The sequence below is a fragment of the Microcaecilia unicolor genome, chromosome 1, assembly GCF_901765095.1.
Source record: "Microcaecilia unicolor chromosome 1, aMicUni1.1, whole genome shotgun sequence".
In the NCBI taxonomy this organism is placed as follows: Eukaryota; Metazoa; Chordata; class Amphibia; order Gymnophiona; family Siphonopidae; genus Microcaecilia; species Microcaecilia unicolor.
In genome coordinates this window covers 335,844,900-335,989,078 of record NC_044031.1, presented here as the reverse complement: position 1 = coordinate 335,989,078, position 144,179 = coordinate 335,844,900, and positions in this window count along the sequence as shown.

Below are 144,179 nucleotides of genomic sequence, written 5' to 3'. Positions count from 1 at the left end.
ACTCTCCATTGCCCCAGGTACAAAATAAGTTCCTGTAAACCACTTTGAATATAATTAGAATTTACACACACAACCCCCTAAGTGTATTCTGTAATGTACTGCACCCAAATTTCAATGTGCACAGGCAAAAAGGGGCATGGTTATAGGCCGGCATTTCAAAATTTACATACATTGTTACTGAATATGGCCCTCTGCACCTAAATCTATATGCCAGGATTTATACCACATTTTATTGGTATAAATAGAGGCGCATAGTTTTAGGTGCTAGGATATCAACTAAGCATATTCTATATACCATGCCTAAATCTAGGCACTGCTTATAGAATATGCTTAGGCGGAAATGTTTTCCACGTGGATTTTATAGGCACTATATATAGAATCTGGCCATAGTTTTTAGAAATGCCCATCATCTGCCCATTCCATGCCCATTCAGTGACAAAAAAGCTTATCTAATACACTCAAAGAGGCATATTTTCAAAGCACTTTGGGAGGCTAAGTTCCATAGGTTTCTATGGAACTTTGGGAGGCTAAGTGCTTTGAAAATGAGCCCATCAGTGAACTATACAGTGATCATCTGTAACGAAGTCGTGTGTTCAAATCTTATCATTCCCCGTCATCTCCCCTCCCTGCCTGCCCTCCCCTTCCCTTTCCCCTCCCACTCAAATAGCTCGCTCGACTCAGTCTTTTTGTTTATATTGCTAATTACAACTAATCAGAGGCGTTCTGTGAGGTTGACCATTGTTCGTACAGATTCCAGATTTTCTGATGTTGTAATACGTGTCCTGTGCGTAGAGCACACCTTAGAATTTATATGCATTACTTTACAGAATACACTTACACATTTTTGCACATAAATTTCTAATTAATGCCAATGAGTGTCAATAATTGCTTGTTAATTGGCAATTATCAGCATTGATTGGCTTGTTAGCTAATTAAGTTATACGTGTAATTCCAGAATAAAACATGTAAGTTGTGCTATATAGAATCTGGGGGATGATATTCTCTGCCATTAAGAATATACATTCACTTATCAAGCTAGTTGGTGACAAGGAAAAGAAATGCTAGGTAACACTCAAGCAAACAAATTTAAGCACAAAGTTGGTGCCAAAATCCTGAACCCTCTGCCTAAGGGCAGGGAAAACTTCGTGCCTTGTCTGTGTCTCTGTTGAAAGCTCAGGAAAACCACAAACATTTGAACCCCAAAACTATGAGTCCCAGTGTCTAAAGCAAAACTTCAAAACTGAGTTACAGGCAGGTTCCAAAGCAAATGAAACCACCAAAGTAGCTCTCTGAGTGATTGCTTCTAAAGAGGACTCCAGGAAGGATGTAAGATTCATAGTATCCCCTTCAGAACCCCGTGGGGACCCTCCGATAAGATCTCCCTGGGCCCAGAATATACTGAGCATATGTAATAGGAGGCAATGAATCACTAGCCATTCCTAGAACCTCAGCCAAATAGTTCTTAACCGTTGCAATCAAAGAAGACCTAGAAAAATAAGTAGTCTCAAGCTATGTCTTCAAATCTGATTTTCTAAGTACTCCAAGTGACAATGTAGAAAATTCTTATCTTTAACTGAGGCTGAACCCAAATTTTCCAAGGTCTGAGTTTTAGCCTCTATCCAGCTTATTTTCGAAGGAGAAGGGCGCCCATCTTCCGATACAAATCGGGAGATGGGCGTCCTTCTCCTAAGGGCGGACAAATTGGCATAATCAAAAGCCGATTTTGGGCATCCTCAACTGCTTTCCGTCGCAGGGACGGCCAAAGTTAAAGGGAGCATGTCGGCAGTGTACCGAAGGCGGGACAGGGGCATGGTTAAGAGATGGGTGTCCTCGGCCAATAATGGAAAAAAGAAGGGCGTCCATGTCGAGCATTTGACCAACTTTACTTGGTCCCTTTTTGTTCACAACCAAGCCTTGAAAAGGTGCCTGAACTGACCAGATGACCACCGGAGGAAATCAGGGATCACCTCCCCTTACTCCCCCAGTGGTCACCAACCCCCTCCCACCCTAAAAAAACAAATTAAAAAACATTTTTTGCCAGCCTCTATGCCAGCCTCAAATGTCATACCCAACTCCATCACAGCACTATGCAGGTCCCTGGAGCAGTTTTTAGTGGGTACTGCAGTGCACTTCAGCCAGGCGGACCCAGGCCCATCCCCCCCACCTGTTACACTTGTGGTGGTAAATGGGAGCCCTCCAAAACCCACCAGAAATCCACTGTACCCACATCTAGGTGCCTCCCCCCCCCCCCCCGTTACCCTTTAAGGGCTATGGTAGCATTCTACAGTTGTGGGGAGTGGGTTTTGGGGGGCTCGGCACCCAAGGTAAGGGAGCTATGCACCTGGGAGCAATTTGTGAAGTCCACTGCAGTGCCCCCTAGGGTGCCCGGTTGGTGTCCTGGCATGTGAGTGGGAGTAGTGCACTACAAATGCTGGCTCCTCCCACAACCAAATGGCTTGGATTTGGTCGTTTTTGAGATAGCCGTCTTTGGTTTCCATTATCGGCGAAAACCTTTTATGGGGCTGTCCTTAGAGATAGCCGCCCTTAGAGATGGGCGCTCCCGTTCGATTATGCCCCTCTAAGTTATCCAATCTAGAGGACTGTAGGGCAGAAGCCTGTGCCTGGAGCAAAACTGCTTCAGAAATAACTTTAATATCCTTAGTGTTTTCTAGTATAAGTGGGTGCAAGGATGAGTGCATGTTAAATGCAATGTCCCAAAGTGACTCTAAAGTCACAATGGCAGATTTAACAAAGACCTGAGGGGCTGGAATAGAAGTAGGTAGGTTATGGGCCTGAGAAAGCCTACTCTCATTTGCTGAAGGCAGCACTTTCCCTCCTGTTGCCTATCAAAAAGGGGCCAAGAAATACGCTGAGTCTACTCAACACCAGAGGTCTGGAGCAGCAAACAGGTGCATCTAGCCTCAAGCTGCCATCTTAGGTCTTACATGCCCCTCCATAACATCTTTGCTAGACTTCAGGACTTCAATGACCTGACTCATGATTATTCAACACTGATGTCATCGGGGACTTTCAGTACCAATTTTGACATCCAAAACCATATGAAGTCATGGTTAATAGGAACAGAATGGTGAATCAATTGGTTCTTATATAATCAATTCAAAGAAAATCTCAACATATTTTAGAATAGGTACACTATAATAAATGATGTAAGTTTTTCAACACCAGATATATGGAATTCCCATTTGGTTCCAGAATCCTGAATTAGCTGGGGCACATGTGGTTCTACTACTTCCTGCTTCTGATGCATCTCATGCCCAACCCTTCATACCTCAGTAGAATTCTGCTGTTATTTTTGACACTTATTGATCAGTACCTTTGGACAAGGTTGTTACATCTCTTTTTCCCAAGGCTTAGGGCATCCCATACAAATAGGTGTTGCAAATGTAGACACCATAAAAATCCCCCCACACACACACACACACACACACTTTCACCATCTAACAATGTACTTCCTGCCCACTTACAAAATATAGAAACACTGAAACAGAACATAAAGGCAGATAAGAACTATATAGCGTACTAGTCTCCCTATCTATACAAACTAATAAACTCTGCAATCCTTTCATAGCCCTAGAGATCCTCTGTGCTTGTCTCATGCTTTCTAAAAGTCAGATAATACTCATCTCCACCACCTTGGCTGGAAGACCATTTTCCATGCATCCATGCATCCATCAAATATTTCCTTAGATTAGATATGAGTCTATCACTTCTCACATTCAACCAGTGCCCCTTACATTCTTGAGCTTCTTTTCAATTGAAAGAAGCCCAGCTCCTGCGTATTTATGCCATGGATGTATTAAATTGTCTCTATCATACCTGCCTCCTCCTGCATTTCTTTCAAATTATATATATTGAAATGCTTATCTGCCCTGATATGCTTTAAGAAAAAGTACATTGTCGCCCTATGAACTGACTCCATCCTGTTTATGTATGATGGAGGTACAGGCTCCAGAACTATACACAGTACTCCAAATGAGGTCTCATCAGAGACTTTTACAAGGGCACTATCACTTCTTTTATTGCTGACTACTCCTATCCCCATACACTCAAACATTATTCTGTCTTTTGCTATCACCTGTACTACCTGTTTGGCCACCTGAAGAATCAGATATGATCACCTTCAGAACCTGCTGTCCTTTTGTGCGTAGACATACTTCACCCCCTATACTGTGCTCCCTTCGGTTTTGAGCCTAATCATATGACCCCACATTATTTCAGCATGAAATCATAGCTTCCAAATTCTAGACTATTCTGCAAGTTTCATTAGATCCCTTCTTATGTTATCAACACCTTCTAGGATATCTACCCTAGTTCAGATTTTAGTTTTATTCCCAAAGAGGCAAACTTTATCTGACAACTCTTCTGAAATATCACTCATACATATTTTAAATTAACTGGATCAAGGACTTATTCCTGTAAAACAGCACTGGTAATGCCCTTATTCTAAAAGTATTTTAAAAAAAGTCTGCCTTTTATCTGTGAGATTACGATTCACATAGAAAACAAAAAAAGAGCTAGAGAGGATCATGCAGTTGCCTATTGTAACATTGTCAGGTTAATACAAGTAAGGTCAATATTTAAATTCTGCTGTCAGTGTTAGGGTTGGTTTTTTTTTAAACACCAGCCACAGCATTTAACATATACTAGGACATTCAGAGGGGCATAATCGAACGGGGACGACCATCTCTAAGGGCGCCCATCTCTAACTAAGGACATCTTGGTGAAGGGGCGGGGAAACCCATATTATCGAAACAAGATGGGCGTTCATCTTTCGCTTCGATAATACAGTCGAGGACACCCAAATCCCAACATTTAGGTCGACCTTAGAGATGGTCATCCTTAGGTCATCCTTAGAGATGGTCATCCCTGGTTTTCGGCGATAATGGAAACTGAGGATGCCCATCTCAGAAATGACCAAATCCAAGCCCTTTGGTCATGGGAGGAGCCAGCATTCGTAGTGCACTGGTCCCCCTCACATGGCAGGACACCAGCTGAGCACCCTAGAGGGCACTGCAGTGGACTTCACAAATTGCTCCCAGGTGCATAGCTCCCTTACCTTGGGTGCTGAGCTTCCCTCCCCCCCAAATCCCACTCCCCACAACTGTACAACACTACTATAGCCCTAAGGGGTGAAGGGGGGCACCTACATGTGGGTACAGTGGGTTTTGGGTGGGTTTTGAAGGGCTCCCATTTACCACCACAAGTGTAACAGGTGGGGGGGATGGGCCTGGGTCCGCCTAGCTGAAGTGCACTGCACCCACTAAAACTGCTACAGGGACCTGCATAGTGCTGTGATGGAGCTAGGTATGACATTTGAGGCTGGCATAGAGGCTGGCAAAAAAAAAAATGTTTTTGTTTAGGGTGGGAGGGAGTTGGTGACCACTGGGGGAATAGGGGGAGGTCATCCCCGATTCCATCTGGTGGTCATCTGGTCAGTTCGGGCACCTTTTTGAGGCTTGGTCATGAAAAAAAAAATAGGCCAAGTAAAGTTGGACAAGTGCTCGTCAGGGACACCCTTCTTTTTTCCATTATCAGCCGAGGATGCCCATCTGCTAAGCACGCCCCAGTCCCGCCTTCGCTACGCCTCCGACACGCCCCTGGGAGCTTTGATTGTCCCCATGACAGAAAGCAGTTGAGGGCGCCCAAAATCGGCTTTTGATTATGCCGATTTGGGCGACCCTGAGAGAAGGACGCCCATCTCCCGATTTGTGTTGGAAGATAGGTGCCCTTCTCTTTCGATTTTGATATTAGTGTAGGCTACTTTTGACTGCTAAATTGTGTTAACAGCAAATCTTAGCACACTTTGAGGGCCCTTTTACTAAGCTGCGTAGGTGTCCATGCATGAACAACATGTGCCAAATTGGAGTTATCGCTGGTTACCATGTGGCCCTCGTGATAATTTCAATTTTGGCGCATGTCTGCTACGTGCATCCGAAAAATATTTTTAAATTTCTTGCGAGTGACAGCTATGCATGTCAAGTGGCATTTGATGCGCATAAGTCATTACCACCTGGTTACTGCATGAGACCTTACCACTAAGTCAATGGCTGGCGGTAAGGATCTAAGACCCAAAATGGACATGTGCCAATTTTCATTTTACTGCACATCCATTTTCGGCAAAAATTTTAAAAAGGCAATTTTTGTAGGTGCATTGAAAAATAATTCTGTGCACACCCAAAACATGAGTCTGCACTACCAAAGGCCATTTTTCTAGTGCACCTTAGTAAAAGGGCCCCATAGTTTGCCTTATTTTAACTAGAATACATACAAGTCAAGTACAGCACATTAGAGTTTGAGGATTTACTAGTTATCCCATCATCAAATATTATAACAACAATTGTTACTGAGCTTTGCTATTGTACAGAGCTGTATTGCTATATGTTTTTAGTGAATAACATTTTGGAAAAGATTCAGTTTTGTTGAAATAAGCCACCATACAGACTATGAAAGGAACACACTGAAACAGTAGTAGATGGCACAAAGGAATAAATCCACAGATAGTTTTATACTACAATAGAAGGCTGACTTGCAAGAAAATTAATAATCAGGTTTAAAAAATATGCTTTCATTATCTTTAAAAGCCAAGCATGTTCCTTGATACAATAGGATCCTTTTAAGCAAATTATATGTTATGGAAATGAAAGCAGAGTATTTTAGATAGAAAGGTTATGTCATTAACAGGTTTGTCCTTTAAAGGTGACAGTACCACTAAGAAACGGGAATAAACATAAACCAAGGTTAGTGTTGGCAGGAAAAATGGAAACTTAATTAATTGATTTGTGAAACTGAAAATTTAGGATGCAATCTAATCTGTCTCTAAAAGGATGCATGGGTTCAAACAAGTCACTGAAATTTTCTGTGCCATTATATTGTCAGAATGTTTTGCTGTTGTCTAGATAAGTGCCATAAATACCTTGTCCATGTACTGAGAACAAATGCACTTATCTGATATTAATGAATACAATATATAAAACATATTTAAAACACACACACACATCCTTGAGTGTGTTACCATTGGGCAAGATATAGACTTCAGGATGTTTTCTGATTAAAAAAAAAAGATTTTGTACAAAATATATATCTAGGCATTTGTGTTTCATTTTGTGATGTTCATATGCTGTTATTTTTTCCCTTTTGTATCATGTTAGGATGTTTATAAGCATGAAGAAGCCAAATACACTTCATGAATTATGTCCCTTATAACTTTAATAATGATCTACCTGAAGAGTCTCACAGTTGGATATATGACCACTGGAAGCATTTCAAATTATGATAATTTTCCTTTTCTCTTTTTAATGCTACTCACTTAAGTTGCACATTTTAAATGTTTCATGATTCATGTTGTGTTAATGCTGGCATGACATAGACAGGTTTTTGCATGCAGAGCTCCTAATTTGCTTCTCTCTGTTTCATTCATATTATAGGAAATGAAAGTGCCATTTATTAAAAAATGTATTATATTTTATATTTGCCTTTAAAATATATGCATTTGTTTGTCCACATAATGGACTAAATTCTGTATATGGTGCCAAAAAATCAGCACTGATTAAGAGCTATTCTATAAACGTTGCTCAGAGCTGGGTGCCATTTATAGAACAGTGTTTTGTGCCGGGATCCATGCCTAATTGTGGGTATAAGGATTTATACCTAAATTAGGTGTGGATCTCCCTTATTCTGTAACACTGAGTTCAATTTCCAGGAAGGCCCTTGATCTGCCCATGACCCTTCCATTGCCACACCCCCTTTTTTGATCCATGAGTAAAATGTGCAGATCTTGGATTCTAAAGATGAATGCATAAATTTAAAGTAATGTCAATTAGCACCAATAATTGAATATTAGCACCTAATTGGCTCCATTTGGAAATTAAATTGCACACACAGGGGTCCTTTCACTAAGGTGCACTGAAAAATGGCCTGCGGTAGTATAGATGCATGTTTGGGTGCGCACAGAATTATTTTTCAGTGCACCTACAAAAAAATGCCTTTTTAAAATTTTTGCCAAAAATGGACATGTGGCAAAATGAAAATTGCTACGTGTCCATTTTGGGTCTGAGACCATACCACAAGCCATTGTCCTAGTGATAAGGTGTCAAGCGGTAACCGGGTGGTAATGACCTATGTGCGTAGCTGACATGCGCCAGAAATTTAAAAATATTTTTCGGACACACATGCGGGTGCGCACCAAAATTGAAATTATGTGGCTTAGTAAAAGGTCCCCACAATTTTGAGCACCATTTATAGAATTAGGGCAAATATATATATAACAAAATACTTGCAGTATATTCATGATTTTCATATTATACCACAGTGATATTTTTCTTTTTTTATTTGCTCAAGGAAGAAAGGAAAGGCCCAGTGCTTAGGGTAATGATCAGAGAAGTAGGGAAACTAGGCTTCAAATGCTATTTTCTCCTCTGTCACTCTTTATGACATAGGACATAGGACAAATCACTTTTAGCGAAAATTAATAGTGTGTGCTAACACTATTAATGCTCATTATTTTACCATAGGTCCTATTTTATACAATGGGGCCTAGTTAATATTAAGTGTAGAATACTTTGATGTAATAGTAATGGTTTATCTGCTGTTAATTCAGGAACCCACATTGAGTAGGTTCTTATTATAGCTGAACTCAAATAATGCTGAAACTTGCCTTGAGCATGATTTGGAAAGCTAAAGATTCAAATTGCAAGTGTTTTTTTGTTCAATCTGTGGTAAAGGAGGTCACAGAAAACTTTCCCTCTCAAGATATTATGATCTAACACTGAGGTGCATCCCAGCCCTGCTACTTCAGGACTCAAAACTGCATAGGACATAGTAACATAGTGTATACCTTACCTTGATTTGTACCTGTCTTTTTCAGGGCACAGTCCGTATAAGTCTGCCCAGCACTATTCCCCGCCTCCCAACCACCAGTCCCACAGGACATTAAAGTACACTGCAAAACAAGAGGGCAAATAGAAGATAGAGACAAAGCAACAACAAACAGCAAAAACTGGGGAAGGTGAAATCTAATTCAGTGCAAAAGAGCTGATTATTGAATACAGAGGGCAGCTCTTTGGTCCCTAGTTAATTTGTAATTTGTATCCATGGAACTATAATTAATTTGCAATAAGAAATTTTGCAAAGCTGGTTTAGAGCATGTGTATAAAAACCCTGCAGACTTTGTATCTATTTTGTTACTGGTACAGAATACTAACAGTAAGCTAACAAGGTACAGAATATTAACTGCAACAAGGATTTCAACATGAAATGTCTTCTGCTTAATTATCTGCATAAGCATTGCTACAGAATAGGACAGAGTGATAAGTGGACCCCCCCCCCAAAAAAAAAAAAAAAAATGGTTTGCCATCTCTTTGACACTAGTTTTAGCCATCAGATCAGGCCTGTCCAATTTGATGACTCACTCAGGGCTGGCTTAGAAAGCAAACTAATGAGGCACTGTCTCAAGGTGGCAATATTTATAGGATCCAAAAGCCCAGCTCACTGGCTCTGCCCTTGGCTTTTTGTTCCCACTGCTCTGCGTCTCTTCATCTGGCCCTGCCAGCACTGGTAGAATGCACTTCCTGCATTCTAAATATAGGAACTGGCACTTCCTGTTTTCTACGAGAAACAGGAAGTGCAAGTTCAATATTTTAAGAGCAGAAGGAATTAGATCCTGGAAAAGGATTTAGGAGAAAAACCACTAAAAGAAGTGGTAGAGACCAGGACCAACTCAATTGGATACAAAAAATGACCAAACAAAAATCAGGCAACAAACAGACAAAAATATGTTATCTTTAAAATATGCTTTGTATTTTATATTAATTCAGTTTTACACAGATCATAGGGGTCCTTTTACTAAGGCATGCTAACAGATTAAGAGATGTGTGTGTTAATCATTAGTGCATGTTAAATGACGCCAATAGGCAGTGGTGTGCTGGAGCCGGCTCGCACTGGCTCACAAGAGCTGGTTGTTAAATTTTCTTCTGGCTTGCGAGCCGGTTGTTGAAAATTGCGAGCCAGCTCTGGCTCTCCTCCCTCCCTCCTCCCGTCCTCCCCTGCCGGTTCGCGCTTTAAAAATGGCCGACGAGACTTCCAGAGGCAGCCTCGCAAGACTTCTGCTGAAGTTTCAGCAGCCATTTTGAAGCACGAATCAGCAGCGGGGGACAATCAGCGCTGGAAGCGGGCAGGCAAGACTGCCTGCCCCAAAGAATTCAAAGAACAAGCGGGCGGTGAGGGACTAGATCGGGAGAAAGGGAGGAGAAGAATTTGCCAAACAACTCGGGAGGGGGTGGCAGGGGGGAAAAGGGAGTCGCTGCTGGGCATGGGTGGATAGAGGGCAGGGGAAAGGAGGGTCACTGCTGGACATGGGTGCATGCAGAGCAGGGGAGAGGAGGGTCACTGCTGGTCATGTGTGCATGCAGGGCAGGGGAGAGGAGGGTCACTGCTGGACATGGGTGCATGCAGGGCAGGGGAGAGGAGGGTCACTGCTGGACATCTGGGTGCATGCAGGGCAGGGCAGAGGAGGGTCACTGGGTATGGGTGCATGCAGGGCAGGAAGAGGAGGGTCACTGGTGGACATGGGTGCATGCAGGGCAGGGGAGAGGAGGGGAGAGAGAAGAAATGCTGGACATGGATGGGGGGGAGAGAAGAGTGAGGAAGGAGATGAGATGAGGGGAAAGGAAGAGAGGAGAAAAACTCACATGGATGAAGAAAATAGGCAGAAGCTGAGGACCAGAAATGAAGAAGAAAGGAGGAAAGGAAAGAAATAAATGGAAAGGAAGCCCTGAAAACGGAGTTAAGAGAACAGATAGCAGCAGAATCGGATACTGGGTCAGCATGATCAGAAAAACAGTCACCAGACAACAAAGGTAGAAAAAAAAATCCATATTATTTTCATTATAATGTTTGGAATATGTTCACTTTGAGAATCAGGTGCTCAACATTAAAAGTTTATATTTATTTATTTACTTATTTATGGCATTTTATTGCACATTAAACATGAATTAGATTGGAACCTGGGATCATTTTTTTTTTCCTGGAGCGAGCGTAATGCATTGCCGCCCGCTTGGCTATAGCCAGCGCTGCAAATTTTTTTGGGGGGGCGCACAGGTGGACGGGGGGCACAGAGGTGGATGGGGGCACAGAGGTGGATGGGGGGGCACAGTGGTGGCCGGGGGGGGGGGCGCCGAGGTGGACCGGGGAGAGAGCCTGTTAAACATTTAGCAGCACACCACTGCCCATAGGAATACAATGGGTGTGTTATCTTTTACTAAGCCACGGTAGTGTTTGTAGCTCGCAGTATAAATCAGCTGATGGTAAACACCGAGACACCCATAGGAATATAAGTGTTTTGAATTTTACTGCCAGCTAATTTTTAACATGAGCTAAAAATGCTACCGTAGCTTAGTAAAAGACCCCCTTAGTGTGCACTAATTGTTACAACATGCTAATTCCGTTAGTGTGTGTTAGTAAAAGGACCCCATAGAATCTGGTTTCTTAGGTTTCCCATTTCATTTATTGTCTGCATAAATGATTCAGATTATTAATTCTAGACTTAGAGTGGTTCAATGATTTAGAGATTATTTATCACTCTTTGTTGTTAGGCCTGCCGAAAAAGGGTTTAAAATCTATTCAACTGGCACAGAACTCTGTGTCTCGAGTTTTGTGTGGATTGAATAGATTTGAGCTTGTTTCTCCTGTATTGATGCAGTTACATTGGCTGCCTGTTGAATTAAGAATTCATTATAAAATTGTATTTCCGGTTTTTAATATTTTAATATTAGATTTCGAAGGTTGCCCTCCTTCGTCAGATCGGAAATAGATTATTTCCGAGAAAGCTAATTTGTGGTCTCTTACTTTTTACTAGATGATGGTATGTGTTTTGCATGAATAACTTAGTGAGGGAGTCTGTTAACATATAGGTTCTATATAGGAGTCTGTAGTATTGTGATTGGTTCTCTTTTCCCACATTGGTGGTATGAAAAATAACGGAGTCACTTCTGAAGGAAAATATAATTAAATTTCTAAAATACAATGGGTTGTAAGATCCAAAGCAACATGGTTTTACCAAAGGAAAGTATTGCCAAACAAATTTGATTTGTTTTCTTTGACTGGGTGAACAAAGAACTGGGTGAAGTACATATACTAGATGTAATCTTTTTGAATTTCAGCAAAACCTTTGATATGATTTCACACAGAAGACTTATAAACAAGCTGAGAGAGCTGAACTGACCCAAAGTGGTGAACTGAATTGGAAACTGGTTGACCGACAGACAGGGTGGTGGTAAATGGAATCCACTTGAATGAAAGGAAGGTGAGTAATGGAGTTCTTAAGGCATTGGTACCAGTGCTGATTCTGTTTAATATATTTGTGAGAAACATTGCTGAAGTGTTAGAAAGGACAAGTTTGCCTTTTTGCTGATGATATGAAGGTAGCCAATAGAGTGGATACCCTGGAGGGAGTAGAAACCATGAGAAGAGATCTCTAAAACTTTGAAGAATGGTCAAAGGTCTGGCAGTTAAAATTTAACACCAAGAAGTGCAGAGTGATGCACTTGGGGTACACAGTCCAAAGGATATGTATCAGATAGGAGGAGCGGATTGATAAGCACTGCTCTAGAGAGGGGCATTGTGGTGATAGTGTCCAAGGATCTCAAGGTGATGAAACAATGCAACAAGGTGGTGGCCATGGTCAGAAGGATGCTAGACTGAATAGAGAGGAGAATAGCCAGAAGAAGAAAGTAGATGTTGATGCCCCTGTACAGGTCATTGATAAGGTCCCACTTAGAGTATTGTGTTCAGTTTTGGAGGCCATATCTTGCTAAGGATGTAAAAAGACTTGAAGTGGTTCAGAGAAAAGTGACAGAAATGGTATGGGGTTTAAACATCACAAGACATGTGAGAAGAGACTGGAGGACCTGGACATGTATACCCTGGAGGAAAGGAGAGACAGGGGTTATATGATGCAGACATTCAAATATTTGAAAGGTATTTATTTACAAACAAACTTTTTCCAGAGATGGGAAGGTGGTAGACCTTAGAGGACATAAATTGAGGTTGCAAGAGGGCTGACTCAGGAATAATATCAGGAAGTACTTTTTCATGGAAAGAGTGGTAGATACCTGGAATGCCCTCCTATGGGAGGTGGTAGAGATGAAAACGGTAATGGAATTCAAAAATGCATGAGATAAGCAAAAAGGAATCCAGTATAGAAGGCATAGAACCAAACAAGCATTGGAATATAAAATTTATGCAGATAACATTCAGTTGGTGGTGCTCATAAAGATATGTTGAAGAATCTTAGGGGTCCTTTTACTAAATGGGCGTGTGGCAAAATGAAAATTGGCGTGCGTCCATTTTGGGCTTGAGACCTTACCACCCATTGACTTAGCGGTACACTCTCACACGTTAACTGGGTCGTAATCGTCAGCATGCATACAATACCAATTACCACCCAGTTAGTGCCGTGCACCAGAAAGTAAAATATATCTTCCAGCATGCGTACTGGACACATGTAAAAAATGAAATTACCGCCTGGGCCATGCAGTAGCCGGGCGGTAATTCCAAATTGGCACACATTGGGTGCATGTAGGTGCCTAATCGGCTTAGTAAAAGTGCCCCGTAGTCTGTAATTAAATGAGTTGAACCAATGGATGAAAGCCAGTAGGTTAAAGCAGAGCATAAGAAGACACAAGTGATGTTTCTAACTAGTTCTCCAACTCCTGATTTTCCTTTATCTTTGAGATTGATAAGGTAAAGATGTCTTTGATAGACAAAATACGCTGTCTTGGAGTGATTTTAGATCCAGCGTTGAATATGTGTGAACTTATTAAGAAAATGATTCAGATTATTTATTCAAGACTTAGAGTGGTTCAATGATTTAGAGATTATTTATCACTCTTTGTTGTTAGGCCTGCCGAAAAGGGGTTTAAAATCTATTCAACTGGCACAGAACTCTGTGTCTCGAGTTTTGTGTGGATTGAATAGATTTGAGCTTGTTTCTCCTGTATTGATGCAGTTACATTGGCTGCCTGTTGAATTAAGAATTCATTATAAAATTGTATTTCCGGTTTTTAATATTTTAATATTAGATTTCGAAGGTTGCCCTCCTTCGTCAGATCGGAAATAGATTATTTCCGAGAAAGCTAATCAAGAAATGTATTAAGTTATGTCCAATAAAAAAGGTATCAACTTTTATTTTCTATGGTTTATTTCTATTGATTACCTTTAAAAGTGGACTAACATGGCTACCATACCTCTCTACTCAATGTTTTAACTAATAGCATTTCTCCAACTATTGTGGCATCTTTGCACCTGCATCAACCAATACGGTCCTTACGATCATCTATTGTTTTTTTGCATGATGTGCCGTCTTTCCATGTGGATGATTTAAGAGCAAAAATATTTTATATAGCTGCACATAAAGTATGGAATGAACTGTCCTATCAAGTTCACTCTTTGTAATCCATATCTCAATTTAAGACAATGCTAAAGAAAGTCCTATTTCAGAAGGCTTTTGGTCCAGTAAATTGATTAATGCTTAGCAAGTAGATCAGACATATTTATTAAGATATATTATTATGTAGAGATGTTATAATGATTATTTATATATGTTTGTTGAGTGTATAATGCTATGCTAATTTTATTATATATGTAAATTTTGTTATCTACATAGGATTTTTGAGATATGCGGGCTATAAGAGCTTTTACAATAAAGAATAAACAATAATTGGGAAGCAAATCCAGTGCTGGGCAGTCTTCTACAGTCTGTGCCCTGATCTGCTGGACAGATTCAGCTTCAGCAACTGGAGAACAAGGCCAGTGCCACACAGATTTCTACGGTCTGTGCCCTGAAAATGGCAAAGAGAAATCAAGATCAAGTATGCATCACATCATACCTTATACTATGAGTTTATCTTGTTGGGCAGACTGGATGTATTGTACAGGCCTTTATCTGCTGTCATCTACTATGATACTATGTTACTGGTTTTCTAGAACATTTAGGGAGTCTTTTACTAGAGCATAGCTAATCTGCAGCAGGGCCCATGGGAATAAAATGGACCCTAATGCAGATAACTTGAGCTAAGCTTTAATAAAAGATCCCCTTACAGTGTTTCATTTCCATGGGTAGGTCTGATGAAGTTTGAATCCTTGGATTTAGAAGCTAACCATGCCACACCTTACCAGCACCAAGGGAGTATGTGAGGTTTTAGGATATTTTACATATTGACTGGCAGTGAAGAGAGTTTGTGTTGTTCTTTCTGATGTGACACAGAATTTGAGTAGAATCTTTCTGGAAAGCTGAATTTTAGTGGTTGGTTTGGGAATGTCCAATATGAATGAATAATTATACTCTCTTGGACAGATATTCAAGGCTATTATGTATTTGCCAACAAACTGATACTTTCCTATCTGTGTATTATAATAATATTGGCCTGCTTCATTATCTAAACAGCTATAATGTATATTATATGTATATTTCTTGGCCAGTTTAGGGGATGAGCAAAGATGAGCCCAAAAATTTATCCATAAAGCAGTAATATTCAGCTGCCTGAATAGCAGTTCATATAAAAAGCAAAACTCTTATATTATGCAAAACCAATATAAAGTCCTAACAAACCCTAATGAGGTGTATTTTAGAAAAGACATATAAATCAGAAATGAGATGTACAGATCTCAAATTCTGCTAGTGTTTTAGAACAGGATCTGCAGCCATAGAGCCTGTGCTAAAGTAAAAGGTGAAATCATTTTGCAATGATTAAATGTGGCAGGGACGTTCATTTTAGAATCATAAACCATAAAATTTGAACAGGTCAACCTGGTCACATAAATGTTTATGTGCTTGCAGTTATGAAACAGCAACATGAATGTTTATGTGCCAGAACATAAACATTTATGTCAGCAAAATTAGAAACAGGGGTAAATTTAGATTTTAAGAATATGAATGCAGGAGAGTTGATATTTGGAATGTGGCTTTTGTGGAGTCTTTGGATCATACTACTCTTAATAGGACTGTTAGGTTCATAATAATTTTTATTTTACTGCTTGGAAGGATGATGTTCTTAAAAATTTACAATATGAATATTTCGAATGTTATAAAATTCATAGTAACATATACAGGGGCATTTTCGATATGACATCTAAATCTGAATTTGGATGTTTTACACAAAACTTACAAATTCTGAACAAGGAAGAAGATAATTTTCGAAAAAGAAAAGCGTCTATCTTTTTTGTTGAAAATACTATGGACGTTTTGTGATTTGGACGTTTTTTGTTCCATTTTGGAAAAAGAAACATCCAAGTTCAAAACGTCCAAAATCAAGCCATTGGGACGCAGGAGGAGCCAGCATTTTTAGTAGACTGCTCCTACTGACATCCCAGGACAGCAATAGGGCACCCTAGGGGGCCCTGCAGTGGACTTCATAAAATGTTCCCAGGTACACATCTGACCATTGCTTCCTTACTTTGTCAGCTGAGCCCCGCAAAACCCACTACCCCCAACTATACACCACTACCATAGCCCTTATGGGTGAAGGGGGCACTTATATGTGGGTACAGTGGGTTTCTGATGAGTTTGGGAGGGCTCGCTGTTTCCTCCACAATTGTAACAGGTAGGGAGAGGTAGGAAGCTGGGTCCACCTGTCTGCAGTGCACTGTACCCAATACTAGAGTACTCCAGGGACCTGCATGCTATTCTGGTGGACCTGAGTATAACTCAGAGGGTGGCACACAGGCTGGCAAATAATGTTTTTCATAACATTTTTAGGGGGTGGGAGGGGGTTAGTGACCACTGGCGGAATAAGGGGAGGTCATTCCTGATTCTCTCCAGTGGTCATCTGGTCATTTAGGGCACCTTTGTGTGCCTTATTCGTAATAAAAACAGGTATAGCTTAAAACGTCTACATTTTAGTCGTGGACGTTTTTGTTTTGTTCCATTATGGCTGAAAAACATCTAAGTCTTATGAATGCAAAAGTCCCACCCTGAACACGCCCCTGAAACACCCCCTTCAGATTTGGACATACTTCTGACGGACTTCAGAGGAAAACGTCTAAAAAGAGGTTTTGAAAATACTGATTTGGACGTTTTTGTGAGAAAAACATCCAAATGCAGACTTATGTCACTTTTTGGATGCTTTTCTCTTTTGAAAATGAGCCTGATAGTAACATAGTAAATGACGGCAGATAAAGACCTATATGATCCATCCAGTCTGTCCAACAAGATAAACTCATTTTACATGATATGTGATACAGAGAAGGGCAGCAAAAATAATAAAGGGAGTGAGACGACTTCCCTAAGAGGAAAGGCTGAAGCAGTTAGGGCTCTTCAGCTTGGAGAAAAGATGGCTGAGGGGAGATATGATAGAGGTCTATCAAATAATGAGTGGTGTGGAACGGGTAGACGTGAATTGTTTGTTTACTCTTTCCAAAAATACTAGGAGTAGGGGCATGCAATGAAGTTACAAAGTAGTACATTTAATATAACTCAGAGAAAATGTTTCTTCACTCAATGTGTAATTAAATTCTGGAATTTATTGCCAGAGAATGTGGTAAAGGCGGTTAGCTTAGCGGGGTTTAAAAAAGTTCTGGCCGGCTTTCTAAAGGAAGAGCCCATAGACCATTATTAAATTTACTTGGGGAAAATTCACTGCTTATTTCTGGGATAAGCAGCATAAAATGTATTGAACTTTTTCGGGATCTTGCCAGGTATTTGGAACCTGGATTGGCCACTGTTGAAAACAGAATGCTGGGCTTGATGGACCTTTGGTCTGTCCCAGTGTGGCAATACTTATGTACTTATACATATACCCAAGATTGATTTCTCCTTGCCATTCTCAGGGCATAGATCATAGAAGTCTGCCTAGCACTCTTTTTGTACTAAACGTTCTGAAGCTAACATCGAAGCCCATCCCATATCTATTCAGTCACAATAAGGGCATAGATCATAGAAGTCCGCCCAGCAGTGGTTTTGCTTCCCAATTACCAGTGTTGCCACACAATCTCCACTAAGATTCCGTGGATTCATTCCTTCTAAACAGAATTCCTTTGTGTTTATCCTATGCATATTTGAATTCCATTACCATTTTCATCTCCACCACCTCCCGTGGGAGGGCATTCCATGTGTCCACCACCCTCTCTGTAAAAACCTACTTCCTGACATTACTCCTGAGTCTGCCCCCCCCACCCCCTCTTCAACCTCAATTCATGTCCTCTACTTCTACTGCCTTCCTGTCTCTGGAAAAGGTTTGTTTGTGGATTAATACCTTTCAAATGTTTGAACGTCTGTATCATGTCACCCCTGTTTCAACTATTCTCCAAAGTATACAAGTTCAGGTCAGCAAGTCTCTCCTCATACGGTTTGCAAAGCAAATCCCATACCATTTTTGTAGCTTTTCTTTGCATCACTTCCAGTCTTTTTACATCTTTAGCAAGATACGGCCTCCAAAACTGAACACAGTACTCCAAGTGGGGCCTTACCAATGAATTGTAGAGGGGCATGAACTTCCTTTCTTCTGCTGGTTATACCCCTGTCTATGCAGCATAACATCCTTCTAGCCATGGCTGTCACCTTGTCACATTGTTTCTTCACCTTTAGATCCTCGGACACCAACACCCCATGGTCTCTATCCTGAACCGAGCTTACTAATCTCTCCCCTCCTATCTAGTATCCCAATGAGACTATCAAAGTCCATAAATCATCCAAGGTTAACGAAGGTTAAAGGAATCCTGTTCAGAAGGAATGGATCCTCGGAAGCTTAGCCAAGATTGGGTGGCAGATCTGGTGGTGGGAGGCGGGTCTGGTGGTTGGGAGGCGGGGCTAGTGCTGGGCAGACTTCTACTGTCTGTGCCCTGAAAATGGCAGATACAAATCAAGGTAAGGTATACACAAAAAGTAGCACATAAGAGTTTATCTTGTTGGGTAGACTGGATGGACCATGCAGGTCTTTTTCTGCCATCATCTACTATGCCTGCCGAACTGAGAGAGGTTGCTCCTGCCAAACTTCCTGGATCAGAGAGTCGCTCCTGGGACACCTCTGGAAGATACGGCATTGAAATGCTCTCTAGGATTGAAAAAGAAGAAATGAGATCCTTCCCCTGTGCCTGCCCGATTGCAGACGCTACTTCCTTCACAACTGCAGTCAGGAGGAAGCTGAACAGGCATATCATCCTCCACTATCCTCGGCGACCCATCCTTGGATGGTAAAGTTTTTATCACAAAGGCATCCATCATTGCAGAAATTGTAGGGGAAGTAAACGGGTCTCCGACAAAGCAGAGCCCAATTTCTCCTTCTGTTTCACTTGTTTTAGCATGAGGAAAGGAGCTCAATGGCTTTAAGGAGTCTCATCTTGGACTCCTCCCCATTTGAAAATTTAAATTTAACACAGAATGATAATATTGGGCTACAAGCAACAACTTTAATTGTGAAGTCTGTCTTACTACCAAATAAAGATTGGATTTTTAAAATGTATTTCTGTCATTGACAAGAAATGTTTCTTAGTCACAAAGTTTGTGTATTTCCTGATATTTATACACAGACTCAACAGAGGCATCAAGCTTTTATTAAACTATGTTTAAGGGTGAGTAGATGGGGGGTCTTTTTAGGTTCAACTTTCCTTGTAAATGTGGGGTGAAATTAAATTCTGTGAAGTATGTGTTTTCTTGAACCTGTCCACTTAGCTTCTTTCGTGGATTCTAAACAGGGGGTTACTCTGCCCTCTTTATGAAATGTTATAATGACATGTGATCTCTGAATTTAAAGATGGGACCTATAAACAGATGGTTACTCCGCCCCCTTTAGAAATTGTTACGATTACATATGCTCCGCAAATCTAAAGATTTCTTCCTTCTCGTCTTGTATTATGGTATTGTAGATTTTTGGAATTGTGCCTTCCTTTCCCCCTTTGTTGTGGACTGTAGATAGGGCAATTTAATTTGTGTGTCATAATTTTGGATTTTCCTTAATATTAGTTATTATTGTTTCTGTTTTGTTTAATGCAAGATGTTTCTTGTATTGATTTATATATTTGAAGTAAAAATCTCACTGTAGAAAGATACATACTTTATGTGAATTACAATGCAATAATTAATAGTACAAAATTAAGCAGGAAGAGAAAGAGAGAACAGACTTGAAGCAGTGTGAACACATTTTCTAACTCACAGTATTCATAATTCAAACTTAAATTGTATTTTCTATCACTAAGAAATGTATCTGAGATAAATAAAATTCTCCAGGCTTATTTACCTTTCTATCCAGAGTACCTGAATATAATTTACCTTGAGCTACTACTGAAAAAGGTGTGAGCAAAATCTAAATAAATAAATAAGCTAAAGGTCAACAGCACAATTCTTACTCAATATATTTCTCATTCTCTCTGTTATGAAATCTGTTCAGGCTGTGTAATCAGTCTGGTTCTGTCCTTCTTATAGGGGTTATTATACAACTACCCCTTATTCTTCTGCAATTTTCACCTCTGATTCATGTCCAATTATAACAAATGATCATAATGGACCCTGATGGAAAATGCACACTCAAGCTTTCATATCCTTTGGCACCAAAGATGTATTTGGCACCAAAGATGTATTAGGGGGTTCAGAACATTATTAGGCACCTTGGCATTCCACCATTGGTCCTTTCCAGTATCCCCATCACTCAGCTCCTTACTCTGTACAATTCATTTGACCAGCTCATCACAGCTCATTGACATATCTAGGTCACTCTGAGCCTTTTATCTTTAATCACCTGAGTTTGTTATCCACTTGCTTGGCATTTCTATTGAAATGCAAACATGCCCTGGTTTTTCTCAAATGTGAGCTTATTTCAGGTCCAGTTTAAGCATTATTCAAAAATACCATATTGCAAGCCCAGAACAGATGAATTCCACATATTTGCAAAGGTGGAAAGAAGAGAAAATGACAGCTAGCATGGATAAAAGGTGACGTAAAAGAGGCTATTACAGCCAAAAGCTTGTCCTTGTGGAAAAAAGGATCCAAATGAAGAAAATGAGAAGCACCATAAGCATTGGCAAGTCAGATGCAAAGTGTTAAAAATGAAGACTAAAAGAGGATATGAAAAAAAATGTCACATAAGCTGAAAACTCACTATAACAACTTTTCAGGTATATCAGAAACAGAAAGCCTGTGAGGGAATCCGTGGGTCCGTTGGATCATGAAGGAGCAAAATGGGGCACTCAGAGAGGACAAGGCCATAGTGGAGAAACTGAAATAATTCTGCTTCTGTCTTTACGAAAGAGGATGTAAGAGATCTGCCTGTACCTGACATGGTTGTCAAGGGTGATGATATGGAGGAACTGAAAGAAATCTTGGTGAACCTGGAAGATGTACTGAGCCAAACTGACAAATTAAAGAGTAGTAAATCACATGAACTGGATGGCATACATCCAAGGGTACTCAAAGAACTCAAGCATGAAACTAATGATTTGCTGTTAGTAATATGTAACCTGTCATTAAAATCATCAGTAGTACCTGAAGATTGGATGGTGGCCAATGTGACACCGATTTTGAAGAAGGGTTCCATGAGTGATCCAAGAAATCATAGACCGGTAAGCCTGACATTGGTGCTGGGCAAAATAGTGGAAACTGTTATAAAGAATAAAATTACAGAACACGTAGACAAACATGGTTTAATTGGACAGAGACATTATGGATTCAGCTAAGGGAAGTCTTGACTCACCAGTTTGCTTCTTTTCTTTGAAGGCGTGAATAAACATATGGATAAAGGTGAGCTGGTTGATGCAGTATAGCTAGATTTTCAGAAAGCTTTTGATAAAGTTCCTTATGAGAGACTCCTGAGAAAATTAATGAGCCATGGGACAGGAGGCAAGGTTCTGCTTTGGATTAGGAATTAGTTATTGGACAGAAAACAGAGAGTAGGGTTAAATGGTCATTTCTCTCAATGGAGGAGGGTGAACAGTAGAGTGCTGCAGGGATCTGTATTGGGACCGGTGCTCTTTAACATATTTATAAATGATATGGAAATCGGAACGACGAGTGAGGTGATTAAATTTGCAGATGACACAAAACTATGCAAGGCTGTTAAATCACGGGCGGTGTGTGAAATATTGCAGGAAGATCTTAGGAAATTGAAAAACTGGGCATCCAAATGACAGATGAAATTTAATGTGGACAAATTTCAAGGTGATACACATTGGAAAGAATAATCCGAATCATAGTTACCTGATGCTAGGTCCATCTTGGGGATCAGCACTCAAGAAAAAGATCTAGGTGTCATAGTAGTTAATAAGCTAAAATCTTCTGCTCAGTGTGCAGTGGTGGTCAAAAAAGCAAACAAAATGCTAGGAATTATTAAGAAAGGGATGATTAATAAGACTGAAAATACTATAATGCCTTTGTATCGCTCCATGTTGCGACCATGCCTTAAGTATTGCGTTCATTTCTGGTTGCTGTATTTCAAAAAAGATATAGTGGAATTAGAAAAGAAGAGTGACTAAAATGATAAACGGGATGAAACTCCTCTCGTATGAGGAAAGTTTAAAGAGGTTAGGACTCTTCAGCTTGGAAAAGAGACAGATGAGGGGAGATATGATTGAGGTTTACAAAATCCTGAGTAGTGTAGAATGAGTAGAAGTAAATTGATTTTTTACTTATTCCAAAAGTACAAAGACTAGGGGACCCTCGAGGAAGTTACATGGAAATACTTTTAAAGAAAATAGGAGGAAATATTTTTTTCACTCAATGAATAGTTAAACTCTGCACACTTTGCTGGAGGATGTAGTAACAGTGGTTAGCATATCTGGGTTTAAGAAAGGCTTGGACAAATTCTTGGAGGAAAAATCCATAGTCTGCTATTGAGACAGGAATGGGGAAGCAACTGCATGCCCCAGGATTGGTAGCATGGAATGTTGCTGCTAATTGGGTTTCTGCCAGGTAGTTATGATCTGACTTGGCCACTGTTTGGAAAACAGGATACTGGGGTTGATGGACCTTTGGTCTTTCCCAGTATGGAAAAGGGAAAGGGAATTGATATACCAACTTTCTGAGGTTTTTGCAACTACATTCAAAGTGGTTTACATATATTTAGGTACTTATTTTGTACCAGGGGCAATGGAGGGTTAAGTGACTTGCCCAGAGTCACAAGGAGCTGCAGTGAGAATTGAACTCAGTTCCCCAGGATCAAAGTCCACTGCACTAACCACTAGGCTACTCCTCCACTCCATATGGTGATACTTATGTACTTATGTATCTGGCGATATTCATTGGGGATAGCCAGTTATCTTCTACTGAATATTCCCGATTAGTGCCTAGGAGATAACCTGCTATATCCCCAAATATTCAATCCATATCCGACTATTGTAAGCAGCCACATCTGGCCGCTTAAATAGCTGGTATATCTTTAGCCTCTTTAAGTTAACTGGCTATCTGCTAATATCAGCTTAGCTGGTTAACCTTAAACTAGCTACAAATAAACTGGATATTCAAAGCCAGTCACTAAAAACTGCCCAAAGTATAGTGTGGTCCCTCTAGTCTGACAAGCAAAGTGTCTAGAATCATACCTACTGCTATGTAAAGAACATGCAGGTTACCTCCTCTATACCTTTGTGCCATTTGTTTTGTTTTGATTCTATCCTCTTGCTATATTGGGATCCACTGTGTTTATCCCACTTCTTCTTGAATTTTGTCACAGTTTTTCCCCCCAGCTCCAAAAGAAGGGCATTCCAGGTATCCACCAACCTTTCTGTGAAAAAGTATTTGCTTTTCAGTTTACCTCCTTGCAGCTTCATGTCATCTAGTTCTGTAGCTTCCATAACTCTGAAAAATATTTGTTTGCTAATTAATACTTTTGTCTGTATATTATCTCCCCATCTCCCCTTTTCTCTAGGGTATACATAACCAGGCCTTTATGCCTCTTCTCGTATGTTTTTATTTCCATATTCGGAATCACTTCAAGTCTTTTTATATCCTTAGCAAAATACAACCTCCTAAACTAAACTCAGTACTCCATGTGAGCCCTCATCAATGACTTGTACAAGGGCATTAACAACTTCTACCTTCTACTGTTCATGCATATCTCTATGCAGCCTATCATCTTTCTAGCTTTGATCACCCCCTTATCACATTGTTAGCCACCTTTAGATTCTCAGATACTATCACACTGAGATCCCTCTCTTGGTCTGTACATATTAACCTCTTTCCTCTTATCTATATAGCTCCTTTGCATATCTGTGTCAAAAATGCATCACTCTGTATTTCTTTGCATTCAAGCAACTGCTAGGCTTTAGACCACACTTCTAATTTTTGTAGATCACTTTTCATGTTGTCTTCTCCCTCTGAAGTGTCCACCCTGTAGCCATAGGAGCCAACTTTTCAAAATTATTGGGGGTGCTAAGCCCAATGAAAATAACCCCTCCGTGGACACATACAAGGAATTTTCTCAATATTGGGGGTGCTCAAGCACCCACAGCACCCACAGAGTCGTATCCAATGCCTGTAGCAAATGTTTGTGTCACCTACAAAAATGCAAACATTTCCTCCTAACCCTTCAGCAATATCACTCATACAAATACTGTATTCAACAGAATCAGTCCCTGAACCGATCGCTAAGGCTCACCACTATTCACTTTTTTTTCTTCTGAGTAAATTCTATTTACAACCACCCTCTTTTGTCTGTCAGCCAAGCAATTTCTGATCCAGTTCACCACTTTGGGACCTACCCAAGGGCCTTCAGATTATTTCCAAGCCTCCTATAATGAATGGTAACAAATGCTTTGCTGAGATCTAAGTAGACCTCTTCCAGCTCATGCACTTGATCTAGTTCTCTGGTCACCCATTCAAAGAAATCAGATTTGTTTGGCAAGATCTTCCATAGGTAAAAAGTACATTCCTTGGATCTTGCAGTCCACTTGATTCTTGAAAGTTCACTATCCTTTCCTTCAGCAACATTTCCATGACTTTTCTCACCACCAAGGTAAGGTTGACTAGCCTGTAGTTTTCCACTTCTTCTTGTTACTGCTTTTCTGAAGAAGGACCATATCAGCCCTTCCCCAATCCTATGGAACCTCTCTTAGATCCGATAATCTGTTAAATACACCCTTTAGAGGATGTCACAGAACCTCAGTGCTCTCTCAATATCCTAGGATGTAAATTAAATGTATAATTCTAAAACAATAAAGTTCAAATTTAAATCATAGATTTGCCAAGCTATTTCAAAAGAGAATGTGATAAAAAAATGAGGGATATGTAGGATTATCTAAAGGTCAAGTCTCTTCCAATTGTTAGAATCTGAAATTGTTAATTGAAAGACATTAGTGAATGTCAATACAGCAATATTTTAATGAATGCTGCGTAATCCCAGAGCAATCAATTTAGATCAGCATGAGTTTATTGTAAAGTGCCAAAGGTGAAAAAAATTGCTTCTTCTGCACTACAAAGTAGTGATTTCTCAAATGAATAATGTCTGTTCAGAATTTAAATGGCTACTAACTTAACTTGCATCATGTTTTAATAGGTGATCACATTTTTACACATAAACTACAGCATAGATTATGTTGTAGCTTAGTTTTTAAGGTCTCATCAGATACCACTGCAGCAAGTATGGTGAAAACATTTTTACATAAAAGAAGCACATTTTCATATGGCTGAGGATAATTTAAAACTATGAGGGAATCCACCATAAAAGTAACTTTAGCACAAATTTTCTACCAACTCTGAAAATGCAAAAATGAAAACAACTTTTAGAAACTGGTGAACTCATAAATGAAGTCCACATAACAGAGGCTTATTTCTGCATAGGCAGACCCATTTTACATAGGTTGTATAGGTGGGGAAATAAAAAGATGAGCTCAAACTGTGGAGTCTCTCAGGGATCTCCTTTATGATCTGTATTATTTAACACCTATATGAGCTCATTAGGCAGGGATTTATTGATGTTGGAGGGTACGATTTACTCCTAGGCTGATGACATGCTAGTGCTAATAAATACATTGGCATATTTAGGCCAGAGATTTCTTAGAGTTAAGGAGAGTATAGATCTTATGGAAAACTGGACTTTAAAGCATTCTTTTAAATTGAATAAGCAAAAAACTAAACATAACATTTTCTTTGCTCTGAACAATTTAATAGATATTTAAAAAATTATAGATCTGCATGTTTTCTAATATTAAGATATTTACAAATTTTTAATAACATTATTTTTCTGTACTTGAATACTCTCAGAGATTGCTGGTTCTCATCTATATAAACTGCCTTGTACTTAAATAGGGATTACGCAGATTACAAGAATTTAGATTAGATTAGACTAGATGAATATAAAAACTTCCAGTTCAGGACCATTATTTTGAAAAAGCAGGTCTACATGAGTCTGTAAGATGTAAAAATTGACACATCTCCACCCCCTAGAATAGAAATAAAGAACAAAAAATATCACTTGGGTAAAAGATACATGTGTGTCTGTAGCAAAATAGGAAGACATACACCTGTAATTCCACAGTGTAGCCTATCAGGAGAAAAGATGTGCATGTTGGGGAAAAACGTCCATACATATATATCCCAGGCACAGGGACATACACATGACTCTATCCAAAGGCATCGGTCCATGAGATCCACGTGTTTGTATCCCCATTTTGCAACAGATACATGTATAGAATACTCATGTACATGGCAGCTGCCTGTCAAATTCATGGGCCTTTCTACTACACCCTGTAGACTGGCACTGCGAGCTTCACAAAGCCACAATGATGCATTTCTGGTTCTGCACAAGTACCCTCTGCAGGACCTCTATAGACATGAGCAACATGGTTGCTAGAAGGGAGTGCATCTTCTCCCAGATGAGAGAGATTTCCTGGCAATATTTGTAGTGGCCACTGAAGCCCATTTCTACCAGCCAGGTGTCTTAAAGCCAGCACATGCAACAGCATGATGGGTCTGGGGAAGAATCTGGATGGCCCTGGCAAGACAAGACAAGCCTCAATGTCCTCATAGTCCTCATATTCCCATACCCACACCTGTGAGGTATCTGTTAGCTAAGGCAGGCCAAGAAAGGGGGGCTGGCACCAGGGTGAAAGGCAATGCCACACAGTATCAGATCTCCCCCCCCCCCCCCCAAAAAAAAGACAGTGTCTGGGTTGCTCGAGCTCTGAGAGCAAACAAAGATAGGGTCCAAAAGTACACAGAGTAAAGCAGCAAAAAAAGGCCTCCAGAACTGGAACAATGGTACAATATTTAATAAAATGGACCCAGCACGGGCCATATTTCGGCGCTCAACAGCGCTTGCCTCAGGGGTCAACTGCAATGAGTCTTTGCAGGCTCAAGTTGCGGCAGCGGCAGACCGCCAGTGAAAGCAGTAGGCTCGCCTCTCTCAACTGAAATTTGGTTGAGAGATGGTGAAGAAATATATCTTAACCAGGCTTTACCAGCAGGTTTTACAGCCTATCACTTGGCCCTTAGTTCCAGGAGAGGCGGAGGACTAGCTATCTGCATTCCCCTTCAATTTTCAGTCTCGAAAATTCCTTCTGAGTTCTAATACCGAGAAGTGTTAGCACTTAAGATTACTTCCCCTAGTCAACTGCCGTGCTCCTTTGCTACTTCCCTCCTTCTTTGACTATATCAGCCTGGGCGGCACTGCTTCACATGATATCTGATGCCTCCATCTGGTACAACAACCTATTAATGATGGGTGACATTGTTGTTCATATGGATATTCATTCCCATTCCCAGGTCTCTGAATTCTTATCATTCCTGAGCAATACTAACTTAGTTCAATTTGTATATTTTCTGACCCATATGGCAGATCATACCCTGGATTTAGTTGTACATTTCAACCCTTTCTGTTTCAGATCTTCACGTGGTTTCCTATCCATAGACAGATCACTTTATGGTAACGTTCTCTCTGCATGTGCCCTGTAGATATACACTTTCCTCTTAGTCCAAATGTCTTTCTTCTCAGTTTGCATAACATGACCCTATTACTTATTCCCTTCTATGTTCTTTCTTTTCAAAAAATTTTCTGAGCTTAGGTCTAGATGAAATGACTGAACACCATTGGCAGAGGCTTTGCTCTCCTGCTCTGTGGTCCACCTTCAAAACCTGCAACAAACATTATCCTTCCAATATTCAGTCGGCAGCAGTGAACATTTTTTAAAACACATACCATCGCCAGTTAGTTTGACCCTGAATATTCAGTGCCAAGCCATGTCCAGGCACTGGCACTGAATATGAGGGGTTAAATGAGGACAGGCTGGCTTCCAGAACTTATGCAGGCCCATCCAATATTTAGCTACGGACCGCATAAGAAAGTTATGCAGGGCCTGCATAAGAAAGTTATGCAGGCTGAAGCTAAAAATCATACCAGGACCTGCATTAAAATCCTTCCTCCTTCCTGCCCTGCCCCTTCCCACCTGAAGGGCAGCAGCAGTGGCACACCCCCAAAACAGCCTCTGGGCAGCATCCATCTCCCATTCCCACCCCACCCCACCTCCTGTTCAGGATAGAGCCCCCTCTGGGGCCTACCTGACCTCCCTGGTGGTCCAGCAGGGTGTCAGATACAGGAGTAAACCCCCCTCGTTCCTGCCCTTAGTGGCTGCATCTTCAAAATGACTGCCATAACCTCTAATTGCAGCCTTGCGGTACTTCAAGAACTGAGAGAGATTATGGCAGATATTTTGAAGAAGCTGCTGTGACAGGAGTAAGAGGGGTTCACGCCTTCCCCCAATGCCTTCCTGGACCACCAGGGAGGTAAGGTAGGCCCTGGGGGTCCTATTATGACTAGGAGGTAGGGGGTGGGATGGGAGGGGGATGCTTCCCAGGAGGGAGGCTGTTATTAGGGGGGCTGCCACCACTGCTGCTGCCACACATCAGGGGGAGGGAGCGAGATGGGAGAAAATAATTTTTTTATTCAGGCCTGATATTCAGCTAAGGCCCGCATAAGATAAGCGGGTGAATTTAGTACAGCTTTTGAGCTGTCCTAAATTCACTGGCTTAACTTATGTGGACCTTGGCTGAATATTGCCAGTACCTGCATAAGCCCCGGATCCTCCCCAGTGCCGCCTTTGACCAGCCCACTTTATTTTGGGACTCTCAGATGCTGCTGAATATCGGCAGGTAGGCAACAACTCTCCTTATCTTCTGTGGATTATTTGGCCACATTTTTCTCAGGTAAGGTTTCTGCCCTTTGAGACTCCCTTCCTCCCTCTCCTCTTTTCCCCTGGGTCACATCTACTTTTTCCAACATTCAAACTAAGATTCAGTGCCCAGTTTCCTCTTGGTCTACTTTTAGCATCCCCTCACTCACTTTGTTATCCAAAGTTCTCTCCAGATGGCTGAAGATTCCTAGACACGGTGTTTTTCCATTTTTCATTGATACACTGATATTTGACAAACAAATTTCTCAGGTAGTCAGATCTTGTTTCTTTTGGTTTAGATGTCTTCATTCCATTAATAAACTCCTAGATATTACTTCTTTGCATGCTTTCATTCATATGTTTGATATATCCCATTCTGATTATTGTAATACAGTACTGTGGTATTTCTTCTATCCAATTACATCATCTCCAAACCCTTCAAAATTCTGCTATCAGGTTTTAATGTAAAGTGAAAAAACAGGGTCATGTTACCTCTCTCTTCATTCAAATGCATTGGTTACCTATTAAGTATCATCTTTGATGCAGGAGGGCACTGCTTAGCACTTCATAGGATAGCAGCATAAGTGCTGAGATCCCAAAGACTCTTGCATAATCATCAATATTTTCAACCTTAAGAGTGCCGCCTTTGCTGTATCTTGCCTAGTGGTTAGGGTGGTGGACTTTGGTCCTGAGGAACTGAGTTCGATTCCCGGCACAGGCAGCTCCTTGTGACTCTGGGCAATGTCACTTAACCCTCCATTGCCCGCCGCATTGAGCCTGTCATGAGTGGGAAAGTGCGGGGTACAAATGTAATATATATATATAAAAAAAAAATTACCAATATGTCCTCTGGGAAAATGAGCAAAAGGCATTGCATAGAGCCTCACGCTACGAAAAATAGCAATAGCCAAAATCTGACGATCAGGCCTTATCCGTCATATTAGGGGCCCCTTTTACTAAGCCACATGTCTACGCGCGCCCAATGTGCGTAAAAATGAATTTACCGCCTGACTACCGCGTAGATCTTCTGGTAATTTCATTTTGGCATGCATCTGCTACATGCGTCTGAAAAATATTTTTTATTTTCTGGTGCACGTAGCGGACGTGCGCCTAGTGGTATCTGACACACATGGGTCATCTGACATGCATAGCTTATTACTGCCCAAATTCTTTACCGCTAGGTCTATGGCTGGCGGTAAGGTCTGAGACTCAAAATGGACGCGTGGCAATTTTTATTTTGCCGCACGTCCATTTTCGGGGGAAAAAAAGAGGCCTTTTTTTACAGGCGTGCTGAAAAATAATTCTGCATGTGCCCAAAACCCATGCCTACACTACCGCAGACCACATTTTACCATGGCTTAGTAAAAGGACCCCTAGACAAGCTGCGGGCCCTGAAAGACATGCTGTCTGATGTCAAAAAAGTTATTGGCAATATAAAGGAAGACCTCTCCGCTATAAAATTGGAACTGACACAGTTCAAAGCTAAGGTAGCTTTATTGGAGACAAGACAATCTACCACTGAAGAAAATGTGTAAATTCCACAAAAACAAACTAAGCAAATAGCACAGCTAGAACGTGACCTTGACAACAACAGCAACAGAGCTTGTCCTAACAACATAAGATGCTTGGATTACCAGAAACTATGCTAACCCGATTCAGTTCCTGAAGAAATTAATTCCATCCATCCTGGGGCTTGAATTACGTGGAGGGGCATAATCGAATGTCGCCGGCAAAATAGATCGCCGGTGATCTATTTTGGTGGCACCGCAACAGCTGGCCGGAACTGCATTATCGAAAAAGATGGCCGGCCATCTATTTTTTCGATAATACGGTTTAGCCCGGCCAAATGCCAGAGTTCGCCGGGTTTGAGTTGGCCAGTTTTGTTTTTCAGCGATAATGGAAAAAAATGCCGGCCATCTCAAACCCGATGAAATCCAAGACATTTGGTCGTGGGAGGAGCCAGCACTTGTAATGCACTGGTCCCCCTCACTTGCCAAGGAACCCTAGGGGCCACTTCTAAAAATGTTTAAAAAATACAAAAAAGCTCCCAGGTGCATAGCTCCCTTAGCTTGGGTGCTGAGTCACCCAAATCCCCCCAAACCCACTCCCCACACCTCTACTCCATTACCATAGCACTTATGGGTGAAGGGGGGCACTTACATGTGGGTACAGTGGGTGTTGGGGGGTTTGTAGGGCTCAACACTTAGCACCACAAGTGTAACAGGTAGGGGGGGGGGGACCTGGATCTGCCTGCCTGAAGTGCACTGCACCTATTAACAACTGTTTCAGGGACTTGCATACTGCTGTCAGGGAGCTGGGTATGACATTTAAGGCTGGCATACAGGCTGGCAAAAAAGTGCTTTATTGTTATTTTTTTCGTGTGGGAGGGGGTGGCGACCACTGGGGGAGTACGGGGAGGTCATCCCCCATTCCCTCCAGTGGTCATCTGGTCAGTTGGGGCACCTTTTTGAGGCTTGGTCGTGAAAATAAAAGGACCAAGTAAAGCCGGTGAAATACTGCTTAACGCTGCTTTTTTTCCATTATCCACGAAAGCCGGCCATCTGGTAGCCATGCCCATGCCCGCCCATGTCCCGCCTTCGCTTCGCCGGTGACATGCCCCTTTGAACTTTCGCCGGCGAAGCAACGGGAAAGCGGCGATGCTGTCAAAAAAGCCGCTTTCGATTATACCAATTTCGCCCCTTTTCCGAGATCGCCGGCCATCTCCCGATTTATGTCAGGAAATGGCCGGTGATCACTTTCGAAAATAAGGCGGATAGGGACTTTGAGTTAGACCGAGCACACTGAGTTCCTTCACATAGAAATCCACAAGATAAGTACCCGTGGCCTTTTGTTACAAAAGTACTACAGTATAATCAGGTTACTGAAATTCTGCAATGAGCCAGACTGTGTGCTCCTGTCAAACATGAGGGACATGTCTTACAATTTTTACCAGACCTGAGCAACAATACTGTTAAGATTCGCAAACAGTTTCTGTCCTTCCAACCAAGGCTTAGAAAAATAAATGCACATTTTGGTCTATTTTTTCCTATACGTATGCATGTGACTTATAATAGCTGCACTAATGACTTTTCAAGTCCAGATGCACTTGCAACCTACTTGGTAGAAATTGCCTTTAGTTGAATCGATGAAGTGTGAATCTAGCACCATGCCTCATATTTGAATGTGAATATTATCACATCTTTCCAACATTTAATCTGATGATTTATCTACCCCTTGCTCATGTTTCGTCTTTATTTCCAAAACTTTGAGGAGCGTAGCAGTTTGCTCTCAATTAATATTTTGCTTTATTACAGGTTTATTGATGCTGCTTACAGTTGAGCTATTAACAACATAGCACTATAATAATCTTTGCCAACATATTATTTTGCTCCTCCAATCATTGCCTTAGTGATCATGAGTATAAATGAATGCATAACATCACCGTTGCATGCTCATTTTATAGCTGCTGTACTGACTTGTTCTTTTCTTCTTTAAGGTTATGTATAACATGGGCTTATTTCTTCACTATATGCCTCTAATCTTTTCTTAACATTTATGAAGGTTGAATCTGTACATTGCATATCCTATTATGCTGCAAACAATTCATGAGTTAGCACTGGGTGCTGTCAACCCTTGTGCCCTGCAGCTCATGGTTTGTACTTTAAATGTTGCTGTTAAGCATATTGTTCAGTTAGTTAGGAATACCCTACCTCATGATGTAAAAAGGTTGTTCACCTCATACTTTGTTTTATTTCCAAGATCCCAATTGAATAGAGATCTATATCACTTAACGTTAAAGGTTTCAACAAACCAATAAATAGAAAAAGAAAACCCTCCTCACAGCCCACTCCAAATATAACCCTGATTTCCTTTTGTTCCAGGAGTGGCCTAGTGGTTAGGGTGGTGGACTTTGGTCCTGAGGAACTGAGTTTGATTCCCGGCACAGGCAGCTCCTTGTGTCTCTGGGCAAGTCACTTAACCCTCCATTGCCCCATGTAAACCACATTGAGCCTGCCATGAGTGGAGAAAGCGTGGGGTACAAATGAAACAAAAAAAAAATTAACAACAGGAGAATCTATGAAACTCCAAACCAACTGCACCTATATATTTGCCTGTAGATGGCAAACAAAAAAAAAAAAATATGGTGTGGACATTTTAATTAGAAAAAGAGCTGACCTGAAAGTATTATCCCAGTCTGGTAACTCATCTGGTTCCTGGATTAAGGTAAACGTCTCTATTAATAGTACCACATTATCCCTAATTAATATATATGCTCCTAATGCTGATAGCCCAGATTTCTTTCACACCATAGCTGATCCTATATAATAATTCTCACCTCCAATGTTCTGAGGCTGCCTGGAACCGTGGTTTCCAGCCAGAGGTGCTCAGGAAAGTGGAGTAGATAAGTGACGTCATTCATGAAGTGCCACTGATTGGCTGCGCCTCCAGCCTGATGCCCAGCAACAAAACACGACCCAGCCAGCACGAAACAGCAACCCAGGCAAACCGTGAACCAGCCAGCAGCAAACAGCGACCCAGGCAGGGGGAGGAGTATCCCTATTCCTCCCCCTGCCTAGGAATCACTGCAGACTGCCTGCCAACCTCCTGAACCACCCACCCACACTAACCGCCTTCAATTGGAGAGCACGAAGAGGGAGGGCGGTGACACGGCGAACGAGCGCCTGCGGCAAATGTCCAATCTGCAGCAGGCGGCTGAGGGCGGGGAGCAGGGTCTGGTGGTGAATCGCAAGACGGAGGAGGCAAAGAGCAGCAGCTTCTACTACAGTGCACCCATCATCCCCGTTCACTGAAACAAAGGTAGCAGACCTATGACATGCTGCAGCACGTTCAATACACAGTGAGCAAAGCAAGTCTACTGTAAGAAATGAAGCCCATTGGTTAATCTCTGTTTCCACTCCCCTACGCAGCCGTCATTCGTATACACTCAAAAACAAGCAAACACTTGCAGCTGCTTTACATTGTTGCTTTAAAAATGTAGTTCCATCTGAAACAAGTCAAAAGCTCTTTGAACTGGATAGACAGACCCTGCAGCTGGGAGACAGACTGGGGGGGGGGGGGGGGACATCGACCCTGCAACTGGGAGGGAGGAGGGACCCTGGCACATACTCTCATTCTCACACACACACTCGCACACAGTGTCACTCTCTGTCACACACACACACACTCGCACATTCACTCTCTCTCACACAGTCACTCTCACACACAGGCTCTCTGAAACATACACACTCCAAGGAAAACCTTGCTACTGCCCGTTTCCTTTAAAACAGAAACGGGCCTTTTTTACTAGTACTATAATAAATAAGGGAGACACACCTTACATATGAGGAGGGGATTTTAATCTGATACAAAATCCAGACTTAGATAGGAAATCTACCTATACATTAAAAAAAAAAACTAAAGTTTGCTATGTGCTACAGGATGTAATGTTGTAGCTGAAATTACAGGATAGGAAGCAGAGAGTAGGATTGCGTGGCCAGTATTCTCAGTGGAGGAGGGTAGTTAGTGGGGTCCCGCAGGGGTCTGTGCTGGGTCCGTTGCTTTTTAATGTATTTATAAATGACCTAGAGATGGGAATAACTAGTGAGGTAATTAAATTCGCCGATGACACAAAATTATTCAGGGTCGTCAAGTCGCAGGAGGAATGTGAACGATTACAGGAGGACCTTGCGAGACTGGGAGAATGGGCGTGCAAGTGGCAGATGAAGTTCAATGTTGACAAGTGCAAAGTGATGCATGTGGGTAAGAGGAACCCGAATTATAGCTACGTCTTGCAAGGTTCCGCGTTAGGAGTTACGGATCAAGAAAGGGATCTGGGTGTCGTCGTCGATGATACGCTGAAACCTTCTGCTCAGTGTGCTGCTGCGGCTAGGAAAGCAAATAGAATGTTGGGTGTTATTAGGAAGGGTATGGAGTCCAGGTGTGCGGATGTTATAATGCCGTTGTATCGCTCCATGGTGCGACCGCACCTGGAGTATTGTGTTCAGTACTGGTCTCCGTATCTCAAAAAAGATATAGTAGAATTGGAAAAGGTACAGCGAAGGGCGACGAAAATGATAGTGGGGATGGGACGACTTTCCTATGAAGAGAGGCTGAGAAGGCTAGGGCTTTTCAGCTTGGAGAAGAGACGGCTGAGGGGAGATATGATAGAAGTGTATAAAATAATGAGTGGAATGGATCGGGTGGATGTGAAGCGACTGTTCACGCTATCCAAAAATACTAGGACTAGAGGGCATGAGTTGAAGCTACAGTGTGGTAAATTTAAAACGAATCGGAGAAAATTTTTCTTCACCCAACGTGTAATTAGACTCTGGAATTCGTTGCCGGAGAACGTGGTACGGGCGGTTAGCTTGACGGAGTTTAAAAAGGGGTTAGATAGATTCCTAAAGGACAAGTCCATAGACCGCTATTAAATGGACTTGGAAAAATTCCGCATTTTTAGGTATAACTTGTCTGGAATGTTTTTACGTTTGGGGAGCGTGCCAGGTGCCCTTGACCTGGATTGGCCACTGTCGGTGACAGGATGCTGGGCTAGATGGACCTTTGGTCCTTCCCAGTATGGCACTACTTATGTACTTATGTACTTATATATGGCAAATTATGCTCAATAATGGTAGAGATTTTTCCTTTTACTCAGCTTCACACAACTCATAATCTCCTATAGATTACTTGATTAACCATTAACTCCTTCATTTGATTAACCATTCCAGTATTAAAGGGATCACCCTACCAGACCATGCTCACATAACAATTCAACTGTATCTATCTTCTCTACCTGCATGCAACTCTTGCTGGTGATTTAATGTTGCCCTGCTGCAAAATACCTCATTTCAAGACCTAATGAGTAAAGCCATACAAGAATATTTTACTTTTAATTCTTTGAATGATTCTAATTGGCTAACATGATGAAATGCCTTAAAGACATATTTGAGGGATCATAATTGCTTTGCTGCCTCTCAGAAGAAATCTTTAAATGCTGAAACTATTGAGCTAGAAAAAAACTATTAAGCAGTTAGAACAACTGCATCACAATAGCCTCTCCAACATGGATGTTTATTTGAAATTAAAAAGGCCTGCTTTTCTTTAAATAGTGCACTTGGTAAACAGGCCAGCAAAGAGATTTTTGTGAAATTTGATCAATACTACAATGAAAGCAACAACAGGCCACCTACTGGCAAACTGTTAAAAGCTAGGAGAGAAAAAAATGATGTTTTGACAATTTTGGATGATGACAAAAATATATTAACCTCTAAAACTGATAGTCAATAGATTTAAAGAGTTCTACTCCACATTATATGTCTGAAGTAACGTCCTTCGAGACAGATTTCTCTTATTGGGACAAACTAAAAGTCATTCTACCTTATCACTAGGTGTTAAAGAGCATTTCAAAACCCATCACTGAATCAGATATTAGAGAAGCTTTAAAAGACATGGCACAAAATAAAACCCCAGGTCCTGATGGACTGAAACTTGCATTTTATCAGGCATTTCAATTCCGTTAGTTCCTGAATTATGCTCTTTTTAAAATTACCTCATTCAGGAGTCCTTTTACTAAACTGTGGTAAAAATTGGCCTGTGGTAGTGTGGGTGCATGTTTTTGGCACACACTGGGCCATTTGTTTTACTGCATCTGGGAAAAAGGGCATTTTTCAATGGGGCAGTAAATGGTTGTGTGCTAAAATGATAAAATGATAAGTGCATGGCTATTTACTGCCTGAGACCTTACTTCTAGCCATTGACCTAGTGGTAAAGACTCACACGGTACTTGTAGCATGCACCTATGTGGGCACACTGCCAATTACTGTCAGGAACGCCCCTATGGTAGAAAATAGAAAACTATTTTCTATCGTGGGAACCAAAACATACCAACTTTGGAATTACCACCAGGTGCCCACACTACCCTGGTGGTAGTACTAATTTGGTGCGCACCACCCCCACATTAGCCCTACTGCTGCTTTCTAAAAGGGTCCCTTAAACTGGTAACATTAAAGACTCCTTCACAGAGGCATCAATCATTGTTCTATTGAAGCCTGACAAAGACCCTATGTTAGTCCAAAACTACTGACCTCTGTCAATCAATTTAGATGAAAAAACATTTGCTAAAATTCTAGCAGAATGTTTACTATTAGTCCTGCCAAAATTAATCACTATAGATCAGACAGGTTTCATGTATGGAAGCTATTCATTAGACAATACTCACTTATTTACCAATGTTTTAATGCAGGCTAAGTCATCTCCCAATCCATATGTAGCTTTAGGATTAGATTAACATACCATGTAAATGAGTTTATCTTGTTGGGAAGACTGGATGGACCGTACAGGTCTTTATCTGTCGTCATTTACAAAGTTACTATGCAGAGAAGGCATTTGATCGTGTTGAATGGTTTTTCCTCTTTCACACCCTGGAATGGTTTGTTTTTTCTCCTGATATCATTCGCATGATCAAAGTTTTATACTCAACATCCACAGCCAAATAACAAATTAATGGGATTTTATCTGCCCTTTTCCGGTCCACCAGAGGAACTAGGCAGGGTTGTCCCTTATCTCCACTCCCTTTAAATCTCACGCTGGAATCTCTCTTGATTGCAACCCGAGCATTCTCTATCATTCAAGGGGTAGATATGAAATCAGTCTCTGCCAAGATTTTTGTTTATGCAGATGATATGCTAATATACACCACCCCTTCCTCAATACCAGCTATTTTAGAAATTATTAACAAATATTCCATAGTTTCAAGGTATAAGCCGAATGCCACCAAAACCAAAATGATGCCTTTAAATAGCCATACTCTTAAATATACTGTTGATCATTACCAATTTGCATGGACCTCTAATGTTATGAAATACTTAGGTGTTTTATTTTGACCCAATTACTGAACATATGCTTCGTGTAAATGCAGAACGTTTACTTCAATTAACATCTGAACTTACTCTCAAGTGGTCCCCTCTTCGTTTATCCTGGTGGGGTATAATGGATACTATAAAAATGATGATAGTTCCAAAAATAAGCTACATACTCAGTATGAACCCAATTTTGTTTAGCCCTTCCACTAACAAGGCTTTGGAAAAATGCTTATCAAATTTCTATGTGTCAACAAACCTCCCCGTATTGCTACTAAGCTCCTAAAATATTCAAATATGAATGGGGGTATTAACTTCCCTAGGGCCCCTTTTACAAAGCAGAGGTAAGCCCAACCAGTGGCGTAGCCAAGGGTGGGCCGGGGTGGGCCCAGGCCCACCAACTTTAGGTTCAGGCCCACCAAGTAGCAGCACACCTATAATGTGGCTGGCAGGGACCCCAAGCCCCACCAGCCAAAAACTCCCAACAACTGTTTGCTGCCGGTGAAAATCTGCTATTTAAAAGGTATACGGGGGAGAGGGGATGTTTGAAAGACCATATGGCATGCGGGCGAGAGAGGGAGAAACCAAATCACTTGTAGGACAAGGCAGAGTTCTGCCCACCCACCTTGGGTCCAGGCCCACCCAAACTTGGGTGTCTGGCTATGCCCCTGAGCTGCCCAATATGGGGGAATTTTGTCTAATATTCAGGTGAGTACCCCCTGGGAAGTAGTGATCAATGCACTTTATGGTTTGATTTAGAACCTAAAGGAGAGAGTAGACATGCAAAACTCTAAGTCCAGGATTTCAAATATGCTGACTTTATGTAACCAGAGGTTAAAATAATTTTAAAATTACCCAGGTTTCTAGGGTTTGGGAATACTTCTGGTGGTGGTGGTGGTGGTGGTGGTGGGGGGGTCCATTTGCCATTGAAGAGGGTGGTCCCGGAAGAGGACTTATGATTCCAGCATGACCTGCAGCTTTCTGGGCCACCCTGTGGAGAAGGAGAGCTGAATGGATCAGCTTGGAAAGGACCAGACTTTGCTGAGGCCTAAGTTGAGCTACAGTATGTTGTCCTGTGCATGTGCAGAATCACGGGTGTGTGGAGACATTGTCAGTGACATCATGTGTACATGCATGGAGGTCTACAGACAGCCATGGGCTCTGGGAGTTCCCTGGTTCTTAAATAAGATCTGAACCAACAATAAATTTTAAAACAAAATGAGGGGGGAAGTCCAGTGGGACCCAGGAGAGGTCTGTTTAATGAAAGACACCAGTTTTTGCATGATTCACATGGGAGCATGAATGCACATGAATGAGGGTGCTATGATTTTGGCCCCAAAGAGTGCTGGAAGCCAGGGAGCTTTAGAAAGAACATAAATAGCTTAAAATGGGGTGAAATTTCATGCATGCGTTTTGGGGATTTAGAGACCGGCAAGGATACCTGAACAGTACAATAAATAAATAAAACAAATTTTAAGGGCTGCAAAATGTTTTAATGGGTCAATGAAGATGCTGGAAGGCTATTTATATGCGTTATGTATGTACAGTTTTGCAAAAATGCTGTTTGAGCTTGAGTCAAAAATAAATTTATAACAATTTTACAAATGAATTTTTGCAATCTAATTCAAAAAGAAAGGTTTAAATATGTTTTAAAATGAATTATTGTATATTAGAATGTGAGTGCAGTTTATGGCAGATGTAAGTTAGATTCTGACTGGCCTGTTCCAAACAACAATGGGGGGGGGGGGGGGGGGGGGGAGTCCAACAGCAGTTCTTGAAGAGAAAAGAAGTGCTGCTGACAAGTGTGAGTGTTCGTGTGTAGGTCTTCTGTGAACAGGAAAGAGAATTGAAATAGAATTGAAAAGTCTGATAGAAAAATGAAGACAGAGGGACCAGTATTCAGCCTGCAGCGGGTACTGCAGTTAAAGCCCACTGCTGACGATGAACCTAGGAATTTAATGCTGCATCAGATCCTGGCCACAGGAATGTAACCAGTTAAGCTGATAATCAGTATAATCAGTTAAATTCCTAGTGGTTAAAGATAGGACTACTATTTATGGGGTCCTATTTAGTGCTGAATATTGGTGCTAACGGGCTACATCACACATTATAGCTGGTTAGCCACTATGAGCTAACCATGAATATTCAGTGGACATAACAGGTTATCTGCAGCTGAATATTTGTGGTTAACTGGTTAAACGCTATCTAAGCAGTCAGCGGCCATTGCTGACTGGTAAATAGTGCTGAATATCGGTGGAAGAGTGTCTTCTAATTGTATGAAAGGAAGTAAATAGATTTTCTGTAAGAATTTGAGGAATTTTTTGTGCAAAAGTAAGTTCTGTCAGGAATTGCTCATTAAGAGGTCCTTTTACCAAACTGAGGTAAAAAAGGCTCCGCACTAGTGATGGGGGCCATTTTTGCTGCATGCTGTGGCCCTTTTTACTGCAGTGGGAACACTTTTTACTGCAGGGGGAGCACTTACCACCATCCATTGAGGTGACGGTAATGGCTCCTGCGCTAATTCGGTGGTAACTGGGTAGCGTGCAGCACTGCCCGATTACCGCCGGGTTAACGCCATGCTAAAATTATAGCTCTATTTTCCCCAGCATGGGAAATGGACATGCTGAGGTTGGAACTAACTCCGGCAACTGAATTGGTCTGTCTGCCTCTTTGTAAAAGGAACCCTAAGATCAGTCAGATAATGACTTGAACTTGGTAGTAAAGGATACATAAAATATTTCCTGAGATTTTTAATTTTAAGGTTTATCAGATTTAGAGAAGGTACTTGTATAGTTTAAAAGAACCTTGAACCTAATTTGATGAGTTTATGGTTTTGTATGAATAGATCTCAGTTATTAAAATAACTTTGGACTTCTTTTACAAAGCCACGCTAGTGATTCCCATATGGCAAATGAGAGGAAGCCCATAGGAACTGAATGGGCTTCCTCTTATTTGCCATGTAGGAATTGTTAGGGCAGCTTTGTAAAAGAAGCCCTTAATAAAGAAAAATAATCTGAAAAACAACCAGAAATTTGGTGAAACTTATTGATAATGAAAATTGAAAAAAAACAACAAACACATCAAAAGTTTTAAGAAACTTATTGAACAGGAAAAAAAAACATAACTCTGTATTTCAGAGCTAGATAACAAATAATTATGATAAAAAGCAGCTGTTTGAAAAAATGAATAGTAAATTCTCATAACTATTAATAGTGAAACAAACTGAAGTTCAGTTTTAAAATAATATTTCTCCCAAGGGGTTAAGGGGTTGTGGAGGAGGGTTTTTTTTTTCTCTCTTTGGGTTGATGTTGCATACTGTTTTACCTATTTGGAATTGCTAGTTTTCTAATTGAGAGAGGATGCCAAATTGTCGTGCAAGTGCCTAAATATTGAATATTAGTTTGTTTTATACATTAGATTGATATCTCAATATGATAATATGGATATGATAGGTGTGCAATGTTGGAAGGGATGGCCGAGGGGTGGGGGGTTATTGGCGGGAGTTAATATTAGAAAATATAAGAGGCAGATGCAGTGGATTGTTTGTACATAATTTTTATTGTATTGGTTTTTCTTTTTGCCAATAAAAAGGATTTACACATAAACGAATATTTCTCCTCAGAATACTGAGTGAGTGTGTTTGTGTGTGAGTGAGAGCCTGTTTCAGCAAGAGCAGTGCTGCAGCTAAACAGCATCCTGAAAAACTAAAGACTCCTTTTTTGTCAGAATACAGAATTTAAATAAATAAGTTTAGAAAGGATTTATAGTCTAGGAAAATATTTCTGTAGAGTTTTATTTAGGCAAAAGCAGTGCTGAAGGAATCCTGTCAGGCAGGAACACTATAGTGAATACACACACAGGGAGACAGAATGTTCTGTAACTATTTTTATTTAAAGTTAGAGATAACATGGAGAAGAACAGGAAGAACACCAAGCCAGATGAAGAAATGAAATAAAAGAGCTTGAAAATAGATAAGAATGAGGAAAATAAATTTTGGGACTGAGATATAAAAACAAAAGAAAGACATATACACAGCACTTACCAGTAAATTTCAAATCAATTCTGGGTACCTGTAAAGAGAAAAAAACTCAAAACACAAAGAATCAAATTATTATTTTTAAAGTTGTAATGTAAAGAAAAATAAAATGAAGAATATTTATCTGATTTATGTCACACAGTGAAAGTTCAAATTATGATTTTAGAAGTTCATATCTCTGTTAAAGAAAAGTTAGGCATTAGTTATTGTCAAGAACACTGGATTCAGTCATATACTTTAGTGATTTTTAATATAAGATGTTAATTGATATTTAATACAAGTTTAGAAAAATGTAACTGATTTTTAACACTTTTAATCCTATTTAAACACTATTTAATTAATACATTTGCATATTTTATATTTTATCAAGAGCCTATCTTTAATAAACTCATAAACACTCAAATTAACCTCCCTATTTACTAAGCTGTGCTAATGGCTGCTGTGCATTCAAAGTGCGCATAAGTGTTTGTAAATTCAGAACTGATTCTCCAATACACCTTTGAGATTTACTTAGATTATATTCCCATGGATTGGAGAAAGCCCATCAATACATGCTTAGTTTTTGTTATGTTTTTTTCTGGCAACAGTAGAAAAGCTGAGTGGAAAGCTGCATCTGAGGTTTTATTCGGCTGTAGTTTAGACTGTAAATTGGTAACATAGGACCTGGTATTTCCAACCTCGGTGGGGTGGGATCACATTTAGTAAAATGAGTGAGTACCTAAGGAAAGAGCTAGTAGGGAGGGAGGGAGGGTATAAAAGAAGCTGAAAATCAGTGGTCCAAGCTGAAAGGAGCAATAAAAATGGCACCCGATCTTTATGTAAGGAAAATAAACAAAAGTAAGAGGAAAAGGAAACCTATATGGTTTACCAAAGAAGTGTCTGAAGGAATAAAAGCAAAACTGGTGGCATTTATGAAGTACAGAAGAACACATAAAACTCAAAAAAGTTGACAGAAATATGGCTGGCAAAAGTACAGGTGGAAGAAAAATGGCTAGAGACATAAAGAGAGATGATAAAACTTTTTCAGGTATACTGGGGAAAGGAGGAAGGCTAGATATGGAATTGTGTAACTGAAAGCTGCTAAGTACCTTAACATTGTCCAACTGTTCACAGCCTCACTCAGTATTCAAATAATATCACAAGACTACTAACAGAGTGTGTTTAACGAGTTGGCTATATAGTTCTAAGTGAGGTAGAGTCTCATATAACTAACGGCTATTTTCATTTCACTCTAAGGTGAATCACTTTTAGAAAAGGTAACGAGGTAGCGAGTGAAAGTTTAAAAGTTTAAATACTAGCACTTATGTTTTTTATTGACAGATGCGGTGGTACTCCCCCTTGATAAAGTGTTACGAAACGGGGACCTGTTGGGGTGTAAGAGTACACCAGTTGCATAAGATAAGTGCTGTGCGCATAGTTATAAGTACGGCTATGATTAAATGAAATATAGATTGAAGGATCTCATGGCCAAACTTCCCTTAGCAACACTAGTAGCCTACCCTTATAACATATAACATTCATTTCTTAGCTCTGCTTCCCTAATTTGGTTCTAATTAATAATTCATATTCATCCTTGACACTCTCCACCCCTTCCACGTTTCCTAAGCTATTCCTTATTGCCCTAACCTCATCTGCTTTATTGTACTTACACTACTATTCCTTTAACCCCCTACCCCAACACATGACAAGATTTAACATGGCATAACCTCCATTGGGAGCAATGCCAATGTTATTTTTGCCCTTGGGTAATTCCTCAGGCTACCTGTATGTGAAGAGTGATAAGAAAAAGACACACATAGTAAACAAATACTTCTGTGTTCATGGAAGAAAATTCTGGAGAAGGACCTCTGTTAGCTGACAAACCTGCTTATTTTCGAAGGAGAAGACTGGCCATCTTCCGACACAAATCGGGGGCGTGGTTAAGAGATGGCCGGCTTCAGCCAATAATGGAAAAAAGAAAGCCGGCCCTGATGAGCATTTGGCCGACTTTACTTGGTCCTTGTTTGTTCATGACCAAGCCTTGAAAAGGTGCCCCAACTGACCAGATGACCACCGGAAGGAATCGAGGATCACCTCCCCTTACTCTCCCAGTGGTCACCAACCCCCTCCCACCCCAAAAAAAAAATTAAAAAACATTTTTTGCCAGCCTCAAATGTCATACCCAGCTCCATCACAGCAGTAAGCAGGTCCCTGGAGCAGTTTTTAGTGGGTGCAGTGCACTTCAGACAGGTGGACCCAGACCCATCCCCCCTACCTGTTACACTTGTGGTGGTAAATGGGAGCCCTCCAACCCCCCCAAACCCACTGTACCCACATGTAGGTGCCCCCCTCATCCCTAAGGGCTATGGTAATGGTGTAAGTTGTGGGTAGTGGTTTTTTTGGGGGGGGTTTGGGGGGCTCAACACCCAAGGTAAGGGAGCTATGCACCTGGAAGCAATTTGTGAAGTCCACTGCAGTGCCCCCTAGGGTGCCCAGCTGGTGTTCTGGCATGTGAGGGGGACCAGTGCACTACAAATGCTGACTCCTCCCACGACCAAATGCCTTGGATTTGGCTGGGTTTGAGATCGCCGCCATGAGTTTTCATTATCGGCAAAAACCCATGGCAGCCATCTCTAAGGCCAGCCCAAATGTTGAGATTTGGGCATCCCCGACCGTATTATTGAAACAAAAGATGGCCGGCCATCTTGTTTCAATTATACAGTCAGGGCACCGCTTTACTGGGCCGACCTTATAGATGGCTGGCCCCGTTCGATTATGCCCCTCCTTTTATGTACAACTGGAAAACCTGAGAGGACAAAGCTGTGGGACTGGATGTAATATAGCTGAGGCTGTTGAAGGAGATCTAAGAATTTCTGGTGTGCTCTCTTAAAGATTTATATAACAGATCATTGGAGACAAAGGAGGGATATGGTTCCTCTCCACAAAAATGGAGAGTAGGTCTCTCTTTGGTGGTAGAAAAAATTATGGAGGCTCTACTAAAGGAAAGGATAGTACAATTCCTAGAATCCAATGGCTTACAAGATTTTAGTCAACATGGTTTTACCAAAGGAAAATCATGTCAAACCAATCTGATTGATTTCTTTGACTGGGTGATCGAGGGCATGCATAAGTTGTGGTCTAATTGAACTTCAACAAAACCTTTGACACAGTTCCTCATGGCAGGCTTATGAACAAATTGAACAGGCTGAAGTTAGGACCCAGAGTGTTGAACTGGATTAGAAACTGGTTGAATGACAGACAGGGTGATGGTGAATGGAATTCACCCAGAGGAAAGAAAAGTAAGTAATGGAGTGCCTCAAGGGGCTGATTCTATTCAAGATATTTGTGAGTGATATTGCTGAAGTGTTAGATGGGAAAGTTTGTATTTTTGTGGATGACACAAAGATTTGCAACAGAATAGATACCACGGAGGTAGTGGACAATATGAAAAGTGGTTGAAAAAGATTAGAAGACTAGCCTAATTTTTGTCAGTTAAAATTTATTGCAAAGAAGTATAGAATGATGCATATGGGGTGTAGAAACCTAAGAGAGTTGTTTTGCTAGGGGCTGAGACTCTGGTAAGTACAGACTGAGAAAGAGGTTGGAATTATAGTGCTTGAGGAACTTAAGTCAGTGAAACAATGTGACGAGGCAGTGGCTGTAGCCAGATGGATGCTAGGCAGCATAGAGAAAGGCATATCCAGTAGGAGAAAGGAGGTGTTAATGCCTTTGTACAAATCATTGATGAGGCCTCATTTGGAGAATTGTATTTATTGTTGAGGCCATATCTTGCTAAGGAAATCAAAAGACTTGAAGTGGTTCAGAGGAAGGTGACAAAAATGATATGGAGCTTGTGACAAAGACATATAAGAAGTGACTTGAAGACCTCAATATGTATACCCTAGAGGACAGGAGGGATAGGGGAGATATGATATAGACATTTAAATATTTAAAAGGTATTAATATGCAAAGTAATCTTTTTCAGAGACAGGGAAGTGGTAGAACTAGAGGTCATAAGTTAAGGTTGCAGAGTGGGAGAGTGAGGAGCAATGTCAGGAATTACTTTTTCAAAGAAGGAGTGGTAGATGCCTGGAATGACCTCCCACAAGGGATTGTGAAGACAGAAATGGTGACAGAATTTAAGAATGCATGGGGTAAACACAGAGGATCACTATATAGAAAAAGAATGGAATCCAATTAAAGCAAAACTTAAATAGCTTCATAATTGGAGTGAGTTTTGACAGCAGCTTCAGAGGTTACTAAGTTGTGCAAAGCTCTTTATTATGTTCTTCTGGATACACAGCCATGTGTCAGTATAAACAAAGTTGTCCTTTTGGGAACTGCATTCATTCTTTTGTGTTCATAGACTGAAAGGAGAGACTCCTCTATAGCAGTTGCTGTAACAAGTATCTGTATGTATCTTTGCCACATTTGGACGCTCACAGTTATACCAGGTCTATGGCTGGTATAACTGTGGGCTCCTAAATATAAGGCATATCGATATCAAGTTATGCCATTATTCTTTAATGGAACCTGGGCAACCGGATTCTGTTATAGAATAGGTTTTTCCTATGTGGCATCGGAGAGCCTAAATGGAGGTGCCCATTTATAGAATTGTCCCCTAAGTGATCAGAAACTTAACTTTCAAGTATATGAACCATAAGAAAGTACAAATCCTTCAATTCTTATAGGAAATATAAGACTGCTTACAATTTTTATCATCAAAATGTAAATTCTGGCAAAAAAATCATATTATTCTGTTCTCATTATTAATTAATTTATCAAGCCTACAAACTTTTGGTTGTCCTGTCCCAGTTTACTTCCCCAGTTGCAAGAGCAACCTTTAATCACCTTCCTCCATAAAAAGATTTGACACGCTTCTATAACTCAAAGGTGTCCTTTTGATGCAAAGTATAAGCCTTCTCTCCTCATCTTCACCTTCCTCTACAAAACCACCAGTCTGTCTGTCTACTTCATCTTCCCCTGTGACTGATCCTAAAGCTGTTTCTAGTGCCTGAGAATCTTTTTAACTGCCTTCCCCAACATTTTTAAGTTTTAAGTTCAAGTTTAATAGCAGCTCCTTACCTCTCCTTACGGAATAAACCATCAAGGTGGCTTACAATCTAATGCCAGGGAGAGACAGAGTTCTAGGACAGAATAACATGCACAGCATACAAAAGGAAGAAAGGGTATAAATACAATATCTGATAGGATGAGGGGGGGGGGGGGGGATGTACAGTAGGGCAGTGAGTTTGAGTTTTAGGACTGTAACTGACTCTTGGCCTCAACCACACAGGAACAGGGGAACAAGACAAGTCTAAGAGTACACATCTTGGAATAAGATGTCTCTTCATGTTCAAGTGTGCAGCACTGTGTGCGTCTAGTGGCGCTGTAGAAATGATAAGTAGTAGTAGTAGTAATATAAGCCACACTGCGCCTGCTTATGTGGGAAAGTGTGGGGTACAAATACACCTAAATAAATAAATAAGGTTTTTATTTCAGCCTTGAATTGGGCCAAACAGGTCAACTGTCACAGGCAGTGCAGTCAAGATTTCCAAAGTAGGGGGCCCTGATCAGAAAACAATGAGTATCTATTTTGTTCATATATAATTTCTCGTTAAGATGGTGCATTAAGCTTATTGAAGTGGGCAGATCGAAGGGCTTGAGAGGGAATGTATAGAATTATATGCTTTGAGAGATAGGTGGGTTCTGCTGAGAAGCGAGATTTGAAAGCCAAAGTTAAGATCTTGTAGATGATTCGGTGTGATACTGGCAGGGCTTTTTTTGAGGGGGTACTTGGGGGTACTGAGTACCGGCACCTTTTCCACTGTCTGCTAAAATTGACCCATGGTTCTCATATTTTAATGAAAGAGCTCAGGTTCTAAATATAAATTCTGCCTTGTCATAGATTCTGTGTCTGTTTGCAGAGGGCCTGGCTATTGTGGGGTGGGTCCCTCAATGATCACTCCATCCCTGAAGGGTGTCCTGGCATTTGAGTACCAGCACCTTTTTTGCTAGACAAAATGCACTGGCTGACTTCTAATATCCGCTACCTATGTTCCTGTACCCGCTCTGCCGAACGCCTCTGGCGGAAATCTCGGGCCCTTGCTGATTTCTTACACTTTAAGTTCATGCTGACCTCCTTCCAATCTGCTCTTTTACGTGCCAAACAGGATTATTATATCCAACTGACCAACTCTCTTGGCTCTAATCCTCGACTTCTCTTCACCACATTGAACTCTCTCCTCAAGGTGCCCCCTCCCCCAACTCCCCCTTCATTATCTCCTCAGACCCTTGCTGAATTCTTTCACAACAAGGTTGAAAAAATAAACCTTGCTTTCTCTACCTCACCACCTCTCCCTCCACTAGTCCGTTCCCCTCTCTCTCCTTCCCCTCATTCCCTTTCCTCCTTTCCTGAAGTTACTATTGAGGAAACTACACTTCTCCTTTCTTCCTCAAAATGTACCACCTGTTCCTCTGATCCCATTCCCACCCACCTTCTTAATGCCATCTCTCCTGCTCTTATTCCTTTTATCTGTCACATTCTCAACCTCTCACTTTCCACTGCGACTGTCCCTGCTGCCTTTAAACATGCTGTGGTCACACCTCTCCTTAAGAAGCCTTCACTCGACCCTACTTGTCCCTCTAATTACCGACCCATCTCCCTCCTTCCTTTTCTCTCCAAATTACTTGAGCGTGCTGTTCACCGCCGCTGCCTTGATTTTCTCTCCTCACATGCTATTCTTGACCCACTACAATCTGGTTTTCGCCCTCTCCACTCAACCGAAACTGCGCTTACTAAAGTCTCCAATGACCTATTACTGGCTAAATCCAGAGGTCAATATTCCATCCTCATTCTTCTTGATCTTTCCGCTGCTTTTGACACTGTCGATCACAGCATACTTCTCGATACCCTATCCTCACTTGGATTCCAGGGCTCTGTCCTTTCCTGGTTCTCTTCCTACCTCTCCCTCCGCACCTTTAGTGTTCATTCTGGTGGATCCTCTTCTACTTCTATCCCTCTGCCTGTCGGCATACCTCAGGGTTCTGTTCTTGGTCCCCTCCTCTTTTCTATCTACACTTCTTCCCTTGGTTCATTAATCTCATCCCATGGCTTTTCCTACCATCTCTATGCTGATGACTCCCAAATCTACCTTTCTACCCCTGATATCTCACCTTGCATCCAAACCAAAGTTTCAGCGTGCTTGTCTGACATTGCTGTCTGGATGTCTCAATGCCACCTGAAATTAAATATGACCAAAACCGAGCTTCTCATTTTCCCCCCCAAACCCACCTCCCCGCTCCCCCCATTTTCTATTTCTGTTGATGGCTCTCTCATTCTCCCTCTCTCCTCAGCTCGAAACCTTGGGGTCATATTTGACTCTTCTCTCTCCTTCTCTGCTCATATCCAGCAGATTGCCAAGACCTGTCGTTTCTTTCTTTACAACATCCGTAAAATCCACCCCTTTCTTTCCGAGCACTCTACCAAAACCCTCATCCACACCCTTGTCACCTCTCGTTTAGACTACTGCAATGTGCTTTTTGCTGGCCTCCCACTTAGTCACCTCTCCCCTCTCCAGTCGGTTCAAAACTCTGCTGCCCGTCTCATCTTCCGCCAGGGTCGCTTTACTCATACTACCCCTCTCCTCAAGACCCTTCACTGGCTCCCTATCCGTTTTCGCATCCTGTTCAAACTTCTTCTACTAACCTATAAATGTACTCACTCTGCTGCTCTCCAGTATCTCTCCACACTCGTCCTTCCCTACACCCCTTCCCGTGCACTCCGTTCCATGGATAAATCCTTCTTATCTGTTCCCTTCTCCACTACTGCCAACTCCAGACTTCGCGCCTTCTGTCTCGCTGCACCCTACGCCTGGAATAAACTTCCTGAGCCCCTACGTCTTGCCCCATCCTTGGCCACCTTTAAATCTAGACTGAAAGCCCACCTCTTTAACATTGCTTTTGACTCGTAACCACTTGTAACCACTCGCCTCCACCTACCCTCCTCTCTTCCTTCCCGTCCACATTAATTGATTTGATTTGCTTACTTTATTTATTTTTTGTCTATTAGATTGTAAGCTCTTTGAGCGGGGACTGTCTTTCTTCTATGTTTGTGCAGCACTGTGTATGCCTTGTAGCGCTATAGAAATGCTAAATAGTAGTAGTAGTAGTAGTAGTAGTAGTAGTGGATACTGGTAGCCAATGGGCGTTCATTAGACGAGGTGTTACGTGGTCGTGTTTTTCCTCTTTCCTATCATTGATGGTGTTCCTATCTGGTTCCTTTTAATTTGATTGTAAACTGCCTTGTTCTGCTATGAAAAGTGGTATATTAAGTACAATAGACTGAAAACCCTTATGAAGTTCTAGTTCTGCTAAATCTGAGCTATAAACCTATTTTCACAGTGGTGTATTAAATAATGACCTGTTTATACATAATAGGCTTACCTTAAATTGTTACACCTTCTCTATTATCAACAAAGGAAATGTAAATATAATTGTTCAGCACCATTTTATTGCTGATATTAGATTTGCCCTTTATAAGCTGCTGTCATCTGTGCTTCTTATTAATGATGCTTTTAATCAATTATATGCTAATGTTAACTGTCATTTTTAGTTTCATATTTAAAACATGTTATTCAGAGATATACAATTTTGTAGGTACTACTTAAGATTATATATTTCAGTTGCTTTCCCCAACAAGTTCAGGTTTTGTTCCTAATATTCTTATTTCTAATATTCCCTCTGCCACGTTCTGCTCATGTGGAAACAGGAACTTGTAGCAGAGGAGGAGAGGAATGCAGCACAGGGAAAACTTCAGGGCACCCACAGAAAGCTTATCAGAACCATTGTTGTGCTGGCAACCCTGGCTGAAGAAAAATGTATGTTAGTGTAGCCCGGGAAGGTGAGGAGAAGGGAGTGAGATATCAGAGCAGGGCAGAGAGAAGTGGAAGAGATGCTGGGTCATGGGGAACCCCCTGAGGCTGTTTTAAGATAGACTGGGAGAGGAGAGTTTGAGAGAAGCAGAAATGCTGGACCAAGAGTAGGGAAAGGGGACTGAAGGAAGAAATGATGGGGATAGGAATAGAGGGGAGGAGAAGAGAGAGATGGTGAACAATGGGACAGTAGGGCATATACTCAATTACCTGAGGTAGAGGGCAGGCAATAAAGAAGCATAATTAGTAATGTAGTACTCTAGAATAATGTTACAGATGTTCCTTTCTTACAAAATTGAGGTCATTACACCAAGAAACACACTGAAATGAATAGAACACAAAGCTCAGATGTTATAAAAATAGAAAAGCTAATTTATTATATTGGTAGCAGTAAAAGCAGTGTAAATCAAAGATAATGCACTTATGCTAATTTACCCAAAATGTTGGTAAAACACTGAGTATGTCTGTACCTGTCAAGGCAAGGAAAAGATAACACACACTAGGTACCCTGGTCCTGAACTGATTAGGACATTTAACCCCCAAGGCACTAAGAAAAGTACAATTCAATCTGACAGATTAAAGAGGTTCTCTCATACTCAGGAACACTGGAGATGGAGGCAATCAGGGAGAACTTCTTGGAAGGATACAGGAACCACAGCTGGAATGGTCAGATATCAGGCAGGTGCTGTCTTTCTCTCTCTCAGGCAGGCATCCACAGCCATCAGGCAGGAAAATGTAGGCAGTAGGCCACGTTTAACAAGCCTTAGATGTCTTTCATCATATGACAGGCTCAGACAGTGGCTGTTATCTGCCTCTCTGAGGGCAGTTCTCAAGTAAACTGCCCCAGATAATACTCAGCTAACTTCATGTATCTTCCAAGGGCTCCTTATACCCTTCCTTGGGTAAAGGCAAGCTTTGCTGTCTAGAAGAACGGATATGGGTTTTCTAGTGTTATGTCTTAAAGGACCACAACATCAAGCCCCGGATACTATGAGCAGATTTGTTCAGATCCTGATGTCCCAGTTTATATAAACAAGGTTGTTATAGTTATTCTTTGTCTCATTGTAGCCTTGGATAGTCAGCACTGTTCTTGTCAGTATTCAATAGGCCTAAGGCCTACTGTGTCAACAAGCCTTAGCTTGAGAGCTGACATTGGTCTGAGTCTGCAACTTTAAAGTCAAGTTCAGTTTCATAGTGCCTTCTGTAGGACTTTTTTTGCTCTCACAGGATAGAAGGAAGGAAAGTAAGGGATAGGGAAAGATGTTGGACCCAAGGGCGGCATATAGGGATGGAGAGGTGCTGGATGGGAGGACAGTAAAGAAAAAAAGAGAGATATTTTTCTGACAGATATTTTGGACTAGGCATGAAATGGAGGGACAGATGCTGGACAATGAAGGATGGAGGGAAGAAGGAGAAATGTTGGACCTGGGGATGGAAGGGAAGAAGGTAGAGATGCTGAAAAATATGAGGGAGGAAGGAATCCTGGATCATGGTGGGACAGGGAAGACCTACAGGAAAGAGAGAGGGAATGATGTTGGACCCTGGGGGTTGTAGAGAGGGAGGGAGAGGTGCTGAATGGGAGGGCAGTCTGGAACAAAGAAAGAGATCTTGGACTTGGGCATACTTTTTTATTTTTTTGGAAGATTGGCTTCATCTTATGTACTTGTGCAGTTCTCCATGCAGTATTCTTTGAATTTTTGAATTATAGTTATTTTGTTGTCTTCTTTTTATGATTTTATAAATGATTTATTATAACCCACTTTGATATTAATGTGGGATATAAATGTGGAAAATAAATAAATAATAAATAGATGGAAGGAAGGGAAGGACAGAAGGAAGGCGGGAAGAGAGAAAAATTTTGGACCTGGGGATGGAACAGAGGGAGGCATGTAAGGGTAAGAGCCCGCTTATGGCTTAATAGAGCTTGCTGTTATACCTCTTGCAAGGCATAATTCAGAGGATGCATGAACTTTGTCATTATTTGCCAAAGTCTGAAATATAGCAGGAAAGTGCCTGCCCCACTTGACTGAAGCAATAGGCTGGCAGTCGTGGCAAAATGTACTTACCGTTTTGGAACAATGTCTCCTGAACAAGTTGACCCAGCATTTGCAGAGCCAGGGATTTGGTTAAAACCCTCCAGAATTAAGTAGAAAGGTCAGTCTTGTGGTTTTTCCAAGCCATAATATCTGGATCCAGAATCATTTGTTTACCACAACCTCAGGACACAGTCCCTGAGAAATAAAGATAAAAGGAGCATCCTGGAGACCAGAAATGATCTGATAATCCAATCAGATCTGGTCTGGAAATTACCTCATGTCTTCCTTACAGCTTGTAAAATTCTCTGCACCTGCAACACTACTCAGCCTGCCCTTCCAGCTCCAGTACCTGCTGACCCAACTTTATCCGGGTAGGGAGAGACTTGCTTTCATCAGATATAAATACAAGCTCTAAAAGTTATTTGGTAATAGGAAGAAGGCCTATATTGTGCTCCAGAGAGTGTATTTCCTATGATTCACTTTTTTCTTGGAGAAGTATTTAAGGTGACCTCAAATTAAGTGTGTGTTGCTTTTCTCTAAGCTATCTAGCATTTGAATATCTTACTGACATGCTGAGTATCTTTATTCAATAAAGGTTGCTATATTGGGGCTTCTGGTTCCGGCTTTACCGAGATGGCAGCATGAGTAACATGCTCCCGCCAACTTTGTCACTTATTATTTGCTTATCTCCACCAAAATCAATTTTTGTGCAGATTGTGATAGTTATATATTGTCACTCTTCAATTATCTTATCAGCAAGATAAAAAAAAATCAAGTTGGATGCCTCTTTTAATCTGTTTAAGTGACTCAAATCTAATCTGCCATCGCCTGACAAAAATGGTGCACAGGACATAGACCTTACAGAGGAACCTATTATGTCTGAGCTCTGTAGTCATGGGTGTAGTTTTGACTGTTTCATTTGGGGGGGGGGGGGCAAAGGATGGGGTGGGGCATATTAGCATATTCATTTGCATATATCATACATATTCATTATGGTTATTCCCCAAAATGCCAGCTCTTTCTCCCTTCCTTCCTTCTTTCCTCTTTACCCAGCAGTCCCTCTTCCTCGCCAGTAGTATTTCCCCACCCCCTTTCCCATACCATGCCAGTGTTAACCTTAGAAATGCATAAGCTCTATATGTAGATCCTTCAAGAGGTAGTGTGTCATGATTTAGGCTCTACACCCTTTCTGATGTTTTGGTGCCACCTTAGTAAGGCCAACACACAATCTCTCCACTGCAAAACACTATACACAAACTTGTGCAAAAAACACACTCATAACCTTACCAAACCATAAGAGCACTAATTCCAAGGTCAGTACGAGCTACAACCTTATGCGTGGAAAGGTAGCACTGTAATTACACCGGACTCTAAAACACCAATTCATTACTTAGTGAAAAAAACAAAATAAAAAGGGCTGCAAATACTACACGCTAGCAGAATACTGCACCTTGATCACACATGAAAAACACATGACACAACATATATGACACAAGGAACTAGAAATCAAAAAATATGAAGGCAAAATATTGAACTGGAAAATTACCTCAAGAAGTCAGACTCGGCATGCAGCAATACTAGAGAAATTTTACATGTAAAATATCACAGATATTTGCATGTAAGTTTCACAGACACACATTTCCAAAAGCTGACATATTCCAATTAATAAATTCTGAATAAAATACTTTTTCTACCTTTGTTGTCTGAGCATTTAGTTTTTCTATTTGCTTTGGTCCCAGTGTCTTCTGTTTTATGCAGTGTCTTCTTTCCATCTGATATTTATTTTTCTCTCACAATGTTCACCATCCTCCTGTGTCCTTATGTGTTCTGTCTACCATCTGTAGCCCTGTCCCTATCCTTCCTCCAGTTTCAGCTTCTGCCCTCAAAGTGTTCCAATCCAGCCCTTAAATTCAGCAGTTTCCCCTCCATTTATATCCAGCATTTCTCCTCACACCCCTCTCCTCCATCCATGTGCATCTACTTCCTCTGTCTTCCCTCCCCTACATCCTTGTCCAGCATTTCTCCTCTATCCCTTCCCCTCCATCCATGCGCATCTCCTTCTTTTGTTATTCCTTCCCCCCATCCTTGTCCAACATTTCTCCTCTCTTCCCTGCCCTCCACTCCATCCATGTCCAGCGATTTTTCCTCTCTCTCTCCTACTCTCCCCTCCCATCCATGTCCAGCGATTCTCCTCTGCCCTCCCCTCCTATCCATGGCCGATTCTCCTTTGCTCCCTATCCTCCCCCCCATCCATGTCCAATGACTTGCCTCAACCCCCCTTTCAGTCCCTGAGTTCGAGTTCCAACCCAGCACAACCTGCCCACCTTCAGCTCCCTGATAGCCCTCCTCTCTGTTACTGCCACCCTGCATTTAAAGCTTTTATTTTAAGTCGCAGCAGCAGCAGTGAAGAAAAAAACAGCACGACAAGCTCGTCTCCAGCCTTTCCTTTCCCTCTCAGTGTCCCACATTCCTCTGATGATGTATTTCCTGTTTCCATGAGGATTTTGGATTATGCAACCTATGGAAACTTTTATACCCCACCAACAGGAAGTTTACTTTCTTCTCCTCATGCCACTAATCATACTTAAAGATTGATATGTTTCTTATCTCCAAATCATTGCTGAATATTACAACAGATATGTATATCCATCAAATTGTCTTATTGGATCATGCCTTAATCTTGGATATTAAAATTACCAAACAAAGCTCTTGTTGGAGACTAAATACTTCTCAACTCACTGATCCAGCTTTTGTAGACAAGATTAAAGTCTACAGTAAACAGTTTTTCTAGATTTATATCAACTCAGTCTCTTCTTTTAACACTACCTAGGAAGTATTCAAAACTTGCATAAGAGGTAAAATCCTTAGTTACTCATCATGGAAAAAAGAACAAGAAATGGCACATATCAAGGCTCTGGAAAAGGAGATATCTAGGATAGAAAAAACCCATATTGCTTCTGGTCTTTGTTCATATCCAGCAAACCTGGTAACCCTCAAATTTGGATTTAGCAAGTTCTGTAGTAGCAAAGCTCAAAATGACATTATGCTTCAATGATCTGGTCATTATACTATAACAAATAAAGTTATAAGATCCCTCACTCAATATCTAGCTAACCAGAAACAAATATCTAGAATTGCAAATATTATAACAGCTGATGGCACATCCTTAGTTGATGAGCAGGCAATCACTAGGGAATTTTAATCCTTTTATCAATCTCTATACACCTTTTCCCTTCATGGTCCTTGGATGCTGCTGATACATTTTTGAAATATCTTACTCACCCAATTCTCTTAGACTTTCAAAATGAGATACTTAATGTACTTATTTATGTTGATGAGATTCAGTCTGCAAATCAAAGCACTTGCTAAGCATTAAGCTCCGGGTCCAGATGGCTTCCTTGCTGAATTCTACAAAGTGTTAGCTAGATCCTTGTCACCAGTTCTATGTGATTTATTCACTTATCTCCATTCTCATCCTAATGACCAAGGTAGATTCATAGAAGCACAAATAACCCTGTAGGAACCCCCTCCAAGGTTGACAGAAACAAAAAAAAAAAAGGCAAAGATCTGCCACAGAAATGGCAAATCAAAAGAAAAAAAGCAGATCAAAAAAGACAAAAAAATAGAACAGGAGGGTAACAGAAGAAGTGGTTTATTACAAGTTACCCGACGTGGCCACGTTTCGCCCTCAGGCTGCGTCAGGGGTAAAAAAACTACAAAATAAAAATACATAATGAGTAAAACAAACTTCACCATTGTATATTTGATAATAAAACATATCTAAAAATACTATCACATCATATAAAATAAAAACAGATCAAATCTAAAAACATAATACAATAAAATATAATATCAAATCAATATCAGTTAAAAACATTCAGATTAAATATACATGCAATAAAATAATAATTTTAATACAAGACATGATATCAACACAAAATATAATAATATCAACACTAAATGTATATCAATAGAACTGCATCGGACAGATAGGTGGAGATATACAACACTAAAATAACTAAATGACCATACATACTAAATATCACCTACCTAATAGGGGTAAAAAGCAAAGTGAACCCCTAAAAGTAGTCCTACAACCACCTAAAAAATACAAAATGAAATAAATAAATAAAATCTCACAATGCTTGGCCTCAATTGCAGTCTTTTATGCACATTCAATGATCTAAAAATATTGAAATTAATATTCACTTTGTTAAAAAGTAAGAATCAGTGGGTTTCCATGTTCTAATAGATAGCAACTCAAATCAATAGAAATTGATACAAAGTATCTAAAAACATCATACTGTTCTATGACAATCACATGTATCCTGATGATGATATCATTAAAAAGAACTCCTCAGTGGCCATGAAAAAAAACAAACAAACTGATTACAACTCACAGGTAATCCAGCACTCATTGCTGTTGTTTGAATGTACAAACATCAATTGAAATTGTGCTGTTGCCATTAGAAAAAACTTTGTAATGGATGTAGCAATACTGATTCAGAGGCGCTCAGCCAAACTCACAGGCAATCCAGTGCTTTATGTTGCTATTTAAATGGGTGGATATCCATACATAAACCCTAATGATTTTATCATTAGAAAGAATTTAGCAATCCCACTCAGCACAACTGGCATGTAATGCAGTGCTCTTTACTGATACTTGAATAGGTAGATATACAATCATCTGTTTCAATCATAACTGTGGCAACATCCTAAACCCCCTCTAAGTACTGAAGCTAACAGCACAAAGCTGATCAGATTACACAAACTTCAATAAAACAGACATGGAGCAACAAGCAACTGGCTTAGAAAAAATAACTGACTTAGAATTTGCACTGACAAAACATATTTAAGCAAGCCAAACTGTTTAAACAATACACACCACCATCTAAATTCCATATGGAGTATCTTATATCTTACCTTACATAAGTGCTTCCCAAGCTTACTCAGCAAACTTCACAATGCTATGTTGACTGGCAGCATTATAACAAACACTCTGATTAGTCCTTTAAATATCCCCTTTGAGAGTTCAAAGGTCAAAGAAAATTCTAGAACAAGAACCCACTAATCCAAATAAAAGTGTATATAAAATACTATGGCTATCTCAAAAACAGATAAGTGAAAGCACAAATAGAAAAAACAAAAAAACTTTAAAACTTTAAGAAACAGAGATAATTATTTTTAAAAAATCTGTCATGTGACATTTCCAGGCAAAGGATATGGAACAAGCATTGGAGACATGTAGTAACATATACTGACCAAGGATATGTACTTATTTATGTTGATGAGATTCAGTCTGCAAATCAAAGCACTTGCTAAGCATTAAGCTCCGGGTTCAGATGGCTTCCTTGCTGAATTCTACAAAGTGTTAGCTAGATCCTTGTCACCAATTCTATGTGATTTATTCACTTATCTCCATTCTCATCCTAATGACCAAGGTAGATTCATAGAAGCACAAATAACCCTGTAGGAACCCCCTCCAAGGTTTCCATCTCCCTTCTGAATCTAGATTGTAAAATTCTTGCTAAGGTACCTGCCTCTTGTTTGCAAAAGTATTGGGACATCTTATCTATCCAGATCAAGTAAGTGTTATATTGGGGATAATGCATGCACTTTTCACCAGATTATGGATTTGGCACAAAGGTATAATAACCCTGCCATAGCCATCTCACTTGATGCAGAAAGAGCCTTTGATATGGTAGAATGGCCTAACCTTTTAACACACTCAGGTAGTTTGGTAGTGTTCCTTAGAGCTTAAATGGTCTTCTACTCATCTAAAATATCTAAGTGTGCTTTTTCATAAACATCAGGATCATGTTATGGACATGATCTATCTACTACATCTGCAAAGGTTGATAAACTTATACATCAATGGTAACTAAAAGTTCTCTCTTGGTGGGGTTGTCTGGAAACTTTTTTAAGCTTAGTATGCTTCCTAAGCTAGCTCCCCTCTCTTTTTATATAATAAATAGAATATAAGATATCAGGTTATTTATGGCATACTAAACCTGCTTGGATCACCTTACATACCCTGAAAGCCTCTAAAGCTGATGGTGGAGTCTGTTTCCAGATTTTTACTTATATCATTTTGCTGCTTTCCTTCACTATTGGTCCATATGGCTATCTCAACCCACTGATACCTCTTTTTGCTCCTCTTGGTATCAAATAGAATCAAACTTAGTTTACCTTTTTCCTCTTATTAGACTTCCATATGCACCTAAACACTCAAACCAATGTAAATCTGACATCATTCCTACCACCTTACATGTTATTCATATTCTTGAATCCACTTTCACAGAAAATAGGTTGTTCTCCTTATCTGCTCCTTTATGGAACAATGCCAATATTTTAATTAATCGACTACCTGTTGATTGGTGTTCATGTTCCATTAGAGGAATCAATACTTTGGCACATGTTATACAAAACAACACCACACTAACCTTTTCTCAATGAATGCTTAAAAACCAGTTACCAAACACAGAATTCTATGCATGTTATCAACTAGAACTTTGCATAACTTCCACTTTCAGCTCTTTCTCATCACTATCATCATCCTCTGAGCTACTCAAATTCTGTCTTATTGGTAGTATTCAAGGTCATACCACTTTTCTATTTTATAAAGTCTTAAGAGATAAGAAATTTCCTGGTAGTCTATTACTTCAATATGGTCAGAAGATACCTCCTGGACTGGAGATATCTCAACCTGGAACAAGTTTTTTTTACTCATGTTATTCACCCATCCACTTCTACTACCTTCATGCAATCACTTTATTTTGTATTACACAAAGTTATTTGGATACCTAGTAGATTGTACAGAGCCAACTTTAGTCCAACAAACTTCTGTTGGCATTGTAATGCCCACCTAGGAGACTTAATTCACATTCTTTATAATTGCCTATGTATCCATATTTTTTGGTCCTCGGTTTGATCCATTATCCAGCATATATTGCAATTACTTCCCCTCTATTTTTAGATGTGATAGTATTTTGCTCATTAGCTATTAATGAACGATTATCTCTTTGGCAATATAAGCTACTGGATATCCTAATTACGCTCACTATCCAAATGATCTTACATAATTGGAAAGCTACTGCTTCATTAAATGCCACATTTTGGTGGTCCACAGTCCTGATGGCTCAAAAATATGAATGTAAAGTTGCTGAATTTTCTAATAGAGCTGAAAAAATTGACATTTGGTCCCCTGTAGCACACTTTTCTTGCTTACATTGACATTTCAGGTTTTTTAAATTGTATAATGTTATGTCTTTGGTTTATTAACATACTACATACACTCCTATGAGTGTTATAGATCCTCTTGTTTTAAAAGTTTTAATTCTAATATTATATATCTGAGGGGAACTTTTACTAAGGCGCAGGAGGGCTAACACACGGGTAGTGTGCACCAAATCATCACTACCACTGGGCTAGCACGTGAACCTGGCAGTAATTCTGAGTTTGGCGCATGCCAAAGCCCATAGTAGAAAATAATGTTCTATTTTCTACAGGATGAGGTGTTCCCAGCGGTAATCAGCAGTTGGCACATGCTGCATGGTTACTGTGCAGGTAGCGCTTGAGCCCTTATCGCTAAGTCAATGGGTGGTGGTAAAGGCTAAGGTCGTAAATAGGCACATGAGTTTTAATTTAAGTGCACACTCATTTCCTGGCCCATTAAAAAAAAAAGACCTTTTCCCCAGCCACTGTAAAAAATGCCCACAGTGCACCCAAAACATATGCCCACACTACCACAAGCCACTTTATAATGCAGCTTAGTAAAAGGACCCCTGAGTGCACAAGTTTTACTTACGTATGGCTTGATATACAGATGATTATTGTATAATTTCTGTATTCTGTTCTATGTTCTTTGTTGAAAAATGTCAGTAAAAGTATATGATGTACTTGACAATGCCCCCACCTTCTTAGCTGTTGAGGAGGCGACTTCAGGCTTCAGACGTTAAAGACATTCAAAAAGGTTCCCATATGGAATTTCTTGCCCGACACTGAGACCAGTTTCATGACACTACATCACTCCATAGCTGCTTGTTGTAGCATTAATGTCATCCACTAACACAGTGTTGATGCTTCACTATCATCCAGCAGTTCAATATACATTTCTTGCACATTAATATTGAGCAACAGACAAAGCCCAGGTATTCCTGAGGCACTGGCAGTGCACAGCCAATTTTACCAAATAAACCAAGAGCAGAAGGCCTTCACTGCCAGCGCCAAAGGGAAGATACATGTGATGTAACTGTCAATCAAAAGATTTGAATGAAAGGGCAATTCCAGAACAGATAGCTCAAGCTGGCATGAGAGTGACCACATTTCAGACAATTAGGTGTAGATCTAAACTTCACCAAAAAGGCCCTGTGCAGCGAGATATAGAGATGTAAAAGGAATTTATAGTGCAATTCCCCATGTAGAGCATTATGTGCCAGGAGTCCCTAGCTTGTAGGCTACGTTTGAATTGTTCCACTGTGAGTGTGATCTCTAACAAACAGTCCCAATGCTCTCCCCCCTCCCCAACAATTCTAACTTATCTCCCTCCATATCCCTCCACATCCCTCCCAACCTGTGCCAACCCCCCCCCCCCCTGCAAATCCTATCCCTTCCCATCTGATACGTACATAGCACCTCAGCCCACGCCAGGAGGCTACAGTCAGTCACATCATAATGCTACTGAAGCACCCCCTTCGTCTGTCCCACACAACCTTTTCCTCATTTATACATGAACCAGAGGGAAAAAAAGGAGAGAGAAGAGCCGAACTTCAAGCAAGGCTCCCCATAGGGCCTCACCATTTCTACCTCTGCAGGAGAACAATCTGGCTGACATGACTCGCACTCAGCTTTTTGTCAAACTTGGAACATCTAGGAAAGTGTTAATCCAATCCTGTGCACTCTGAACCCTTTTAAAAAATCTTCCACCCTCCATTTGTTTGTATTTTCAACTGTACAGGATAAAGTAGCATGAAATGATGCTTCTTCTGTGATAATTGCACAGACAGTGGTGTAAACAATCACCTGAATTCTGTAAGAGCTATGGAATAATCAGAGTGGGACCAGGCTGCTGGCATCGGCGTTTAAGAAGGAGATAGAGCAGCTTTTAAACTAGAAATGGGGGGAAGGCCGACAGTCGCTCAAAAGAGCATGGTTCGGGATAAGGTATCTTTCAAAGATATCACCATAACAGGGAAGATAGAGTATCCTGATAGTGAGGTTGCAAAAGAGATTGTAGTAGATTGGGTATCTTTAAATAACAATAAAAATCAGACAAAAGATTGCCAATTAATACTGTCAAGTACTAAGCATGATGTACTTAGGAACAACAAACATAGTTTGAAATGTCTATATGCGAATGCCAGGAGCCTAAGAAATAAGATGGGGGAGTTGGAATATATTGCACTAAATGAAAAATTAGATATAATAGGCATCTCTGAGACCTGGTGGAAGGAGGATAACCAGTGGGACACTGTCATACCGGGGTACAAATTATATCGTAGTGATAGGGTGAATCGGATTGGTGGAGGGGTAGCATTGTATATTAACGAGAGCCTTGAATCAAATAGATTGAAAATTCTGCAGGAAACTAAACACTCCTTGGAATCACTGTGGATTGAAATTCCATGTGCAAAGGGGAAAAGGATAGTGATAGGAGTGTACTACCGTCCGCCTGGCCAGGACGAACAGACGGATGCGGAAATGTTAAAGGAAATCAGGGACGCAAACAAACTGGGCAACACAATAATAATGGGGGATTTCAATTACCCGCATATAGACTGGGTTAATGTAACATCTGTACACGCAAGGGACATAGGATTTCTTGATGAAATCAAGGACAGCTTCATGGAACAGCTAGTTCAGGAGCCGACAAGAGAAGGAAAAATACTAGACTTAGTCCTTAGTGGTGCTCATGATCTAGTGCAGGGGGGTAACGATACGAGGGCCGCTTGATAACAGTGATCATAATATGATCGGTTTTGATATTGGCATTGAAGGAAGTGAAACTAGGAAATCAAGTACGCTAGCGTTTAACTATAGAAAAGGTGATTACGACAAAATGAGAAAAATGGTGAAAAAAAGACTGAAAGGAGCAGCTCGCAGAGTAAAAAACTTGCATCAGGCGTGGATGCTGTTTAAAAACACCATCCTGGAGGTTCAGGACAAATATATTCCACGTATTAGAAAAAAGGGAAAAAAGACTAAACGTCAGCCGGCGTGGCTAAACAGCAAGATAAAGGAAATCATTAGAGCCAAAAAACAATCCTTCAGAAAGTGGAGAAGAGAACCAACTGAAAGTAACAGGATAGATCATAAGGAATGCCAAGCCAAATGCAAAGCGGAGATAAGGAGGGCAAAAAAGGACTTTGAGAAGAAATTAGCGTTGGAAGCAAAAATACATAGTAAAAATTTTTTTAGATACATTAAAAGCAGGAAACCGGCCAAAGAGTCGGTTGGGCCGCTGGACGAAAATGGTGTTAAAGGGGCGATCAAGGAGGACAAAGTCGTAGCGGAGAAATTAAATGAATTCTTTGCTTCGGTCTTCACCGAGGAGGATTTGGGGGGGACACCGGTGCCGGAAAGAATATTTGAAGCGGGGGAGTCGGAGAAACTAAACAAATTCTCTGTAACCTTGGAGGATGTAATGGGTCAGTTCAGCAAGCTGAAGAGTAGTAAATCACCGGGACCTGATGGTATTCATCCCAGAGTATTAATAGAACTAAAAAATGAACTTGCGGAGCTACTGTTAGAAATATGCAATCTGTCCCTAAAATCGAGTGTAGTACCGGAAGACTGGAGGGTAGCCAATGTTACTCCGATTTTTAAGAAGGGTTCCAGAGGAGATCCGGGAAATTATAGACCGGTGAGTCTGACGTCGGTGCCGGGCAAGATGGTGGAGGCTATTATTAAGAATAAAATTGCAGAGCATATACAAAAACATGGACTGATGAGACAGCACGGATTTAGTGAAGGGAAGTCTTGCCTCACCAATCTAATGCATTTTTTTGAGGGGGTAAGCAAACATGTGGACAATGGGGAGCCGGTTGATATTGTATATCTGGATTTTCAGAAGGCGTTTGACAAAGTGCCGCACGAAAGACTCCTGAAGAAATTGCAGAGTCATGGAATCGGAGGTAGGGTATTATTATGGATTAAGAACTGGTTGAAAGATAGGAAGCAGAGAGTAGGATTGCGTGGCCAGTATTCTCAGTGGAGGAGGGTAGTTAGTGGGGTCCCGCAGGGGTCCGTTGCTTTTTAATGTATTTATAAATGACCTAGAGATGGGAATAACTAGTGAGGTAATTAAATTCGCCGATGACACAAAATTATTCAGGGTCGTCAAGTCGCAGGAGGAATGTGAACGATTACAGGAGGACCTTGCGAGACTGGGAGAATGGGCATGCAAGTGGCAGATGAAGTTCAATGTTGACAAGTGCAAAGTGATGCATGTGGGTAAGAGGAACCCGAATTATAGCTACGTCTTGCAAGGTTCCGCGTTAGGAGTTACGGATCAAGAAAGGGATCTGGGTGTCGTCGTCGATGATACGCTGAAACCTTCTGCTCAGTGTGCTGCTGCGGCTAGGAAAGCGAATAGAATGTTGGGTGTTATTAGGAAGGGTATGGAGTCCAGGTGTGCGGATGTTATAATGCCGTTGTATCGCTCCATGGTGCGACCGCACCTGGAGTATTGTGTTCAGTACTGGTCTCCGTATCTCAAAAAAGATATAGTAGAATTGGAAAAGGTACAGCGAAGGGCGACGAAAATGATAGTGGGGATGGGACGACTTTCCTATGAAGAGAGGCTGAGAAGGCTAGGGCTTTTCAGCTTGGAGAAGAGACGGCTGAGGGGAGATATGATAGAAGTGTATAAAATAATGAGTGGAATGGATCGGGTGGATGTGAAGCGACTGTTCACGCTATCCAAAAATACTAGGACTAGAGGGCATGAGTTGAAGCTACAGTGTGGTAAATTTAAAACGAATCGGAGAAAATTTTTCTTCACCCAACGTGTAATTAGACTCTGGAATTCGTTGCCGGAGAACGTGGTACGGGCGGTTAGCTTGACGGAGTTTAAAAAGGGGTTAGATAGATTCCTAAAGGACAAGTCCATAGACCGCTATTAAATGGACTTGGAAAAGTTCCGCATTTTTAGGTATAACTTGTCTGGAATGTTTTTACATTTGGGGAGCGTGCCAGGTGCCCTTGACCTGGATTGGCCACTGTCGGTGACAGGATGCTGGGCTAGATGGACCTTTGGTCTTTCCCAGTATGGCACTACTTATGTACTTATGTACTTATGTACTTATATGTATGGTGTTGTCTTCATATTTCACTGTTTCCTTGCAATGCTTATACACATATAGCAGTTCTGCCTTTTGAGCATAACTGTGGAATTTGGCAATTACTGTCTCTGCCGGATCTCTCCTTCATGAAACTTGCCCAATCGATGTACCCGCTCCAGGCAGTATGGCCTCGTTTCACGTATAGCAGTTCTGCCTTTTGAGCATAACTGTGGAATTTGGCAATTACTGTCTCTGCCAGATCTCTCCTTCATGAAACTTGCCCAATCGATGTACCCGCTCCAGGCAGTATGGCCTTGGTTCCTGATTTTGTGAAAATTGTGCCATTAGCCAGGCCGCTAATGTTGCAATCGAGCGATGATCAGAGAGAGTTTCTGGAAAACTTATAAACTTGTTATCTCTCCTCGCACAATTCTCTAAATCATCGAGTTTTTCTGCTTGCTCTTTAAGCTGTTGTTGCATTGCTTCCAGATCGTGTCTTCTGGCTCGAGCCTGGTCTTCCACATCCAACACTCTTGCCTCTAACTCCCCCATACTGCAGGACACGTCCAACAGCAGTCCTTGCACAAAGGTAAGTTGTTCAGCTAGCTGTGTGAATCGAGGATCTAAAGCCCGGAGAACGGTCTCAGTAATATCATTGCGGAGTGTTATCGAGTGGAGCGCCGAGGCCATTGGGGCGGGTTCCACAATTTTACCTTCTGCTGCTTTAGGTTTCCTCTATCCTTTTTATATCCTCTTTTAGACATCCGCTCTGTTTCACTTAATACAAACTTGTCCATAAATGAGCAGACAGTGTGTGGTGTCGACTGTGGTGGGTTCTACGAAGCTGTATTTGAGAAGGGTGCTCCAGAGCCCTACAAATGTGTGCATCTGCCCTGGCTCAAAGCATCATGTGACCTCAAAGAAATATTTTTAAATCAGTCTTAAATTTCGATTGAGATGTTTGGAGTCTGAGGTGTTGTAGTAACAGATTCCAGATTCTGGACACTGGACTGAAAAAATGGACCATCTTTTAGTGCCATAAATGATTTTTCTAAAAGAAAGAACAATGAGATGATTTTGTTGCAATGATCTGAGTGTCCTTGATGGGCAGTATGGAGTAAGATATTGAGACAGGAATAGAGGTTCAACAGAGAGCCTGATCTTAAGTACCATTTTTTATTTAATGCAATGTTAGATTAGTGGCCAATGGGCTGTTTTCAGTAGTGGTGTAACACAGGAAAGCAGAAAATACATACTGGGACAAAACAATGAAAAAATATAATGTTCAGACAACAAAGGTATATTAGAATTTATTAACAGGAACATGTTAGCTTTGGGATATATACATTCCAGATGCATTTGTTTTGTGTTCAGTGGCATAAGCAGATGGCTGATTGTGGAATGAGCTCAAAATGGGTGGGCACCAAAATTTCTCTTCATCTGGCACTTCTTGCCCAAGTGTAAAATATAAATATCTGAGCTGGCAGAAAACCCCAAACCCCATCAGCTGAAGACTTCCTACAGTCTAGTGGCTACAGATCTCCAAGCTCTACATTCAGCAGCAATGTCTCTGAGCACTGCTGGCCCCCCTTCTTGATGCATGCTCAGTTTTAACACATGTATGAAAACTGAGTATATACAGGGGAGGGGGTAGCAGCAGAGGCAACAGTCTGGGGACATTGCAGCTGGCTAGAAGCAGTCCAGAGGAAGGTGACAAAAATGATATGGGGCCTGCACCATAAGACATATGAGAAGAGACTGGAAGACTTGAATATGTATAGCCTAGAGGAAAGAAGGGACAGGGGAGATATGATACAGATGTTTAAATACTTGAGAAAACAAGGGAACAAGAGCTGAGGTTGTGGGGTGGTAGACTTAGAAGTAGTGTCAGAAAATTCTTTTTCACAGAAAGGGTGGTCAATGCCTGGCATGACCGCCTGAGGGAGGTGATAGAGACAAAAACAGTGACAGAATTCAAAAATGCATTGGATGAACACAGAGGAACCCTATTTAGAAAATAGATGGTAGAAACATATATATATATATTTTTAGAACCCCTTAAATGGCTGCAGGGTGTGGATGTGTGAATGACACTTGGATGGCTACTCCTGCTGTGAAGAACTAAGGCCGGTGCCAGGCAGATTTTGTAGGTCTGTGTCTGTATATGGCAATCCAGTTTAGGATAAGCTGGAAAGAGCTTCAATGGCAACTTCAGTAGCTGGAACCAAGGACAGTGCTGGGCAGACTTTTACAGTCTGGGTCCCGCAAATGACAAGATGGATTTTTATAGGCTGGAGTGAACTTTGACAGCAACTCCAGTAGGTGGAACATAAGGACAGAGCCAGGCAGACTTCTATGGTCTGTTTCCCAGAAAAACCAAAAAAAAAAAAAAAGAAAGACTCATGATAAAGTATATAATATTACATTCATTGTTGATTTAATCATGAATTGATAACGAGTGTGACTGTTGGGCAGACTGTGTGGGTTGTTCAGGTCTTTATCCTCCATCATTTGCTATGTTGCTATACGAAAAAATGGTCATAGCGCAAATTTATACTGGTCTTTTTCACATGCTAAAGTTATTTGTTTTTACAGCAAGAAAATGGCTGATTTTCAATTTCTGGCATTAATGAGCACATGTTAATGTTGTCATTCATGCATGGCCATTAAAAAAGATTAGTGTGTGAGCCCTTACTGCTACCTATTTTGTATGTAGTAAAGGTTCATGCACTAATCAGCGCAGAAACGCCCACTGTCCACCCCCAAACATACCCCCTCTGTGAAAAAAGTAAAAGTATTTTTAGAGCATGGTGCACTCACAAAGAGTGCAAAATTACCACAGAACATCTCAGTTTAGTAAAAGGACCCCTGTATAAGCAAAAGAAAATAAATTTGTTGAAATTGCTGTGAAATGTCTAGAGATCATGTATACATACAGGGCTAGATTCTATAAATGGCACTGAAATAAATCTGCTTAAGTGACATTCTATAAGCTGTGCCTAAATATGGTGTGATTTATAGAATACATGCTTAGGTGGACAGTCACGTGTAAATTTAGGCACTGCCATTTGCACTAACAAAAACATGGTGCAAATGCCCACCCTAAATTTAGGTGCGGCGTACCATTATTCTGTAATTGTGCATGTAACTCGAAGTTACACCCTATTCCACCCCAAAACACCCATGACCTTCCAATTTCTGCTCTCCTTGTTTGGAGAATGCGTAAATTTTAGGAGCGGATCCCACACCTAACTTTACATGCATTGGTCTCAATTAAATCTCATTAATGCCAATAATTTCTTATTAAAAAGCCAATTATTTGCACTAATTGGCTTGTTATTAGATTAAATTGTGCACACAAATTAGGAATGAGCATAAATTTGTGCACAATTTTTGGCAACCTTTACAAAATCAGGGAGACAACCATTACAAAGCCATTATATGATTCTCTCTCCTTAACAAAAAATTGGAAACACTGTACTTAAATCTTGATGGAAAGTTATGACACCCTGTCCAAAGTACCTGCAAAATGACCCATGATTAACAATGTGGATTTAGATACATTGCTGTTATAAGAGACAGCAGTAAATATTTTAAGCTCTATGAGTCCTTTTGCATACACTAACTGACATTGAGCCTGACGCTGTTGGGAAAATGCGGAGTACAAATGAGATAATAAATAAATATTAACATGTGCTACATTCTATTTTATACCCATGGACCACTGGGAATTTAGGGCTAGATTCTATATAAAGTGCAAAAAAAATCAGTGTAAAAAACGTGCTATTCTATGAGCTGCGCTTAGTTACGCATGGTTTACAGAATAGCGCTTATGCCCGGGAATCGCATCTAACCTTAGGTGAGGCCATTTGCATCAACTGAAATCTGATGCAAATGTATGCACCTATATTAGGCAAATATTCCCATTATTCTATAACAACATGCGTTAATTTTAGGAACAGCCCCATAATGCCCATTACCCTCCCATTGTGCGACTCACTTTCGAGATCATGTGTAATTGTTAGGCATGAATCCTGTGCCTAAATTTATGCACATAAATGTCAATTAAGTCTAATTTGTGCCGATAAATACTTGCTAAAAGCCAATTAATGGTGCTGATTGGCTCATTATGCAATTAAATTGCATGCACAATTTTGGGCGACTTTTATAGTATTAGAGGGTTAGTGAACACTGAAGACTTTGACCCCTAAAGCAGATATTCTCAGGGTTTGTTTATTCTGAGGTCTCTTTTTTCTCCTTTGCATTAAGTATATATCTTTCCATTTGACTGGCTTTACCATATTTTGTTTTGGATAGCAAGGAGATTGCATAGCTAGTCCCCATTTTTAGGGTTTTATAAATACTCTGAGATGCAGTGAATGTGAATGATTACATCTCTGTACAAAATATACACTATAGTCGGGTTGGTTTTATACATTCTAGTCATTATAATAAAATATGAACATATTTAACTGCCTTTCTAGTGTTCAAGAATTATTTTCTTTTATTTGTGAGCCTTATTGCATATTTTGGCATTATTTCCATTCAAATGAATTATTCTCACAAACAGTATCATTTTGTGCTATCACTTATGACTAGCATAGTGAACTTAATTTTCTGTCAAATTTGTTTAGTATAATTTATATGTAATAACAAAAAAGAGTGTTTCTGTAATTTTAGCAAAAGCGAAAAAGGCCTTAAATCACACTGCTAATGAACTTGTAGTTGCATGGTTATAATTCTTCCTCCCCGCCCCCCCCCCTTTTTTTAACTTTACCTAGTATAAATGCATTTGCTTTCTCATAAGCCCTATGCTCATCTCCTTATATTTCCAGATTCTACTTTCATGACTTTCTTCTGGCTTGAGCCTCATTCTTATAGCTTTCTTTGCTTCCTTGTATTGCAGGCTGCCAAAAATGCTATGTCATTGCTATTGTAGAGAGAATATTCCGACCCCTGCTCTACAGAACAAATGCCAATTGCAGTGTAACAGCAGGAGATACATTCAGAGAATCTGATCCAATAGGATTTGACTATGATCTTTTGGAAGGAAGTATAAAATCTAAGAACAAGGAAGGAGCCATGTCTTTCCTCTCCTAGAGAGTGTCCAGCAAGAAGGATGCAGAGGAACAGAGGTGAGTAACTCACAATGAGGTCCACTAGAGCCTTAGCTCCCTGCTATATGGACTAAGAGAGGGAAAGTGGAGTAGAGGAGTGGCCTAGTGGTTAGGGTGGTGGACTTTGGTCCTGAGGAACTGAGTTCAATTTCCACTTCAGGCACAGGCAGCTCCTTGTGACTCTGGGCAAGTCACTTAACCCTCCATTGCCCCATGTAAGCCGCATTGAGCCTGCCATGAGTGGGAAAAAGCGTGGGGTACAAATGTAACAAAAAAAGAAGAAAAAAGGTAATAATATGGGGTTGCTAGTCAGTTAATCTGCTTTTCACTAGAGCCATAACGAGCACAAGTGGATGTTTCCCACCTATATTGACTGTGGAGAGAGATCTGTCTGAGCCACAGCTGTCCTTCTGAAGCATACAGTGCCCAAAAGCAGAAGGTCTGGTCACAGAGAGACTGAGAGGTCCTTTTACTAAGGTGCACTGAAAAATGGGCTGTGCTAGTGTAGGCACATGTTTTGGGCGTGTGCAGATGTTTCCGTGAGCCTGTAAAAAAGGCCTTTTTAAAATATTTTGCCAAAAATGGACGTATGGCAAAATAAAAATTGGCGCGGGTCCATTTTGGGTCTGAAACCTTATTGCCAGCCATTGACTTAGTGGTAAGGTCTGTTGCGTTAGTCATGCGGTAATCGCCTATGTGCATCAAGTCGGAGTTACCGCCCAATTTTCACCACACGCCAGAAAATAAAATATATTTTCTGGCACATGTAGCGGATGTGCGTAAAAAAATGAAATTACTGCATGGGCCAAGCGATAGCTGGGCAGTAACTCCAAATTGACGCGCATTGGGTGAGCGTAGGAACCTACACTTATTAAAAGGGCCCCTGAATCATGAATTTTAAAAACGAGCAAATTTGAAGCTCCTGACAACTGTATTAGGGAAGAAATTGAAGGTTGAGTGACAACTACCTCATGTCAAGGGATAATTTACCCACGCAGAAGTTTATTCTTAACTTGCTCACAAGGCAGGCTTATTGTATTTAGACTAGAGAAAACCTATAGCATTTAAAGAAGCGTTATCTATAAACATCATTGGGATAAGAGCACAGAGTCCAGTCATCACCTAACTAAGAGACATTAGAGACTCAATAATCCATGTAAGGTAATTATATCATCCAAGCTGAGAGGAAAGGGATACAGGATATCAAATATATACATAAGTACATAAGTAATGCCACACTGGGAAAAGACCAAGGGTCCATCGAGCCCAGCATCCTGTCCATGACAGTGGCCAATCTAGGCCAAGGGCACCTGGCAAGCTTGCCAAATGTACAAACATTCTATACATGTTATTCCCAGAATAATACACCAGATACCATCATAAGGAACAAGAAATGACATTTTGCAATCTCTGCTCTTGCTAAATGTATGAAAGATGAAGGAGTTGAAAGTGAGAAGTTATACCAAGGATACCTTCCTATGTTTCCTCAATGAATGTTATGATCGATGTTACAACCAATTTATTTTAATACTATGGACAATTTGCCTTTGACTTTTCATTATTCTTATACTGGACATAATTGTTAAGTATGGGGTGCCCATTAAAGGGACTTTTTATCTAAAAGCCAGCACCATCTCCAGTGATCCTTTTTGCTAGTTATTGTTCCTCTGTAACTGTTTTGCTACCTAGTATAGTGAGCAGGACCCTTTAATGTTCTCTGTGCCTCGAGACTGAGAGTGAGGCATACTGTAGTACATTTTCCCACAGATCCTACAAATTGATTATGAACCTGCCTCAGCTCCAAACAACTAGAGGTCCTATACACATTTCATAATGTTTGTGGTACCCATTCTAAGTCATAAACAGAGTTTCAGGAAGAGGGAGGGTAAAATGGTACAGATATGAGTGTGGGCTGCAGATTCCATGAAAGGCAATGAAGAAGGCACAAAAGCACATATGCTGAATCTAATTTATAACAGGAAGAGATGCACCTATTTGTCCTTTTAAAATTAATTACTTTTACTACTATTAGTTATTTCTCTATGGATACTAGATGTATATTACCATACACATACATGTGGCTGATCTACAGAGATTACAATATATTCAAGATAGAAAAACAGGCTAAATAAGAGGTTATGGAAAATGATAAGAAACATAGGAGAATAAATGGTTATGATTTAAAAACATCCTCAAAAAGGTAGGCTTTTATCCTGGACTTGAATAAAATTAGAGAGATGATGTACCAACTCAGGTGTATGACACAACAAGATGGAAGGAACAGAGTGGAGTTTGAGGTGGCCATAGAAGAGACAGAAAGAAGAGTGATTGAGATGATGAGGGTAATTTCTCAGGAAGAGTGTAGGGAGAGATAAAAGGAGAGGTAATGAGATCCTGCAAAATGTACTTGTAGGTCAGTAACAGAAATCTAAACTCTATGAAGAAATGGATAGGGAGCAAATGAGACGACTTGAAGGGTTATAAAATATAGTGACACCAGTGAAGAATAAGTCATGCAGTAAAATTTTGAACAGATTGAAGGATTGAGAGACAGGGAGAACCTGTGAGAAGCAGGTTAAAGTAGTCCAAGCAGGAGAGAATGAGAGCATGGATCAGGGATTTGTTAATGTGTTAAGAAAAGAAAGAATGGACTTTGGTAATGTTCCATGGAAGATGTTCCTTTTCTGACATTGATTTTTTGCTTCATTTTAAGTGTTTAACAACTTAGAGCTAGCTCTATAAGAGAGAGATAGAGAGAAAAAAAAAAAGAAACCCCTTGTACCTTGTTGCTTGGTGGTAATCTAAATCAGAATAATGCATTGATTTCTTAGAAAAACAGGAAATAATTTTGAAATTAAAGTGGCATGCTGAATAAGAAACTGCTTTCATAGCTAATGCTTGATACCCTGGAGGGTCTTTGAATTATCACAACTAAACTCTCATTTTTAACACCACAGGATTAGTTCTCCTGTGTTTCTTCATATCAGTGTCGTTCTCTGTAACAAGAAATGATTTTAAGAGCTGTTGTAACAATGACTAGTAAAAAATATAGATGAACTTTGCATTAATTGTTGATTTTATATGCATAACTTTTTTTTAGTGCAAATGATAAATAATCCCATATTAACAGACATAACTGGAAAGATTCATACATAAACGTTAGTCTGCACAAAACAAACTGCTTTTCAAATAGCAAGCTTAATTAATTAATTAATTTATTTATTTATTTGTTGCATTTGTATCCCACATTTTCCCACCTATTTGCAGGCTCAATGTGGCTCACATAGTACCGTGAAGACGATTGCCAATTCCGGTATGGTATTGTGGTAAAGTCCATGTGTGACAGACACATTAGGGAATCGAAAGGAGGAAGAGTTAAGTTATGTCCAGTTCGAGCTTTAGTTTCGTTGTGTTGCAGGGTTAAGGCATTTAAGTTGGATCATTAGGGTATGCCTTTTTGAACAAGTTAGTTTTTAGTAATTTCCAGAAGTTTAATAGGTCACACGCTGTTTTCACGACGTTTGGTAATGCGTTCCATAGTTGTGTGCTTATATAGGAGAAGCTGGATGCATAGGTTGATTTGTATTTGAGTCCTTTGCAGCTTGGGTGGTGGAGATTTAGGTGTGTGCGTGTTGATCTTGTTGTGTTTCTGGTTGGTAGGTCTATGAGGTCTGTCATATATCCCGGGGCGTCGCCGTAGAAAATTTTATGAACTAGAGTGCAGATTTTGAACACAATACGTTCTTTGATTGGGAGCCTGTGCAGTTTTTCTCGTAGGGGTTTGGCGCTTTCAAATCTCATTTTTCCAAATATAAGCCTGGCTGCTGTGTTTTGAGCAGTTTGGAGTTTCTTTATGATTTGTTCTTTGCATCTTGCATAGATTCCATTGCAGTAGTCTAGGTGGCTTAGTACCATTGATTGTACCAAGTTGCGAAATATTTCCCTCGGGAAGAAAGGTTTCACTCATTTGAGTTTCCACATTGAGTGGAACATTTTCTTTGTTGTTGATTTCACTTGGCTCTCTAGCATGAGGTTTCGGTCGATTGTAACTGTGAGAATTTTCAGGCTATCTGAAACAGGAAGGGTGTAATCTGGGGTGTTTATATTGGTGGGTTTGTTCGTGTTGTATTGAGATGAGAGGATGAGACTGTGTTCTTTTCTGCGTTGAGTTTTAGTTGAAATGCATTCGCCCATGAGTTCATGATGTTCAAGCTGAGTGATTTTATTGGTGATTTCTGTTAGATCATGTTTGTAAGGGATGTATATTGTGACATCATCTGCGTAAATGTAAGGGTTGAGGCCTTGGTTGGATAAGGACTTGGCTAGTGGGGTCATCATTAGGTGGAAAACGATCGGTGATAGTGGTGATCCTTGGGGTACTCCACAGTCTGTTTTCCATGGTGATGATATGTTCAAATTTGATTTCACTTGATATGTTCTAGTGGTTAGGAAACCCTTGATCCGACTAAGTACACTTCCACCAATCCCGAAGTATTCTAGGATGTTTAGTAGTATTCTATGGTTTACCATGTTGAACGCACTAGACATGTTGAATTGTAGGAGAAGTATGCTTTTGCCTGTTGCAATTTCTTGTTTCAATTTGGTTAGGAGAATAACTAGTACTGTTTTGGTGCTGTGGTTGGAGCAAAATCCTGATTGTGATTCGTGTAGTATTGAGAATTTGTTTATGTAGTCGGTAAGTTGTTTGGTTACCATGCTTTCCATCAGTTTGACTACCAGTGGGATAGATGCTACTGGGCGGTAGTTGGTGATTTTGTTTGGGGTTTTTTTTGCATCTTTTGGTATTGGGGTGAGTAGGATGTTGCCATTTTCCTTAGGGAAGAGCCCATGTTGAAGCATGTAGTTCAGGTGGGATGTGAGGTCTGCTATGAAGCGGTGAGGAGCGGATTTTATTAGGTAGTTGGGGCAGGTATCCAATTTACAGTGAGTCTTGGAGAACCTGTTAATCACTTGGGTGACTTTCAGCGGTGAGGCGTGTTGGAATGTAATTGTATTTTACATGCATTGCCTGTCACCTATTATTTCTCTGTGATTACTCTGTGACCTCTGATGTGAATTACTTAGAGAGGTCACACAGCTATGTAACTTCCTGTGGGGGTTAGATGCAGCAGATGCAGCACATGGAGCACATGGAGCTCATGATCTCTCCTAACCTGAGAGGATCTATGGTGGTGTGAGCATCCATTACCATCTAAGCACATGGAAGGAGCTGATAATACAAATGTATAGTAATATGTATATATAAGCCTGTCTGATTATAATCTAACTACAAACTGTGAGTAAACAGATGTTTTGTTACTTCAACTTTAAAGTGACTCAGCAGTGAATTATTCTGGGGTGAATGAGAGAGAGATGAAGAAAGAAATTAACATTTCTAAAGCTGAAGCTGTGTGTACTAAAATCTGCTAATTATTTACTACAAATAATCCAACAAAAGGGTTATGGGCCCAGGGCCAGGAATTGAAAAAGAAGAGAAATATTACCAGGCAGAAAAAAAGGCCACATTTTTCTCTTAAGTTTTAAAGGAAAGATTCAGTCTGTCTCTCTCTCCCCCCACACAGCAGACAGAAGGCTAAGAAAATGGCTGAGGGAGGAAATTCACCATTGTTCTATTCTCTCAAGGTGCCTAAATTAACTGAGTTTAATTATCGGCAGTGGGAACTAAGATTCATATGTCTCCTTCGAGCAAAAAGATTAAATATATGCTTAGACCAAGACAGAACAGCTGAAAATATGGCTGAATGGGACAATGCAAACTATTATGTGAAGTGCATGCTTTTGGAAGCTCTCTCAGAGAAACAAGCCATATTAGTGGAGGGAAAAGATACACCAAAGGACATTTTATATAAACTGAGAACTATGTATGCAACTACATATGCAAAGCAGCAACCAATTTGGCTAGCAGAGTTGAATGAAACCAAATTAAGGGATAAAAGTAAATGTAATGATCACATTATGTATCTTATGTCTTCATTTCAAAAGTTAGAACTTTCTGGAATTCCCATGTGTGATGCATTGAAAAGAGCATTTCTTTTTACCTCACTATCAAAGAAGTTTGATGTTTTTAGGTCTGTAAATGAGGCCATTGAAGGGCAATCTTTTGAACAGGCAACATCAAAACTAAGGCAGGAATGCATAATAAATGATTCTGAGGAGATGTGTTCTCAAAGTCAGTCAGAGAGAAATGAAACAAATTTCTTGGCAAAGAACAGAGGAAGGCGGAGCTATGGGAAAACTCCACCCAAGGGCAAGCTGATTTGCTACTCATGTGGAAAGGAGGGACATGTATCTAAATGGTGTAAGGAAACACAAAACACTCCCTCTAGCTCACCTAAGCCAATGAAACTAAAGAATTTTCAAACCAGGAAATGTATGAAGGACAAAGATAAACACAAGGGCTTTCTAATGGCAGAAAAATCTTTGACTATGGTAAATAATAATTCAAATGAAAGTACTTGGATTTTGGATTCGGGGAGCACATGCCATTTAACCAATTCTAAGGATTTCTTTCAGGAAATGTGTCCAGAGGAAGGTATTCTTAAAACTGCAAACGCAGGGACTGCTAAGATCCAAGCAAAAGGTATTGGATTCTTAAAATGCAAAGTGTCTAATGAAGTTAAAGAAATTCCTGTAAGTGATGTCTTGTATATTCCCCAAGCAGTTTGTAATATGCTTAGTGTATCTACATTAGATAAGAAGGGATTTGTGATTCATTTTGAAAACAGTAAGTGCACAATCTCTAAAAATGATGAAGTGTATGCTGAAGCTTTTATGCATAATGATGTTTATAAACTGAGCATTTCAGGTGAAGCCTCACATATGGCGCAAGTAAGGAAGAATGATGGTAAATGTAGTCTGGAAATCTGGCACCGCCGCCTGGGACATCGTGATTCTAAGGTGATCCAGGATCTTTACAGTAGGCAACTAGCCACAGGCATTCAGATAAGTGCAGATGCTGGTAAAATGGAGAAATGCATAGACTGTGTTACTCAAAAAGGTGTGAGACCCTCATTTCCTGCATACACAGGAAATAGGAGTAATAAAGTGCTGGACTTAATACACAGTGACTTATGTGGACCGTTTAATATCCCATCATTGGGAAATAACAGATTTGTGCTAATATTCTTGGATGATTTCTCTAGATATTGTGTGGCCTATTTGCTGAAAGAAAAAAGTCAAGTCACAGACATGCTGAAGAAATACGTAGCCATGGTGAGCAATAAATTTGAAAGAAAACCAAAGGTTCTTCAGACCGACAATGGTGGTGAGTTCACTTCACAAAGCATGCGCACATTTCTAGAACAAGAAGGCATTCAACATATCACAACAGTAGCTTATACACCAGAGCAAAATTCTGTTGCAGAGAGAAAATTTAGGTCAATTGTGGAAATGACCAGATGTATGCTGTCAGATAGCAATCTCCCTAAAAGACTATGGGGGGAAGCCATTCTCACAGCAGTGTACCTACAAAACAGAATGCCAACTAAAGGCGCTGAGCGCACACCACATGAGACATGGCATGGTAGGAAGCCAAACCTGTCACACATAAGAACATTTGGAAGTACAGCATATGCTCATGTACCAAAGCAAAGAAGGCATAAGCTGGATTCCACAACAGAAAGGGGCATTTTAGTTGGCTATACTCCAGGACACAAAGGATATAGAATTTTGAATCTGAAAACTGGCATTGTTGGCATAAGACATGTTACATATTTTGATGAAAACAAAAGGGTTGATAAAGGCTGGATTATCCCAGATGAGCCTTATCATCCAGAATATGAAACTAGAACCATAATAGACATGCCAGTGTATATAAATGCCATACCAAGGCAGATGTCTGAAAGCAACTCATCTGTATCTAACGAGGAACAGGCAGAGGAAGCAGACACAGAAAGGATCATTGAAGAAGACAGTACAGTTGGAGAAGGGGAATCAATTGGAGAAGGACTCTCAGATTTAGAGGATGCGGAAAGGTCAGACCAACCTGTTGTCAGACGCTCATCCAGGGAAAACAAAGGTGTTCCACCCCCAAGACTGTCTTACCTAACAAAGTCAGCAGAAGCTCAAGAGCCCTTAACATGGGATGAGATTGAGAAAATGCCAGCAGAAGAAGCTGCTGAATGGCGTAAAGCTGCACAAGAAGAAATTGATGCATTGGATAAAAATAATACTTGGATTCTTACAAATTACCTCCTGGCAAGAAAGCTATAGGATGCAAATGGGTATTCAAGTTAAAAAGGAATGCACAAGGAAAAGTGGAAAGGTATAAAGCCAGATTAGTGGCAAAGGGATATCTTCAAAAATATGGAGAAGATTTTGATGAAGTGTTTGCACCTGCAGTGAAACACACGACAATCAGAACACTTCTGAGCATTGCAGTCTCAAAAGGCATGCAAGTCAAACACATTGATGTGAAAACAGCATTTCTTCACGGAGATATAACTGAAGACTTGTACATGGAACAACCAACAGGTTTCATAAATACAAAACAAAGACAGCTAGTGTGTAAATTAAACAAAGGTCTTTATGGATTAAAGCAAAGTGCAAAATGTTGGAATGAAAAATTGCATGAAATATTGACAAATTTAGGATTTAAGCAAGGTGAAGCAGATAAATGCTTGTACACTAGGTGCACAAATGGACAATATGCATACATTTTAGCTTTTGTTGATGATCTGCTCATTGCAAGCAAAAGTGAGCAAGAGTACAAGGACATTGTAAAGTGTTTAAACCTCAATGTTGAGATAAAAGAACTTGGTAATGTGTCATACTATCTTGGTATAGAAATTGAGAAACAAAATGATGGTTCTTATCTTCTAAGCCAGAAGCAGAAAATAAATGAGCTTATTGAAAGTTTAGGTATGCAAGATGCCCAAGTTGTAAGCACTCCCATGATCACTGATTTTCTGAAGGATGAAACAGTAAGAGAACCTTTACCAGATAACATCCAATATAGATCAGCCATAGGTAAGCTTTTATATCTAACTACCACATACAGGGCTGATATAGCAAATGCAGTAGGAATTTTGAGCAGAAGGGTCAGCTCACCTACCAAATCAGATTGGACTGCAGTTAAAAGGATGGTAAGGTATTTAAAGGGTACCATTGATTGTAAATTAAAGATTTCAGCCAATAGTAATCCAAAACTAATATGTTACTGTGATTCAGATTGGGCAGGGGATCATTCTGATTATAAATCCACAAGTGGATATGTGTTTATGTATGGAAATGTACACATTTCATGGGCCAGTCATAAACAAAGTATTGTGAGTCTGTCTTCTACAGAAGCTGAATATGTGGCCGTATCGGAAGCGTGCAGAGAACTGATGTGGATTGAAAAACTTTTGCTGGATTTCGGAATAGCTGAAAAGAGACCAATCCAGTTAATGGAAGATAATCAGAGCTGCATCCGACTGTCACAGAATGACAAGGTTCAGTCACGCACCAAGCACATCGCAACGAAATACCACAACGTGCGAGAGTTGGTGAAAGAAGGGGTCATCAGTCTACACTATTGTCACACCAGTGAGATGACAGCTGACATCATGACCAAACCGTTACCCAGAGAACATTTTGTGAATCTGCGTATAAAGCTTGGACTTTGTATGAATAAATAATTGCATGACAGTTATGCATGAGAAGGGGTTTGTTGGAATGTAATTGTATTTTACATGCATTGCCTGTCACCTATTATTTCTCTGTGATTACTCTGTGACCTCTGATGTGAATTACTTAGAGAGGTCACACAGCTATGTAACTTCCTGTGGGGGTTAGATGCAGCAGATGCAGCACATGGAGCACATGGAGCTCATGATCTCTCCTAACCTGAGAGGATCTATGGTGGTGTGAGCATCCATTACCATCTAAGCACATGGAAGGAGCTGATAATACAAATGTATAGTAATATGTATATATAAGCCTGTCTGATTATAATCTAACTACAAACTGTGAGTAAACAGATGTTTTGTTACTTCAACTTTAAAGTGACTCAGCAGTGAATTATTCTGGGGTGAATGAGAGAGAGATGAAGAAAGAAATTAACATTTCTAAAGCTGAAGCTGTGTGTACTAAAATCTGCTAATTATTTACTACAAATAATCCAACAAGGCGAACGAAGTTTGTCCAGATTCGGTCCGCTGGGTAGTCACCGAGGATTGAGTCCAGACACTCGATGAAGTTTTCGATGTTGGTGATGTTCTGAGGTAACATGTTGTGTAGGTTTACAATTTTTTCATTGAAGTATTTAGCAAGTTTGTCTGCATATGGGGTGTCTGTATTGGTTGTGGTGACCAAGGTGGTGTCTAGTAGTTTGTTCACGAGTTGATATAATTTCTTCATGTCTTTGTAGTCTGGCCTTATTTTGGTTTTGCAGTATGACCTTTTGGTTTGTCTTATTGCATATTTATATTTTCTTTGAGTTTGTTTCCATGCATTGAACCTCAGGTTGCTTATCTAGCAAAAACTCTAAGGGCCCTGTTTACTAAGGTGCACTAGTGTTTTAGTGTGTGCTAACCGTGTGGATGCCCAGAGGAATATTATGGACATCTACAGAGTTAGCATGCGCTAAAAACGAGGACTTAAGTTAGGTAAATTAGCAGCAAGCCTGCAGCATGCATGCTTTTTATAAAAGTAGTGAGGACAATTTTAATCCATTTCTACTGCTAATACAGGGGCCTTTTTACAGAGCAGCAGTAAGCCCAATGCGGGCTTACCACACACAGATCTAGAACTATCGTCGACACCCATGTTTGGCCGGTGGTAGTTCCAGCCCTGATGCATGCCATTTGCTGCACTAAGGAAAATAGTTAGCTATGTTCCAGCATGGCACTAACACGGCAGTAAGTGGGTAGTGTCGCATGCTACCCGGTTACCGCTGAGTTAGCATGGGAGCCCTTAAAGCCACCTCAATGGGTGGCATTAAGTGCCCCCCTGAAGCATTTCCATGCAGTAAGTGAAATCTTACTGCATGGCATGCCATATTTTGTCCTTTTTATCTGCTGCGGTAAAAAGAGCCGCAGCAAGTGGCAAAAAGGGCCCCGCCATTAGTGCAGGGCCTTTTTTACTGCAGCTTGGTAAAAGAACCCCACAATGCATTACCAGCTTTTATATAACTTCCAGTCCTATTGACAGATACTAACATATGTACAGTACAATTTTCCATATTTCTGAAACATTAGCCACACTTGATGCAGAAATATTAACAAAACCAATAATCAATCATTTACTTTGAGAATTATCTCCAGGCTCCTAAATTGACCTCCTTAAAAATGTATTTGGGCTATATATAACAGTTTTTTTTTTTTTTTTTTTTTCTTTATTTATAGTTTTAAATTACATTATTCAAGGATAACCTTGTGCAGAAATACAGGAAGAAATAAAATAATATCTAGTCATTCATATTTCTCAAGCATTATAATAACTTATATACACATTTGCACATACACGTATACATATACATATATATACATACTTATGTACTTAGACTGGTTAATTATCTTTAGGAACTATATAACAAATAAACCTTTCTTAGACCCCAATTTAAATGAGGGGGGAAAAGAGTAAGAGAAGTTTTTATAAACTTATATTCAAATTAAGGAAAAAGCTGCTTTTTCTCCAGAAAAAAACAATTTCATTTCACTTGTTTCAATTCTACAAATGATTTAAGTTGTTCCGGTGAAAAGAAAATATATTTAGTTTGACCCAATTTAACTACACATTTACACGGGTAAGCAAGAAAAAAGGAAGCGCCAATATCTATTGTCTTTTGTTTTAAAGCAAGAAATAATTTCCTTTTTTGTTGAGTGGACTTGGTGACGTCTGGGTATATCCACACTTTTGAGCCATAGAATTGAGCTTTCAAATTTCTAAAATGATTTAACAACAAAAGTGCAATCTTTACAACAAGAGGTAGATACTTTAAATGCCTTTAAAAATGTTTCCACTAAGGACTCTATAGACCTTAGACGTAAGATTGAACAGATTGAGAACTTTAACAGACGCCTAAATCTCCGTCTCTTAAATTTTCCTATAATTGCGGGGGGTAACTTTGATAGATACCTTTAAGAAATACCTGATAGAAATTTTGAATTTCTCTGCTGAGACAATACCCCCATTAAATAAAATATATTATATTCCTAAAACAAGAGAAGGAGGGCAAGGCTCTGAGAAAAGTATTCCTGACTTACAAAATATTTCTGATATTCTGGAACAATCCTCGGACATTATAATGAACAGAGCTACATTGGTTGTTTCTATGGTTTTTGAGCAGGACTACAATGCTATTCTAAGACTCTATTTTAGAAAAAATATATAACAGTTTTAGTCAGCAGAGGAGACCCTGGAGTGCTGAACAGACTAGGTCTATGGCCAGATTTTCCACAAAGCATGGCCCTCCCAAGTCCAGGGGAATTTAGGGTAGGATTTCCTAAACATAAAACAAAAGATTAGTGGCAGGGATGGAGCTGGAACTGGTGAGGGGATGACAGGGTGAGTACAGAGGATGGGAGTGGAGTACTAGGGAGTTGGTTCAAGGAATACGAAACTGGTGTGGGAGAGAAAGAGGGAGAAATGGGAATACTGGAAAGTAGATGAGAAGGAGATGAGAAGGAGAGGAGAAAAACTGGTAGGTAGATGAGAGATGAAAAGGAAGAGACTAAGAAGAGTATGAGAGAAAGGGGAAAATTAGGGTAAAATCAAATGGGCAAATTTAAAGACAGAGATGAATGAAGTAGAAAAAAAAGCAAAAGGAAAGATTAGTGGCAGAGAGATGTAGAGAAGGAAAAGGAAAAAAAGACAAGAGGAGAGAGAGAGAGAGAAGAAATTAAAAAGCAAACCTGGAAAATAATTAAAAGAAGACTGACACAAGGAAACTGAAGAAGAGAATGGAACCAGTCCAATTAGAAATAAATTGCCCAAAGATAGAAAAGAAACATATTATTTAATACTTTTAAAGAATGTTTCTGCTTCGTGCAATTAACATCTTTTCTAGTTTGTATTTTGTGGAGTTCAGGAAAAAATGTATTTCTTTTTCTCTTCTACCAGTAAGGCCCTGCTTATAATGTGAGACTTACTTAGGCAGAATGGTGAGGCTCTCCATTTCAGCTTTTGTGTGGTCCCTTATTTTGTATCGGATGAGGGTCTGTCCATGTTCTGTATGTGCAGTTGAGGTGAAGGGGTCTGCTAATGTATACTCTTTGTTGTTGGAATCTATAACAGTTCAGCTTGTTGTAGATTCACAGAAGTAGGTATATTGGTATGCTAGAGCCCAGTGATGCCCCCCCCCCCCCCCCCCACACACAGAGGGGTGTTATTAAGAATAAGGGGAGATAAGAAATCTGGGTAAACTGCTTTTAAAACATAAAGAGGTCTATTCTTTTTAAGATGAACTGTCAGTTGGCATGTGTTAGTAGAACTGACCAGGTATGTGCTAAACTGTGTTAAATCTGGTATTGAAATTCCATGTGTAAAGGGGAAAAAGATAATGATAGGAATGTACTACCGTCCGCCTGGCCAGGATGAACAGACGGATGCAGAAATGTTAAAGGAAATTAGGGACGCAAACAAACTGGGCAACACAATAATAATGGGTGATTTCAATTATCCTGATATTGACTGGGTAAATGTAACATCGGGATATGCTAGGGAGGTAAAATTCCTTGATGAAATCAAGGACAGCTTTATGGAGCAGCTGGTACAGGAACGGATGAGAGAAGGAAAACTTCTAGACCTAGTCCTTAGTGGAGCCCATGATCTGGTGCGGGAGGTAACAGTGATCATAATATCGGATTTGATATTAGCTTTGAAGTAAGTATATATGGGAAATCAAATATGTTAGCGCTTAACTTTAAAAAAGACTATGATAAAATGAGAAGAACGGTGAAAAGAAAACTTAGAGGAGCGACTGCAAGGGTCAAAAAATTTACATCAGGCTTGGATGCTGCTCAAAAACACCAAACTTGAAGCCCAGGTCAAATATATTCCACATATTAAAAAGGAGGATGGACGACCAAACGACAGCCGGCGTGGTTAAATAGTGAGGTGAAGGAAGCTATTAGAGCTAAAAAAAAATCCTTCAGAAAATGGAAGAAGGAACCGACTGAAAACAGGTACTGGGGTTGATGGACCTTTGGTCTTTCCCAGTATGGCAATTCTTATGTACTTATGTAGGAGGGAGGATGGGTCCCACTGCTCTGCCTGCCTGCAAATGAAGACAAACAGACAGGTGGATGGGAGCATTACCACACACTTAAAGGGGATAAATTAAATGAAGAGAATACAGATTATGGCTCAAACTATGCCTACACACTATATAGAGGGAGCTGAGTCAGAATGAGAGAATTGAAAACCTGCACCCCATGAGTTTAAGGGAGAAGCAGATTGGGAGATATATATATATAGTGAGAGTGCAGGTGAAAGGGGATCCGGGAAGGCACAAAGAAAGGGGGTACAGGGAGCCGGGGAATCCCAATGGGGCAGATTTCATGTGCACAACACCTACATTGAGAAAGCTGGGCTACCGGAGGCAGAGCAGTTGGCTGGGTTAAGGAAGAAGGGGAGGAACTACCAGTCCCAGAATCCTTCTCTTCCCCACTCGGCTGTGCAAGAGTTAGGGGAGGAGATAGAAGATTGGGAAATGGTCTCTGAGGAAGGTGATGAGGGCCAGCTGGAGAGATTGGGGCGGGGGAAGTTGAAGAGGAGGATAAAATGGAGATTACTGAAGGACTAGGGGAGTAACAGATGGAGATTGGAGCCCTGGCTAAAACCCAAAAAGCTGCTGTAAGAGGGTGGCTAGCTGTACCTTGGAGAGCCTGGTGGAAGACCGGAGGAGAGAGGCTGAGGCACTGGGGGAAATCTCTACCAAAGAGGAAACAGGTGCAGCCTGTGGAGAGCAAGAGAGCTGGGCACAATTGAAACCCCAGCCTGAACCAGGTGGGAATAAAGCTGTGTAACCATGCTGTAAGAAGGTGCAAGAAAGACTGTGTAAACTGTTTCATACTAAAAAGGTCTGGGCTGCAACCTACCAAGCTATTTGGGTTTTCCCTCTGATACTGTACTGTTCCCTAAGTGAAGTAAGCTGAGAGTTATATGGACTGATTTGAACCTGAGTTTGAAGTTATACGGACTGTTTTTGAACCTGAACTTGACTGTGTTGAACCTGAATTGTGCTCTGGGCTGCTAGCCTAAACAACCTGGAGTGAAGGGTGTTTTGTTGATTTGAAGCAAGAAAATAAAAGCTGTTACTTATAAACATTGGGCTTTGAATGTGCCTCTGTGAAAGGAATAGACGGAGGAGGAAGTCCTGGGAGTTCACAGGTCCTGGAGCCAAGGCTCAGAGGCGCCAGTTTGCTGTGGAGTGAAGGCAACAGTTGTGTGGAGGAAGAGGCAGCTAAGTAGGGTTGAGCCTGGCTGGGTCCTGGATGGGTGACCCAGCTACAATATATATATTTGCTACTGAGAGAAAAACATGATTTATACTAAATTGAACCCGCCGATTCCAAATATGAACTCCGAATTTGCCTGACACGTCTAGAATTTAAGCTATACATGCAAAACCTATACACTTATAATATTAATGCTTGGGATGCATTTGTGCTAGTAGTGCAGAACTTCCTTGGGAACAGATGAGCTGAAAACTATGCTGAACTAGTAGACAACATGCTTAAAGCATATGAACAACTTGGCTGCCGAATGTCATTGAAAATGCATTTCTTACATTCCCATCTTGACTTTTTCTCACCCAATTTGGGACACGTAAGTGACAAACATGGAGAGAGGTTCCATAAAGACATTTCTACAATGGAGAACAGATATCAAGGCCGCTGGAATCCCAACATGATAAATTTGGCTGGTCACAAACGCAAAAGTAGATGCCTGAAGCACTTTTAACAGTACTAGGCCTTGCTCAAGTAAGACTTTTAAACTGGAATACGAGACGTTTTGAAATTTTGTTATTCCATTACATTTTCATATACTGTTTACTACGATGTCTTTTTTTGGCCTTTTACCCACTGCGGTAAAAAGGGCCTCAGTGTGTGGCAAAAACAGCCCCTGCCACTAGTACAGGGTCCTTTTAATTGCAGGTTAGTAAAAGGATCCCTAAAATCAGATTTATTCCAGCATAAAAGTTGAGCCTTTTTTTGTTTGTTTGTTGTTTGTAAAGGTCATGCGTTAATGTTCAGATTAATGCATGATACTTGCAAACAAATAACACAGGAGCACTTAAAGGTCCTTTTACCAAGCCGTGGGGAAAAGGGACCTGTGCTAGTGGCAGGGGACGTTTTTCCTGCACACAGGGCCATTTTTTACGCAGCCACTAAAAGTTCCCCCCCCCCCCAAAAAAAAAATGGACACACGGTGAGATAACTCTTACCACATGACCTTGCAGCAGTGATCCCTTACTGCCACTCATTGAGGTGGCAATAAATGCTCCCGCGCTAACCCAGCAGTAACTGGGCAATGTGCGGCGATGCCTGATTACCGCCGGGTTATCGCTATGCAAGCAATTTCTGGGGGTTTTTCTTTTTTACCAGGAAATAGCGTGCGCTCAGGATGGGACTATCACTGGTGGCCGCATTGGGCAGGCAGTAGTCCTGGAAAAGTGGTTGGGTGGTAAGCCCAAGTTGGGCTTACCACCGCTCTGTAAAAGGGCCTCTTACTGCCTTCTATATAGGATGTACTAGGTGATCCCATGTTAACTCCACATTATCCAGATAGCATGTACTAATACAAAAATGCTAGCTGGATAACAATTCCATGCCCATTCTCCACCTACGCCACCTGGAAAAAACATTTTTGAAAAACTACCAATACGCAGGTTAGCGCATGCGAACAGTCAAAATATTGCAAAACATTTTCTCATTTTGTGGTAGCCTGTTTTTGGTGCATTAACCAAGCATTAGAGCGTAATGCCCTTTAGTAAAGATTTTCCCTATATTAAAAAAATGTCATTTATTTGAACCTTTTTTCTTTACCAGAGCATATGACTAGGACTGTAATGTGCTTTCCAGTTAAAAATACATATGCAGGAATGGACCAAACTGACTGACTGCCAATATCAGTGTTAACATTAGATTTAACATTGATATTTCAACTTACTCATTGTAATAATCATTAGCATGCAGAAAGAGTGCAAAAATAGTGTCTATTTGAACACCTCTAATATATGTGTAATGTTCCATGAATTTGCATTTTTAGCAAATGATAAACATATGGACTAGGATCATATCTCAAACTGACTTGTGAATAACTTGGATTTATTTGATTGACGTTGTACACTCCTAATTTAACTTTACTTACCTTCCCGTCCACTGGTGTGAGTGAGGCAATGCTTAAATTCAAACCTTTAGATTTCACAGACCCATCTGGTCACTCCAGAATAAAAAATATAATACAGCCCTCCTTTACCTTTCCTCAAATGAGTTTTAAATTAATCCCATATGAATTTCAAATGCATTTCTGCAAATGGGGTTTCAAATTTACATAGAATGTTTTCAGACTCGTCTGAAGGAAGGTTAAATCAGGACTGCATTTACTAAAAATATAAAAATCAATAACAAATTATCTTTTTAGATGGGATGGAAAGATCATAGAAGGACAAAATTACCAATTCTTATTTCACATATATCACCAGGAACAGAAGTAAAACTGTATTATCAAGGATTGAGTGAATCTAAGACCAGTTTATTGGGATATCTAAAGTAGGCACACATTAGAGAAGACCTGGATTTCTGTATATATATGTAAATGACTAGACCTGAGAATGGAGAAAGATAATTTAAAATTAGAAAAAAAATGCTAAGCTGAGAAGAAACTTCAAGGAAAAACTATGACTAATGTTAGTCATAGTTTTCCCTTGAGGTTTCTTCTTTTTATTTAAATTTATCTTTTTCCATTCTCTGCTCCAGTCAAAACAAAGAAACTGTCCTGGCTGTTAATAAATTAGCATTTTTGACCTGGCAATTGTATCACATTAAGGGCTCCTTCTACAAAGCTGTGGATTGATTCCAACATGGCAAATTATAACAAAGCCCATAGGAATTGAATTTGCCTGCGCTAGGATATCACTACCAGGGCTTTGTAAATGGAGCCCTAACTTGTTCCTTTTGATGCTGACAAATGCTGGTAAGAATAGTTATACCAATGAAATACAGACTAAAAAGCCCTCTAAATAAGTGGCATTAGGCATCGATGTGCAATTAACATAGTTTAAATATGGTACAACAGGATGCACTCAGACATCCCGCAGTAACTGCCAAATCTATGCATTTCAGGGACAGAGAGTGGGTGTTCCTGCGTTAAAGGTATAGCAATATTAGTGCATATTAATTGGGTTAGCGCAGGAATATCACATGAGCCCTTAATACTCATAAATGGGTGGGGTCAGTGTTCACTTGCATGCTAATGGAAACCACCACAAAGAGTGTGTTTCCTAGCAAAAACAAAACAGGGATGGATTAATTAAAAATTTAAATTTAAAATAACTATAAAAAACGCTGCTACAGTTGACATCAAAAGTCATCTTCACTTACCAAGTCAGGGTTACGGCGGTGAGCAGCAGCGGTAAAACGCATGCAAGCTCGGCCCTTCTCTCTCTTTCTCAGCATGGTCCCGCCCTTGCAGAAACAGGAAATGAGGGTGGGACCACAGCTGAGAGAGAGAAAAGGGCCGAGGCTGCACGCGTTTTACTGCTGCTGCCGGCCGCCGTAACCCTGACTTGGTAAGTGAAGATGACTTTAAACATCGGAGGGAGGGGGCCTGGAACTGGAAGGGAGGGACGACGACCCTGGAACTGGTAGGGAGGGAGGGACCCTGAAACTCGGACGGAGGGGAGGGACCCTGAAATTCTGCCTGGCAACTATGCTGCATCGAAGAATTCGCTGGAGAACCTGGGTGGCTGGAGGGGGGCAGGGAGAGAGGAGAGTTGGTGGACATGGGTGGCTGGAGGGGGACAGGGGAGAGAGGAGAAGCTGGGGACTTTTCCCTTCCAGCCTCCCTCCTTTCCTGGGTGGGGTGGGGTGGTGGGGGGGGCGTGTGTCTCAGACTGTGTTTGTGGTGGCGGCGGCGCTACCGGCACAGTTGTTGCTGGCGACGTGGCTGCGGACCCAGGGGGGAGGGCCTCGGTGTCTGGGAGGGGGGTGTCAGGGAGGCGGCAAGTGGCTTGCAGGGGGTGGTAGCGGCAGCAGTACCGGCAGTGTTGATGCCAGCGACGTTGGGTGCGGACTGAGGGTACGTTGGTGTGCCTCGTGCTGCTATCCTATGGTTGGTCACTGCTTCTTGTGACGAACCAGGAAGCACGCAAAATGTCAGGACAGGAGATGGATACGTTACAGGCAGCACGAACCCTACAAAACCCTTCACTGCCACAGAGTGAGCTTCAGAACATAGGAGATGCTTTTTAATGTAGTAGATTCTTATATGTAGATGACATTCTGCTATTGTTCCCCACTCCCCCTCTTAACATCAGTCTTTCTCCATACAGAAATGTTTGACTTTTCTCTTGCATCTTGGCTTACATTCCACAAACCCAGACAACTAGCTGCTGGATCAAGGCCACTCTATCTCAACCAGCGATCATTCTAATTTTTTTTTGTATTCCTGTCCCTACAGTTGTGGAGTTTAAATATCTAGGTGTCTAGTTTGATTCTCAGCTATCATTTATGAAACAAATTTCTGGAGTTATAAGGGCTGGTTTTCACCATTTTACGAGCTCTTCATTATTTACACTCATTCCCAGACTTTGTTTCACTCCATACTATTTGAATGCTTTTTTGATCTCACATATAGATTACTGTAACTCTGTGTATGCTGGTTTTACCATGCTCTCAAATTAAGTGTCTACAAATTTTATAAAATGGTACAGCTAGGTGACTTTGAAATTTGACCCTATCACTCCACTCTTTTTGCACCTTCACTGGTTTCCTCTACAGTATCAAATTAGGTTTAAAATATTCTGCACAAATCTTATTACTCAGGGGACCACCATTATCTTTCTTCTTTAAGTATTTCTTACACCCCCCACTCGATTGTTATGCTCTCTCGACTCCAACCGATGACTTCTTCCAAATCCTAAACTGGTGCATTATGAATTTACCCATCACATAGCTTTTTTTACACCTCTCCTACGCTACAGAATGATCTACCCCTCCTATTCAAAATGAAGCATCCTTCCCCAGGTTTAAAAACTTTATTAAAGACTCATTTTTCCACCATTTCTTTTTTCACCAAAAGTTAATTGTTCATAGCATTTGCTTTTGACTGTAGACATATTTAGATGCTTGGATACACTGTATAGAGTTAGAGAATGATACTGACTTGATTGATCTTGTTTCATTTGCGGTCTTTTTCCTATCTAACTATGGCGCTCCTTTCCCTCTATTTTATGGGGCTGATATTCAGACTATGGGAGACAACCTGGCTAACTCCCATGATTGGTGTGTGAGAATGGACATTTTCTGGTGAATTACATTGAATATCTGGTTTAATTTTGGCCAGTTTAAATTTAACCTGCTAAGCTAATATTCATGGCTTGCCAGTTAAGATTAAACCAGTCAATGATAGGCCTTCTATTTCAGCAACCTGATTTGGCTGCCAAACTTAACATGTGACATGCTCAATATTAGCAGATAGCCAGTTATATTGTGCGATATAACCAGTTAGCCGCTAAGCATTGACCAGATATATTCAGCAGGAGATAACTGGCTATCGACCACTAAATATTCAAAGATAGCTGGTCAAACACAGTACAAGTGGCATAGAAAGCCTTAATAAACATAAACATATTCTATAAGGCAGGGTGCCTAACTCCCAAAGAGTATGTCTGAAAAGGGGCATGACCATGGGAGTGTCAGGAGAGTTCCAAAAGGTTGTGTGCATACTTAGAGAATACAGGATCAGCACACACAACTTTGACACTAGCATTTACACCAGGTTTTCCGCAGGTATAAGTTGCACCCAAAGTGGAAATTGGTGCTAAGCACAATTCTATAAGGGTGTACAATTTTTATAGAATCATGCTTATCACTGATCTTTTTAGACACATTTTTTAAGCACAACTTTTGAATTTCTCCCTTAGTGTGGGTTCACATGTGCTATCTGGCCAGGCATGTAACATAGCACTGGGGCAAACTGCCAGAAACATATACACTCATGGTGGCACAACCTGACCCTGCCCTGACAATGTCCTCCACCCAATCTGATATGCCAACCCAATCTCTCTTGCTCCAGATCCCTTACATTATCCAATCCCCCTTGATCCAAACCCTGACAGTTCCTTTCACCCAACCTGATCTCTCTTTCAAATCTCTCCCCTCTATCACAAATCCACTGCAAGACCCTTCCATTTGGCTCTAACCTTGCCTGCCCTCAACCCCTTCCCTGCTGCTCATCTCTGGAACATACTGGGGGGGATCCCTGGCCATCTAAAGGAATAAAATAAGAGTGATCCCCCTCTGCTCTCACCTTTCTGGCTCAGGTTGCAAAACGGGGCAGATGACTCACAGTAGGAGTCTCATGATACTACCTCTAGGGATCATTGTTACCCAGAGCTAGAGGACTGAGTTTCACCTGATGACTACAGATACCCCTGGGTAAGTCCTGGGGGTTCAGAGGGGTTTCAGGTGGGGAAGGGATAGGTTAAATCCAAATGGGTGGAGCTTTATGTTGCAGGAGAGGCTTGGAGAGGAATTGTGATGGGGGAGGGGTTGGAGTGGAATCAGATCAAGTGGAAGTTACTGTTAGTGGATCAGATCAGGTAGGTTACAGCTATTAGAGATTTGTGTTATGGGGGGGGGGGGTCATTGTTTGTGGGGGAAAACATTCACCGTGGGGGTCAGTGGCACCATGGCTGCAATACTAAACTGGTGGTAATATATCTGCACCTAATGTTACCTCTTTAGGTGGACTTACGTGCAACTGCATTTTTAACAATTGTGACAGCGGGAGACACCCACATACTAGCTGTAATTGGCAGCCACCCTCTTCTCTGCCCCTTTTCCACTAATGACCTGCCCATACCCGTGCTAAGCATCTAGCACAGATTTTGTTTTTACTATGCTGTGCTGGTTTTATCATGCAGTAAAACAGTTGCATGGATCTGTACTAATGCTATTGCATGGTTCAACCCACACAAGCTGCTTAGCACAGCTTAATAAAAAGCCCTGAAGTGCATCTACTTGTCTTTAAAAATAGGCTCAAAATAGGCTTCTACTTCTCCTCCCAACCTAGGCAATCTATTATAAAATTACCCTTCCTATGAACATTAGAATCTCTCCAGAGAAAGAGTACCAAATACATCCATCAACATATATGCACATTTTATGCAATTATAGTTCATATGTTGGTTCATACACAAAACGATCACTTCCCCCTCCCCCCCCACAAAAAATCCAGGTAATATACTAAGGAATTGTCATTGGCTATCTTAAAATAAAATCAATTAAAACTGACTTCATAGACTCGATTGTAAAATTGAATTTTATTTCCTGCCATTATAGCACAAAAGACAGAAAAACTTCATAGTAGTCAGTGAGAAACATACTGACCTTCAGGAGTGACTTGTTATATAGCTGGGTTTAACGCAAGGCAGAATGTATCTTCTAGATGAAAATAGAAACAGTGTTATTCAAATGCAGTCTTAAATTAGCATGTGATAGTGCCAGTGCTATTAACAGTACTTCCAATTGATTGTATCAGTAAAGGACACAAAAATATAAAGAAAATAGTCTCAACATTTTTTCTGCATCAATAGTACTTGTCTTTTCCATAATCTCTTACAAAAGAAAAGATATGATTTGGAAACAAGAAAACTCCTGTTACCTTGACTCTAATAATAACTTGTGGGTCAACTGGGTCATAGCCAACTGCTAAGGGATAATCTAGGGTAAGAAAAAAATGTCTGTCAATCTTGCTCTACATGTCACTTAACTAAGCTTACCAGGGTTCTGCCTGCCTTCCTAGTTCCAGTACCTGTCACAGAAATGTCTGTAGGGAGGGTTGTCATGGATTTGGTAGGACATTTTGAGAGAATCACTCAAAATCACAATCGGAGGAAAGGTGATTAAATGGTTGATTGGATTCCTGACTACTAGGTCTTACCAATTAAAGATGCAGATTGCAGAGTCCCGTAGGGCTTACCACTCTCCCCAATATTATTCAGTGTACCGATGACACCCATAGCCCGATCAATGTCCAAGCAAGGTTTCAGCCCCTTCATATATGCTGATGACATGATAATGTTCATCCCTTTCAAGGAGAACTTTTCTGAAATCACTACTAGGACCTCAGATTGCATAAACACCATGGAAACCTGGGTATTAGCATTCAAATTAAAATTGAACTAGGAAAAAACACATTGCCTAATACTAGCATCACCACACAATACTGAACAGTTCACAAACATCAACACCATGGGCACAACACTCCCAATAGCAGACAAACTGAAAATCCTAGGAGTAATCATAGACCACAAGCTTTCCTTCGATGATCAGGTAACAAACACTACAAAGAAAATGTTCCACACCATGGGAAACTCAAGCTAATAAAAAACTATTCCCAGAGGAGGTATTTTGCACACTTGTCCAAACAATGGTCCTTGTCCATGTGGACTACTGCAATGGAATATATGCAAGCTGCAAGAAATAAACATTAAAGAGACTGCAAACAGTGGAAAACATAGTAGCAGACTCATACTTGAAAAAAAAGAAACAATTCAATAGAGCAAAACCACTACTACAACAGTTACACTGGCTAGCCATCAAAGCATGCACATATTTTACTGATACGCAATGCTAACAAAAAAATGCAAGAATCTACCTCACTCTCCACTATCTCAACTGCCGAAGGTCTAAAATACAAATCTACACGTATAACACGTTTCACATACATCTGCACAAAACTTTGGAACTCTCTATCAAAAGAAATAAAATCCATGAACAATTATCTCTCACTCTGAACATATCTTAAAGCCCAACTATGTAGGAAATTTCTCTCTGATGAAACCACTTAACCAAGGAGTTCTAAGCCATCACACCACAACCATGATCACCAAACAAACTGAAATAGACTTGTATCGATATCAAACATCTAAAAACCTGTTACCTGATTTACCGTAAGCCAAATTGAATTTACCACCAGGTTAGAAAATGTGGGGTACAAATTCATAAATAAATAAACAAACAAACAAACAAGGCAACTGGAACATTCTTTTGTCATTGATTACTCCATCTGAAGTTGTGTCATTGTGTAACATGAAAATTACAGCAATGGTGCTGGTCCTGATAGAGATCTTCTCACAAGTGATCTTGCACAAGGAGGTCTTAATGAAGCAGGGTACCTCATTTTTGCCTTGGATAAAGCAGCAAGCTTACACATTGCTGAAGCTGAAAAACATTCATATTTCAATGTATCACTTATAGATGGATAGTCTTGTTGAGTTTTTCAACATAATCCTTAACCAAATGCTGAGGAAGTTTGTCACTGAAAATGACAAGAACTGGAATTTTTCTGCCATACTGTTTGCCCAGTGCTTCACCAATTTTTCAAAGTCTGGGAAGCATGGCAAGAAGAGCACAGCATGGGGCAAAACCTGATGGTTCATGCATTCTAATGCAAGAGCAGCTGGGGAAAGCTAGAGAACTCACCGGTCTCTCTTCAGTTTAGATGTTATGATATGGTGATTGAATTACTGAGTCTCTGCTTTTCATCTTAGTGGGTGACTACAGAGTTACTGTACTTTTATCTCAGCAGTGGTGGTAGTAAATTCTATAATTGAAATAACGATTCAGGGGGTCTTTTTACTAAAACTTAGCTCGAGTTATCTGCACCAGGGCCCATAGGAATAAAATAGGTCCAGATGTAGATAACGAGCTAAACTTTAGTAAAAGACCTCCTCAATGGTTTGATTTGATTTATTGATTTGATATACTGTATACACAAAATGCATCAAACCAATTAACAGAATTAATAAAATGAACAAAATACAATCAATAGAAACAGATGTGCTTAGAAATAAAAGTATTAAGTGTCCAGTGTGAAATATGAATGGGCTAGAACCTTTTCAATCATTTCACACTAGGGAGAAAACATTCAGCACACACAGTTTATAATATCAAAGTATAAGAAACCTCCACAACAAAAGCTACTTAACTCAAACAAATCTAAAACATAAACTCCCAGGGTGTGTATCTTCAAATGCCAAAGATGTCCAGTTCATTAAAACAAAATTATCTGAACATGGATCCATGTTTCATTTTTCACTTCTTCAGGGGATCACTAAACTAAAAAATAGTAAAACTTTTATCAAGAAAAACTGCCAAGATCACAGAGTCCTAATCTATAACAAAATATCATTATATCTCCAATTATGGTAGTCACTGAATTAGAGCTTCACATCCAATATACAAGCTAACTGATGAAAGTCACCATTAAAATCTATTATATAAACTTTTATATCCTGCAGATAACATCTTGTCCCCACCACCCAATCATAGAAGAGAATCTGCTATTCAAACCAATGCCCAACCCACCTCCTGATTCAGATCCCATGGGGTAACAGTGTCACAATAAAAATAGTGCACTGGTCTTTTCTGCAATAGAGCCCATGACACTTCTCCACCATGGGCTAGATGTATCACAGCTAACATAGTAAATTTCAAATCTTGCACTGAATATCCAGTTTGAGACCAATGTGAAACCAGAGGAGCTCCTATCGCAGATTGCACAGATAACTCAAATGTTCAGCTATCCAGAGTTTAATTTTCTGTTAAATCTGCCCAATGTACAAAAGAAGGGAACTGTACACTATATATATATAACCTGTGCCATTTCACAATTAGAGAACTGTTCAAATAACTATTTTCTACCAGTCCTTGGATATACAATACAGTCTGTTTCTAATGCATAATGATAGTAGGTTCACAGTCCAAATTTCAAATGTCCTTTAGTTTCCAAGGGATATATTTTAGTAGATAAAGATGATTTTATTGCCCAGGTTCTTACCTCAGCAATATGCAAACCTTGGTGTTCCTTAAAAAACATTGATGATAGGTCCGGTGACGTCACTGACCGAAATGGCAGCGCTGATCCCAGGGCTCCAGGCTCACCCAGCTATTATTGCTACTCTACGCATCCAAAAGTAGGATACCCTCACTCGGTGAGCTTTATGAATACGATGAGCTGTGATGATGTCGCAGAAATCCAAGGGGTCAGAAGTTAAAACTGGAATGCGGGGGACAACTATACCTGTAAGAGTATATTAAAGTACTTAAGGAGTATCTACAATTTAATCTGGATTCTGACCCCATGTAGCTATGCCACTGCCCAAAATATTTGTAAAGCTCACACGCTTTCTGATAGACCCAGCATCCTGCAGCTTCTCTTGACCCTTATCCTCTCACCAGTAACTGGCAAACTCCCGGTACCTCCCACCCGGGCTGTGTGGGTTAATAGCAGCTCCCAGTGTTTACACACTGACCAGCTTGCTTAGTCATTCAGTAGCAATGTCTATTTCTTCTTCTCCTAAAAGGAAGGGAAACTCTGACAAAGGCTGGAGCTCCACAAACTCCATCGGGTCCACTCTTCCTCCATCTTAGCATTTTCCTTTTAAGTTTGAGTTGGCTCCTTCTCTCTCCAGCCTCACTGTGAATCCATGTTGTATGTTTAGTGATAACTATCATCAAATCTAGGAGCCACAGAGGATAATAATACTCTAAAGCAAATCAATCAAAATGTCCTTGTATATTTCTGATTTCCGTAATGTGTTTTACTAATTCATATAACTCTTATAGATTAATGGAGGAAAAGCCTCAAAAGACTCCTTTTATTTGACTCTCAATCTTCCAACTGTCTGGAGCACTGCTGTCATCATCAGTATAAAACCCTTCCATAGGTCTACTTAATTTTTTAGAATGTTTTATAACGTCTTTGAATTTATAATCGTTGCAAAATATCTTTGCAGTAGCACAGTCTCCTTCCCTTCCCACGGCCGACAATGGCCAAGGTTTCAAGTCCTTCCTCAGTGTCCGTGGTACGTGTGACTGTCTATGAAAGAACAACATACGTTTCAGAAAATAATTAACTTAAAGCATGTCACATTGAATGCAAAACTTATCTATGCGCCTCACTTCACTACTGCAAAATGCCTCATTACTATGAAATAGAATAACATAGCTTGCTGCTTCCTTTGCAAGATATATTATTTGTAGAAAGATAAACCTTTGAGTTGGGTGTTTTCTTTCTTCCTCGGGATCATGGAGCAGATAATGTACAGTCTGATGTTCCAGGAGAGCCTGATAGAGGAGACGATGCTAATAACATAACCCCCGTCCCCCCATGCCTCAAATTCTTACAACACAAAACACAAAATCTAACCTCCAATTCCTCCTTATTAAAAGCACAAATGTCCCCACCTCCGATAATACTACACAAAACATACACTTCAAACATACTCCTTTTCCCCTCCACACTTACTGGGGGTTTCCCAGGAGCCTAACAAATATGCAAAAGAGACCACCATTTGCTATCGGCTGTCAAGTACTCAGGTTCAAAATGGTGCCAGGAGAGCCCTGGAGGTATTCTTGTGATACTACAGTTAGGAGTCAAGCTGTCCAATAAGGCATGCAGGGGTCCTTTTACTAAGGCACAGGAGGGCTAACACACGGGTAGTGTGTGCCAAATTGGCACTACTGCTGGGCTAGCACATGCACCCAGCCGAATCCCATGGTAGAAAATAATTTTCTGTTTCTATCGTGAGGGACGTTCCTGGCGGTAATCAGCAGTTGGCACTTACTGCATGATTACCGTATAGATAGCACGTGAGACCGTAAATAAACGTGCACTAGTTTTAATTTCAATACAAGTCCATTTCCTAGCCCATTAAAAAAGTCCCTTTTCCCTGCTGTGGTAAAAAATGGCCCAGCACAAACCCAAAATGCGCTCCCATACTACCGCAGGCCACTTTTGCCGGGGCTTAGTAATTAGATATCTGCAGATATTTATGACAATTATGCAGGCACTACTTATTCCTCTATCCATTCCTTGAGTGAAAGATATAAAACCTTTTTACGAAGAGATATACCTTCCCTGGAATTTTAAGGATCTGCATCAAATATTTTTGAACATCTCTCTCATGCTAATGGCAGGTGTTTGAGAAAATTTAAGGGCCCTCAGGTTCAAATGCTTTAGTCTGTTTCTCACAATTTCAACTTGTGAAAAACTGTAGCACTACCTTGTGCTATAGCAACATTATATTTTTGCAATATACAGTAGTATAATGGGTTTCAGTGTCCTGATGTTCCTAATATGTTCTACTACAGACCTATCTACATGGCTATTGGATCTGTGACTGCCCAGAGAGAGACTTCCACTTAAATTTGTGCTTACAGTTTTCTCCAGAGTCACAATCACCTGCCAAATTGACTCAAACAATATAAGATTTGACAATAGTTACAGATGTTCCTGTTGATACTAATGGCTCAACACCCCTTCTCTGCTCATTAATCCAATTTACTGTATCTTGCACAAGTTACCACAAGTTTTGCTTGTTCATCGAAAACCCCAGTCTTGCTACTAGGAGCAGTTACAATCTCCGGCTATTTCACAAGGCCTTCTGAAAGTGTTGCAGGTGATCTTTTTGACATTCTCATTGCTGCTACCAAATTACATTCAAATTCAGTAGGTATTTTCCTGTCTCTCAGGACTTATAGTACTTGAAGGAATTGAGTATTAAGTGACTTGCCCAAGATCACAAGGATCCACAGTGGGATTTGAAGAGGGCTTCCCTGATTTTCAGCCTGCTGCTCTTACCATTACATTTCTGCTCATGCAAAGGTTCAATTAAGCTCATATCATAGTTTACAGTATATTGCAGCCATTGTGGTGCCTACAAAATAGGATAGTCATAGAGGGGTTATGTTCAGATGCCTGTGGTCTTCTGTCTCAGGTTGGCCAGATTCATTCATGACATGTTTACCTTACATGCGTCCTTTTGTCCCCAATCTAATCCTCTTAAACCAATCTCAAGCACTTTATTGACAAAAGAAACAGATGTTTCTAAATACGCGTGCTGATATTAGTTTTTTTTGTTCCGTTGAAATCTAGATTTCTTTTTATCTCCTCAGCTAAAATATACTAACTTTCCCATTTATTTTCTTTGTACTGAAAACCCCATATACAGTGCATTTTTTTGTAGAAAAAAAAGTGCCGGTACTCATTATGGGCGAGGTCACCACATATGGCTCCACCCCTATGATAGCCACACCCACATTAGCCACACCCCTTATATCAGCCATGGCACATATAAACAGACATCATTGAAAATATACTAGTATAGGAGGAAAAACAATAACTTGTGATTTTTTTTTTCATTATAAATCATTTCTGTAAGATGTTACAGCTCCAGTATACCCAGTGCAAAATAAGACAAACAGATGTAAATTCTCAAATTGGACAAATTCCAAACACTAAAATGAAAATAAAATAATTTTTTTCTACCTTTGTTGTCTGGTGACTGTTTTCTATCCATACTGGTCCAAGTGTCTGATTCTGCTGCTCTCTATCTGTTTTCTTAACTCCGTTTCCAGGGCTTCCTTTCCATTTATTTCTTTACTTTCCTCCTTTCTTCTTTCATGTCCAGCATTTCTCCTCTCTCCCCGCCAACCCCTCCATCCATCCATGTCCTGCAATTCTCCTCTATCTCCTGCTCTGCTCTCCTCTCCATCCATTTCCAGCATTTCTCCTTCCTCCCCTGCCATCCCATCCATATGGATCTCCTTCCTATCTTCCCTCCCCTCCATCCATGTCCAGCATGTCTTCTCTCTCCCTTGCCCTGCCCTCCCCTCCCATGTCCAGTGATTCTCCTCTCTCCCCTGTCCTCCTCTCCTATCCAAGTCTAGCAATTCTCTCTTCCCTGCCTTCCCCTTCCATCCATGTCCAGCAATTCTCCATTCTCCTCTCTCCCCTGCCCTACTATCCCATCTCCTCCATGTCCAGCGATTCTCTTTTGCCCCTATCCTCCCCCTCCCTTCAATGTTCAGTGACTCACCCCAGCCTCCACCTGCCCCCGAGATCATTCAAACCCCAGCCCCATTCGCCCAGCCCCCCTTGCCCATACACACATACCCCAGCCCCCCTTGCCCACAAACACACACCCCCAGCCCCACTTGCCCACACCCCCCTAGCCCCACTTGCCCATATACACATACCCCCAGCCCCACTTGCCCACACCCCCCCAGCCCCACTTGCTCACCCTCCCCTGCTTGCTCCCTGCTGTTTGTACCCCGTCGATCCCTGCCTTGTAAAACTTTTATTTATTCGCAAACCGGCAGACAAGAAAGAAAACAAACAGCAGACAGGCTTGCCTCCTTCCATCGTGTCGGCCGCTTCATTTCCCTGCATTCTCAGCGCGTCCCGCCCTTGAGGAAAGGAAATGACATCAGAGGAGGGCGGGACGCGCTGAGAATGCAGGGAAACGAAGCGGCCAATGCGATGGAAGGAGGCAAGCCTGTCTGCTGTTTGTTTTCTTTCTTGTCTGCTGGTTCACGAAAAAATACAAGTTTTAGAGGCAGGGATCGGCCGGGTGCAAACAGCAGGGAGTGAGCAGGTGAGCCCCAGAAAAAAGGTGCCGGTACACCGTACCGTTGCGTACCGGCACAAAAAAAAGCACTGCCCATATAGCAGGTTTAATTGTATACTCTAGAAGATTACTGGAGTATCCACAAGAGAAGCAGAACTCAGCATAGTCAATTTAATGTGCTCATACTAGTGAACATGCACCCAGTAAGTATTATGCTTGTGCTATTTAGCCAATGCATTTTCTGAGTTTAATGAATGTGAATAACATTACTACCATTTTTCAGACATTATTGGAGTTTTAATTGTTTCTCTGATTTATTCTCATACTTTTTATTTATTTATTGTTCATATACTAGAATGTATGTTGAGAATTGCATATATAAAAATGCTTAAAAAATAGAGGTCAGTTATAAAAAAATCCCATATGAAAAGGAATTTATACATCATTGAAAGAGATACAGGCAGAATCTCTAAACCATATATTATTTAAATTTAAATTAAATTAAATTTATTTGACTGGAAATTTTCACCCTGCTTGTTTGGGCTACCAGTTCAATCATATCTGACTTGTTGGTCTATGGCAGTATGAGTCTTTCTTCACAACCATTCAATATTTTTATCTTTTTCAACTCCAGCCTCACCATTGTTCAAAGGTTGGAATCCCTTTCCTTTTGGGGCTATGGGTTCATCTTTTATAGCAAGTCCAATGCCAACTACACTGAAGAGATGAAGTTGGGTCTGGAAATTAAGGGGGTCTTTTACTAAGTCGCGGTAGCATTTTTATCTCATGGTAGAAATCACCTGGCGGTAAATGCCGAGACAACTATTATATTCCTATGGGCCTCTCGGCATTTACCACCAGTTGATTTCTACTGCAATCTAAAAACACTATCGCGGCTTCGAAAAAGACCCTCTAAGTATGTTATGTTATCATGTTTAAATCTAGACTGAAAGCCCACCTCTTTAACATTGCTTTTGACTCGTAACCACTTGTAACCATTCGCCTCCACCTACCATCCTCTCTTCCTTCCCGTTCACATTAATTGATTTGATTTGCTTACTTTATTTATTTTTTGTCTATTAGATTGTAAGCTCTTTGAGCAGGGACTGTCTTTCTTCTATGTTTGTGCAGTGCTGCGTACGCCTTGTAGCTCTATAGAAATGCTAAATAAAGGATTTATAACCTACCAACTGTCCCATACGAGATTCAAGGTGAAGTAACAATAAAAAAAAAAACAGCTGAACATTCATCAGGAATTACAATAAACAAATACTATCAAAAGACAAAAAATACAAAGACAGTACTAGTAATGATGATGAGAGAACAAATGCATCTTTAGCATCTTCCAAAAAATTAAATAGTCCTTCAAATAATGAATCTGAACAGGAAGACTATTCCAGAGACGAAAAACTAAAAAAACAGAAAGAATGTGTAAGAACTTATTTGAATCTAACATGCTTAACAGATGGAAAAGCAAAAGTTAAATGTTGACATGACAAAGAAGTTATTTAAGATCTTACGTTTCTGGGATAAGTCCTCAGGACAGGTACCAAATAAAAACTTAAAAACCAAGCAGAACATTTTGATGCAAATTCTTGCCTGAACTGGCAGCCAATGCAGTCTTTTATGTAAAGGGGAAAATGGTCATACTTAGATTTGTGAAAGATCAATTTCACTATGGAGTTATGGACCAATGAAGCTTGGCTCTTTCATTAAGCTGTGTTAAGCACTAATGTGTGCTTAATGCAGCAAAATAGCCTAATGTGGGACTCACTGAAATATTTTATGTTAGTTTTAGTATGTACATGGTAATTAATTTTGTGTACATTTTTTTGAAGTGGCCCGTGAGATGTAGAGAATATTGGACAAAAAAGAGGGAGTAGGTAAGAAAGGTAGCTAGCTTGCATAGAGGGGCATAATCAAAAGTGGGTACAAGTCTCCATGGGCGTCCATCTACGTGGGAGGCCATGCGAACGGGCGGTACAAACTGTATTTTCAAAAAAAGATGGGCGCCCATCTTTTTTTTGATAATACGGGTTCTGCGGGGCAAATGCCTAGGATTTGGGCGTTTTTGAGCTGGGTGCTATCGGTTTTCAGCGATAATGGAAACCGAAGGCGCCCAGCTAACAAATGAGCAAATTCAAGGCATTGGGTCATGGGAGGGGCCAGGATTCGTAGTACACTGGTCCCCTTCACATGCCAGGACACCAACTGGGCACCCTAGGGGGCACTTTTACAAATTAAAAAAAAAAAATTAAAATAGCTTCCAGGTGCATAGCACCCTTCCCTTGTGTGCTGAGCCTCCCAAATCCCCCCCAAAACCCACTGCCCACAAGTCTACACCATTACCATAGCCCTAAGGGGTGCAGGAGGGCGCCTACATGTGGGTACAGTGGGCTTTGGGGGGTTTGGATGGCTCAACATTAAACAGCACAAGTGGAACAGGTAGGGGGGGATGGGCCTGGGTCCGCCTGTCTGACATCCATTGTACCCACTAACAACTGCTCCAGGACCTGCATACTGCTGTCAGGGAGCTGAGTATGACATTTGAGGCTCACATACAGGCTGTCAAAAAAGTTTTTAAAGTTCTTTTTTTGTGGTGGGAGGGGGTTAGTGACCACTGGGGGAGTCAGGGGAGGTCATCCCCGATTCCCTCCAGTGGTCATCTGGGCAGTTGGGGCACTTTTGGGGGACTTGGGTCGTGAGAAAAAAGGGTACAGCAAAAGCTACCCAAATTATCGCTTCTGCTGCCCTTTTTTTTCGATTATCGGCCGAAGGCACCCATCTCTCCTCGGCCGATAAACACGCCCCTGACCCACCTTCACCATGCCTCCGACACGCCCCCGTCAACTTTGTTCGTTCCCACGACGGAGTGCAGTTGAAGACGCCCAAAATTGGCTTTTGATTATACCGATTTGGGTGCCTTTGAGAGATGGGCGCCCATCTCCCGATTTGGGTCAAAATATGGGCACCCATCACTTTCGAAAATAAGGCCGATAACCATCTAAAAATAGTGTACTAAAAATATTTATGATAAAATTGTTATTTTTAAAACAGAGAGGGAGAACATCATATAAATTCAAAACAGGTCATAGGACTTCTTACAGGGTCCTATTACTAAGGCGCATAGGCGCCTATGCACATTCATTGTGCTTCAAATTGGTACTACTGCCCGGCTACCGCAAGCCCCGGGTGCTAATTCCGTTTTTTGGGGCACACCAAAAACATGCAGTGAGAATATTCCCTATTTTCTACCATGGGGCACTTACCCTGCTGTAATTGGCAGTTGATGCGCGCTGAACACTTACTATTAACTTACTCAGTTAGCACTTGAGACCTTACTGCTAAGTTAATAGGTGGTGTTAAGGTCTCAGGCTGAAAATGGATGCATGCTGGCTTTCTTTTTGCTGCCTGTACATTTTCCAGCACAATTAAAAAAAAAATCCCTTTTTTTCCAGGCGTACTCAGGAAATGGACCAGCCTGTGTCCAAAACATGCACCTACACCAGCACTGGCCACTTTTGGGCACACCTTAGTAAAAGGGCCCTATAGTGCACAGCTGTTTCTAGTTCAGACCTAATTATGTTTCAAATTATTTGTCTGAACTCCATCAGAACACCAAAAACTCCCAGAAGTTTATTACAAAGTTATAGAAAGTTACAGCACAACTGTTAAGTAAATAACCCCCACCCCCCCTTTTACAAAGCCACAATAGCAGCTGCCGATGCAGAAATGCCAACAGAGCCCATTCAAGTGAAAGGGTTGTGTCGGCATTACCACATGGCAGCCATTAGCATGACTTTGTAAAAGAGGGGTAAATACATAAATAAATAAAAGCAGTTACTTAGCTGTCTTAGCAATATGCAGAGCTGGAAACATTTCATACACCCTGCGCTAACTAGTTAGTATATCTACATTACCGTGTGCTATCTGGTTAGCACATGTCTTCCGTGGTAACTTTATTTTTTAAGGCAGTGAGCTAATTCTAACATTACTGCATGATAAATCAAAAACAAAATGATATCAGCTTTAGTAACATGTATTCATACAATCAAACAAAAACAGTGGAGCTAATATAGACTCAATGGACAGTGTGTATCAACTTAATTCTAAAAAAGGATAAAAAGAGCTCAGAAGCTCATGGCTATGTAATTTTCAATCCAATTGTGCTCAAGATTTCACCATTCCTGCCAATGTACTGAAACTCAGTCAATGGCCGAAAACCTCCCAATCTGAATTCATATCAAACTTCTTGATGCTTACACTTAAAGAATATTTTTAAGTATTTTTAAATATTTTTGTGCAGTTTCATATAATATATTTTTATGACATTCTTTTTTCTTTTGCCCATGCGGGAATGAAGAAGCACCTATCTTATTACAAAGATCCCCATTAGTGCATCACCATTAATGAAACAAATTGTAAAAAAGTCCTTTTTGCTGCCCGCATTTAGTAAAATAACCCCAAAGAAACAGGCTGTATCACTGTGTTACTAGCACAGCCCTGTGCCTTTCTTTTTCAATAACAATTTTTATTTTTCACATAGGTGACCATCTATGGGAAAACACGACTAAAGTCACCAGAATAAAAAAAAGAGGTCTTAATGAATTCTATTAGAGAAACTTGCAATACAACAGTCTAAACCTCATCCTTTTATGTGATAAAATAGAAAAGTTACAGAATTTAAACATGTGACTGCTTAAGTAATAATTTTTGAAAAATTGAGCGTGAAAGATCAGAATGAATCCATGACTTTAGTTGTATTTTCCAAGAGATGGTCACAGGGTCATGCAATTCTATGCACCAACATTATTAATTAACATACATAAGAACTTGGATCATTTGTCAGAACCCAGTATGTCATTTGCCAGACCCAGCTCAGTATCCTGCTTTCAACAGTGGCCAATCCAGGTCACAAGTACCTGGCAGAAACCCAAATAGTAGCAAATTTCCATGATACCAATCCAAGGGCAAGCAATGGCATCCCTCCATGTCCATCTCCAGACTATGGATTTTCTTCCAGAAACTTGTCCAAACCTTTTTTAAACCCAGATGCACTAACCACTGTTACCACATCCTCTGGCAGTTCTACACCACTCAGGATTTTAAAGACCTCAATCATATCCCCCTCAGCTGTCTCTTTTCCAAGCTGATTTTGATTCCAGCAGCTTTTGAAGTCCTGAATTTGAGTGGTTTGAGACTCCAAAATGTTTAACCAAATACTTTACAGATTTTTTTCCCCCAAAAGTGTGTTGGGTTGATATTCAAAGTGATTTAAGCAGGCAAGAGAGGCTCTTGTCATTTAAATCACTAGGGATTGGCTAACTGCCAAAATTCAGCAGCATTTAACTGGTGAGTACCGCTGAATATATTAAATTAACCACTTAGAAATATATATATATATATATATATATATATATATATATATATATATATATATATATATATATATACAGTGGGGGAAATAAGTATTTGATCCCTTGCTGATTTTGTAAGTTTGCCCACTGACAAAGACATGAGCAGCCCATAATTGAAGGGTAGGTTATTGGTAACAGTGAGAGATAGCACATCACAAATTAAATCCGGAAAATCACATTGTGGAAAGTATATGAATTTATTTGCATTCTGCAGAGGGAAATAAGTATTTGATCCCCCACCAACCAGTAAGAGATCTGGCCCCTACAGACCAGGTAGATGCTCCAAATCAACTCGTTACCTGCATGACAGACAGCTGTCGGCAATGGTCACCTGTATGAAAGACACCTGTCCACAGACACCTGTCCACCAGTGAATCAGTCAGACTCTAACCTCTACAAAATGGCCAAGAGCAAGGAGCTGTCTAAGGATGTCAGGGACAAGATCATACACCTGCACAAGGCTGGAATGGGCTACAAAACCATCAGTAAGACGCTGGGCGAGAAGGAGACAACTGTTGGTGCCATAGTAAGAAAATGGAAGAAGTACAAAATGACTGTCAATCGACAAAGATCTGGGGCTCCACGCAAAATCTCACCTCGTGGGGTATCCTTGATCATGAGGAAGGTTAGAAATCAGCCTACAACTACAAGGGGGGAACTTGTCAATGATCTCAAGGCAGCTGGGACCACTGTCACCACGAAAACCATTGGTAACACATTACGACATAACGGATTGCAATCCTGCAGTGCCCGCAAGGTCCCCCTGCTCCGGAAGGCACATGTGACGGCCCGTCTGAAGTTTGCCAGTGAACACCTGGATGATGCCGAGAGTGATTGGGAGAAGGTGCTGTGGTCAGATGAGACAAAAATTGAGCTCTTTGGCATGAACTCAACTCGCCGTGTTTGGAGGAAGAGAAATGCTGCCTATGACCCAAAGAACACCGTCCCCACTGTCAAGCATGGAGGTGGAAATGTTATGTTTTGGGGGTGTTTCTCTGCTAAGGGCACAGGACTACTTCACCGCATCAATGGGAGAATGGATGGGGCCATGTACCCTACAATTCTGAGTGACAACCTCCTTCCCTCCGCCAGGGCCTTAAAAATGGGTCGTGGCTGGGTCTTCCAGCACGACAATGACCCAAAACATACAGCCAAGGCAACAAAGGAGTGGCTCAGGAAGAAGCACATTAGGGTCATGGAGTGGCCTAGCCAGTCACCAGACCTTAATCCCATTGAAAACTTATGGAGGGAGCTGAAGCTGCGAGTTGCCAAGCGACAGCCCAGAACTCTTAATGATTTAGAGATGATCTGCAAAGAGGAGTGGACCAAAATTCCTCCTGACATGTGTGCAAACCTCATCATCAACTACAGAAGACGTCTGACCGCTGTGCTTGCCAACAAGGGTTTTGCCACCAAGTATTAGGTCTTGTTTGCCAGAGGGATCAAATACTTATTTCCCTCTGCAGAATGCAAATAAATTCATATACTTTCCAAAATGTGATTTTCCGGATTTAATTTGTGATGTGCTATCTCTCACTGTTACCAATAACCTACCCTTCAATTATGGGCTGCTCATGTCTTTGTCAGTGGGCAAACTTACAAAATCAGCAAGGGATCAAATACTTATTTCCCCCACTGTATATATATATATATATATATATAGTGCACTCCATTTAAGCGCGTGCATGGAATATGGAAGCCGATTGGCGCGTGACAACCAACGAGATTTCAAATTTACTGCCTCTTTAACTGCCACAGGAAGAATAAATGAAAGAATGTTGTTAAAGTGTACACTGGGGTCGTCGTCGTCGTTGTCGTCGTCACCGCACAACTGTAAGACTTTAACACTGGCTGAACGAATAGAAGTTCTTAAAGAATTTGAAAACAAAGTCAAGCATCTATTGCTAAAGAATATGGTGTCAATCCCAGTCAAATTTCACGTGTCTTGAAGCAGAAAAACCAGCTTCTGGAAGACTGGCAAAACAATACAAATCCACACCGGAAACGAAAACAGGCGGGAAAAACTGAGGAGGTTGAAGATGCTCTTCTTCGGTGGTTTTCTTGAGTCAAGAGCAGACAGTTTCCTGTCAGTAGTCCACTGTTTATGGAGAAAGCTAACCAGCTAGCTGAAAGTCTTGGACTAACTGAATTCAAAGCCACTGTTGGATGGTTGGAAAGATGGAAGGAGAGGAACAGCATAAAATTCAAGAAACAGCATGGTGAGAAAGAAGACACTGATGACTTTGGTGCTGAAAATTGGGTTGTTTCAGTTCTTCCTACCATCTTGAACGAGTTTGCACCGCGTGACATTTTTAATGCTGACAAAAATGGTCTCTTCTGGTGAGCGATTCCTGATGGAACACTTGCATTCAAACATGCCGAAACTACTGGAAGTAAATCATCAAAGGACTGACTGACAATCCTCCTTTGCTGCAATATGGATAGGAGTGAGAAGTTAGAACACATCGTCATTGGAAAGAGCAAACAGCCCCGTTGCTTCAAGAATGTTAAGCAACTTCCTGTGTCATATGAGGCTAATGCAAATTCAGGGATGACTTGGGAAATTTGGAAGCAGTGGCTAATGAAGTTAGACACTAGAATGCGGGCACAAAAGGGTCAGATTTTGCTGCTTTGTGATAATTGTGCTGCACACAGTGATGATATCAGGTTGTTTAACGTCAAGGTGGTCTTCCTGCCACCAAACACTACCTCTCTGATCCAACCTATGGATCAAGGCATAATAGCCAATTTCAAACAACATTATCGGGCTCTTGTGCTACGTCGTCTGATGAGCAATATGGATGACCAGACTGGCAAGGATAAGCGTGCTGTTGAACTGGCTCGCAATCTATCACTGTTGGATTCCCTACATATGCAGAAAGAAGCCTGTAATCATGTTACACAGGCAACCATTGTGAACTGCTACAAGCGGGCAAGCTTTGTTAAGGATGTGGAGAGGGACAAAACAGATGAAGAGGTTATTAACATCCCAGCCAGTGTTACTGAAGAGGAGTTCCATCGCTACGTAGCTGTTGATTACGATCTACAAACAGCTGAAGACAGCACTGATGTCCAGATATGTGCCTACACGCAGGCAACAACGACTGATGATGGAACAGATGACGGATGAGCAACGAGGCACATTCTGACGAAATTGAACAACCTCCTCCTGTCACTTTTGCAAGAGCGCTGGAGAGTCTCAACACCGTGCGGGCCTATCTGGAGGCCAATGAATGTCTGGCAGACGTGGAGGGGCATAATCGAATGACAACGTCTATCTCCATGGGTGTTTATCTCCGAGAACGGGTCCATGAAGGGGCGGACCAAACCGTATTTTGGGAAAAAATAGACGTCCATGTTTTATTCGACAATTTGTGAGCTGGGCGTTTTTGTTTTTCAGCGATAATGGAAAATGAAAGCGCCCAGCTCAAAAACGAATAAATCCAAGGCATTTGTTCGTGGGAGGGGCCAGGAGTCGTAGTGCACTTGTCCCCCTCACATGCCAGAACACCAACCGGGCACCCTAGGGGGCACTTTTACAAAAACAAAAAAAAAAGGTAAAAGAGCTCCCAGGTGCATAGCACCCTTCCCTTGGGTGTTGAGCCCCCCAAATCCCTCTCAAAACCCACCACCCACAAGTCTACACCATTACTATAGCCCTAAGGGGTAAAGGGGGGCACCTACATGTGGGTACAGTGGGTTTGGGGGCGGTGTGGAGGGCTCCCATTTACCAGCACAAGTGTAACAGGTAGGGGGGGGATGGGCCTGGGTCTACCAGCCTGACGTCCACTGCACCCCCTATTAACTGCTCCAGTGACCTGCATACTGCTGCCAGGGAGGTGGGTATGACATTTGAGGGTGAACATAAAAAGTTGTGAAACGGCATATTTTTGTGGTGGGAGGGGGTTTGTGACCACTGGGGGAGTCAGGGGAGGTCATCCCCGACTCCCTCCAGTGGTCATCTGGTCATTCAGGACACATTTTGGGGCCCTATTCGTGGAAAAACAGGGTCCAGGAAAAGTGCCCTAAATTCTCGCTAAAAACGCATATTTTTTTTTCCATTATCGGCGAAAGGCGCCTATCTCTGATCGGCCGATAACCACGCCCCAGTTCCGCCTTCACCACGCCTTTGACACGCCCCCATCAACTTTGTCCGCATCCACGACGGAGTGCAGTTGAAAACGTCCAAATTCGGCTTTCGATTATACCGCTTTATTCGTTTTTGTGAGATAAACGTCTTTCTCCCGATTTGGGTCGCAATATAGGCGTTTTTCTTTTTCAATTATAAGCTAGGTAGTCTATGGAACTCACAGACCCAAGATTGTACAGAGGACTATAACTGCTTACTTCAAGTAAGCCTAATGTCAGTTAACGGAGACTGTATACTGTATATATAATAATAATCAGTACTGTACATATGTTTATCAGATATCAAGCTTCTTTGGGTCACAACGGTTAAGTGCACGCTCTGGTTAACTGCATGCATTTCTTTGGTCCCAGACCCTTGCACTTAAGCGGATTGCACTGTATATATTTTTAAAATAAATATCTGCACTAACCAGCCATTTTCGAACTGAGTCACACAGGGGCATTTCACTGTTCTGACTGTATTTTTTCTACGCTGTTGGCTTACCGCAACAGTTCTGAGCATCAGGCTGTAAATGCAGGGGACATTTACATCATCTGGGCAGGTATTTGCTACACAGACACCATATTACATATGTTATATGCAGCAGCAGATAGCACAGGATCATCCATGCTATCTGCCACAGCATGTAATGTGCTGCCAGCACCGCCCTGGCATCTTCCCCCCGTCTAATTCCCTCCTCACCAAGTCACAACCCCTCTCTATCATCTTACCCTCAGTGGGAACCCCTACGAAGTCATCCTGTCTCCATCATCTCTCCTTTTCGCAACCCCCACCATCTTCTGGTCTGATACCCCATGTTACAACCCTACCTCCATCTTCCCCATCTGATCCCACTGGGCTGATACCCTTCCGCAAGTCAAAAACCCCAGCCCTGAACATTTTCCCCAGCCCACCACAGAGACTAACCCTTTCCCTATCCCATGACCCCCTGGGACCTACCTGAAGGTTTCCCTGGTCATCTAGTAGCCCAGGGTAGGAGTGGTTCTCCTGTACTAAAATCTCTAGACTGCAATGGGTTCAAAACTGAGCAGATAGCCCATAGCAGTACTCTTGCTAGAGGTCATTCTTCCATATGAGGAGAACTGCAGTAATGCTAGGGGTCATCCGCACCATTTTGAACTTGCCATCATCATGTGGATGGCGTGAAGGGGGACCACTCCTGCCCTCTGTCATTAAATCACCATGGAAACTCACAGGAAGCTTGGGAGGGTGATGAGGAGTTAGGATATATAGTGAGGAAGGGCTTTTACTCAGGAGCATGGTTTTATGACTTGGGAAGGGGATTGGATTTAGGTGGAAATGGTGGAAAGGTTGTGACTTCAGGAGGATTGCAGTAGAGTGCACCACTGGGGCACTTATTTGGATTTAAATATGTTGATTTTTCTTGCTTTCTCTGTAGTTTAAGGTGTGCTGCATTCAAATACATTAGCTATTTTTCTGTCCTCAAGGGGCTTTCAATCTAAGATTCTACTTGGGGTAATGGAAAATTGAGGAGCCCTTTTACTAAGCTGTGTTAAGCGCTAACATGCACTTAACATAGTGAAAATGGGCTAATGAAGGATGCAGTAAAGTATCCTGTGTTAGTTTTGCTATTAGTGTGAGGTAATCACACACTCATATTTTAAACAATTTTTTGGCTGGGGGCATGTCATGAACAGATAATGGGTGGAGAATGGGTGTGGAAATGTAAACAGGTTAGCACACTGACATTAATGTGTGCTAACTGGTTTACACATACATAACATGGAAGCACTTAAGGCCTCCTAAATAGGAAGTGATAAGTGCACCCACATTTTTTCCCAGTTGTCATGCACTAATGCTCACATTAGCACATAGCCTGAAAAAAAAATCATAGGAAAATGGCAATTTCGTGGCCACTGTAGAAATGGGCTTAACGAGCATAAAAGTCCCGCGATCCCATGTACTAAGCCCATATGCTACTGCAGCTTTAAAAAAATACCTCCAAGTGACTTGCTTAAGATAAAAAAAGGTAGCATTGGGATTTGAATTAGGTTTCCCTGGTTATCAGTACATTGCTCTAGTCACCAGGGTACTCCTTTTTGTTACAGTGGCTATGAGGTTATGCTAAGTCCAGCTGCATCAGTAGCAGTTGTGATAGGTAGCATGTGATACTGATCCACATGGTAGCTGCCATAAGCCAGCCACTCCACTACTCCACCCATATCATGCTCATAACCCACTCCTACCTGTGTTAAGCAGCTAGTGTGGAATTTGTACCACTTTGGCTGATAGTTAGAATAGATGTCCATTAAGTTTCCCATATGGTAAAACCCACACTAATGCAGCTTAGTAAAAATACCCCATTATTTGCTGCATAGTCCACTAGATATAAAGGAGTCTTACTACTACTACTACTACTTAGCATTTCTATAGCGCTGCCAGGGTTACGCAGCGCTGTACAAGTTTAACATGGGGAAGGACCGTCCCTGCTCAAAAGAGCTTACAATCTAAAGGTTACAAACTATGTAGTCAGTGTAGGTATCATGAGTGGGGAAGGTGGTTATGCGCCAAAAGCAAGGGAGAAGAGATGGGCTTTGAGTAAGGACTTGAAGATGGGCAGGGAGGGCGCATGACATATGGGCTCGGGAAGGCTATTCCAGGCATATGGTGATGCGAGGCAGAAGGGGCGGAGTCTGGAGTTAGCGGTGGTGGAGAAGGGTACAGATAGGAGTGATTTGTCCTGAGCGGAGGTTACGGGTGGGAACATACAGGGAGAGGAGTGTAGATAGGTACTGGGGGGCTGCAGATTGAGTGCATTGAGTCTTATGGCAAATAACATGCATTAGCAGTATTAGTATGCATTAACTATTACTAAATAACCCCCTTAATGGTTTAAAATCATAAGAGATGTAAATATAGACACAGTAAAGGCTTGAGGAGATCCCAAATGGTTACTGGAATATTATAACTCTTTATAACGGCATTTTCAGATGCACAAGTGAGACAGAGGAAGAACAAAATCATTAAGTGTGAAATGGCTTACGCTGTCCTCTCCTTCTATTTTAAACAATACAGATGTAACCACTTTAGACTTTGAAGGAAAACTGACAGCCTCTCACCCACATGTAAAATGCTCTAGATGACCGTGTGTCAGATGTGATTTATCACACTGCAAATGTGTTTATCTTCAATTCTTTTTTGTCTTGAAGATGAGGAAAAATATCTGTGGTGTTCTATTTTGTCATGCTTTTTTTTTTAATATAATACTCTCTAGCTTGCAGAACCCTTCAAAACAAAAGTGTTTTGACAAGTAGGTTGACATTTCTGTCATCAATATAGAGTGCTGAAGAACAGAAGCAAATCCATGTGGTGTGCACAGTTTGCTTTAATCATGTCATTCTTGTTTCATCTTAAAACTAACATACAATTTTTACAGGTGTATAGTTTGCCAACTGCAGTGACATGTAACCTACTGGTTTAAGGCAAAATAACCTTGCACACACCATTTCTTAAAAGAAATATATTTTATCATGATCTAAACAAACTGCTTTTCACATAGAAACATAAGGGTCCTTTTACCAATCTGCAGTAAAAAGTGACCTGCAGTAGTGTAGGCATGTGTATTGGGCGTGCGCCGGGCCAGTTTTTACTGCATCTACAAAAATGTTTCATTTTAATGGGACGGGAAAAAGGCCTGTGGTAAAAATGAAACCAGTGCACACCCAAAACCGGTCTGAGCCCTTAATGCCACCCATTGATCTACTCATAAAGGCTCAAGCGCTACAAGTGTGGTGATCAGTTGGTGCTCACCAAGTGCCTATTACTGCCTGAACCAGCGTGCATAGGAGGAAATAAATAAATAATTCATCCAGGCATTATGGGCATGCATCAAATCTGAAATTACCATCAGGAGGGTGCGCTGGCCTGGTGGTAGTCTCATTTTGGCACACACTGCATGCGTGTAGAGCCTACCGTGGCTTAGTAAAAGGACCCCATAGACACATACTGACCGATATTCAAAACCATTTAACCAGCCAGAAATGGCACCTGGCTTGTTAAATGGCATTTGTTTACACTTTCAAACAACAATAGAACCAGGGGACACAAGATGAAGCTAGAATATGATAGATTTAAAACAAATAGGAGAAAGTTTTTTTTTACTCAGCGTGTGGTTGGACTCTGGAACTCGTTGCCGGAGAATGTAGTGACAGCAGCTGGCCCTACAGAGTTTAAGGGGGGTTTGGACAGATTCCTGAGGGAAAAGTCCATTGAACATTATTAAAAAATTATTTTTTTTCTTTGTGTTTTGCCGGGTTCTTGAAGCCTGGATTGGCCGCTGTCGGAGAGAGGATGCTGGGCTTGATGGACCCTTGGTCTTTTCCCAGTATGGCAGTGCTTATGTTCTTATGTACTTATTCCTGAGTTCCATGGTAATGCGGGGGATTAAATGGATTATTTCAATAATTTTGGGGGATCCATAGTTTGTATCAAAATCAAATCAGGCTGAAATTTACCAACTTTGAGTTCAGTGCTGAGTAAGCTTGTAACCTGGTCAACAGTGTGTTTTATAGTAATATTGTATACACAAGAATTTCACTGTTGCATGGTTAGGAATTTGAATGATATCTGTCATATAAAACACAAACTAACCATTGAAATATTTAAAAAGAAAGTTGCCTCTAATCTATATAAATAAAAATGTAAATGTTTGTTTGTTCAAAATCTCAAATCTCCGACCATTCTTCACCGATTGCTTTCAAATTTGGACACAACATTGCATTTGAATACGTGCATGTTTTTATATACCTACTATTATATAGATGTCACAGCTGTCGTACTCGTGGAGCGCAAGCAGTGCGACGAGTAGTTGCAAATCAAACTGAGGAAGAACGGCCATCACCAAATGACCGAAACAGACAAGGAATGGCTCAAATACGTGCCGAGGAAGCAGCAGAGCGACGTGCAGCCAGACTTGATGATGCACGATTGCGAGCACGGCGATCACATTCTGCAGCTTCAGATCTGCTTCGTTCTCAACAGAATCAATGCGACAGGCTGAGAGTGGCTTAAATCTATGAAAGTTCTTCACCGATTGCTTTGAAATTTCGACACAACGTTGCATTCGAATACGCGCATGTTTTTATATACCTACAATTGCAAATCAAACTGAGGAAGAACAGGCATCAGCGAATGAGCAAAACAGACAAACAATGGCTCAAATATGTGCCGAGGAAACAGCACAGCAAAAAACATCACTCGAGGCTCTTGAGCGATCATTGCAAGATTTGCGTGGAAACATCAGACCATTTGGGAACACATTAATATTGCTTACAGGACATTTCAGGCAAACATTACCTGTACTTCCTTGATCGACACCAGCAGACGAAATAAATGCTTACCTAAAATACTCTACTTTGTGGCAACATGTAAAGATGTTAAACTTAACTTCAAATATGTGTGTCCAACTGCAAAACAATCAATCAGCTCAGATATTCTCACATCAATTGCTGAAAATTGGGAATGGAAAGGTGCCGGTTGATCTGACCTCAGGATGAATTTCATTGCCTCATAACTTCTGCAATTTACTGACCTCAAAACGACAATTGGTTGAAAAAGTATTTCCCAATATTCAAACCAATTATAAGAATCACGATTCGCTGAGTGAACGAGCTATTCTTGCGGCCAAGAACAAAGACGTCTACGAACTGAACAATATTATTCAGTCTAACATTCAAAGCGAGCCACTCACATACAAGTCTGTCGACACTGTTCTGGAAGCAGATGAAGCGCTCAATTATCCAACAGACTTTTTCAATTCACTCGATCTGCCAGGGATGCCACCGCATGTACTGCAATTGAAAATCGGCGTGCCAATTATCATGTTGCGAAATATCAACCACCCAAACCTTTGAAGCCACACGCGGCTTACAGTAAAAAAAATTAATGAGTAATGTCGTACAAGCAACAATCTTGACAGGACCTTTCAAAGGTGAACATGTCCTCATTCCTCACATTCCTATGATTCCAACAGATATGCCATTTCAATTTAACAGATTGCAATTCCCAATTCGATTGGCGTTTGCAATCACCATCAACAAAGCTCAGGGCCAATCTTTAGAATTCACCCGTTTACATCTACACACGAATTACTTCTCACATGGACAATTATATGTTGCATGTTCTACAGTCAGCAAACCAGATAATCTCTATCTCTGCACACACAATGGAACAACAACAAATATTGTATATCCACAAGCATTGTGAAATTAAACATATTAGAAACGTGCGCTTCCTCTTTTCTTTCTTTTCCATTTAACCAGACTGAGCCACAGTAATGCGTGGCTGGGTAGAGCTAGTTAGAAATAATAACTTTGCACAGATGTATTGCAGAGATATACCAATACATCTCTAACTAAAGAACAAATTTAAATTTTTCTAAAGTTGTGTTATAGATATTTGGTGTGAAAAAAATGAATTGTAGGCTGATTATTTGTAGTGTACCTGTAAAGTTCAGATACTTATGTGAGTAAAGTATAAAATAAAGTGGCTCAGCAAAAGTGCTTAATCTCTGCTATACTTTATATTTAAATCCTTTTTTATTGACGCAAACACAGCTACACATTAGTACACGCCTATTTTATGGATATCTTAAATTACATAAAATTCTTATTCAATATCCATCACATTTAGTCTGCATCAAGGCGAGGATCAAAACAACATCAGTTTTCAACTTTTCTCCCCCTTCCCCTCCCCCCCAAACACCACTCCCCCTTCCCCCCTCTCTATTCTCTAACCCACACCCAAACACACAACATCTACAAAGTTCTTTGACATTAAAGGTTTAACAAGTAGCTCCGAGCTGCTGGTGCAAGTGTCATCCAAAAGGGGGCCCAGCATTGCTGAAACTTCTTCCCCGCCATCGAGTCTAGTTTAGTAATCCCCATTCATTCTAAGCGCATTAAAAACATCATTCTTGTTCTCCATTGCTGCTTAGCAGGCGGCGGCCTGAAATCCATTCAACCAATATAACTTGCTTGGAGATTATAATCGTTTTAGATACAAACTCTGTAAATCCTCTGGGACTGGGCTTACACAACCTAGGATGTCCAAATAGTAATGCAACATCATATCTCCAAGTCGATTTCCAGATCTTAGATACATAAGATAAAATGGACCTCCAAACTTTTTCCACACTTCTACAGCTCCAAAACATGTGGCCCAGCGTTGTTCCAGCACATCCACATTTTGGACAGGAACCCCATGGAGACACTCCCATATGAAAGGCTGTTCTGGGGGCTATGTATAAATGTATTGCAAATCTATATTGCACTTCCCAATGACTCGCTGCTTTAGTTAAGTGTCGGATGGACAAAATGTGTGTTTTCAATTGCGTGGCATTTATATTTGTGAGCAAATCGTTGCTCTATTGTTTTGCCAGTTTAACATAGTCCAACTCTGCTGCAGTATCTCGTATATGTCTGTGATGATATGAGAGCGGGACCTCCTGCTGCGTGTCACATCCTTCGCTCCCTCAGGCTGCTCCTCTGCGGGAAGCAAGGGCCGGGAGGAGAGATCCGCAGTCAGAGAGGACTTACCCGACGGTTCCCCGGATGGCCGCCTAACCCGAGTACAGTCGGGGCTGAGCCGGTATTCCTTGCGGCGATGGCCGGCCTTTCTAGAACCGCGGCCAAGAGCCAGGACCCATCACAGCGATAGCCGCCCTGTCCGCGGCCGGCCCCGTAGGCCGGCGATCGCGGCTTCCAGGTTCTCAGTCGCCGGCTACGGAGTCCGTGCTTGCACTAGCAGGGAAGATGGCGCTGAGACGCGATGGCCGGCGTCCTCTTCATATTCGGGCATTGGAACCCGAAGCTCCACCTCAGAGGATCCTGATTGGGATGCCGATGCTGTAGCTCCGCTTGAGAGGTCGGACGGAACCAACCAGAGGGATTTCTTCAGTAGCCGGGTTCCGATTGGCCGGCCATGTCGGCTGGGGCTGGGCGGTTGAATGCTGACAGTATTTAAGAAACGGGGCTGAAACAGGACGTTGCTTCAGGTTCTGTTTCCCGAGGCCAGTCTTCGTGTGCTCCTGTCTCTGTGCGTTCCCTTGTTTTCCTGGTATGACCTTTGGACTGTTACTGGACTACCCTGTTAGCTGCCTGCCCTGACTTGTTGCCTGTTTTTGGACGACTCTGATAGCTGCCTACCTTGACCTGCTGCCTGTCCCTGGACTTCTCTGATTTTCCACCTGCTCTCCCCGCTCCTGGTTCCAGTGCTGGGTCAGACCGTCAACCCCGCGGTTCCGGAAGTCCCGTTGGCCGCCTGCAGCTGGGGGCTCAACCCCCGGTGAACGGCGGTCGCCGCGGGTGAACACTTGAGGTTGCACGGCTGTCCTCTGAGGTCCTTCGGGGCCTTGCGGGACCTAAGGGCTCAACTTCCTCCCAGACAAGACACTGCGCCGCCATAGAAAATGCTGCTGAACTTTCCTCTTGCACGTCCTCCGCCAACAATTCCCACGCTAAGGTATCTATATAATGTTTAAGCTGCATATAATAAAATTCTTCCATCTGTAACAACCCAAACTCCATTTGCAACTCTGAAAAGGATTTCATCCGCCCCTCTGTATTAAGCACGTGAAGAAGGTATACCACCCCTTTACTTTTCCATTTTTGAAACACCGAATGGAGTCTCCCAGGTGCAAAGTTCATGTTCTCACAGATTGATCAGAAAGGTATTACTCTAGCTGAAAACTTATGTAAGCGACACACCCAATTCCACACTGCTTTAGCCGGAGGCATTATCATCGAGTATTTTAGTATTTCTGGTATGGCTCTTCCTCCCACGTGCAGATAATTTGTAAAATGTATTTCCGGCACAGTCTGTAATTCCAGTTTTGTATTAGAGAACTCCTCCGTCCCTCGAAACCAATCATTGATATGACACATTCCACAGGCCACTGTTAAATGTCTTACATTCAGAAGCCCCAGCCCACCATATTCCACCAGGATGGTTAAAGTAGACACTAAGAGGCGTGCCTTCTTCCCTTGCCAAAGAAACCTCTGAGTAATTTTATTTAGTTTCCTCTCGTCCTCTCTTTTCAGGTACAATGGCACAGTTTGGAAAACGTACAACAATTTTGGTATGATGCACATATTATATAGAGCAATCCACCCTAAGAATGTAATAGGCAGTGAACCCCACATGCGCAGTCTCTCTTCAGTCTCTTTTAGCAACCATTTAATATTTTCATTATATAATGCTCCCAAGTATGCAGGGAGCTTTATTCCTAAATATTTTATTGGTCCCCAGGTCCAAGTTAGTTGTTGAGGACCATTCCATTGTCCCACACTGTCCGCATTAACCGGGAGAATGTAGGATTTAGCATGATTTAACCTGAAACCAAAACCCCCCCCCAAACCTTGTCACCCCTCTTAGCATAGATTCCAATGAGTTAATAGGGTCTGTTATAATCAAAAGAAGGTCATCCGCATAAGCAAACACCTTTAGCCGATGACCCGCCACTTCAGCTCCTTGTATCTCCTGTTCTTGCACCAAGGTCCTCAGCAAAGGCTCCACTGCCAGCACAAACAGCAATGGCAAGAGCGGACAACCCTGTCTAGTGCCCCTTTGGAGTTGAAATTCTCTCTCTCTCCTTCCATTAATGATCACGCTAGCTCTGGGGTCTTTATATAAAACCCTCACTGCTCTTGTAAACCATCCCGACAAACCCACTGTTGACAGAACCTGAAATAAGTATTCCCAACTTACTTGGTCAAATGCCTTTTCGGCATCTAAGCTTATCACCCAAGCTGGAACCTCCCGCATCTTACACGCTGCCATTGCTAACAACAACTTTCTCACGTTATGGACTGCTCTTCATTTTTTTATAAACCCAACCTGTTCTGGACCTTTGAGACCTGGAAGACATAACGCCAATCGTTCTGCCAGAAGTTTTGCCATTAATTTTACCTCTACATTTAGCAATGATATTGGTCTATAAAACCCAGGCCTCTCTGGCGATTTACCCACCTTCGGGATTAATGTAATAAGAGCTGAATTAGCATAAGCTGGGAAGTTGCCTTCCGTAATCACTTCTTCAAAATAACTCAACAGGTGCAAGAGCACTTTAGGGGGTATCAGCTTATAGTATTCCCCTGAGAATCCATCTGGGCCTGGAACGGATCTTAATTTCAGCACCTTGACTGCCTTCTGTAACTCCCCATTGTCAATGGAGCATTTAAACACTCTAGTTGCTGCTGTTGCACTCTTAGCAACTTGGCTTCTTGTAGGTAAGTTGCTAGCGCCTCCCCCATAGTCACCTCTTCACCCCTATATAAGGTGGCAAAATAATCAGTAAAAATTTTTTTATGATCGCTAGTCAGTTTACCATTTTTATCTCTAAGGGTGGTCACTGTCCTTGACCCTCCCCAGTTTTTAATTACCCTAGCTAACAATCTCCCCGCCCTATTCCCAAATCTATGCAATTTATATTTATAGTATAGTGCAGATCTAGTTTCTATTTCATGCAGCAATGAGTTTAACACAATTTGCACAGACTTCAACTTATCTATATTGACTTTCGATAGACTCTGTGCATACACTTTTTGGGCTCTTTTAAGTCTTGCCTCCAATAATAAAATGCCCGCCGCTCTGCACCTGTTGCGTTTACTGCAAAATGCAATAATGTCGCCCCTTAGGACCGCTTTTGAAGCTGACTAAAACAAAACAGGTTGTGTCTGAGCATGAGAGTTATTATTCTTTGCATAATCTTCCCACTTATTGTTTAGGTAATTTTGAAATTTAGGATCTGAAAATAAGTAAGCTGGAAATCTCCATCCTCTCCCCCCCCCCCCCCCCCCGCCCCCTTTGTCAATTTGAAATTCTATATCAATCCATACCGGTTCATGGTCTGGTATTTCTTCTGGGCCTATGTCCGCTGACACCAACTGTGGAAAAACTGCGCGTTCCACTAGTATGTAGTCTAATCTGGATTGCATGCCATGGGCTCTAGCCTATGCATATATTCGTGTTCCAGGGGATGAAATGCTCTCCATGCATCTACTAGGTTAAGTTCTCTAGAGAATAGTGCCATTTCTTTGGCCCACTACCCTGAATAGTATGGTGAGTTGCTGTTGGAACAGTCTCGTTTCGAGTTGGAGACTAAATTAAAATCACCCACCACTATCAACCTCTTACTCCCGCAGTTAACATATTTACCCACCAACGATCTGAGGAATTCTGGAACATAAATATTTGGGCCATAGAGTGTTACCAAAATAATCTCTAGTCCTGATAGCCAAACACGTAATATTATATATCTCCCATATTTCCCGATGTCCACTAATTGTTACAGTTTTAAATGATTTCCATTGTCCCATGATCGAAATTCGTAAATTTGCTGGAAATTGCAAGGAAAATCTTATGCCTTTGTTTACCAAAGCTGAGCAAAACGGATGAAATTGGTGGCTCTGCAGTTGCACCGCTGCCGAAAAATCCTGAAAGATTAGCACTTTGTTTCTTTCATAGTTCAAAGAGACTCGATGTAATCTAAACCCTGGTAAAATTTCCATCTAATGACGGTGGTTGAATATTCTGGCTACCATGACCGTGCCTTTTCTTCTGGTTTACGTCCTACTCGGTGGGCCCTTTCTATCACCATTGGGCCTATAGTATCCAAATGCGCCAGCTCTTTAGCGAGCCAATTCTCAAGCCAGCATGTTAGGTTTCACTCTGGAATGTTTTCTGGCAATCCTACTATCCGGATATTGTTCCTTCGGGAATGATTTTCTAATTCTTCCAGTTTTTCATGATAGTCTTTCAGTTGTTGTGTTAGATTTGCTATATCGGGGCCGTAACCACGCCTGTCATCTTCCAGGGCTGATACCCTTGTTTCAAGGTCCCCCACTCTCGTCCCTACGCCATCCAACTGTGTAGCTAGGACCTCGAGTTTTTGCTCCATCTCTGCCCACTTCGGGTCCCAAGCCTTTTCCACCGCAGTGGTAAGTTGCAGGAGTTGTGCTTCAGAGAACCCTCCGGGTTGCAAGACGTCTTCCTCCACCATTTTGCTATACAGGCCACTCGTCTTTATTTTCTCTTTCTTCGCGGATCTTTGTGCCATCGCCCCTGAAGATTTCGTTAGGTATTTGTCGATATAACGATTGACCTCTCCAGTCTGGACTGAGTCTGGGCAAGCTTAAATTAAGTCAAAGATCGGACAGGAATCTCGGAGCTCCAGCAGCACGCTGCTGTTCAGCTCATGTCCTCACGTGGTCTCCCTAATCTCTGCTATACTTTAGACATTTTGGACAAAGGGCTAGATTCTATACATGGCACCTGAAAAATCCATGAGGAAATAATATGCCTAGGTGTATTCTGTAAAGTATGCCTACATTTTATAGAATAGGCTTAAATTTCTGCTCGGTATATAGAATACATCAAGTGGCTTTCTATACGACCAAATTTGGTTGTGTCCATTTGGTGTAAATCCTGAAACCTAAATTAGGCTCAGAATGGGTGTATTCTATAACAATGCACATAGATTCTAGAAACATCCATGCCCTGCACCTGGATATGCCTCCTTTCATCTATGCAACTTAGAATTTAGGTGCACTGTGTTATAGAATACACTTATAGTTGTGTACATATATCAGGCACAGGCAGCTCCTTGTGACTCTGGGCAAGTCACTTAACCCTCCATTGCCCCAGGTACAAATAAGTACCTGTATACAATATGTAAGCCGCATTGAGCCTGCCATGAGTGGGAAAGCACGGGGTACAAATGTAACAAAAAATAAATTAAAAAATATATATCTCCATTAATGCCAATTAATGCTGATAATTGTGTGTTAACATCCAATTAACAGCACTGATTAGCTAGTTAACAAATTAAATTATGCACATTGTTATAGAATACGCACAGATTTCCATGCAGAAATTCAGGGGCCATATATAGAATCCTGGGGAAAACGTTCAAAATTTGAATAGTAAAGATCATTTTTGAAAAAAGGAAAATGTCTATACATCTATACTAGACCTAGTACAGTGCACTCCATTTAAGTGCACGTCAGATAAGCGCATGCTCTGTTTAACTCCATGCCGTACTTTGGTCCCGTTTCTATGGGGACAAACTTCGGTTTAGCGCACCACTGATAAGTGCAAGATTCACTTATATGCATGGTTTAAGACTGCTCCTCTGCAGGAAAGACTCCACATAAATGCACACACGGAATATGGAAGTCGATTGGCGCGTGACAACCAAAGAGATTTCAAATTTACCACCCCTTTAACTGCCACAGGCAGAATAAGTGAAATAATGTTGTTAGAGCGTACACTGGGGTCGTCATCGTCACGCAACTGTAAGACTTTAACACTGGCTGAACGAATAGAAGTTCTTTAAAAAATTTGAAAACAAATAAAGTCAAGCATCTATTGCTAAAGAATATGGTGTCAATCCCAGTCAAATTTCACGTATCGTGAAGCAGAAAGACCAGCTTCGGGAAGACTGGCAAAACAATACAAATCCACACCGGAAACGAAAACGGGCGGGAAAAGCTGAGGAGGTAAAAGATACTCTTCTTCAGTGGTTTTCTCAAGTCAGGAGCAGACAGTTTCCTGTCAGTGGTTCACTGCTTATGGAGAAACTAATCAGCTAGCTGAAAGACTTGGACTAACTGAATTCAAAGCCACTGTTGGAAAGATGGAAGGAGAGGAACAACATAAAATTCAAGAAACAGCAAGGTGAGAAAGAAGACACTGATGACTTTGGTGCTGAAAATTGGGTTGTTTCAGTTCTTCCTACCATCTTGAATGAGTTTGCACTTCGTGACATTTTCAATGCTGACGAAAACGGTCTCTACTGGCGAGCGATTCCTGATGGAACACTTGCATTCAAACAAGCCAAAACTACTGGAGGTAAAACGTCGAAGGACTGACTGCCAATCCTCTTTTGTTGCAATATGGATGGGAGTGGGAAGTTGGAAACACTCGTCATTGGAAAGAGCAAAAAGCCCCGTTGCTTCAAGTATGTTAAGCAACTTCCTGTGTCACACGAGGCTAATGCAAATTCATGTATGACTGGGGAAATTTGGAAGCAGTGGCTAATGAAGTTAGACACTAGAATGCGGGCACAAAAGCATCAGATTTTGTTGCTTTTTGATAATTGTGCTGCACACAGTGATGATGTCAGGATGTCTAACGTCAAGGTGGTCTTCCTGCCACCAAACACTACCTCTCTGATCCAACCTCTGGATCAGGGCATAATAGCCAATTTCAAACAACATTATCGGGCTCTTGTGCTACGTCGTTTGATGAGCATTATGGATGACCAGACTGGCAAGGATAAATGAGCTGGCTCGTAATCTATCACTGTTGGATTCCCTACATATGCAGAAAGAAGCCTGAAATTATGTTACATGGGCAACCATTGTGAACTGCTACAAGTGGGCAAGCTTTGTTAGGGATGTGGAGAGGGATGAAACAGATGCAGCTGTTGCAAACGCGTCAGATGACCAGGCTATTGACATCCCAGCCTGTGTTACTGAAGAGGAGTTTTATCAATACTTAGCTATTGATTACGATCTACAGATGTCGAGATATGCGCCTACATGCAGGCAATGGCTGATGATGAAACAAATGATGAAATGAGCAGCGAGGCACATGCTGACGAAATTCAACAACCTCCTGTTACTTTTGCAAGAGTGCTGGAGAGTCTCAACACCGTGCGGGCCTATCTAGAGGCCACTGGATGTCAGTGCTATGACAGTTTTTACCATCTGGCAGATGTAGTCTATGGAACTCACAGACACAAGAGTTTACAGAGGACTATGACTGATTACTTCACGTAAGCCTAAGATCAGTTAACGGAGACTGTATAACGTCAGTTAACGGGGACTGTATACTGTATGTATAATAAACAGTACTGCACATATGTTTATCAGATGTCAAGCTTCTTTGGGTCACAACGGTTAAGTGCACACTCCGGTTAACTGCATGTATTTCTTTGGTCCCAGACCCTTGCACTTAAGCGGATTGCACTGTATATGTATCACCAGCATTATTTCAGTCCATGATCGTATCATTAGTTGTCCAAGAAATTGCATGGTCCAACCACACTTTAGTAATGTTTGAATTCTCAATGAAAGACTTAAAAGGAAAAAAAGAAAGAGAAGTCAACATACTACAAACAAGGTCCAAATTTGAACTGGTAGATCTCAAAGCTTGTCTAGCAGATAAATTAGCAGTTGATATAGATAAGATTTAAAAGTGTATAGTCGATCAATGGACCAAATCATTAACAGACACCTTAGATCAGATAGCACCAAAAAAGATGATAAATGTTAAGAGCTCAGGAGAGACTTGCTGTTGGTTTACACCAGCACTAAATCTAGTAAGGAAAGACCCAAGAACTGCAGAGAGAGTATGGAAGAAAACTAAAATCAACAAGAACCTGGAGACTTATAGAATTAAAATGATGGAAAGCAAAAGATTATGGGAGGGGAAAAGGAATACATACTTCAAAAACAAGATTAAAACTTCCCTAAATAAGCCCAGGGAATTATTTTATACAGGTGTCCTTTTACTAAGGCACACTGAAAAATGGCTTGTGGTAGTTTTGGTGTAAGCCAATCCATTTTTTAGCGCACTTGTAAAAAAGGCCTTTTTCCCCTGAAAATGGATATGCAGAAAACCAAAATTGCCACATGTCCATTTTGGGTCTGAGACCTTACCGCTAGCCATTGACCTAGCGGTAAAGACTCATGCGGTAACCAGGTGGTAATGACCTACATGCGTCAAATGCCACTTGGCGAGTGTCCGTTATGCACGCCCGAAAATAAAAAATATTTTTCAGACACGCGTATTGTATGCGCACCAAAAATGAAATTACTGCAAGAGCCATGCAGTAGTTGGGCGGTAACTCCATTTTGGTGCATGGACGCGTGTAAATGCTTACGCGGCTTAGTAAAAGGGCCCCACAGTCAACTACATAATCGATGGAAGGAAGAATGAGATATATGACTTTGTTGGAGGTAAACAGAGCTGATCACAGAATGTTGATCCTCAGGAGTATGCAATTTGGCTATATAAGAAACTGGATACCAAAGAATCAAACTCAGAATCTGATAATTTAACTATGCCCACGTTGACAGAAAAGGAGGGGAGCAATTCTGGAATTCGTTCCGCATGGTGGATAAGGACATGATAGAAAAAATGGTGAAGAGCTTATCATTCACCAGAGCTCAGGCAGATCCCTGCTCCTTGCTAATATTCAGATCAATATAAGAGATAATTGTTCCATTTAAAAACAAATCTAGGGCTCCTTTTACTAAGTGGCGGTAAGCCCAACGCGGGCTTACTGCTTGCTATACAGGAAGTACCGCTGGTCTACTGCAGCAGCTAGGTGGTACTTCCCACTCCTAGCAAGCTGTCATTTCCAGTGGTACAAAAATGTATTTATTTTTGTAGGGCCGGCTACAAAAATTTATTTATTTTTGTAGTGACAAGAGTGTACCTGGCGGTAATTCTGCAGTGCTGCGCGCTGCCTGGTTACGACCAGGTTAATACGTGAGCCCTTACCATCACCTCAATTGCTGGTGGTAAGGGCTTGGTAAAAGGGGCCCCTAGTAAGTAAATCTCTACAAGAAGGTATGTTAGTGGACTCGCTTAAAGAGGCAACTGTTAAACCATTACTGAAAAAATCAACACTTGATTCAAAAATAATGAATAATTACAGACCAATTTCTGTTCTTCCATTCCTAGCTAAAATAATTGAGATAGCAGTGTTGCACCAACTAATGGAGTTTGCTGACGATAATCACTTGTTGAATGATTTTCAATATGGATTTAGACCCAATGATAGTGCTGAATTTCTGTTACTATCTATGCTAGATGAACTAAGGATCAGAATGGACCAGAACATAAACTTCTGCATTGTCACACTTGATATTGTGTCAGCTTTCAACACTATTGATCATCAGCTCCTAATTCACATGCTGTCAAATTTTGGCATAAGGGGCCAAGTGTTATCATACTTACAGGGAAGAAAATTTAATGTTAAAGTACAGGACTCTGTATCCACTAGCTTTCCAGTCATGTGTGACATACCGCAAGGTTCAGCCCTATTTGCAGTACTATTTAATTTATTTATGGTGTTTCTGGGAAATGTCTTCCAAGATCTACACATATCTTAAAGAATAAGTGCAGATGATGTACACTTTCTTAGCCCAGTTAAAAACCATGATCAGGATTTATCTGTACAAATGAAAAATATTTTTGACAGAATTGTTGATTGGATGAAACAAGGCAAAAATGTCTATAAATGTTGCAAAGACAGAAATAATATATGTAGGTAGGACCCTTGACTCATCTGTACCAAAAATGTTTGAATATCAAGGTGAAAATGTGATCATGAAGACCTATGTTTTCCTAGAGACCAACTTGTCAATGCAAAAACATATCAACCAAGTGATTTTGACTTCCTTCTTTCAACATCGAGTGCTGACCATATGACTTTCAGATGACTGTACAGAGCCTGGTACTGACAAAAATTGATTACTATCTATTTCTGGGTATACCATTATCCCGTATCCAAGCTCTACAGGTCATCCAAAAGGCAGCTGCGTGATTGATCACTAAAATACCGATCTGAACACATCACCCCAACATTTAAAAAAAACTACACTGGCTTCCTGTAACATACAGAGTTCAATTCAAGACTCTCATACTGACGCATCAGTGTATATATAGGACTGTCCCAGTCTACTTTCTCAATACCCTGCAATCATATAAACAGAAATGAGCTCTGAGATCTGAGACATAAAATCAACTCTGTTTACCTCCCACAAAGACATATAACTATGTAGAGACAAAACTACGGGCCTTCTCTATTGCTGCCCCATCCTTGTGGAACACTCTACCTGGATACCTGAGGTCAGTGAATTTTTTCTAGTGAAAAAGGTGTCAGTACTCAAATGCCGGGCCACACTTCAGGGGTGGGGTGATCACTGAAGAACCCACCCCACAATATGCAAGTCCCCTGCAACCAGTCACAGAATCTATGACATAGATTACCTTTATTATTATTTGGCATTCAAGAGAGCTCTTAAAACTTAGAGCTTTTAGATTGTCATGATTTTATTTTTAATTGTGCTGCAATTGTAATTGACTGAATTGTTAACTGTATTCTAATCGATGTATTTCCAGGGATATGCCCTGCCTGTCTAGACTGTAAATCACAGACAATTTTTTGGGGATATTTCAGTATAGAAACAAGAAATAAAATGAAAATGAAAAACACTGTGTAGACAATTCTTAAGGTTTCAACATCTTTCATTAATTTTACCTCCTTCTATACCTCTGAAATTCCCAAGTCTTCCTGATGTGCAAAACAATGTTGCTGCATTAGATGTGGAACATCATTTCATAGTTCTACTGCAACACCTGTTAGTCTGCCCAACATAACTGAGGCACTGTTCAATGTAAACATTGTTATTTTATCATGGTCAAGATTATGTTTCTTATGTTGTGCAGTGATGGCTACGAAAGCAAATAGAATGTTAAGAATTATTATGGAAGGAATGGAAAAAAATGAGAATGTTATAATGCCTTTCTATTGCTCCATGGTGTGACTACACGTCGAATACTGTGTGCAAGTCTGGTTATCTCAAAAAAGGTATAGCAGAATTAGAAAAGGTACAGAGAAGGGTAATGAAAATAATAAAGGTGATGGGACAACTTCCCTATCAGGAAAGGCTAAAGCAGCTAGGGCTCTTCAGTTTGGAGAAGAGATGACTGGGAGGAGATATGATAGAGATATATAAAAAAAAATGAGTGGAGTGGAACAGATAGGCGTTAATCGTTTGTTTACTTTTTCCAAAAATACTAGGACTAGGGGGCACTCAATGAAGCTACTAAGTAGTAAATTTAAAACAACTGGAGAAATATTTCTTTACTCAATGTATAATTAAACTCTGGAATTCATTGCCAGAGAATGTGGTAAAAGCAGTTAACGTAGGGCCCTGTTTACTAAGCTGCGTTATAGGCGCCAACATGGTTAACACGCGCGCTAATTGTAGGCGCGTTAAAAATGCTAATATACCTTAATAAACAGGGCCCTTAGTAGGGTTTCAAAAAGTTTGGATAATTTCTTAAAGGAAAAGTCTGTAAGCTATTTCTAAATCCACTGCTTATTTCTAGGATAAGCAGCATAAAATCTGTTTTACTGTCCTGGGATCTTGCTAGGTACTTGTGAACTGGATTTGCCACTGTTTGAAACAGGACACCAGGCTTGATGGACATCTGCCGGCTCATTTTCGAAAGAGAAGGACGTCCATCTTTTGACATAAAACAGAAGATGGACGTCCTTCTCCCAGAAACGTCCAAATCGGTATAATTGAAACCCGATTTTGGACATCTCCAACTGCAGTCCGTCGCAAGGACGTCCAAATTTCAAGGGGCGTGTCAGAGGCTTAGTGAAGGCGGGACTTGGGCATGCATAACACTTGGACATCGTTGATCCATAATCGAAAAAAGCAAGGACGTCTCTGATGAACACTTGGACGTTTTCACCCGGACTTGATTTTTTAATGAATAAGGCACAAAAAGGTGCCCAAAATGACCAGATGACAACCAGAGAGAATCGGAGATGACCTCCCGTTACACCCCCAGGAGAAGGAGCAAGAGAGTACGGAGAAGAGTAGGAGAGGTAAGATGACAGTGATGAAGGTGAGATGTACTCAGAAAGGAGATGGATGAATGGAAGGAATGAAATGTTGAAGGTTGATAGCTGAGAAAAAGGAAGAGGAAAAAAGAGACGGTGAGATGATGAATACAGAGAGTGGACATTGTGTTCCTGAAGTGTACAGTGGTTTCAGATGGAGAAACAGATTAGGAAGGGACAGTACCAAGAAGAAAAAGTGTACTGGAGCCATAAGTAGTATCTGGGAGAAAAATAAATGTAAAGAGAAAAATGGTCCGACACGCGGCACCTAGAGCGGAGGCCCTGAGTGGATCGGAGTGGACCTGAGAGTCACCCCAGAGAAGGCTGTAAAGGATATGCAGATGAGCTGCAAGTCCTCCACAGCACCTGAAAGGCACCCGTTGGTAGAGCTGGGCACCTCTCAGCCGAGGAAAGGCTTACCAGAGGTTAGGCCGAAGCCAGCATTCCTCCCCTGAGGGTCACCTGATTTTGGATACTTAGAGTATCAAGTATTTGTTAACCGAAATGTCCATGATTTAATTGGTGGTTAATGTATGAAACATTGCTGAAGCAATTTTTACCATGACATTATTTTGAATAATGCTGTCCATAATTTCAAGAAATTCATATGCATAGCTTTTACTTCTCCAGATTTCTGGTGTATGCACATTCTTTGCCATGTGCTCATTAATATCTTGAACAGAGAGCATGGAAGCATTCATTTAATGGCCAGCAAAACATTGTTGATAAGAACTTTAATTTCTTCTGAGCTTGAATGCTTCTGTTCATTAATAATTTGCCTTTTCTCTTTTTTCTGCTGGAATTTCAAGCAACATGCTAACCTGTCCTCCGCTTAAGAAGGATTTTTATTTCTCAGTCAATTTACACTCTATATGAGACTGTCTAGATAGATTGCATTTTAAGAAATCACATTTCCACATATAATCCAATACTTTTCCAGCTGTGAACACTCTAGCCCCTTTAGCATCTTGACAATATAAGCAAACCACTCCATCATCATCTAGACACTCTGGCTTAAATGCTGCTGTAGTTCACCTTTATATCAGACCTCTCAATTTTAATATTTTAAAGATGACTGCTTTTAAACTTTATTTATATTGTACAATAAATTAATACAACAGTACTTGAATGTGAACTTTCAACAATATGGTGGAATCAAAAGTTGTTTGTACAAAGTTCAATTACCAAAGATAATAAAACAATTATGAATTCAAGAGAATGACTAATAACACACAAAGGATATCCTTTATTACACAGGTGCAAATTTCTGAATCCTGATGATTGATAACAATTTTAATTTATGTGCATGCTATTTTCCCTTGTTTGCGAGTTTGCCAAGTTATGTGCATATGCACATATGCACAGCTTAGAGGGAACAACAGCGTATAAAAGAGAGAGAGAGAGAGCAAATGCTAAGTTAAAAAGGTGGAGGGAAAGGAAATGCTGAACATGAAGGAACCATGCGGAAAAGGCCATGGACAGTTGTCAAAGAGATAATTGAGAGAAGGATGGTGAGTACAGGTGATACAAAAGTGGTAATACAGTATGTATGTCAGAAGGGAATAGGAGACTCAAAGATGTGGGAGCAGAAAAGGGAGAGTTAGGGCTTGAGAGGATATGAAAGTTAATAAGTAGGAGAAAAGTAAAAAGAAGGAGACAGAGAACTGGAGGGTGAGAAAGAGAACAGAAGGACAGAAAGAGCTAAAAGTGAAATATGAATATATCTGAGACAGATGTGAGAGAACAGAAGAATACAAGAGGAGTACGGTGTAAGGGCAATTGGGCGGCATTCACTAGAAAGATTTAGCAGAAGATAGACTAACATAGAACTCACTGGGACCAACATAATTGGAAAAATAAAATGCTGAAACAACAAAAAAAGATAAATATTCTTTTATTCTGAATTTATAAACTGGAATATGTTAGTTCTGGGAAATATGCATCACAGATATTTTTGTATTGTGTACAGTAGAAGAGGAGATGAATTTGTTTTTATTTCTCCAGTGTAGAGGTGCATGCTGAGTTTTGATTTCTTGAGGTTACTATTTGTTTTCATGTGTGATCCATATTTAGTGTGTCATGCCAACAAAGGAACGTGACTAGGGAGCACCTTAGTGCGCTCCTTTGAATAGACTTTGGGAGGTTTTTCAGGGTTTCTGGTGGTTGGGGAGAGCTGAAGAGCTGTTAATAGTAGAAGTATAATTTGGCTATGGTAAGAATTGAGGTTGTGTCATGCAGGGGGAGGTATTGGCAGCTATTTTAGGTTATGAATTGTATACGTAACAAATCAGGGGTGACTGAGAATTTGAAAAAGGTAATGTTGTATGGGAGTGATAGTTCACATAAGAATATAATTAAAATTGGACTAATTAATGCAAGGTCAGTGAAGAATAAGACTGTGATGACTTAACTGACACACCTATTGATTAGACTGTTGACCCTGATTTGTCAGTCACTAGCAGAGACCCTTCCAGAAATGGATACTGATATAGGACAGATAAATGCTTTTCAGGAAGCATAGCGCTCTGACCCTGACCTAGAAGCCCTGAGGCAGAGGGCTGGACAACCAACCAGTGAGACTTGCAATGATCGTATCCTACGGAAAGGGGGCTTGTTATACAGAGAGACTGATCCTGCTGATCCTAATAGGCCTTGGACAGCAGGCAAGCAGTTTATAGTACCGAGGACATACAGAGAACAACACTTACAGATTGCACATGATATTCCACTAGCAGGACATCAGGGGGTGACAAGCACATGCACTAGATTAACCCAGAACTTCTATTGGCCAGAAGTATCTCTAACTGTAGCTGACTATTGTTGAACCTGTGATTTGTGCAAAGGTTGGGTAAGACCCAAATCACCCCCAAGCTCCCCTGAAACCTTTACCCATTATCAGTGAGCCCTTTGAGAAATTAGCTGTGGATATAGTGGGGCCTCTAGCTGTCCCTAGCTGGACTGGGAAACGATATATATTGACAGTGGTGGACTTTGCTACCAGATATCCTGAAGCAGTAGCCTTATCCTCCATAGAAATAATTGTCACTGCCCTAATAGAAATATTTTCCCGGGTAGTATATCCACAAGAAATACTCTCAGACCAAGGGACACAGTTTATGTCTGAGTTGATTCAGAATCTGTGGGCACACTGTGAAGTGCAATCTGTATGTAACACCCCATATCACCTGGAAAATAATGTGTTGGAGGAGAGATTTAATGGGACATTAAAGCATATGTTAAAGACTTTCATAGAAACAGGAGGCCGGGACTGGAAGAAATACTTGCCCTATCTACCGTTTGCATACAGAGAATTACCTCAGGAGTCTACAGGGCTCTCCCCATTTGAGTTGCTTTATGGCTGGAGGGTAAGAGGGCCCCTTGACCTAATAAGTGAACATTGGGAGGGGAAAGTTCATATCTTTGACACCCCTGTAATTGAATATGTAATATGTGGCAGAGATTAGAAGAACTTGTGGGCTTTGTCAGAGATAACTTGCAGGCAGCCCAGACTAAGCAAAAGACCTGGTATGATCATAAGGCCCAAAATAGAGAGTTATATGAGGGCCAGCAGGTACTTGTTTTAGTCCCAGTTCATCAGAATAAACTTAAAGCTAATTGGGTGGGGCCTTACAAAGTCATAAGGTGCCTGAATGATACAAACTATCTATGGACTCTCAAGACAAAGCAGTGTATCTTTCATGTAAATATGTTAAAGGCCTATGCAAATCATACAGCCATGATACTAGCTGTGTGCAGTCTACAAGAAGAGTATCAGGATAGTGAGCCCATACCTGACCTCTTAGCAGAGACATTACCAGAGGGATCTGACACTGAAGAGAGACTATTTAAATGTATAGACTGTGAAAAAATCTTTCAGTCAAAAGGGGGAACTAGTGCAACAGGAAACATATTTTACATGCTTTAAGTATGAGAAAGATTTCAGTACGAAGAAAGAGCTAATGCAGCACCTGAAAAATAATATAGAAACTGGAATATGTACAGGTATAGAATATGGGAAAAGCTGTATCAATAAAGCAAGCATTATAGAATATCAGAAAAACACTGATGAGAGAAAATCTTTATATTCTGGTTATGACAGTAGCTAAAACCAGGAAGAAAGCTCCAGAAGAAATACAAGATTTCACCTAGGAAAGAGACCAGTTTCAAGTACAGAGTTTAAGAAAAGTTTCAGTTGCCGGAAATTATTGTCAAAGCACCATAGAATCCATCCAGGAATGAAACTGTTTACTTGCACTAAATGTAGAAAAAGCTTAATTCATAAATCACAGCTAACAAAGCACCAAAGAATCCACACAGGAGTAAAACCATTCACATGTGCTGAGTGTGGTAAAAGCTTCTGTCAGAAGATATGCCTCACTATTCACAAAAAAAAGCATACAGGATTAAAACTGTTAGTATATACTAAGTGTGGTAAGCATCAGAAATGCAGTGAACATGGTAATGCTGATGGCCTCTCCAGAAAGGAAAGCCAGAACCACCCTGACACTGGACTATTGAGACCTGATCAGCGGTCTGTAGAGGCCGCAGTCCAAAGTCTCTCTCTTAAAGAGGGAGGTGAGACAGAATAGTGTGTGCTTCAAGTGTATTTCTCTAGTTTGGCCAGCAGGTGGTAAATGCTATGTTTTAAGCTGTTACAAAGAACTGATCTTTCCTTCTTTAGGGGTCCTTTTACAAAGACGTGCTAAAAATGGCTTGCAGTAGTGTAGGTGTGGGTTTTGGACGTGCGCCAAACTATTTTTCAGCCCGCCTGTAAAAAATGCCTTTTTTAATTTTTGCTGAAAATGGACGTGCAGCAAAATGAAAATTGCCACTCATCCATTTTGGGTCTGAGATCTTACTGCCAGCCATTGACCTAGTGGGAAAGACTAATGCAGTAACTGAGCGGTAATGACCTATGCATTCCAAATGCCACGGCGCGTGTCTGTTCTGTGTATCCGAAAATAAAAAAATATTTTTCAGACGCACATATTGGACGGGTGCCAAAAATGAAATTACCACAAGAGCCACGCAGTAGCCATGCAATAACTCCATTTTGGCACGTGTTAATACTTACGCGGCTTAATAAAAGGGCCCCTTAGTTAACACAGATAAAGGAAATGCCTGCAGTGATGTAACTAGCTATTGTTTCAAAACGTGTAGTTCTGGGCTCTGATTGGCCCAGGAGCTCATTTTCATTTGGATTTTACTGGCTTTTCCTCCAGTCTTACTCAGGAAGAAAAAAAGAGTAGGACTCTGCTGTCTGGACTGATAAAGAATCCTGGTAGTTTGTGTGTTGGGTCTGTGAGTGCTTTCTGAGAACTGTGGGACCACTGCTTCTTAACTAATTAATTTGTGTGGATCTTGGATCTGCACCCAAATTTGGACAACATTTACAGAATCCAATTGATAGTATAAAGGCCCAACTCATTCTGTCTTTTTTTTTAATGGAAACTTTTAATATTACATTGTTGAAAATGTGATAGTAAAATGCAAAGAAACATAATATACACAAGCAATCCAATTACAAAATCAAAATAGCATACTAGTCCACATTATGAAGATATACAAAATACCACATTGATAAGAGAAAGCAAAACACTCAAAAGGACAAAAGAAAAAAAGCAGCAGAACCCCACATATATTAAAACAAAAAACCCCTAGCTGCCCAACTCAAAAAGAAACGTGTATACAGTAATAATCAAGGCTTCAAAACTTCCTTCTCTATTACAAACTTCTCTAAATTAGTTGGAACTAAAAATATACATCAATTCTCCCTCAATGTCATCAGATACTTGCATAGAAATTTCAAAAAGATTGAAGTCCCCAAAGCCAAGACCTTATGTTTAAACTGAAGGAAGGCTTTACATCGAAGCTGAGTTGGTCTGGTGGCATCAGGGAAGATCATAACCCTTTGACCGTAGAAAGAAACTGCTTTCTTAGGAAAATATGCTTCCAGAATAATTTTCTTATGTTCATCTAAAGAAAAAGAAACCACCAGGATAGTTGTTTTTGTAATAGGTTCTTAAGATGACTTGAGGAATTTAGATAAATCCAAAGTATCATGTGAACTTAAATTATCACAAACCCCCTACTCCTTATTTGGAACTCTAGCAGATTGAGGCAAATAATATATACTCTTAACAGTAGCAGAATCCTCAGGCAGTTGCAAAATATCTTTTATGTAAATCTTGAAAACTTCTAATGGAGCCAGACAATGAGTACATGCAAAATTAAGCAATCTCAAACTAGATGCCCAAGAATCATTCTCAAGATTTTCCATCTGTGGATGAAGAGCTAAACTATCTTTAGTTTAGGCTGATATGGCCACTTGAGAAATAGAAACAGCTATGTGTAGTCAAACGAGACTCTAAATGAATAATCCTTGAGTCATGTTCTTTAAATTTTAAAGCTGCTTCCTCTGTAAAATTTCAAAAGCTTTTTAGATTAAAAGATACAACAAAACGCTATGTAGAAAATGATGAAGAAAAAGCCAATTTGCTAAATAGATACTTTTGTTCTGTTTTCACTGAAGAAAACCCTGGGGAAGGACCGAGAGAGACTGGCAAAAGTACACCTGAAAATGAGGTGGATAGAGCGCCGTTCACAGAAGAGAGTGTGTATCAACAACTTGGAAAGCTAAAGGTGGACAAAGCCATGGGGCCGGACGGGATCCATCCCAGAATACTGAGGGAGCTCAGAGAGGTTCTGGCGGGTCCTCTTAAAGACTTGTTTAATAAATCCTTGGAGACGGGAGAGGTTCCGAGGGATTGGAGAACGGCGGAGGTGGTCCCTCTTCACAAAAGCGTGGATAGGGAAGAAGCTGGAAACTACAGGCCGGTAAGCCTCACTTCGGTTATTGGAAAAGTAATGGAAGCCATGCTGAAGGAAAGGATAGTGAATTTCCTGGAAGCCAATAAGTTGCAAGATCCGAGACAACATGGTTTCACCAAAGGGAAATCGTGCCAAACGAATCTCATTGAATTCTTTGACTGGGTGATGGGAGAATTAAATCAAGGACGTGCTATGGACGTCATCTACTTAGATTTCAGCAAGGCTTTCGACACGGTTCCCCACAGGAGGCTCTTAAATAAACTAGACGGCCTGAAAATAGGACCCGAAGTGGTGAACTGGATTAGGAACTGGTTGACGGACAGACGCCAGAGGGTGGTGGTGAATGGAATTCGCTCGGAGGAAGGAAAGGTGAGTAGTGGAGTGCCTCAGGGATCGGTGCTGGGGCCGATTCTGTTCAATATATTTGTGAGTGACATTGCCGAAGGGTTACAAGGTAAAGTTTGCCTTTTTGCGGATGACACCAAGATTTCCAACAGAGTGGACACCCCGGAGGGTGTGGAAAACATGAAAAAAGATCTGAAGAAGCTAGAAGAATGGTCTAACGTTTGGCAATTAAAATTCAATGCGAAGAAATGCAAAGTGATGCACTTAGGGAGTAGAAATCCAAGGGAGACGTATGTGTTAGGCGGGGAGAGTCTGATAGGCACGGACGGGGAGAGGGATCTTGGGGTGATAGTATCTGAGGACCTGAAGGCGACGAAACAGTGCGACAAGGCGGTGGCAGTAGCTAGAAGATTGCTAGGCTGTATAGAGAGAGGAGTGACCAGCAGAAGAAAGGAGGTTTTAATGCCCCTGTATAAGATGTTGGTGAGGCCCCACCTGGAGTATTGTGTTCAGTTTTGGAGGCCTTATCTTGCGAAGGATGTTAAAAAAATGGAAGCGGTGCAAAGAAAAGCTACGAGGATGGTATGGAATTTACGTTCCGAGACGTATGAAGAGAGGCTTGCTGACCTGAACATGTACACCCTGGAGGAAAGGAGGAACAGGGGTGATATGATACAAACGTTCAAATATTTGAAAGGTATTAATCCGCAAACGAATCTTTTCCGGAGATGGGAAGGCGGTAGAACGAGAGGACATGAAATGAGATTGAAGGGGGGCAGACTCAGGAAAGATGTCAGGAAGTATTTTTTCACGGAGAGGGTGGTGGACGCTTGGAATGCCCTCCCGCGGGAGGTGGTGGAGATGAAAACGGTAACGGAGTTCAAACATGCGTGGGATATGCATAGAGGAATCCTGTGCAGAAGGAATGGATCCTCAGAAGCTTAACTGAAATTGGGTGGCGGAGCAGTTGGGGGGAAGAGGGGGTGGTGGTTGGGAGGCGAGGATAGGGGAGGGCAGACTTATACGGTCTGTAACAGAGCCGGTGATGGGAGGCGGGACTGGTGGTTGGGAGGCGGGAAATACTGCTGGGCAGACTTATATGGTCTGTGCCCTGAAAAGGACAGGTACAACTTCAAGGTAAGGTATACACATATGAGTTTGTCATGGGCAGACTGGATGGACCATGCAGGTCTTTTTCTGCCGTCATCTACTATGTTACTATGTTATAAAGGCCCAACTCATTCTGTCTTTTTTTTAAATGGAAACTTTTAATATTACATTGTTGAAAATGTGATAGTAAAATGCAAAGAAACATAATATACACAAGCAATCCAATTACAAAATCAAAATAGCATACTAGTCCACATTATGAAGATACACAAAATACCACATTGATAAGAGAAAGCAAAACACTCAAAAGGACAAAAGAAAAAAAGCAGCAGAACCCCACATATATTAAAACAAAAAACCCCTAGCTGCCCAACTCAAAAAGAAACGTGTATACAGTAATAATCAAGGCTTCAAAACTTCCTTCTCCATTACAAACTTCTCTAAATTAGTTGGAACTAAAAATATACATCAATTCTCCCTCAATGTCATCAGATACTTGCATAGAAATTTCAAAAAGATTGAAGTCCCCAAAGCCAAGACCTTATGTTTAAACTGAAGGAAGGCTTTACATCGAAGCTGAGTTGGTCTGGTGGCATCAGGGAAGATCATAACCCTTTGACCGTAGAAAGAAACTGCTTTCTTAGGAAAATATGCTTCCAGAATAATTTTCTTATGTTCACCTAAAGAAAAAGAAACCACCAGGATAGTTGTTTTTGTAATAGGTTCTTAAGATGACTTGAGGAATTTAGATAAATCCAAAGTATCATGTGAACTTAAATTATCACAAACCCCCTACTCCTTATTTGGAACTCTAGCAGATTGAGGCAAATAATATATACTCTTAACAGTAGCAGAATCCTCAGGCAGTTGCAAAATATCTTTTATGTAAATCTTGAAAACTTCTAATGGAGCCAGACAATGAGTACATGCAAAATTAAGCAATCTCAAACTAGATGCCCAAGAATCATTCTCAAGATTTTCCATCTGTGGATGAAGAGCTAAACTATCTTTAGTTTAGGCTGATATGGCCACTTGAGAAATAGAAACAGCTATGTGTAGTCAAACGAGACTCTAAATGAATAATCCTTGAGTCATGTTCTTTAAATTTTAAAGCTGCTTTCTCTGTAAAATTTCAAAAGCTTTTTAGATTGTCTTGCAGAGTTTTGTTCACTCTGCTAATTATAGTCAAGGTATTTTTTAATGGCTGCTCTTGTATTTCAGAAGTAAAGGAAGAAGAGACTTGTAAAGATACAGTTAAAGGAAGTTACACTACCAGAGTCTGCAGGGAAGAAGGAGAATCTAGCAGGAGTGAACCAGAATGGTCCCTGGTGCTTACATCTTCAGTAGCACCTTTAACCTCCTGCTGAGGGGCAGGCTGTAGGGGAGGGGAAGGGCCCACATAATATAGGGAAGCATCATGAAAGAAGGCAGTACTCACTAATGATATTAATCTCGACATTGATACCTGCTGTAAATGAAAATCCATTGGACTTTTGACAACTGTCGGCTGGGAGGACTTTGTCCTCTCTCCTTTCTATGTCCCCATGAAGAGGCGCAGAATGGCATGCTCCTAGTAGCTCCAAAGGGGTACAAAGTGGTGAGACCTGCCTCTTTGGTCATACCCCTTCAGGGACATGCAAATGGACATGCACCTTGGGCCATGGCAAAGATGCTACAATATATCCTGAAGGGCCTTTCTCAGGTGGCTGATGATCAGGGTATCCAAACTCTTGCCTACTGTCTAACAACTCTCAGCACAATTAGAAGGATCTCACAAGTCAGCAGCAAGGACACTGCAATATACCTCGAAGGGTCTCACTCAGGTGGTTGATGATCCAGGCATCTAAATTCCTGTGTGCTGCTAAAGCACTCCCATCATGATTACATGGATCTCCTGATGCTACTTTTTAGTGAAAATGTTTTAAGGCTGATCCTGCTGTACATGGAACATAATACACGTTTCATGTTTTACAAAAGCTCTGCATTCAGTAAGCCTTGTGTAGAATAACAGGTAAATTGTGAACATCCAAGATGTTCTAACTTAAATGATTTATACACAATCGGACTTCACGTTATTCATAGTAACATTTCAGTTTCTATTAACCCTTACTCAGTTCTGTAGACTCTTCTTTTAAGTTTGTCAGTGAGGGTTCTGTCAGACTTTTATGATCCTGACATATATATCCATAGGAGTAATTTTATAAGGGGCTTGAACATGAGACCTACAGAAGCATGCCCCCTGATTCTATATATAGTGCCAATCATTAGGCCACAGTGATCCAAGATCTGTGCACAATTTAACAAGGTAATTGGCACTTAATTGGTGCATGGATCTCCCCTGTGCACTATTATATAATTTGGCACCTAATTTTTTCTCATGAACAATGAAAATGGGAGCATGATCACGGGAAAGGCATGGGCATTCCCAAAAGTTAGGCACCAGGTTATAGAATTTGGCTGATCTGTAACTAACTTTGGGAACCTGTTTCTATCAGGTATAAGTCTGGTGCCCAAAGGTAGGTGTGATCTGCATGCTATGCTGGTATTCTATAAAGGTTGTATGTCCGTTATGTAATACCGGCTGAGTGACAATCTTTTCAGAGCCTATATTCAGCACTATTTACAGAATTTCCCTTATAGTGCTTAGTTTTATACTCAACTAGTAAAAAAGGCCCGTTTCTGACACAAATGAAACGGGCGCTAGCAAGATTTTCCTCGGAGTGTGTGTGTTTGGGAGAGTGTATGTGAGAGTGAGTGTTTGAGAGTCAGAGTGAAAGTGTGAGTCCAATCCATGCTCCTCTGTCACCTGGCCCCTCCATTCATCCCTATCCAGCAATTCCGCTGTCTCCCTGAGGCCTGCCCTGCAATCCATATGCATCCATGGCCATCTGTCCCCTCCATTCATCCCTATCCAGCAATTCCCCTCTCCATGAGTCCTGCCCTTCCAATCCATGCCCATCCATGCTCCTTTGTCACCTGGCCCCTGCATTTTTCCCTATCCAGCATTTCCCCTCTCTGCCTGAGGCCTGCCCTGCAATCCATATCCATCCATGGCCATCTGTCCCCTCCATTCATCCCTATCCAGCAATTCCCCTCTCCCTGAGTCCTGCCCTTCCAATCCATGCTCCTCTTTCACCTGGCCCCTCCATTCATCCCTATCCAGCAATTCCCCTCTCTGCCTGAGGCCTGCCCTGCAATCCATATGCATCCATGCTCATCTGTGCCCTCCATTCATCCCTATCCAGCAATTCCCCTCTCCCTGAGTCCTGCCCTTCCAATCCATGCCCATCCATGCTCATCTGTCACCTGGCCCCTCCATTTTTCCCAATCCAGCAATTGCCCTGTCTCCCTGAGGCCTGCCCTGCAATCCATATCCATCCATGCCCATCTGTCCCCTCTATTCATCCCTATCCAGCAATTTCCCTCTCTCCCTGAGTCCTGCCCTCCCAATCCATGCCCATCCATGCTCCTCTGTCCCCTGCCCCCTCCATTCATCCCTTTCCAGCAATTGCCCTCTCTCCCTGAGCCCTGCCCTCCCAATCCATGCCCATCCATGCTCCTCTGTCCCCTGCCGCCTCCATTCATCCTTTTCCAGCAAGTCCCCTGTCTCCCTTCCATGACCCCCCCTTGCATCCATGCTCCTCTCTCTCCCATGTCCCAGCCTGGGCCGCCCTCTTCTTCCCCCCCCCCCCCCTTCGCATCCATGGTGTCGTTTCTCCCCTGCCCTCCCGCTCCCATTGTTTTTCTTTTGTGGCCACCCTCTTCGCTCCCCCCAACATGGTTTTTATTTTATTTTCTTGTTTTTAAATGTACCTCCGTGGCGGTTCCGGCAGCGAAGCGTCAGGGAAGGAGGCGGTGCTCCCGACGTCTAGGTTTCCCTTCGCTGTGTTCCGCCTTCTTTTGACGTCATCCTTGACGTCAGAAGAAGGCGGTACACAGTGAAGGGAAGGCTAGACGTTGAGAGCGCCGCCTCCTTCCCTGACGCTTCGCTGCCGAGCGTTGCGATTGGATGAGTGTCATTGCTCCGCCCTCGACGTCATCACGTTTGACGCGTGGGCGGGGCAGACACAATGCGATCTCACCCCCTTCACTTTTGGCTAACAGAGGCTTCATTCGAACGTTGGAGGTGCGTTTTATATAGAGAGATATGGGCTAGATTCTATACATGGCGCCTGAAAATTCCGTGCCCCCTAAAAATGTCTAGGTGTACTCTCTACAGTACACCTAAATTTTATAGAATAGGGTTAAATTTCCAAGCAGTATATAGAATATGCTGAGCGCCTCTTCATGCGACCAAATTTATTCACGGCCATTTATGCCTTGTTTTTCTTGGTGTAAATCCTGACACCTAAATTAGGTAAAGAGCAAGTGAATTCTATAACAACGTGTATAGATTTTAGAAATGCCCATGGTCTGCCCATGGTCACGTCCCCTTTTCAACTATGCAACTTAGAATTTAAGCGCACCACATTTCAGAATATGCTTAGCAATTTGTGCACGTAAATCTTAATGCCAATTAGTGCTGATAATTGCTTGTTAACATCCAATTAACAGTGCTGATCAGCTAGTTAACCAATTGTTATGTTCATTGCTATAGAATATGCTTTAATTTCCATGCAGAAATTAAGACACGATATATAGAATCCAGCAGTATGTGTATAAAAATTCCCAGGGACGGAGAGTCTGCAGAAGAAATATAGGGTTTACACTTATGCATATATTTTATAAAACACACACATATGTGCCTTTTCTTTTCTATGTATGCATTAACACAATTACACCTTTCTCAGAGCAAATATAAATGTGTATGCTCATTTTCCATGGAATAATAATTCAACATGATGTTTTTATAAACTAGATGTACCATATGAGGTACCTAGTATGTACCTCAATAATCTCAACATGAGCAAACTGATTGGCAGACTGCAATGTTTTGATGTATCCTTCAACCAAACTCTTAATCTTTCCAGCCTTGTATTAGATTCCAAGTTTGAACAACAGGCAGAAATTGTTGTAGAACACTGCTTACAGATAACATTCTTTTTGTATGCTGCAGTACCAGTACTTAATATGGCCAATACTTAAAATTGCAACTAAAGTGTTAACAGTATGACAGAGAAATCTTTTAAATACAAGAAGGTCAACATTTAAAGAGCCTTCCCTTGATGGAGAAGCATAAAATACAGAGAAAGAACTGAGAATGACTTCATGCCACAGAAATACTGCTGATTTTTGGATTAATGGTCAGTGTATACAAGGTTTTGCCACAAGGGAAACTCATATCAATCCCATTTCCCTTTTCTAGGCAGATTTTCTCAAGGCTTCCAAATGCATTACAGGTGAACAGAGGACTGGACGAACATATTCATCACCATTGATCAAAGCTGACTTTCCAGATGTCCTTCAGGCGCTTCAGCCACTAATTTGAAACAAGTAACACTTCCTAGCTGTCTCTTGTTCTTTATTGTTCCTTGAGAACATCAATAATATGAATTCTATTTTAATTCTTCGGTAAGAGATCTTATTTATAGGTCAATTTCCAGTGCAGTGTCTTGTCTCTATGAAAAGACTGCCAGCTCAGGCAGGCATTAAAGTTTACTGCTTAAGCCTTGTTTCAAGGTGCAGTATGTATCGATATTACTTTTCAAAATTAACTTAGAATGCAGAGAGATTGCCACTATTAACTCTTTGAAAGCTACCTAATCAAATCTAGAAATTATGTGAGAGAGAA